The sequence below is a fragment of the Bacillus rossius genome, chromosome 2, assembly GCF_032445375.1.
Source record: "Bacillus rossius redtenbacheri isolate Brsri chromosome 2, Brsri_v3, whole genome shotgun sequence".
Lineage (NCBI taxonomy): Eukaryota > Metazoa > Arthropoda > Insecta > Phasmatodea > Bacillidae > Bacillus > Bacillus rossius.
In genome coordinates, this window is record NC_086331.1 from 108,955,997 (window position 1) to 109,100,175 (window position 144,179).

General features: G+C 36.2%; 3 protein-coding genes across 4 annotated transcripts; 2 read left to right on the top strand and 1 right to left on the bottom strand.

Moving 5' to 3' along the window:
- Positions 1-12,180: 12,180 nt before the first annotated feature.
- Positions 12,181-32,714, bottom strand: LOC134529599 (protein LSM12). 2 transcript variants are annotated; one of them, XM_063363869.1, is made up of 5 exons: positions 32,476-32,714; positions 30,878-30,951; positions 21,565-21,674; positions 19,424-19,550; positions 12,181-12,957 (listed from the first exon to the last, which is right to left on the bottom strand). In XM_063363869.1, the coding sequence occupies exons 1-5, from the start codon at positions 32,603-32,605 to the stop codon at positions 12,871-12,873; spliced, it is 528 nt and encodes a 175-aa protein (XP_063219939.1). In that variant the 5' UTR covers positions 32,606-32,714; the 3' UTR covers positions 12,181-12,870. The 2 variants fall into 2 exon arrangements, with proteins under 2 accessions (XP_063219939.1, XP_063219938.1); XM_063363868.1 differs by lacking the exon at positions 30,878-30,951 and adding an exon at positions 22,749-22,882 and having other exon boundaries at positions 32,476-32,700.
- Positions 32,715-44,607: 11,893 nt separating this feature from the next.
- On the top strand, positions 44,608-93,923 carry LOC134529601 (ceramide kinase). Its single transcript, XM_063363870.1, has 8 exons — positions 44,608-44,925; positions 50,577-50,846; positions 58,275-58,691; positions 64,820-64,972; positions 68,630-68,788; positions 75,538-75,734; positions 79,894-80,063; positions 90,166-93,923. The coding sequence occupies exons 1-8, from the start codon at positions 44,799-44,801 to the stop codon at positions 90,254-90,256; spliced, it is 1,584 nt and encodes a 527-aa protein (XP_063219940.1). The 5' UTR covers positions 44,608-44,798; the 3' UTR covers positions 90,257-93,923.
- A 10,433-nt stretch (positions 93,924-104,356) lies between these two features.
- On the top strand, positions 104,357-134,908 carry LOC134528811 (uncharacterized). The gene is made up of 3 exons (XM_063362473.1): positions 104,357-104,501; positions 124,421-125,501; positions 133,951-134,908. The coding sequence occupies exons 1-3, from the start codon at positions 104,466-104,468 to the stop codon at positions 134,403-134,405; spliced, it is 1,572 nt and encodes a 523-aa protein (XP_063218543.1). The 5' UTR covers positions 104,357-104,465; the 3' UTR covers positions 134,406-134,908.
- The last annotated feature ends 9,271 nt before the right edge of the window (positions 134,909-144,179 follow it).

Sequence of the window (144,179 nt, forward strand, 5' to 3'; positions counted from 1 at the left end):
GGGTGGTTTGTAGATATGGATTCTTAAGCCATTTTGCGGACTTTTGGTTCTTTCTAACGCAAAAGTCTTTTGAGATTTTTTTAGTTCTGAATTTTTTAATTTTTGAGGAATAAAACGGGGAATTTTCCCTCAAAATGTGAATTTTTCCCTCGAAATAGAGATATTTCTAGGAATTATGAGACATTTTTGAGGAATTTTGAGGAAATTTGACACAAAAAATGGCTACCGTGACGTCACAATCCAAGATGGTGGCGACGTCACCACTGCCAGCCAAAATGTATACTAATAAAGACATGCAAGTAATCATGTCAAGTTCGATAAAAACAGTAATTGAAATCAGTTGGAGCCAAATTAAGACGGAGCTTTGGACGCATTTGGAGCTGTTGGAGCATTTGGAGCATTTAAAGCATTTGGAGCATTTGGAGCATTTGGAGCTGTTGGAGCATTTGGAGCTGTTGGAGCATTTGGAGCCTTTTGGAGCTGTTGGAGCATTTGGAGCTGTTGGAGCATTTGGAGCTGTTGGAGCATTTGGAGCCTTTTGGAGCATTTAGAGCATTTGGACCATTTGGAGCGGTTGGAGCATTTGGAGCTGATTCAGCATTTGGAGCTGTTGGAGCATTTGGAGCTGTTGGAGCATTTGGAGCTGTTGGAGCATTTGGATCTGTTGGAGCATTTGGAGCTGTTGGAGCATTTGGATCTGTTGGAGCATTTGGAGCTGACGGAGCACTTGGAGCATTTGGAGCATTTGGAGCGGTCGGAGCATTTGGAGCCTTTTGGAGCTGTTGGAGCATTTGGAGCTGATTCAGCATTTGGAGCTGTTGGAGCATTTTGAGCTGTTGGAGCATTTGGATCTGTTGGAGAATTTGGAGCATTTAGAGCGGTTGGAACTGATGGAGCTGTTGGAGCTGATTCTGCATGTGGAGCTGTTGGAGCTGATTCTGCATGTGGAGCTGTTGGGCATTCGGGGCTAAAGACATTTTTATTTTTCTTGAGGATATCAGGTGGAACATAATCAATCAGCTTACTGATGAAGTAATAACGTACGGACCTTTAATTTATAACTTGTGGATGGACTGTTTATATGGAAAGCCATATCCGTTCGATGACAAAGTGAATAAGTGTGCATTCAAGACATCGGCTGCAGTAATTTACAGTTCTGACGATGTGAAGAAAACTGTTGAAAACGGTACCCAGAAACTCTGTCAAGAAGAGGAGGACTATGTCTGTAAAGGTTCTGGTTGGTCTCTGTCTAGTATAAACCGATTGAAGCTAAGAATTAGTCATTTCACGCCTATGCAGAGCTAAATATTTATAAGATTGCTGGCTTTCGCAAGTGATCCTGTAGTAAAATATAGATTATGTAATAATCCGTGTGCTCCCGATTATTCTTGTCAATATTACGATGGTTTTCTCCGTGTGCTCCCGATTATTCTTGTCAATATTTGATGGTTTTTTCCGTGTGCTTGCGATTATTATTGTCAATAATTTGATGTTTTTTTTCTTGTGCTTGCGATTATTCCTGTGGTTCCTCCAAGTGCTTCTGGTTGCTTCTGAGAAACCGATATATGCATGAAGGATTTTTTACTTAATGAGTCATGTCATTTAATCAGAGTTAAATTTAATTAATTGAATTTCTGCTACTAAATCATCACTTGCAATATTTTTATCAGATGGAATTCAAACTAAAATACCATTACTCAGCCATATATAATAATAAGCTCTGAAACATCTGAGAATCACTAATAAGCAAGACTAACTTCCTTCTCCTTGGTGCTTAGCGAAGCTATCCTTCTTTGGCGATAGTTAGTGAGCATCCCGCATCTCGCATAAAATAATTAAATATTATTTACCTGCAAGCAACATGTGGCGTCATATGTTGTTGAAAAGCAGAACTACTTACAACAAGTACCTTTGGATGAGATAACTTAACTCTCGCTGACGAAATATTTTAAAAATTATATTTAAGTAATGGTTACAATTTAAAACTCTTAGTTTGCATATGCCATTAGTCTCAGAAGCTAACATGTACCCTGGTCCGTTGTCGGTAGCTGTATCAAAACGACATCACTGTGGATACTGCATCAAGGTGTTTACCTTGAGAAAGAATGCTAAACGACATGAGAGAAGCGAGTGTATTGTCAAAAACCATTTAATTGCAGTCATTGTCAGAAATCCTTTGGTAGAAGATATTACTTGAATAGACATTGCAAGACCTGTATAACTAAGGTGAATAAAGATAACGAAGACTGGGCTACAACATCGCGGAAGAGCAACGAAGGCGAAATATTAGACGAAAATAATGATAACGAAGAATGTATAAAGCTAATGATAAAAATACTGATCTAGATCACGATAATAATTTAAAATTTAAAACAAACGAAGAAAGTAGCAACCTCATTATAAATGAAAATATATTTACACCAACATCTAGTCGTCTCCATGAAAATGTGAAAGATGGAGAACCACCTGAAGCTGACAAGGCTGAAGACTGTGATGAATCATCTGAAGCTGGCATGATTGAAGACTGTGGTGACACATCTGAGGCTGACATGATCGATGACTGTGCTGATACATCTAAGGCTGACATGATTGAGTACCCTGTGCTGAATCACCTAAAGCAGGCAAGATCGAAGACTGTGATGGTGGCCTGAGACCAAAACGATGGAAACGTCGTAATAAAATAAATTATCCTGATCAAGCTTGTGATGCTGACATGATTAAAGACTGTGGTGACACATCTGAAGCTGACATGATCGATGACTGTGCTGACACATCTAAGGCTGACATGATTGAGTACTGTGCTGAAGCACCTAAAGCAGGCAAGATCGAAGACTGTGATGGTGGCCTGAGACCAAAACGATGGGAACGTCGTAATAAAATTAATTATCCTGATCAAGCTTGTGATAATCACTGGCTCGATGATGAAAGTGACATTGTGGTTGGTGTTAAAACGGAAGACACCAAAGATAATATGTATTATAAACATGCTAGGAAGATGAACGTAACAGAAGAGACTGATTATACTTCATGGGGAGATCCTAACATATTGTCAGGCTAAGACTTCTACATGGTTCGCTTTGTGCAGGAAACTATTCGAGCATCAAAGAAATATCCTTCATACTCAAAGAACTGGGGGAAGCTGGCTACATACAATAATGGCTTAAATTAAATGCATGTGTATTAAACTTGAAAAATTAATATTTTTTTCAAAATGGATTCTATCATTTCTCGAAATCTGATTTCTATATAAAACTTATAACTTAAAGGTGCAAAAAAGTCACCGCTGACAGCCAAAATGTATATACTAATAAAGTCATGCAAGTAATCATGTCAAGTTCGATAAAAAAATTACTTGAAATCAGTTGGAGCCAAATGAAGATGGTGCAGATGAAGCACTTGGAACAATTGGAACTTTGGAGCTCTTTGAGCAATTTAAGCTTTGGAGCCAAAAGACTGTTGGAGTTGTTGGAGCTTTGGAGCCTTTGGAGCTATTGGAGCTTTGGAGCTGTTGGAGCTTTGGAGTTGTTGGTGCTTTTGGAGCTTTGGAACATTTGGAGCTATTGGAGCTTTGGAGCTGTTGGAGCTTTCGATCTTTGGGCGCATTTGGAGCTGTTGGAGCTTTGGCGCAGTTTGAGCTTTGGAGCTGTTGGAGCTTTGGGGAATTTGGAGCTGTTGGATATTTGGAGATTTGGAGCTGTTGGAGCATTTGGAGCTGATTCAGCATTTGGAGCTGTTGGAGCTTTGGATCTGTTGGAGCTTTGGGCGCATTTGGAGCATTGGGCGCATTTGGAGCATTGGGCGCATTTGGAGCATTGGGCGCATTTGGAGCTGTTGGAGCTTTGGCGCTGTTGGAGCTTTGGCGCTGTTTGAGCTTTGGAGCTTTTGGAGCTTTGGGGCATTTAAAGCTGTTGGATATTTGGAGCTGTTGGATATTTGGAGCTGTTGGATATTTGGAGCTGTTGGAGCATTTGGAGCTGATTCAGCATTTGGAGCCGATTGAGCATTTGGAGTCAAAGACATTTTTATTTTTATTGAGGATATCAGGCAGAACATAATCAATTAGTTTACTGATGACGTAGCTACAAACGGTCTATTAAAATATAGCTTGTGGCTGGACTGTGTTTATGGCAAACCATTTCCGTTCGATGACAAAGTGAAGAAGTGTGCATTCAAGACATCGGCTGCAGTAATTTACAGTTCTAACGATGTGAAGCAAACTGTTTAACACTGTATCCAGAAACTCTGTCAAGAAGAGGAAGACTACGTCAGTAAAGGTTCTGGTTGGTCTTTGTCTTGTATAAACCGATTGGAGCTTAGAATTAGTCATTTCACACCGATGCGGAACAAAATGTTATTGAAATTGTTAACATTCGCAAATGTTTCTGTAGTAGAATAGAAGATATGTAATAAAATGTATTTTGAAAACGAACTTGTGCTGTTTTATTTTCGAACCTGTCATTATTATGCTAAAGTGTTGTTATATTAATTTTATATCGTCCAGGGATCGAACCAAGTTTCGAATCAATCATTACTTTAATGAGTGATTGTTTTAATAAATTTGGGATGTTTTCCTGAATCTCTAGCTAAATAATTACACGATTCCAAAATAGCGTCCAAATTTCCGGTTGGCGGGAACCTTAGTAATAATAAATGATTACTGCACTCTAGCAGGTTATAATAAAACTAGCATGATGGTAATGCACTCTATAAGACGAGTACACACAGATGGTGTCCTCCAGCAGACGAAAACAAGATGGTGGCAATGTCCTCTAGCAGGTGGTAGCTCCTGGTAGCATGTACTGAACACAGAATGTCGGATATATGATGGTCGTCAAGGTCAAAATCAAATTTCAAGTTCAAGGTCAAAGTTCAATGTCAACAGTTGAGGTAAAAGGTATGTTGAACAGAAAATTATACTAACATGGCATCAGCACACACTAGCAGACGAAAACAAGATGGCGGCCTCCAGCAGACGAAGACAAGGTGGCGGACATGACTTCATACCAGTTGACGACATTCACCTTGGTATTGGTGGTGAGAGGTCAGTCTAGGTGGCTTCCGTGGAGGTAGGATAGGTAGTTTTTTTATTTTTTGCGCTTACCAGTTTCGAACCAAGGACGGGAATCGATCTAATAAATCAGTATTCTAATAAGTTAATTTTTTGATGAATTTTGAAACTTTTTTTCATTAAAATCGGATGATAAATAAAGATTTTCAAGATGGTGTCCATGACGATGATGATAGAGTGGTGACATAATTCAAAATGTCGGGTGTGCCGTAAGATGTTTTCATTACTTTTTATTGGGAATTTTTTAACTACATTAATTAATTACTGGTTTACGTTCGCCGGTAATCGAACCGAGGACCGAAATCGTTAATTTAACTAAACATTTGAAGAAGGCTATTTTTTTTTTATTTTTTGGAATTTTTCCCGAATTTATAACATTGAAATTACGGATTTTAAAGATGGCGGTGTAACAAAACATGCAACGTTTTTTAAGATTTTTTATTTAAAATTTATTTGTTCATTTTTTAATATTTTTAAAACTTTTTTAATTAAAATCGGATAGTAAATATAGACTTTCAAGATGGCGGACATGACATCATACTAGCTGACGATATATATACCTTGACATAAGTGGTGGGAGGTCAGTCTGCTAGTTACCTCCGTGGAGGAAGGACCTGTCGCTTTTTTTTTTTTGACTTCGCCGGGTTCGAACCAAGGACTCCGAGATCCATGACGTAAGTGTACATTTCTTTTAAAAAATTTTTAAAATTTTATTTATAATTTTTTATTATTAAATTTGATTGATTATTTTTTTTTATAAATTTTAAAATTTTACCCAATTTTCTAACATAAAAACTGCGGATTTTCAAGGTGGCGACCATAATGGAAATTGCAATGGTGACATCATTATTCAAAATGACGATCATGGTATCCTTATTCTTAGAAATGGCTTATCGGAGGCTTTAGACATGTATTCTTAAACCGTTTTTAGGACATTGTATTCTTTCTAAGGCAAAAAGTATTTTGAGGTTTTTGAAATCATAATTTTTGAATGATGGAATTTTTTGAGAATTTTTGGCTGGTTTTCTTCCAAAAAAATTGAAATTTTGGTGATTTTTGGGTAAATTTGGACTAATTTTGAAGGTCAAAGGTCAAGGTCATCCAAGATGGCCGCCGGGACGTAAAAATCCAAGATAGCCAACAACACCACAACCAGAACCCAGTCCCCGGAGCCCCATTTACATACTACTAGCGACATTGTTTCTTCAATTTATATCATGTAACTCATCTCAACTGACTACGTAATAGGTAGTCAACTGTGTTATGTATCCATTATCCAACTGTCACTTGCAACACAACACGTGTTGTTTGTTAACAGAAACTGAAAACCCCCTGGAGTTGTTGGCAAACACTGATGACAGAACAACAATGGCAGCAGGAAACTCAGACCACTGATACTACTTTTGAGAACTATCAAATTTGAGATATTGCATGAGACAGACTTACACCATTTACACACAGTTAAAGATGAAATAGGCCAGCTGCACCATTGTCGAAAGTTCATGACATGTTATTCGATTCTCGTGTTGCTTCCATTTAGAGATGATTCCAACATATCGCTCCTTAAAACTATTGTAAGCGAATGTTATCGCAAAATCGGCACTGTAAAAATGACAGTACAAAACTCGGCATTGCAAACACTAACTTCGTCAATGCTGCCATTGCAAAACATGCTTCAAACAGCACGTTGCGGTAATACTGATTTTGGATATACATGCATTGTTAATATCCTGCAAATATTAATATAAGTTACTCAGCATGCATGCAACACGCTTTGTTTGAAAACAGGAATAAATCAAATTTGCTAACACTTAATCTACAAATATTGATACCACAAATGTCGTGGAATCAAACAAATGGGTAGGAAATATTTGTATATGTGACATAGCGATCTAAATTTTTTCTCAATACTGAATTTGTCATATTTTAAAAAAAATTGTTTATTAATATTGTTTACCAACATATTGACACACAGCACAGCATCGATGGTGATATGTATACTGGCTGGGACTAAGGTTTGATTCTCAGAGGGATCAAAGCCGGATTTTACGCAAGAGGGAAACCTGGAATGAGCTGATGGTTTTCTAGGCTTATGTACTCCAGTTTCTACAGTGCTCCATTCACATATCATCCACCTCTGTCATCTCTAATGAGCACAAGTTCACCCACACAGCATAAAAATTATGATGTACAGATGCTGTTTTCGGCATATTCTCAGATGTGTTTCACTCTGCATGAGGTTTTTATGAAAATTCATAGCCTTAGATGAATTCTGCGGGTAGTGTGGGAAGATGGAAAGCTTTTGGTGAGGAAATGAGAAGAGGTGTTTGGGTGTAATCATGGGGACAAAAGTTAAGGAGATTGGTGCAAGCGTCAGTTTACATAAGCAATGTCGGGCTGTGGAAAAGAACTCTTGGTACAACAGGAGAAGACTGCAGGGTGATATAGTTTCAAAATGGCATGGAGGTGTAGGAAAAATTTTGCCTCTCAATAAAAAAAAATGGTTTGCACTATTCTTACAGTGAACATGCAACCACTTTGCATTCAATTTAGACACGAGTCATCAAGATGAAGTGGTACTTGTACCATGCTAAACAATGATCACACCTAACACGTTTTATGTGTGTGTGTGTTCCATGAAAAATGGCTGATGGTAGGTGATGTGGTGTCTCATGAGACTGAGAATAAAACCCAGTATAAGTAAACTATATACCAGTCCACAAGTTCCTACACCTGTAGGACTGAGCAAGTAATTTGTCAATTATCACACGGACCATTGCAGAATCTCTGTGAGACCAGGGAAGTTTGCTAGCTTGGCAAGAAATAGCTACAATGAACATAATATAAAAATATGTATTGTATTGGGAAAAGGAGCGGACTCAACATTACAAGAAACATGCTTCTTAAACAGCCTTTGAAAAAACTAATACAACACTTCTTGATCGCCCATCTTTCTATTCTGTCAGAGCATGTTTGTGTTATAATCAATAATTATACATAGGTATGTATTTGTAATACAGTTCAGTGCATCTTTTTTTTTTTGCATTAGTTGGTAGCTGACCAGCTACACTTACCACAGACCAGTGGCTGTTTTAGAAAAAAAAACATAAAAATAAATATTTATTTACTTATTAATTTGCTATCATATATTGTCATACTTTTATACACAATTTGTCCAATATCTTTGTACAAACTTGTATACACAAAAAAATGTAATATTAATAAGGGCATATGAACACATGGTTGGTTTGTGTAGCACATCTAACTTCAGATGTAGACCAGTTTACACACAATATACATAAAAGTTTCACTGAAAATTTATACAAATGATGCAAATAAAATAAGGGGTTGCAGAATTGGTTTAGTTTTAGATCCCATAAAGCATTACATGGTTGACATTATGACTACTATTCTCATAACAAAACCTCAATTTCTTGTTCGAGCCAACATTGGGTACAATTGTCTTGATGTTTTACACGAGTATGTTTTTGTTAGACACCTACTTCTGCAGGCAAACATATGAAAACCACAACAGCCATCAGAATGCAAAATAATGTTCTCTGTCAAAGTTGACTATTGTCACTCCGATTTTCTCAAAAGTAATACAACATAGACCATAAATAACAGACGACTATGTCAATAAAGCCCAGTGAACTGCAGGTTGTCTAAATCTCTCATTCCCTAGAACTCAGTAAACATAACCCAGCAAACAGACTAATAGCTTTATAATGTAAGGCAACAAGGACAGTATTTTGTAATATACCTATACATTTGTAAATTGAAGTCTGTGAGCAAAACATCTCACTCAATTACAAAAATACTAACTGCATGTGATAAACAAGGAATGTTGCCAGTACCTGCTGCAACCCCCTAGGAGTTGTAGTAACTGTGTAGTTAATCTGCCTGTGGCAGACATCTTATTTTGGCTAGCAGTGCCTTCTTCTTACGCCAATGTTAGGGATCTGGTAATCTTGCATCATTAGACGTTACCGGATCCGGTACCAATTTACCGGATATGGTGACCGGATCCAGTAAAAGAATACCTGCCTACGGGTTGCCCCACCCCACTCCACCTCAGACACGTGCGCGCGCCATGCGAGTTGCGTTTAGCAGGACGTGCAATTGTTTGGCTCGGCTCGGATCGGACCAGTAGGCAGTTATATGAACCCATGCTTTCAAATGGAAGGCCGCGCAATTGATTGGAACGGTTCGGCTCGTCTCGGCATTTTACATTGGTAGAAAAAACTTAAGACTCATCGTCATTGAAAAATAATATGATGTTACAGGAAGAATTACAAATGCAAATCCAGCACACATCAAAAACCTATACCATGAAAACCAAAAATGAGAAAGATTTTGGGAAAGTACTAAAAAAGGAAATGGCTACATATGAAAGTGAAGGAGTCCGAGGAAAAATACTTGTCTTCTGTTCATGACTATTTGTTGACAATAAAAACCAATAAGTGTAGAAGCTGAAACGGCCTTTTCAGCCGCTGGCTACATTTGTAACTCTCCGAGATGTCGATTGGCAGATGACATGATTAACATTATTTGTTTTCTACGATCCTTTCTTTAAAACTAAACTTGATTTTTTATAATCATTATATTCAAAATAATTATTAAAAGTATGTTTATTGGAAAATAACTCCATGTTGTGATAATTGTGCCATTCATTAAACAGATCTATGATGACCATCATCATAATTATAAGAAAAGACTACTTAGCATGACAAAATTATGTTATTATTGTGACCTCGGTTGATTAAGTTAGTTTTAGGTAATATAAGTAACTTAAATAATGTAATATAACTTACAAGATAATTTTCATTGATGTCATTTGTGAATTGTGAACTCTAGAAAGACTGAACTTAAACTATTTTTACTAATATAAAGATTAAACACTAATTAGTTACACTACTAAATTTACATTGTTGATTTTATTCATAATTGTTGCTTAATTATAAGAGAGTAAATAAAGATGATTACCTAAGAAATAAACTGTCTTTTTTTATAAACTTTACGATAAAATCACTTAAACATCTTCTGTACAGTTGATTTTGGAACAAAAAAAAATTGTTTTGATGAGATCAATTTGGCCAGAACCCACCTGATTGAAATTAGTGCCAGAGTGCATTCCCTGGCCAATGAGCTGTGTACATTATGTGTCATGTTGCCGCAACACAGTTCTGCTTTGTGACCAAAGTCATATCAGGTTGGTGTAAAATAAGAGGTGACTCTAGGGACCACCTCTTTTTCTCTCTGAACGTAACATGGGATCAGCTGCATTTATACTGTAACAGTGGGATGGTATTCAGAGCAACATAGAGCGCTACTATTTGCTAATTTCAACAAAAAGTGAAGCCACCTCCTTTTTTGTACTGGAGCCTTCAAATTAGGTTTACTTCTCAGCACTACAAACAAAATGTCATGAATTTTTGATATTAGATGTGTTGTGATAAGTTACATTTTTGCCAAAATTTTACACCTGAAGCTTGAAGTCAGTCACCCACAAAAGATTTATTCACACTGTTGAAATGTGTTTTTTTTTACCAAACAATGGGTCTACGACTACTTCCAGCTTTTGTTTGAACCAGCCAAAGATGCAACTCCTGCAACCCTTTTTCTCTTATGGCAAGCAGCAGACATATGTGGGTGCCAACAAGCTAGCATAAATTCCCTTTCTATCAGTGAGTGGCATGACATCAGCCCCAAGAAATAACAACAGTCAATAGTGAATGCGGACTCTACACACACTTTCAATTACAGAAGCACCCTAAACTGAATCTTTTACGAAGAAACTACCTATAGGGTGATATAAACTTCAATCTAATTAGATAAAACAATCTTATTAAACAAAGACATCAGAATGAGCTAAGACACACAAATGGTTCCAAAACCTAAGACACTCCACTCAGATAATTAAGTGATGGTATACCTAGTGCAAAACCGCCAAATGCTAGACTGAAAACTCTTAGTGCACTTGAAAGCATAGCCAAAAACTAGCTGGTAATTTGTTGCTGCCTCTCCAATATTCCAGCAATGCAAAAAGCAACAACTCAGCCAGCCTTGTAAAAGAAAGGCACATGACTGCACAAAGGTATGCAATTTCAGATGCAAGTCTGCAATGAGAGCCACATAAAGGCAACCACAATCGTACAGAACTGGCTGGAAGAACTGTACATATGAAACCCGTCTTGACACCACAGCCAGATCCCCAGCACTCAAGAACTCATCATCAGCCACACAATTACACCACAAGCCTACCAATTAGCATGTCGTGCTTAAAGATAAGGTGAGCCCTCCAGACACACATCAGATATCAGTAATATATTCCATATAATCTGTATAAGGGTTCAACTGCTCCCATAAAAATCCATATAATCTGTATAAGGGTTCAACTGCTCCCATAAAAATCCACTTCCATGAAAAAATAAATTATAACACCAAACTAACGACAGACATACTGATATATTTGCACCTATGTATTTAATATGGTAATGGTGACACATTTGTTAAGCTAAATTATCTGGAATGTCTTAGTTTCAGCATACTAAATTTATGTATGCAACTCAAGATACCACTCTTGTTTACTAATACCTATAAATTTAAGTGTTTTTCAAAGAGCGAACTGAAAAATTTAAAATTTATTTTTACATTTTTATCTTTTATCAAAACTATCCTAATAATGATTTAAAAAAAATTTTGTACAGGCAGGAAGTAATAAAATTATAGTAATTAAAGATTAGTCATTTTCACAAGGAGGATTTTTCCTAATTGCTTTGCAAATGTAAAATTTAAAGTCATTTGTTCACCAGTCTAAATATTTAGTTAAATGACTTAATTAAATGAGTTTTGAATGCTACACTGCTCTAATCTAATTTATAATGGGTAAACTGCAATTCCCAAGCAAAGTAAAGTTTATATTTTTAGTTATATATCAAAACTTTCACTTCTCAACTTACAGATAATACACACAACTTTCTAAAAATGTACTTAATAACTACTCAGAAGTTCAGATACAAGTGTAGCTTTGCTTAACTGTCTTTATTCTGTATTTATAAGTGCATGCCAAACTGAATGACCGGAGGAAAGAAATATTAAAATCTGTGAAATTATACGTAAAAAAATATATTTTATGAACCAAAGTCATTCTGAAATGGAGGTCTGAATTGTTTGGGTATTCCCACACATTTCTCTAGAAGTTTTGTTTTTACATATGATTTTAAAGGTTTTCACAATTTTCTAGAACATTTTTACTAGGGTATACCTGGTTCTTCATGTCTTGCAATAACTTTTCCTTGATAATCAGTAAGTTTACACACAGTGATTTCGACACAGCAGAGGAAAACACCAAAATTACATGCATGCTGTGGCATGAATTCTATCTATATAGGTACATTACATAAACCAAGAAAAAAATTCTTAAATTTATGAATTAAATTTAAACATGTCGAAAACTCATAACTATGTATCATTTCTATTGCAAATGCAATGGTTAGAGCAACATTCTGTACACAATAAAAATTATAACAATATTTTCATTAATCTTTGTGCACTATACAATATAGACTTCATAATATATTACAGCCAAACTCTTAACTTTCTTTAGAAACAAGAACACTGTAATTAGTGACAATAAACAACAAATGGTTTATTGTACGATGCATGTTTACACAGTTTTTACAAAGATTCATTTCTTTAGAAATGAGAAGCACACAATGATACGTAAATTTCTATAACTTAAAAGAACAGATAAAAAAATTGTTTTCTATGAACAACACCAGTGATATATTTATGGAATATTAAAGCTGCACAGGGCTGGCTTCTGGTAATAAACCAACTGTAGGTGTTGATTCAGACATTGCTTGATCTTTCAAGTACTTTTCAACCTGTAAATTAAAAACAAACTCAACATAAACAAACACAACACCAAAATTATTGTACAAATTAAAAATATGGTAATTTGTGCTGTTTTAACAGTGAGTAAAGACAAAATAATAACAAAATAATAATAATAATTATTACTATTAAGTAAAAGTAGTAATAAATGTACACTTTTGCAATGAATTCTGCAGAACCTCTTTTATATGTCTTCTTCTATGTATGCCACAATAATTATATTGCAATCATTCATGGAAGTTTTCTACCAAATCTACAGGTATTCTCTAATCAATTGATACAAAATTTATAATGTAATTCTTTACGCAAAGTGTTAGAAAATATAATATGACCAATAGTGTATAGTGAGTGATTACTGAAGGAGGTATGCACCCTTTAAGCAAGAGGTTTGTAAATACTTTTGTTTTAATATAATGGAAACTACTAATCTGCTTTATTGATGTTTTCTTTTGTGATATTTTGAGGAAATTTTGTTGGTTATGTTTATCTTTTTTTCATTAAATAAATCAAGAGGTGCTGTTTTGTTATTTTATTGCACTGTGTGTGTAACGTGGGCTGTAATACATTTTTTAGACTTATCAATTGACATTTTCAATGACCAAAAAAACACATGGGTGTGTGGCCACCACCTTCTTGAGGAGTAAACTTCACCCATAGAGGTATAAAAATGTATAAGAACGTATGCAAGTGAGCATGTGTATGCAAAATGCACAAATATGCAGGTGAGCTACTGAGCACCCTAATCCTGATACGTATTTGTACTTTTTGCTGCCCTCTGAGTGCTTTGATGACATTGCCTTGACTTACCCTACAGACCACGGATTCTCCAATAAACAACATTCACAGTTTGAAAGGGTGAGGTGGCAGAACTAACAGCTACTCAATCTTCTGACATAACCAAATTATGTTTTGTAAATTTTATGCATACTGCAATCAAATACACTAGGCATCACTTAAATGTTGTGGCCTCAGCATGTTTCTTCATGCTTAGCTAGAACAGTGAAATGTTGAGGCAACAGAAGGTATTTTGCCACTCCCTGTACTTTTGAATTCCAAGTAACTTGTTTATAGGATCATCCTTTTTTTCTTTGATAGGATCTTTCATTTGTCAAAGTATTTTTTGGAGCCATAACAAAGGCAAAACATCAATGAAAATGTTACAACATTCCAAAAGGTAAAAATTGATAAACTAATATACCAACTTTACAGCTACCACAAGGTGCTAATTGCAATATTGCACTTAGATAGTGCACAATTTTTAAAACTAAAAAATTACTTATGCCTTTGCTGAACTAAAATCAACTAATCAGTGTTAGTAGTGGCCTTGTGGATGATTGCAACTGTAACTCATAAATTGATTATCATCCCACACAGAGTAGAGACAGAAGGTATTGTCAAATTAATTTGCAAAACGTTTGTAATCATATTTTTACCTATCAATTCCACAAACTGTTGCAAAGGCAGAATTTTGGCCACTAAAACTTATTGAGTTTTTATTAAAAGTTGGAGGGGAGGATTCACAAATAAGATTATTGTATTTAGAGCTAGCTATTGGCTGCAGTAGCTAGGGCTAGTGTAACAAACAAGAGCTGGTTGCTCGTTAGTTTGCACTGGGTGCAGACAAGCGAAGATCGCAAGACGTGTCCTCCATGGGGCCTCGCCAACCTCCTTGTGCGGCCCCTCTTCCCCCTCCACTCCTTTTCCAATCTCTGCCAATCCTTCCCCTACTTGACAGTGTCACACATGCGCAGCTGAGTTTTCTTGCCTCAGTTTATTGCACAGCGAGTTCCTTCTCGATTCACATTTTGGTATTACGGGCATTGGCCCATAGGATTAAGTCCTTCCATACCCCTTATGTTTGCTTTTAAATATCACGAGAGCATGCTTATTATTGTTCTTGTCTTGTTAAAGTATTGATATCTGTAAATTTTACCTATGGTTTTCTTGAGTGATGCTCCCAAGTGCACTGTATAGCTTTGTCAGTACACCAATCCCTCACTTAGCACAAATAATGCATTCCTAAAATTTTTCGTGTTATTCGAAATTGTGTATTCTGAAGCATTAGTCTCCATAAATAGCAAGGCTAATTTACTTAATGTGTTCCAAAATTTGTAGGGAAATATTCTTTACATAATATAAATGCATAGAATAACACTCAATGATAAATATGTCAAACCATTTATCTTTAATAAGCCTACCATCGAATATTTTGTATGGCAAATATGACACCACGTAACAGGAGATAGGTGTTTATGTACTTATCGTCAGTCGGCTGGTTGACTGGCCCGCTCGGGCATGAACTTCAACTCACGTCGCGTGCCTTTCCGCAAACTTTCCAAACCATCCTTTACTGGCAGTGAAACCAAAATTACTGTCCGGATATTTACATTTTAATTTTTCAAAAATTAAAGTGCTTTTTCGCGTATCACCACTTGGTTCACACCAATCTTGTCAGGCCCGAGATTTTTTTTCATTGCACCATTCACTTAACAACCTTTTCCATGTGAATCATCTGTTCATATTTGTTTCGGTATCTAATGTCAAATACAGTAAAACCTCGTATTTACGTTCTCGTTATTTACGTTTTCCCGCAAATAACGTCATTTTATGTAGGTACGTTTTATTGTACATTAACTTTCGTGTTGCATTTTCCCTGAAATTACACCGCTACGTAACCAAAAAACCCGGAATGTACGTTTCAAAACACGGTAAAAATGTAAATACTCGTCACGTTAGTCATAGATGTGAAAAGTTTGAAGTAGTTCGCCTATTGTCTGTAACCTTTCGTTTTGATGTATCGACAAGTTCTATGGTGCCTCTCCTCTACTAACGTTTTAATCTTTGCTGCCATAGAGAACTTTCGTAGCAGAACCACAAACGGTTTTATTTATGGTGTCATAGAGCACTCTCGTAGCAGAGCATAGTCCGAAGCGCTGAGCTATCGATACTACCGGAAAGCGCTCATACACAGTACGTATATTTAGTAGTGCTGCATTATGTACAGTACATATCTATGATGGCTTTCATTGTTTACATTAGTCAACGTCCGTTTTGGTTAGCACGTGTTTTTTTATCGTTCACAATATTATTTATGGCAAGATTTTGATTGAAGATGGATAGGTATAAAGTTCCACGAAATACTTTATCTATTGAAGATAAAATTAAAATTATTGAGAAGTTTGACAAGCATGTGGGTACCCGAGTGGTTTTGGCCAAGGAACTGAATATTCCTGTTAGTACTTTAAACACAATAATTAAAAATAGGTGTTCTATTGAAGCAAATGCTGCCCAATGCGGGCCTAGTGCGAAGAAGCGCAAGTACGTGAAAGACTCTACATTTAAAGAACTTGAAAGTTTGTTGTATGAGTGGTTCATTTGTGCTCGCTCTTCAAATCTTCCAATCAATGGCAACGTACTACGCGAGAAAGCAAAAGTCATTGCTTTGAGGCTTGGAATTGATGATTTTTCAGCTTCTAATGGATGGATAGACAGATTTCGCCAGCGCCATAATGTTGTTTATAAGGTTGTGTGTGGTGAAAGCAAGAGTGTGGACGAGGAAACTGCTGATGTTTGGAAAAACACGTCGCTCAAGGAACAGTTGGAGGGGTTATCAGCTAAAGATGTTTTCAATGCTGATGAGACAGGTTTGTTTTACTGTGTATTGCCTAATAAAACATTATGCTTTAAAGGGGAAAAATGCCATGGTGGCAAGCTGAGCAAAAATCGCATTACCATTCTCTTACTTACAAATGCTGATGGTTCTGAAAAATTTCCGTTGTTTGTAATCGGCAAATCAAAAAAACCACGTTGTTTTAAAAACATTAAAACTTTGCCAACTTTGTATGAAGCAAACAATAAATCCTGGATGACAGGGTCTCTTTTTCAGCAACAGATCCAAGCTTTTGACAGAAAAATGGCGCTGCGTAACCGAAATGTCTTGCTATTCATTGATCAGTGCCCTGCCCACAAAATAAACATAGAGCTGAGGAATGTGAAGATTGTGTATTTCCCTGCGAATTGCACAAGCACACTCCAGCCCCTAGATCTGGGCATCATCAACTCTTTCAAGTGCTATTACCGCAAATGCATTGTATCCAGAGCAGTTGCCATGCTGGACAATGGCAAGGACCCAACACAAATGAAAATAAATCTACTAACTGCACTACATTTCGCAGCAAGAGCATGGAAGGAAGTTACACCAGAAACTATAACCAACTGTTTCCAGAAAGCTGGTTTCTTTGTTGACAGTGGACAGAGTGCTGGATCCAGTGAAAACTTGCCTGGAGCAGATAAAGTGAAAGAAGAATATCTGCAACTTTCACAAAATGGAGACTTCACTGACTATGTACAACTGGATGATAATGTTGTAACTTGTGAAGTCCAGACTGTGGAGGACATTGTTGATAGTCATCTGGCAGAAAAACAAGAAAGTAGTGAAGATGATGATTCAGAAGTGGAAACTCCCATACCGACGACGATCGATGCACTTCAAGCCCTACAGACTCTAAGGAATTATATTCTCAGTGCACCAAACAGTGAAAATGCAGTTGATGCACTTCATTCCTTGGAAAAAGAAATTCAGACCATACAAACTGAACAAAAGAAAAGTCAAACAAAAATTTCAGATTTCTTTAAAAAGTGTTGAATTTATACTAGTATGTACACCTATAAAACTGTACTAGAGAAAATTTAATGTAGGCTTTATGTTGCATTGTTTTTTATATTTAAGAAAATTATATTTTTGCAGTGCCCTAAATGTGTTGTAAACAACTATTGTTTGTCTTGTAGCACCAGTAAATGCTGATACATTTTTTTAAGCTAAAATTTAGCATTAACTGCCAATAAAAGTGCTTTCCCACAATTTACACTTTCCCGCAATTTACACTTTTTCCTTGGGGTTCCTTGAAAAGTGCAAATAAGGGGTTTTACTGTACATTCCCGCTAGTACAACTAACAGCATCAGACTTATATAAACGTTTGATAGAGTCCTTATTTCGTACGATTGTGCACACAATTGACTTGCTTAAAACTAAAGTGCGACCAGCATAAGTGTGGCCTTCATGACATTCTGCATGCCGTAATACTTCTAGTTTTGTCTCAAATACTTGAACACGATGCATTACTATCTCACTTGGAAGCCATGATTCCAATATGATTCCAACTGCAGGTGCTTGCGCACGTAGTTAACCGGCAAACGACTGGGCAGACGTGTTGTGATTGTGCATGCGAGTTCCCTGCCACTGGCTAGACTGAAGTTCATCACGGCCCAGTATGTGGTCGGGGGCAAACGGTACAGCCCAGCGGTATACACGCGGACATTAAAAATTTGGTCTTTTACACTCTATAGCCACAACTGAACTTGCCATAGCTGATGCTTATACAACAGCCAAGAGCATAGTCAAACCTGCGCACGCATCTCTTCCCCCCTCGTATAGCTAACTGTATCCCACGATACATCTGTTGTTTACCGAGTTGAAGAAGACTTCGTGGCATCATGCCCGACTTTTATTTTCGCCTGTGGTGATTTTGTGCTAACTGAAATTTACAGACGTGCTATTGAAGACTGGGGCAGTGAAATTTACATTGTGCTAAACGAATTCGCACAATTTGAAAACATGCTAAGTGAGGTATTACCATGTATTTAATCATGTTTGATTTTGTAATCTCATTCAACACAAAAGTATAAACCTATTCAATGCTGAATTCTGTCTAGAGCTGTGTAATTTACACATTTGTTTGCCATCGGAACATGAGTTTGTGTATGCATATTTCATGTTAGAGCTCGCCTAGCTTTAAACTTTCTTAGGATGTAAATATTTCTCTGCATTGGCAATACTGTTTGCGCCTATTTGCAATTTTCATTAATCATTGTTTTATTTTTTATTGGTGATTTAACGTGTTAACTTTGTGATGCAATTATAAAATCCCTTGTCATTTTATGGAACGTAATGATTTTTTTGATTCTTGTTAACTGTAACACAAATAAATTCTCATATTGTGAGATAATTACATTATAAATTTTAAGAGTTCTTATATAGTTTGAAAACATTGTTCTTAGTGAATTTTTTATTTTGTTTAACACAGACTTGCCTTCTTTGCTATTGCGTACCAGAACACGATCCCCGCCTATGCTTGTATACTGTTTTCTGTAGACCCAGCAGAATTGTAAGTTATTGGGTGCTTCATGAACCTAGTACATACATTGAAAGTTGCGCTTGTCAGGTTGCAGGCCAGGAAAGAGAAACACTGTTAGAGAAGGCTTTGTGTTTGAAGCAAAGTAGTTTTCAGAAGAGCTGGGTGAGTGTAAGATGATTCAGTGGTGTACAGTCATGTCTGTTTTGCAAAAATTACTAACATGATATCAAACTTAGTTTTAGATTGATTTGGAAGCTTCAAAAATACTAAGAATCTATCTGGTGTTGCAAGAAAAGTTTAATTTTTAATTCATTAACTTACCACTTTTTTAATGTGTGACACAGCTTTTTCTGGTGTTCCTTTCACGTTGTCCAGTTTGTACGGTGGAGTTATGATGACAGAGTTCCAAACAGCTATGTTGGATCCCTGCCAGGCAATGTCAGTTATCCTGAAACAGGAGATATGGTTGATAAAATGGATTATTTTCACTGTGCTATCCTGCATGATGACAATATACATAATGGAATAATGAAGTCATTAATAAAATGAGATGTCAGTGAATATTTTTTCCTCTGCTAGTGTTCCTCATGCAGATATTCCCTCCAGCTTTCGACACCAACACATGGCACAGAGTCTAAAAACTGTTCATGATTCATTCCCATCCACTACCTGTAGTTCTGTTAGTCAGATGCCATGCTGTAGAAAATTAACTTTCTGAAAACCACACATAGAAAAATAAATGACTGTACAGATAAAGATGAGACTAAACATGAAGGTATAGTCAGTGAATGGTGCAGATGAAAGGAGTATAGATCTGTGAAGTGAAAATCTGCATTTCATGATGTATGAATGATTCTAAACACAGGTTATTACGCTTTAAATTACCTAAGTAACGTGCATTGTGTGTTCTTATTTTCATGCCAATCCACACAACTGTCCCAATTTTACTTGAAATGTTAAACTTCATTTCAGTGTAAAGTAAAAATATGAAACAAGATTGCAGGCCTATTCTCTAAATGGTTCTTGCAATAGGGAAGACTGATTTTAGAATTTTTTTTTGGACATAGCAAAAAATTACAACATGTTTCAATTCAAGGAATGCTTGTAAGAAAAAACATTTTTTTTTTTACACTTTCTTATAATCTTGGTCATTCCAGTTCGGACAATGTACTCTGCGTCTGGTAAACAACCATGTGAATAGAATAAAGTTTATTGATATAAATAACATTTATAATTTTGTGTGTACATGAGTATATAGCTAAAATTATAAAATTAAACTACTGCCTATGCTACAAGATTTAATTTTAAATTTTGAGCAGCCTGGATGGTGAAATTCTGCTAGCATGTGCAATACAAATTTAAAATTGGAAAAAAAAAAATTTCAAAACATTATGTACATGCATTGAAATATTACTTATTTGTAACGTTTCACAGATCAAAACATTTGTAACCTGCAGATAGAAATAAATATGGCAAGCATCTGAAAGCACAATTTTAAAACAATTTTGTGTTCTGCTGTTTCACACCCTCAGACAAACTGAGAAAGCAAGAAAAATGCTCTCTGCTAAGTATTTTTGAGGTACACATGAGAGAGAGAAAGAACAATACATCTGTCGGCCGATCGAGACACAAGGATTGTTACAGCATTCTTCGCAACATGAAATAGGTTCAGGAATTAAGTTCTCAACTACAAATGCAGTTACTATAAACATCAAAAATTATGGAGACTGTCCTGGACTGCACTTACACACACTGAGCAAGTTAGTGTGTGGTGTGCCATGTTTCTAGGTGTAACAAGCTATGAGGGAGAATGTGGATGGGTACGAAAATACAAGTACAATGTGTTATATATTTCAACAAACCATCAAACTTATTGTATTTTTAAAAAGGATGAGTCTGGTTTTAACACAATGCAGAGCAAAAGCTCTAAAATACTTGCACAAAATGGAAAGAAGTAGGTGCATGCTATCACCTCAACAGAGTGGGGTGTATTGAGTACCATCGTGATTTGTATGGCTGCTGGTGGAAACTATATTACCCCTTTTATTATTTTTCCTCAAAAGAGAATGAAGGTGGAACACAAGATGGGACACCGCTGGGTACAGGATTTGCTTGTCATTCGTCAGGATAGATGCAACTGGACATTTTTATGGATTGGTTAAAGCATTTTATGAAATTTGCCAAGCCGATTGAAGAATATCCAGCTACTATTTCTATGTTCGTATAATTGCTTAGCTCTTCCGTGTTTCCTATTTCTATTTTACTGTTTTTTTTTACCAAAATACACTACCTATGTACTATTTTAAAGCTGAAAACATTTAACTGCTTCAGAGCTATAACAGTGAATTCTTAAATATTTTTATCATAAACTGTAAGGAACACGAACCAAATTCTAAGCACAGTACCAAATTAGTTGACCAACTATATACACTCAAGTCTACGCACTAAGATAAACTACTCACGTTTTAGAGATTGCTAGAAACAATTTCTGGCCGTCTGGAGAAACTCCTGCTGCTAAAGCTTTCACAAGCCGTCGCTTTTCTTCAATCTGATTGCGCACCCGTATGTTCAACTGACAACAAATTAAATGCAATAGTTTAAAAGAAAATAAGGCATATGAAAAAATGACTAACAAGAGAAAAATTATTATTATTTGTACTTCTAACTACTGAAAAATTTGGGGTGAAGAAAGTCTATGGGGTTTCCAAGGACATTTTAATACCCTTAGTTACCAGCAAGGGTAATGGAAAACTTAAAGATATTAAATCTAACAGTGCTGATGAGATGCTAAGAGTAGTCCAAAAATTGCCAGAAAAATTTGTGTTATTGCTTGGCAACAGTCTAGAAAGCAAATGTTTGTACACTTAAATAACACCTGTCATTGGATCATGAGTTATTTGTCATGCCCTGAAGGACTAGAATTCAATGACTAACACTTTGAAAAACATCTCAATGAACCATGTGCAACCCAGAGAGGTGAAATGTGGCAACAGCCAATAAACACATGACATCAATTTGATTAAGCACATGTTTGAGGAGTCGAACCTTGGCATAAGAAAAAAAGTGAATTCTGAAGGTTTCTTGCTATGCAGCAAAGACCCTTCAGCAAAATACGGTTGCCAACGTCTCATTTCTGGATGTTATCTATCTTATACTCTCCGGCCTCAAACTGGCATGACACAACTTTCTCCTGAATAAATAACATGAAATGACACTTAGCCCTTCAAGCTAAGGTGGTCACACTTCCATCTGGGTTTGTGCTTAATGTATGGTAATCAGAATAGGTCGTAAATGCTCCACTATGGTATTAATCACTTGTAAAAGTCTGCCTGCTAAATTAAATTATTATTTCTACACTAAAATTTTTGATTACTTCCACAACAAAATGTTAAAAAATGGTAAAATCATGCCAAAAGTCAGGTGGTGTTTACAGGCATTTAAGTCGGTCTCAAAATAATAACATTTATATATTCTTAGATTGCTAATTCATTAATTTTTATGGTGAGGATACAAAATTACAAACTTCATAATAAAATAATAGCCAATTATTAAAAATTCAATTTTAAAACAAAAATGAGAAATAATCTAACCCATACAAACAGTTTACAATACACAAATCAGCAATCACAAGCCATAGTAGGTTTACCTTCTGCAAATTCAATGACAAAGGAACTTGAGGTAGATTGTTGACTTCTTTTGTAACTTGAACTTCACTTACAAGAGCTAAATTAATAATATGAACGTCATTCAGAGATGATCGATTGTTAGAAGCTGGGCGTTCTGTAAACGTGTTAAGAAAAATTTATCTTTACATTACAACACAAAAAAAAATTAATTTAAAAGAGGGAAGAAAGAATCTATCATATGCGAATCATTAGATGAAAACTTGGATGCATAGTAGTGTTGGGTAGCTTATTGGACTATCTAGTACAATTTTTGAGCCATTGTCTGCTAAGCACGTCACTAGAAAACCCCATGGGTGGGACTGAGATGCATCGTTCTCAGCAGACATTAGCTGTGGAGGGCTAAACGGGAAATACGTAAGTAAAAATGTGTGCATGCGAGATCATTCTGCGGTAGGGTTCACAGCGTAAACACAGTACACAATCAAAGAAGATATATTTAGTTACACACAGAGTAGGAATATCTTATCAAAAGTCCAGTAGAGAGGGGAAAAGGAGTAAATTTTCTGAGAGCTAGTTAAGCCCGGTGCTTCAGCGAGTGTGTACGAATGATTAACCTCCCTACTCTAGTTATAGTTATGATAATTTAATGCACTAATTATATATTTGTTTAAAAATACAACACAATTAATAATACTTGCACAGTTAGAAAATTTAAAAGAGCAGTTATGTTGCTGAAAATACTCTACTCTGTCTCTAAAACATGTAGGTACACCCTAAATCATGCATATCTGTTGTAAACTTCACATTATAATTTTTTTCCCAAAAAATAATTAATTTTCCATCCAACCTAATTTTATAAGATTAAACATGTGTAATCTTCCAATATTTAACTGTTTATTATGTAAAAAAATTCCAATAAATAATTATTTTCATAAATAGTGCAACAGACAGGAGCTTACACAGAATTTCATTTGGGAGCAGGGAGGGATAGAACCACTTTGCCCATTGTTTGCTTATAAATTCTTTCCTTGTTGTTGGTGGGACTGATAGATTTTTTAGGGAATTTTTTAGGAGGGGGAGGGGGGGGGGAGGTTTATCACCCTCCACATATACCCAAGGCAAAAGCATACTAAATTTGTTGCTATCAGTTGATCTATTACAATACAGCAATTTCAATTACTTTTATCTTGATACAAATGAATTGAACTACCACTTGTAATTAAAAACTTTTAATTGATACATAACATATATTTTATAATTTCACACTAAGATGCTCAACTGTCAGTTTCTTCAAGTCAAAAATGGTCAATCATACATGAAAAAAAAAAGAACATATGAAAGACATGTTAAAAAATACATACATCTAGAAGGAAAATTAACTAAATAGTTTTATACATTTCACCAAACAATAAGACATAAATATGTGCTTGGACTGCAGCTTCAAGCCACTTTTTTGTTGTTGAAATTAACATGCAAGTGCCTAATTCTGCATTTCAATTATATAATAATCAAAACAACTATTAGAAAAATCATATGGATAATTCAGAAAACATTTGATTGTGCATACAACAGATGTTAATTTTTAGTATACAGTGTTTTTTGTGTCTTTCCAAGCTAAATTTCTGAACTATTTTGAAAGACATTGTTAGGCTAAAAAAACCAGCCCCTACTAAAATGTTACTGTACAATTCTTCTGTAAAATATGTGTATAAAACTTTCCAATAATAAAAAGATTGTTAATTTCAGTCTAGCAAAAAATCATGGCATCTGTTAGCTGTCATTGTGCTATCAGAACTTACAGGAAATGCATATCCTCACTAGATCCTACACAAGGATCCTACAGGGAACACTTTCACAGACAAGGCATAATGGGCTGGTGCATTGTCTTGGTGAAGGATCCAGGACTTGGCCTTTTATTTCAATGGACATTGCCAACCTCTGTTGAAACAGATTTTTACTCAGTGTAATATCATTACGAAGACTTTCACGTCTTTGTAATGATATTACACTAAGTAAATATCTGTTGAAAATATTTGTGAGAGAAAAACAAATGCAAGGGATGTATCAAGATAAAATTATAGAAATAGCCCTTACAAAATGTAATGATGAACAGAGAATTATCTCTCGCCACTGTGACCAAGATGGCCAGCCGCCAGCTTGTGCAACCCGCAAGAGATAAAACTGTGCATATAGTTTACCTCCCAATCGGCTAACAATCTTAGCATACTTTTATTTGGCTGGCTGCAAGTTAATCTGAGAAAAAAGCACATCTCGCAAAAACCTATCACTGGTACCTATAGTCCTTTCACAGGTAGTTGTGATTGTCAATAGAATTAAATAAAAATTTACATTAATGGGTGATCATCATCTAGTTACAGGTTGGGTTCCACCCGCATGTCATATGTCTTTAAAAGACGTGTTTTCACTTTCTTTTGTGAGTAACCCCTAATGAAGCTGCAACCAGTGATGCTCTGAAAGAGCCTCGTCGACCCATCTGGGAGTTGAGAGGACCGGTGAAGTTTGTGCACGGAAGGCAGAGAACAAGCCAGTTAATTTGACCGTCATGTTGCCTGGAAGTGCACTCACTGCGAGCACTGTAAAGAACTTTCCAGGCTTGGAAGACTGTTGCCCCAGCGGGGTATATAAACCTCCGACCCCACCGCCGACAAAGCTACCTATACCGCTGTCACCTCCACTGCCATTACGCCCCTTGTGCCACCAGTGTTTAAGCCCGATGGACTTCAACGTCAGTAGAGGTAAGGCCAGTAGTTCCTGAGTTTGGAAATAGACTTTGGGAATGAAGTTAGGCAAGTTTGACGTTATAAGAAGTACTCGTAGGTGAGTGAGTGGTGACTTGCTCAGCGAGTAAAAAGTTTTTGAACTCGTAAACTGACAAGGCAAGCATGACAGCAAAGGTGTATTGAGTGCAGTAGCAAGCCTTCGAAAATACTCACTGCACCACTATTTGAGCCAGTCATGTTATAGTGACCCCTCATTCTTCACACATGACTGACCATTACTGAACTGATTGTCACTGAGAGGTTATCATTGCTGGAAGTCAAAGAGCAGGTTGGACAGCGGTGTTAGTTTGCATTTCCATGAGCCGCGAGCAACGAGTGTAGAGAACAAGAAGTTCTCTGTGTCAGAGTTGTCTTCAGGGAACGATTAGACTGCAATGTCGGATGACGCTGAGTTCGTGAACAGCCCTAGTGATAGAGGGAACTCATTGCAGCCACAAAGTGTAGGAACAAGTGGACTACTAGTGTATATATGAGGTATGGCTATTAAATAACCAGACTGAAATCATAACACTTTTTATTCGTCACCAATTACAGCAAAAGTTTTATCGCCTTCAATGTACTCCCCTTGGTGATCCCTACATCGCTCAATACGATTCCATTGTTGAAAGCAGTGCTGGAAGTCCTCTTCTGTCAGCTGGTTGAGAACCTCCGTCGCTTTTGCTTTAACCGCTTATTACACTTTCAAATCTTGTCCCCTTCAGCGCTGACTTGACCTTGGTAAATAGAAAAAAGTCACACGGGGCAAAGTCGGGCGAATACGGTGGATGTTCCAACACGGTGATGCCGTATTTTGCAGGGAACACTTTCACAGACAAGGCATTAATGGGTTGGTGCATTGTCTTGGTGAAGGATCCAGGACTTGGTCTTCCACAAATCGGGTCTTTGTCTTCTCACACAATCATGTAGGGCCATCAGAAGCTCAATATAGAAATGTTAATTGACCGTCTGACCCTCGGGTACCCAGTGAACTTAGATAATGCCACTAATGTCGAAAAATACAACCATCATTGCTTTGAATTTGGATTAGCTCAGTCTGGCTCTTTTTTGCCTTGGCGAGCTTGGGCTCTTCCAATGCATGGATTGCCTATTTGTTTCGGGATCGTAAGTAAAAAGCCACGATTCATCACAAGTAATCACCTTGTCTAACAAATCTGGATTAGTGGCGATGTTGTTTAGGATGTCAGTGGAAATGTTCTGTCTTGATTCCTTTTGCTAGGAAGTGAGGAGTTTCGGCACCATTTTTGCGCAAACCTTCCACATGTTAAATGATTCATGCAAAATCTGTCGAACACTTTCTTTGTTGATTCCTGTCATTTCAGCAAGTCCTCGGATGCTCAGACGGCAATCAGCGCGGATTAATTAACCAATTTGTTCAATTTCCGTCCGTTTTTGACGTTAAGGGTCGTCCTGGGCGCCGTACGTCTTCGGTCGTTTCAGGGCCTTCTTTAAACCATTTAAACCACTCAAAAACTTGTGTGCGTGATAAAATTAAGTCCTGTAGACTTTTCTTTCAACATTGCATAAGCTTCTGACGCAGTTTTCCCTAGTATAACAAGAAACTTGAGGTTAACCCGTTGCTCCGTCCGACCACTTGGCATTTTTCCAACGCGTCACTAGTGCGTAGACTAACTCAATCAACTGCTACAGTCAAACTGAGCAACCTACTGGCTTGTCTAGCGAGCTCAGGGTAGAGGAAGGACCATTAGACACAGTCATGTTCAAACATGATGCGGCACACTCGCAGTTTGCTGAGAGCAGCATCAGTCCGGTTATTTAATAGCCACACCTCATAATTAACTTTATGATGGGGACACAGGATAGAACTTTTTTAACAAGTTTTTTGTCACTAGTTTGATGCGAAAGGTTTGCATAGTTATTGAAATGTGTGATGATTCTATATGTAATCACATTAGTGTTATTTAGGGTGCATAAGAATGGTGGATTACAACTATTAAAAGAAAGAATTTTAATGCCAGAGACTTCAACTAAAAAAGGACAATTTAAGTTGGATTTAGAGCAATTATTAACAAAAATAGCATCTAAAATACTTCTTCTAGTTGAAAGAGAACCTAAATGAGAATTTATATCAACATTGTTGCCATTGTTTAGTTTTCGGTTAATGTAATTAGACATTTTTAATTGAACTCTATCGAGTTTTTCACCATCAATGTTGTTGAGGCTGTTCAAAATAATTGAACCATATTAAAGTTTAGATCTTACTAAACCTGTGTAAAGGGAGAGGATGGCATCAAGATTTGAGGTATTAAAGGTAATACATTTGATGAGACCAAGTATTTTGTTAGAATAGGAGATAAGGAATTCCATGTGAAGATGAAAATATATCTTTTTGTCGAGTAAAATACCAAGATCTTTGACATGTTGTGATTTTAAAATAGGTGAATTTTCTAATTTGTATGCATACTCAATAGAATGGATTTTTCCGGTGGAGGTAATGATGGTGGTTTTTTTCATTATTGAGATGAACTAAATTAGAGTTACAGCAAACAATAATCAACATAATATCACATTGGAGTAGATAACTGTCATGATAAGACAACATTTTCCTGTAAATTTTTAGGTCATCTGTGAAGAGTGTGACAGTTGAGTTCTTTAACATTGATATTATATCATGAATGTAAATGTTGAAGAGTAAAGGAAATAAGGTACCATCTTGAGGGATGCCAGAAGTAGTCAAATGAAGATTCAAAATTGTATTCTGTATAGATACATAAAATTTTCTGTTTTTAAGATAACTCAACCAGGTTTATCACTTAGGTCAAAATTAGAATATTAAATAGGAAGAATATGATGGTCAACCATGTCAAAAGGTTTAACTAAATCAAAATAAGAAGCATCAAATTCACCACGTGTAAGACACTAGGTTTGTCATGGTTGTTTTACCAGTTCTAAAGCCCTTTTGAGACTCAGTTAATCTTGTTGCTTAGTTAAAATCAAGATATTTGAATATAATTTGTCAAAGACTTTAACGAAACCATTTAGTAGGGAAATAGGCCTGTAGTTTGAAACATTTGTTACCTTTTTTATGGAAGGGAATGACCTTAGCAATCTTCCATTTGCAAGGGTAGGTATGAGGAGCAAGGAGTAAGGAGCAGCCTTTTACAATAAAATTAGGAATGTTATCAGGACCTGTGGACAATACAGATTTTCGTTTTTTAATATTCCATAGAACTAGAATCATTGATTATATTAGCCATATAGTTAGAAATAGGTTAGTTATTTTTATTATTTATACTAATCCTATAGAAACTACAGAAATATTCAGCAACGCTATTAGTAGATTGTTATTTGTAACTACCTATGTCATTGACTTTAAGTGAAAAATGTTGATCATGGCCTTTTCTCATAATTTTAATATAATTCCAAAATTATTTGGGGTTTTCTTTGATTTTGTTATTGATATTATAAAGCCAGTTGTTTTTATATCTAAATAGAAGTGACTTTGTTTCTTTTTGGCATTGAGAAAATTTATGATAATGCCTTTTCAGCTTTAAAGACTTAATTAGTTGTTTTGAATATCAATATGGATATTTAGGAATTTTCTTCACAGTAATAGGTATATACAATTTAATGAGATTATTCATTGTGCAAGTTAAATAATCAACTATGATATTAACGTCTCTAGTGTTATAGATGAACAAACAATCATGTTCTCTGAGAGGGTTGTAAAGTCCGAGATAGTCACAGATTTTGTAGTTTATAAATGAGGACAAAGCATTATCATTAGTTAACACTGCGTCAAAATGAATGTTATTTCCAAAGCAGAATGAAATTTATCTTCTCTAACTGAGGGATCAAGTGCTTTAGTAACCGAACAGAGATCAATATTAGTAACGCATAGGTCGAGATGTTGGGCAGAAGTGTAGGTGTAACTAAACTGTGTTAAATCGATTGCTGATGTAAAGTTTATCAAAGCTCTGTCTTTCGATTTTATACATGGCAGAATTATGTTAAGTGTATGCATTTTAGTCTAGTCGACACCTGGTAAATTGAAATCTCCGGTAATAAAAGATAATCTTGTGAATTCATACATTTATCTTCAAGATCTTCTAAGTAAGCTGTAGTTAAGGGTGTCGTTTGAAAGGGAATATAAATATTCCCAATGATTAAGAATTTTATTGATGGGTTTTAATTTTATCCAGACAGCTTCAATTCTGATAAGGTCAAATTCATGCGTAGATATTACATTTTTGTAATTATGTTTGTTTACAGCAATCAAAACCCCATCACCTCTTTCCATCAAAGTTTGTACCACTATCAGTTCTAAATACGAGGTAGTTGTCACTGAAATAATGAGAGTTAGTACTGTTTTTGGTAAACCATGTTTCAGTTATACATTTAAAATCATTATAAGAGTTTGAAAGGTTAACAAAAAATTCAATGACCTTGGTTCTTGGACCTCTTACATTTTGTTGTTAAGCTTCACAAAGATCTATGCTCGTCCAGGCACCAAGGAAGAAATAGATGTAGATGCAGATGCAGAAATATCAGTAGAGGTACATGCATTAATCCAGGTAGAGATGCTGGGTTCTTCACTTGTGGAAACATTGTTTAAGATTTGATCAGGGTGCAAGTTACCGTAGAAGGGGCTTATCAGACAGCCACTTGGCCAGAATACATTATTAATTCTAGTGAAGTTGTCTTCCAGAACCTGCAAATGGAAAGAATCATAAAAATTAAATTTTGTTTTAAGTTTGATTTAACTTGTGCCAAGTTAAGTTCACTCAATATATATTCCATAATTTCTTGATCTTGTACAGTTGGGTCAAAGCTGGTTACAAAGAGAGCTGTTGTTCTTTTAAATGTAGGTTTAGGTAACATTTTGAACATGGATATATTATGAACTCCCACTTTAATAGGTGTTTTTTTTTCCTGGCACTAACACATTTGGTTTCAGTAACCTCATTAGGTTTTGACTTGCACCCATATTGTGCCAAGGTGAAGGCATCACTGTCATCACATGGGTGATTGTTGGTATGGCTTATGACGCTGCGCGATTCACGCTGACTGAAAAGTGGGTCATGCAACTGGTTACCCGTGTCGATCTGAGAAACCATACCGTCTGTTGCCTTGTAGTTGGATGACTTCTTTAGCACTAGACTAAGTGATGTTGCATTATCTATGTTAGTAAATAATTGATCCTTTATTTGTTGCAATTCTTGCTTGATTAGTGCTGTTTCTTCTCTAGAATCAATGAGAAGGGTTTTTAGTACTAGGTTTTTACTTTAAAATTAGTCTACCTCAATGCATAGATATTTCACAATTTTATATAATTCATCCATACTTGCAGGTTCCAAGTTTGATATTTCAAGAATAGGCACTTCACTCACAGGATAATCATGAGATCCTGTGTATTTTGATTGAGTTTTCTTTGTAGATGACTTGAACATGATCTTGAGAGCACCTAGATCTAGTTCAGATAAAATAACATCACTTAGAGGTAAGGTAAACCCCAAAAAGTCGGAATAATTAAGTAAATATTAATTAATTCTGGTTTATTCACTGAACTGTCGTAGATATAAACTAAGTAAACATGAAAACCACGGAACATGCATGAAACACATCCGTCTACTTTGAACACACGGCAGCAACTGTTGAAACGGCGGCTATCATTCTGAACTATCATTGGATTCCACGCACACACACTTTGTAAGATGATGTGTGGTCTTATGTATAACTGCTGTTCCCATTTGATGAGTCTGGCAGTACCACTTACTACAAGAGTGTTGTTTAACTTTAAATGCACAATGTTTGTGTGCACGCCACATTTGGTGGCGAACACTATATTATGTTTATGTACATCTAGCCATTTGTATTTAACAACCTTGAAGTGTTGGTTGGGCAAGTATCGCCTGCATTAAGAAAACTGTGAAATCAAGTGAAGGGTTGTTTAGGTAAGCTAAATTAAAAGTCCTGTATGCAATTTTCTTACAAATGGGATTTTATGTAAAGTAAAACTAACAATCAGAAAATACCTTTTTCAAACATTAGACACATTCCTATATTAACCCTTAAAACATTGTTTCTATATTCCTATTGGTTTCTGAGAAATCAGAGGTTTCATTACAATACCTGTGCATTGTAGCGGACACTGCCATTTTTTGAGTTCCCGTGTGGGTCAGTGTATGTGTGTGTATGATTTGGAGAAATTGAGTTAATTTGTGAAAATTAGGTTAACAACATACAAAAATACTTCAAAACAATTGACCATTCTAACGATTTTAAATTTTTTGCTCCCTTCAAACTGTTGGTTATTACGTAAATCAAAACATTTCTTTAAATGCAAATATCAGAAAACAAATATTCCCATAATGCAATTAGTTACATAAAAAACAAACAGAAAATAGAAACATTAAAATTTCTATTAGAATTTAAATTACATTTTATTATCAAAACAATAACTATGTTTACTAAATTTCTTCAAATCAAAGACCCACATGGAATAGAAAAGCACACAAATTGTAATGTATACTATAAAATGTAATTTCTCAGAAACTAGTTTAAACTCAGAAATGCGGTTTAAAGGGTAGGTAAATAAAGTTGTATCACAAGTGTTCGAAAGTATATTCAAAATTTGTTTTACTTGTAGTAAAAGCCCCTCTGTAAATATTAACGTACTATGTAATATATTGTGAGCGGTTAGTTAAGTTAGCCAGCTAAAAAAAAAAATACTGTAAAATAATGACAGTCGGTTAGGTTAAGTTTGCTACCTTTTAAATTCCTAGCCGACCGTTTGAATAGAAAGGAAAAAATGTGAGACAGCTCGAACTAGTTCTTTCACAAAATTATTAGAAAATGCTTTCTTAAGAGAGAATCTTTAAAATGAAACAAAATGGTAACACTGTCATATGTTTCGCATTCTCAAAATAAACATAACCTAAAACTACATACTTAAAGGGAAACATAATCATTTCATAGTAAAGGATACTCAATATAAGCATTTTAGTTTGAGGGTCAAATGCAAGTACTTCTCCTTCAATCTCCTGTTTAAAGCACGTTTTACATGCAACAGTGCTTCCTAAACTAAAACATTCATTCACTGCAGCCATTATTTCCATTCCAAAACAAGTACAAAAGGTGGTTCACTCCATGTCGTGTTATCTGAGTTCGTTTTACTCGAAGACTCTTCTTGACCTTTTAACTCAAGGGGGCGCCCTTACGCGTTTTATGTCCCGGAAATAGTTTGGCCAAAGATCGTTTTACTTGAAGAGGCACAATGCTCTTGAAGCCAAATGTATCACACTGTCGTTAAAATATTTTAAAATAATGATAAGTTTATAGTTACCTCCTCTTTTTAAATATAGATAGCTTTTTCACTTCCCCCTACATTTCTTATGTTTCTCTACCTTAATGTTAGAAACACAATTACAAGGCAGTAGTCATTCTTGTTATTTTTTTTTTTGTTATATCAAGTACAGTTTGTAAACAAATTAAATTCTGGAAAAAAAAATTACTTATATTAATGTTATATTATTTTCAAAAATATTTATGTACAAACGAGTGGAATAAGGATATTAACAAATATATTTGAATACCTGAATTGGTGTACTATTTATTAATTTTCCAAAACAAAAAATTAAAAATCTTTCTATTTTGGGCTAACAACAGCAGATAGTTTTATATTAATTATGCCGTCGTCTGGGTTCTAGTGTTCGAGACCGGGCGTGTATCCTAGTGGATAAACTGGCTATTAGTGAAAATGTGTCCGGGAGGGTGCCAGGCTAGCTCTGCGTCTAACCAAATTTGGGTTCTGTTGTTGCGTTGCCCCTGTGTGGCCCGCTAGGATCGTCGGCGAAGTTTGCGGTTGGAGGGATCCCTGGCTGTTAACACATCACAGGCCCTGTGCAGCATAACATGCTGATTCCTGGCTGGGATAGGGAGACTCAACACAATAACATACACGAATTCGGATTTTGTACTGTCGGTGACACGTTACGCAAGGAGTGTGCGGAGTGGACGTTTAATCGGTTCGAACAGTTACAATTTCAGTTTACACTTACACGACGTACATTGAATTTCCCTACGAAATTACATTGAATTAACACTGAGTGCTCTGACGCACTATTTCTAATCTAAGCCCTTATGCCAGTCGAGGTTAAGGGGGAGGTTGATTGGAGACGGCCAATCCCGAAAATGGCTAATGCGGTGACACCCAGGTCCAACTGTGTGGACCGCGGCCCGCAGTTAATTAGATGCAAGTTCTATGCGTCGCTGTCGTCGGTGCCTGTGCACTCGACAATTAACAAAAAGTCACTCATAGGGGGAGTCGGCCCGTGCCGTATGTGGAACTGCCCCGCGTAATGTCTATTGTAAGGAGTTTATATTTAAGCAGCTGGGTTAGGCCCTACACCGTAAAAAAGACCGGGGAAGCACTGGGAGTTTATACACGAAAAAAGATTTAGTTTAATGACTATAGTTACCAGCAGCGAAATTCAGTGGAGACAAAGAGTGATGACTCCCCGTGGAACGCACGTCCGTCCTGGTCCGCGAGTCGCTCGGTACTGGCGTTTGCCCTTGGCGCGAGGGGAGGCCTCAGCGTTCTCTCGCGCCAAAGTTTCTAAAGTTCCGTTATTCGGAAATTATTTCAATCACAAGAGTCTGAGAGTGTCTCTAAATTCGTACATTAATTATTAATGATTAATATAATTGGCAGATACCCTCTAAGAAATAAGTTTAACAATTTTACATAAATTAAGTTTAAATAATAAGAGTCACACCAGAGACTGTTCGTCACTTGTTGACTGCTCCAGTGACAAGTTACACACAAAAAATGGGGAGGTCATATTTACGTTACACAATACTCTAATTAATTTAAACTGAAGGCCGCAAGGGAGATACTCACAAATGTATTAATGTAATTTCACTCGTGAGTGAACCGGGCACTCCTGCGTCGCACTTTCCTTGGGCGGGGTTTTTAATAAAAAGTGGCATTACTATTAAATTGTGTCTGATTTCTAATGAACTGGGGTCGAGGTGGCTGATATTAATTAAGACATGACCCTTGATTCTACCTTGTCATCAGGGGCTTGCCTGACTCAGGTGGGCCAATGCTAGGGGTGCATTCCGTTAGCAGGGTTGGATACTGGCAGTTGCAGGTCGGGCTTTGGGGTGGCCGTCGGCCGGACGACGTCAATAATTTAACAAATTTTTAATTTTTACATACAAATTGTTTTAAATTACATCAAAAGTAATTTTAAGGTAAGTTTGGCATGGCCATGGCTAGTCCCTGTTATTAGTGGCGCGTCTCCGGCTGCTCAGGGGCGGTAGATTAGGGTTCGTGCCTCATGGCATAAGAGATCTAGCCTGCCCATGATGACTTCAGGAAATAAAATACCGCATGAAGTTTCCGGGTTTTATGTACGATAAAACATACCCTTTACATGGGGCTACCGCGGTCCCGCCTGTGGTAATCTCGATAAGGGCGATGCCCGGTTCCGCACGCTTTAGTTTCCCCGCACATTGCAAGGGGCGTCCCACCCGTACTGTATGCTGTGTTGCCGACGCCAGCCTCACCCGAGCTGTGGAGCGTCGTCTCCCGCGTACACCTCCCTGTGTCTCCCAAGCGCGACTGCCTGCCCCACGTGCCGCGACCACGACTCCCCTTCTCCATGAGCCCACGGAATGCGCGGATTAGCCACAGGCAGAGAACCACGGCTAGGCGCCCGGTGAATAATACAAATAAAATAAATAAAAATTAATATGATCTATAAAAACAAATAAAATATAAAATGAAATACAATACAAAATAAGTAACTGCAAAAGAAAACACAAGTCTACACTGCACCCTCGGCGAGTAGAAACACTTCCACGAAGCACCTCTCGGCAGGAGAAGGCATTGGCGTGACATATAGGACTGTAAGATTTAAGGAGGTCTTTGGGCCGACGTCAAGTTTATTCATGTTATAATAAACTGTATAACTAGCTGTAATAAAAATATGAAAATGTCTTTATAATGTGTTTAAATTTAGATGAAATTGATACATAATGTATGAAATATTATTTTATGTGGGCCACACTGCCTCACTGGGCGATTAAGATGTGGAGCACGAGAGTCATCAAAGTTCGGCATCGGCCACATGGGCTGGAGGCAATGGTGCAACTATGTTAAAGCTGCTGGGACTATTATGACCATTCAGGACTCCTTAATTTATGTAATGAAACTCACAGATGTTAAGATGTATGCATAAATCCCTCCCGCCAGGGGAAAGTAGTTCCAACTCAGCTTAAACCAGGCCAGGGTGCATTTTTCGCAATGTAGGGTCTTTGACCTGTTGCAAACAACATCCAGTTACATCCATAGTAAGTTTAAACATCGTCGTTCTTAGCTCCGCGGCCCATGTGACCTATTTCATTAATGGATCACATTATTAATTCCTAATGTGCAGTATTTTTACATTTGATCAAGTACTAGGTGGTATGTAATTTCTGTTGGGACAAGAGGGATTCCCAGGTTTTATTGTAAAGGACTTGGTCAATAGACTCTTTCTCAGCTTAATCTGCAAGGGGCCACAACACACCTCTCCATTATAAATAATTAAGGTGGATTGTCGAAACCTGCACCTTTGTCACTTGCATATCATTGATCAACTTTCCTGCCGATAATGCATGCTTTATTAGTCAATATCAAGACGCACCCCTTGATGTGTAACAGCATTGCCCTCCTTACATTCGAGACAATTATGGAATGTCGCTACTCGAATCAAACATATGTAGTATAGGTAGTGTAGGTATAGAGATGCAGCGAATGTTTTCTGTTCAGACTCGTGTTTATATATGTGTATTAGTTTCAAGTTAATAATGATTAGGTTTCTATAATTTTAGTTGGCACGTATAAGAGTCGCACCATAATATTATATAAATGTTCATGCTTCTTGGTTTTGTGTATTTTGCTTGTTGCGTGCACAATGGGAAGGTTGGCACTTTGGCACACGCAGTTGGTCCTTGGCCATTGCAGCGATTGGCTCGCACATGCGGACACTCCAAGATCAGCATGAATGGGGTTTAAACAGATCACATTGCCGTCGCCCGGGTTCTCGTGTTCGAGACTCGGCGGTGTTCCTAGTGGGAAAGCTGTTTTCTTGCGGGGAAACGTGTCCGGGAGGGCGCCAGGCTAACGCGGTGGTTAGCCACGATGGAGGGTCGTGAGGTCCGAAGGCCCCTGCGTGGTCCACTAGAAACGGCGGTGGTGGTGTGATGTTAGGGATCCCTAATGCCTGTTGCCCCACTGGCCCTACACAGCATAGGATGCTGATCCCTAACTGGGTTGGTGAGGTTCAAAAATAACGTACACGGTTTTGCACTGTCGTTTACACGCCATGCACGGAGTGTGCGGAGTGGACGTTTAATTACGCTGGCAAATTACACTGCAATTACAGTCACACGATTTCCCTACATAAAGTACACTGTCAATTAAACACTAGGCGCTCTGACGCGCCATCACTAAAATTACGTCCTCATGCCAGTCGAGGTAGAGGGAGAGAGTTTGATTTGAGTCACCGTATGCTGCACTGCCCCGCGCAATATGTTGTGCGGGGAGTGTGATATTTACGCGGCTGGGATAGGCCCTACACCGGAAAAAGGACCGGGCGCACACAGGGAGTAGTTAAAAAAGGTTTCGACGTTGGACTATAGTTACCAGAAGGAAGTTCAGTGAAGACAAAGAGATTGACGCCAACCGCCGGTGCTCCCTCTGGTCCGCAAAGGTCGTTATGCCACAACAACACTGGCTCCGAAGTGCGGCGAACACGCCCGAGCGTGATCTTCACAAAGTGTAAGAAAGTGCACCGCAACGAACGCCGCGACGACGACAGCGCCCGGCCGGGTGTGGCAATGCGCCTAACTAAACACTTGATTATTTTGTTAATTAAAACTACCAAATTAATAACAATTTAGAAGAAGGGTTCATGTAAGGGAAATTATGTCTAATTGTCTTATAAGCATATGTTGTATGATTTGTTTCTAAGTCCAAAACTGGTCGGGTCGGTTTTCCCGCGTTCCACGGGTTTAGGCGCGAGGCTGCCGGGCGGTCTCGCGCTCAGTCTTCGTCGGGGGCTCTCAGGGGTCGGACGCTCCGCGAACGTCGGGCCAGCACTTCTAGTTTCTCTTCAACATTTCAGCAATAGTGTAAGTTTCTACAAACCTTTCAATCAGCTCGGCGCCGACCCCACTTCAGTCGCACGATACTTCGTGCGATTCTTAACTTAATAATTTATTCCCTACAGGGATCTTTAACTTAATACGTAAGGCCATGTCCAGCTTAAGGACAGCGTAATATTGGCATGCAGTTTTCGGCTTCAGTAGCCAATTAATTGTTATCGTCGAGAATCTTGTGAAATACTGAATAACTTTCGTATTATCACTTTCTTCATATTTTAGTGTAATTGGTAACATGTGTTTAAGTGACTATCTTGCCACTCATTGAGACTTTACGCGTACGTCGCTCATTGACGTGATTGCATAACTTTTCGAGACTTTAGTTTTCGTCGCAGGCTAGACTGCAAACCGCCCTAATCACAGGGTTTCCGCTATTCGTTTACTTTTCTACATAATTTGTTGCAACTATAATTCCGTGACTGAATACTGAATCTTACTCAGGGACACGTAGCCACCGATTCAACCCGTTGATTTCACTTTGCAATCTACCCTGGTCGCGCGTATTGTTCGCCCGCGTTTATACGTGTGTCACAGCGGTTCGACAACGGACGCGGCCAGTAACAGGACCAATCAGTGTATCAACGTTGAATAAAGTGCAGTGTTTTTGTAATCTGTTTATTAATCATTTACAAGGCGTCCTGGGTGGCCTAAACAGCCCAGGTAATTTCTGAACGTAATTTTCAAACTCCGAGACGCACTCCTGCCTACAGCCACGAGGCCGAACCCCCGTTAAAAAACCCTGAGCTCTTTTCAGGCATTCATATTTAATTATAAAACATAAACAGGCAGCGGGGATAGCGTCAAGATGATGGCTCCCCGTGGGACGTGCGTCCGTCCCGGTCCGCGAGTCGCGCTGTACTGGCGTCTGGCCCTGGCATGAGTCGAGGGGTGAGCTCCCTGTCACGCCAGAGTTTCTAAAGTTCCGTTATTCGTAAAAAATTATATTAATAACAAAATGTAAGTGGCTCTAAATTCACACAATACAACTTAATGATTTACTTAATATGTATATATTTTGCCGTCACCCGACCTCTGTGAAAGGTCCGGGGGGTACCTGACGGGCGCTACAAGCGTCGCGATGCTCTTGTTGTCCGGAGGGGCGCCAGGCTAGCGGGCTGCTAGCCCATTGATGTTGGGTCGTGAGTACTCTGCCCCCGCGTGCCCCACCAGGTACATGGCTTGAATGTAACCCGAATGGTTCTTTCTCCTTTGGTTGTGAAGGCCGCTCGGCCGTGTGTAGGATGGGAGATTACGGAAAATGATTGTATACGAGTTGGTGAGAATACATTTAATTTGGGAGTTTCACCGGGGTTCCATGTGGGTACACGGTACGCTCTACAAGTCCGCTCCACGGTTCAGTCCCGCTACAAAAATTCTCACCAACACATGGCGACGTCTAGCAGTTACACAATTAACAAGAAAAAAACACAACACTACGTGACACTGAAATGGTTACCGCGGCAGTCTCGCAGGACGTGGGTCGATGCTCGCTGGAAACGGCCAGCGCCGAAAGTTAACGGGAGCTGGGAGGGGGGGGGGGGGTGGCTCGATGTGCGGGCTCCTAAGTTCGGCGAAACACTTACGTGAGTATTACGGTACGCAGCGCGGTATCACGATGAAAACGGTCGGGATAGGCCCGGTTCCGCAAAATACGTGCCGAGTCGACGTGGGCAGCGATGAATTAACAAAAGGTTTTAAATTTGAAGATGTAGTACAGAATAAAAATAATCAATGAAACAAACTTGAATGCTGCCCACGGACACACGTCTGTTCCCGGCGAGGAGTGGTTAGAGACTGCCGAACATGGCCGCCTCGCAAGGAAGAGAAACATTCTCTTCTTTGTGAGTCGGCACCAAAAACTTATAATAATTTAATTGGTTACATGATGAGTAAAAAACATGCTCCAGGTGCTTGATTAAAATGTAGCACCTGGTAATTGGGTGCTTAAGGCTTAACAATGGTTTTTATGTATTTAATTATTCAAATTGTGACATCAAGTTGGCGACTGTAAATTTACTAACATATTGTCCCACTGCGAATTGTTTTAGAGGGTTTTGTCCTAGTCTGACTTGATCATAGTCACGGGCATTTTAATTAAGGCCAGTGGCCGCAGTGACTGTTAATGAGGTTTGTTGTCTGCTCCGTACGTGGTGTACTCGCCCGGAGTGGCTACGACGCACTTATTACATGTCGGGTAATTAGTAATTTCGTACTAATGGCTTTTCGCTTAGTTGAATTATGGGTTCGAGCCTCCGGGGTTCCGTACCTTTAAGTTTCATTACGTCTATTGGGGTCATCCCCGAGGCGCTCGCCTGACTCATTCCGACTGGGCAAAGGGGCGCGCTCCGAAAACGGGATACGGTACTGGCGGTGTGGAGCACGGGCTTAACGGCCATGGTCGGTACGACGTCAATGTTTTAGAAATGACATGTAATAAGTTTGTATAAAATAAGTTTGAATTATCAGAGTCACACTGAATACTGTTCGTTGCTTGATAACTGCTCCAGTGGCGAATGATAAATGCTAATTTGGGGCTGTGTTAGTTATGTCACATATTACACTATTGAAATCAGGCTGAAGGCCGCAAGGGGAGCACTCACAGCTGTTTTAGTAAAAAACTACAAGTGAGTGGCCCGGGCACTCCTACATCGCACTTGTGTTGCACGGTGTTGTTAATTCAAAGTGGCGTATTCTTTAAAGTGTAGTGAATTTACCGTTTACGTGACTCGGTTTGTCTTGCCGATTAAGTTAAGGGCGTTGATAATATCTAAGTTCCGCAGCGCTCGTCTGACTCGGGTGGGCCATGGCTAGGGGTGCGTACCGTTAGCGGGGTCGGATACTGATGGTTGCAGGTCGGGCTTTAGGGTGGCCTTCGGCCGGACAACGTCAATATTAGAAGCTTTGCACCCATTAATGACTATCTGCTTTATCAGACTTAAATTATCATTCATTGTTTCTCAGTTAACTGGCCCTCAGCCAACTAGATCGTTCTGCACCCTCTCGGCCGCATGTGTGTTTGTGTGTTCTTCTGGTTTACTCATTTGTTTTTAGGTGTAATGGACAGCAATGAGGCACGAGGTAGGGTGCATCTGTTATAATTATATCAGTTTTCATGCAGTGTTATTATTAATAGAAAAGTGCCCTGGAGTCCCAACAACCAGGGTTAAGCCTGACACCGTCCCCGCTGCCTGTTTTGAAATTACGCTAAATTAATAGGTTTTGCTGAATTTTGATCTCAAGGGCGGGGTTCCTGGCCTCGTGGCTGCAGGCAGGGACGCGTCGGCAAAGGGCTCCCCCTGCTGTTATGGCCTCCCAGGACGCCGTATTAGAAAAAAACACACACGTAATTTTAACTGATTTATTACGTCGCACACGTTAAACTTCGCTACGTCACATATGGCACTCTCACGCGACTGGCCGCATCATCGTCGACCTCCACTCAGCCTACACCACCCTCAATTGGCAGTACTCGTTACGGTCACTCGGTAGTCCGGCGGCTAGTACGTTAAGAGGGGTGATTACCCGGCGAGTTGCGAGATGAATGCTCGGGTGAGCGGCAAGCCTGTTTCTGCACACGTGAGAGTTCGTGCGGGACGTAACGTGAAATATGTTTACGACTGGTCGTACAAAGTTACTCAATACAAAACAATACACTAATCACTAGGGCTAGTCCCGGGTTCGGGTCAAGTTCAAGTGTCCCACTCAGGTGGTCACAAAATGGCGGCTACTCCGCGTGGTGGCGAGGGCGACGTTATGCTGGGTACGGGCACGGTGGAATCCGGCGGGATATCGCGTCCGTGACCGTTGTACGTCCCAGTTGATGAATCGTCCGTAAACTTAGGCTCGCGTTTTCCCCGTGGGGAGTTTCGGTAGCGTGAGGCGTAGGCGCCACGGAGGGTCACCCAATTAATTTACGTAGCACAAGAAAGACCCGGTAGTGAGTCACACATTATATTGAAAGACCGCACGAAATATCGCACGGCCGGTTAGGGCCGACCGGGGAGCTGTTGAAACGGTTTGACTATAATTACCTATTGCTGTGAATGGTGAGGTTGGCGCGAAAGATGAATGCTCTCCGTGCGCAGGGCTGCAGGCCCTGGCGAGTGCTGGATGACTACTGACTAACCTCCCTGGCCACCGGAGCCAGGGAGGGGGAAAATTCCGCGGGAAACTGCGGAGCGCGGGAAGATGATTTCGGCCAGTTTTGTGAACGATATTAGTTTACAAAAAGATTATTTAATTAAAATTAATTATTAGTTATTTTACAAGTATTAGTTTTTGCTTGTTTTATCGAATGAATGAACAGATTATTTAGTTGCGCAGTGCCACACCTGGCCGGGCGCTTTGCACACGTAGGAGGCCGTGACTGACGTCAAGCCGTTCGGGGCACTGCACTATGTTGCACGCACGGGTGTGTTCGAGTCACGGCACTGATCAGGTGTTGAGGACACATAACGGCCTGTGCTCTCAGAGGGAGCACTGACGGCGGCGTCAAGCCCATTGTAAAATTTGGTAATTGTACTCTTTCCAGCCGTTGGGCTGAACCTCTTTCACCCTGAGACCTTATGCTCTACCAACTGTGGGCCGATACACAGTTTATTCACCAAATACATCGGCTGGTGGTCAACAAACTCATAGTTATCACCGAATAGACCATAACAATAGAGGAGCCATGTCAGCCTTACTAAAGTGCATCAATGTATTTTATTCACTGCACATTTAAGTACTTAGTGTAAAATGTTACACACGATTAATATGTCAGATTAATTTGTTCGGATTGCCTCAATGGTCTTGACGTCGTACCGACCATGGCCGTTAAGCCCGTGCTCCGCACCGCCAGTACCGTATCTCGTTTTCAGAGCGCGCCCCTTGCTCAGCCGGATTGAGTCAAGCGAGTGCCCCGGGCGTGACTTCAATTAACTGAATTAAACATCAGGGCACGAAACCCCGGGGGCTCGACTACGGAAAACAATTCCCAAACGAGGCACTAGGACGAAATTAATTAATCACAAGCAGTGAGCAAGTGCGTCGTTGAGACTCTGTGCGTGCGCGGCACGAACAGAACGGAAAAAAATCTTCATTACTAGCCACAGCGGCTACTGGCCTTGATTAATTGGCTTATGATAGTGGTCTAGCCAAACTAAGGGAATTCAAACCCAAAAAGTGCTCATTCAGACAATTTGTAGTTAAATTTACAGTCGTCAACATGTTGCTGCTTTTTAAATTAATAAATCAATTTAAACAACTGTTAAGCCTTAAGCAACTATTTACCAGGTGCAAAGTTTTAATCAAGCACCTGGAGTATGTTTTTTACTCATCATATAACAAATTAAATTATCATAAGTTTTTGGTGCCGACTCACAAAGAAGAGAAAGTTTCTCTTCCTTGCGAGGTGGCCATGTTCGGCAGTCTCCAACCACTCCACGCCGGGAACAGACTTGTGTCCGTGGGCTGCATTCAAGTTAGTTTCATTGATTATTTTTATTCTGCACTATATCTTCAAATTTAAATCCTTTTATTAATTCACCGCTGCCCTCGTCGACTCGGCGCGTATTTTGCGGAACCGGGCCTATCCCTACCGTCTTCATTGTGATACCGCGCTCCGTATCGTACCACTCACGTAAGTGTTTCGCCGAACTTAGGAGCCCGCACATCGAGCCCCCTCCCCCCCTGCACTTATTAATTTTCGGCGCTGGCCGTCCCCAGCGAGCATCGACCCACGTCCCGCGAGACTGCCGAGGTAACCATTTTAGTGTCGCGTAGTGTTGTGTTTTTTTGTTAATTGTGTAACCGCTAGACGTCGCCAATTGTTGGTTAGAGTTTTTGTAGCGGGACTAAATTAAAGGTTATTCTCACCAACTCGTATACGATCATTTTCCGTAGCCTCCCGTCCTCCACACGGCCGAGCGGCCTTCACAGCCAAAGGAGAACCATTCAGGTTATATTCAAGCCGTGTACCTGGCGGGGCACGCGGGGGCATAGTACCCACGAACCAACATCAACGGCCTAGCAGCCCGCTAGCCTGGCGCCCCTCCAGACAACAGCATTGCGACGCCCGTAGCGCCCGTAAGGTACCCCCCGGACCTTTCACAGATGTCGGGTGATGGCAGTCTATAAATTGACCAGTCACAAAGCATTTAACACATGAGATCCCACAGTGGCCCAGTTGCCTTCCATTCTACATCTTGTGTAGTGAAAGTATCTGACTTTCGTACTGTGTACAGGTTACAGACATATGGATATTATGTAACAATAGCTGCATTAAATAAACTAGTTCGCCCGAGTGCTCTGGCTCTCATTTCATAGTATTAGGGAGTTACTCCCTGTGGTCCTTTGCCTATGACGACACCTATTGCCTCACTTGCTACATGGCCATGTCACGAACCGATAGAGAGAGACCTATGAACTAGCTTGCAGAACTACCTTTGATTTTCTTGTTGGCTTCTGACCTACCAACAACATCGGATTTTCGCCCTGTCTCCCACCCAGGTAAGGCAGTATACATAATGTCAAATTTTTCAAAATATAAATAAAAAATCTCACAGAGAAATTATTTTTTCTAATAATTGTAATTGTTAACTTATAACACCAGAAATTGCCCATTGTAGTTATGACATGTCTATTTTAAAAGTAAGAAATCATAAAAAAAAATTGGTGGAAGAGGTTTTCTGTATGTTGTCTATTTAATGACAACTTATATTTATGATCTGCAAAATATTTTCTTTAATAGATTTTATAGCATTCAATTAAATTATACAATATGCTTCACATATTTAAAGTTTGAAAATAAAACCACAAATATTTTAATGTCAACACTGTAGATACCAAGATAGCGTTCTTTGTATTTCCTTTTAATTTCTCTGTGTTTATCAGGTGCAACGCAAAAAACATATCCTTAACTATTTTTAAGTTTGTTTTATTTCTGTGTAGTCTATCGCAATTGACTTGTCACGACAACGTGATAAATAAAAAATTTAATAAACAACATAATTGTTGTCAAACACTAAAAAAAGTCAAGGTTGAGAGGAAGTCGTTAGTACTTTTTTTATACTGTCCTTGGCTGTATTGTCGGGTTACTTATTTAGAATGTAATGAAAGATGAGCGGCGGTGACTCCTCGCAGCATAACCCTGTTCTCCTTAATACATTTATTATTAAAAGAAAGAAATGCAGAGTATATTTTCATCGCGGTATATTGACTTGGGAAACCGACGGATCACCATACAGTAAGTAATTAAAAATTAACTGTGATGGAAAAATCATCATTAATCTTATTTATTTATGCATGTATTTGCAGATTGTTACATTATTATTATTTTATTTGTGTGATAGTAGCATTTATCGTAATTACTACTACTTATACGTATGTATTTTGTTTGTTATTTATTTTTTAAAGGTCGCTGTTGGGTAGTTTGGTAACCGTCTCTAAAACAAGGAAAACACCTAAAAAGGATTTATTTTTTTGCCTATTTTATTTATTATTTTATTGAGGTGCATACAGATGTTTTCAACATCTTCACATGCAATTAACTATTTTATTTTCACCTGTGCGGTATTGCGGTTGTTGCCATGGCTGAATACTGGTAAATGTTGCATACCTACTACTATTTCAGCCACATGCGTAATAGACTCTTTTATTAAATCTTGATCCTGTGGTTTTCCAGAGATTCTTAGGAATACAGCATATCCAAGACTGTTTTCTAAAAGACAGGGATGTTTAATGTATATTATGTTATGGCCAGGGTCAAGACAATTTTCAGCCCTAATTGGTTTACCACCCTAATATTTAGGTTGGAAGACAGTCTTGGCTCCGGCCATAACGTACTTACATTAAACATCCCTGTCTTTTTAGAAAACAGCCTTGGCTATGCTGTTTTCCTAAGGATCTCTGGATCATGTTGCAGCTAGTATCAGTAAACATTAGGGTGGTGACAACAGGATCAGGGATATCCCTAAATGAAATCAGTCTTGGCTAAGCTATAAAAGTACAAAACAAATTTACGTCACTATATTTACATTACAAGTAATATTTACAATAATTTTACACCATCCTGTAACCTGAAAATACTATCAAACATTTACCTGGACTCGAACAGGCTGAGTCACCACACAGGTGAACTTAAAAATGTTAATTACGTGTGAAATTCTTGAAAATATCTGAGTGCACTTCAATATTATAATTAGAAATAAAATAAGGAACTGAATAAATCCATTTTTGGGTGTTTACCTTATTTTCAGAGTGGTCACCTAAACAAGACAATTACTGGTAATTTTTGAAAACAGCTGCTTCAGGGAAATAAGGCTGTAACAACTCACAATTGTGCCGAGCTAAGACGACAACTGCTCCTTGCACATACACATAAACACAGAAAAAAACTTGTCTCGTTGACAGTATCGGGTAGTTAGGTATGAAATCCTGTTTACCATCACAATTATTTGAAGGCTGTTACCCATTGGACATTAACAATAAAGTTTATTACTTTTGAAATTTATTCCTCTCACAACAAAAAATACATTTCTTGGGCCACCGAACTTTGTGACCTCATGGCCTGACCCTCGCATGACGATTGACGAAACGGAACACATTATAAAGCTTACAGAAAAATTCACTTAGCTGGGAACTTCCCCAAAATGCTGCTTTCTTATTTGCTACACACATTATTCTTATAGTTAGCATTCACTGATTTCCTTCTCAGAGGGCTTCTCGTGATTCGCTTACTCATCTGTCTCTTTCTAACCTAAGATATAATTTTGGGATTCCCCAGTCAGGTAGTCTTCCCACGGTTCTGGCGAACGTCTGACTCTCTTACCCAGGATGCGATAAATTGTCTTATCATTTCAGCGCCGCTGTGTTGCAGCACTGCTTTCTTTCTTTCTCTCAACACAATACTTACTGTTCCAAACCCACTATGATACATATACATAAAAGTTATAATCACACAAATAATATTTAAATGAAACAAAACATTTGAATTCACACTGACATACATAATAACGTAGCCAGCCAAGCGGAAGCCAGTAAAATTACAGTCAAGAGGGTTTTCTAAATAAAATGGTTAGATATCAAAATAAATTACAAGAAAATTATTAATATTAAACTAAAGTATAAAAAGCTAGGTCTTTATGACATTGAAGCTATATAATAAGCTGATCCACCTGAACAAAGCTGTGGAGGGCAGGATCTTGCAAAGTTACATTGCGAATAATAACAAATAAAATGTTTAGGTTAGGTCAGCTGAATTAATAATATGTAAAAGCTTCATTAAAATATTAAAATATTTTTTTCATAGGTAATTGTAGAGTTGACTTAAGTGAAAATTATTGTAAATAATTTTTTTATGGTTTTTAATGGATTTAATTATTCAGTAAAGGCTCATATAATTTCCACATAATTCGTAGAAGCCTTATTGTGTGGAGGGCTATTACGACCAGGATATTGATATGTTTATGGCTTTTAAAATAAGAAAATATAGATGGAAAATTGTTTAGATTTACTTACATGATAACAGTCCACACAATGAAATAATAGTTCTTAAGGAAAAATAAACTGAAAAGTAAGTTAAAAGTAGAAAAAAATTGTGCATGTACATATATGCATGCTTCTTTTCGATATAATATAATAATGTAATAAACAATTTTAAAATTAATAGTTAAAAAAATTATCAAAACTTGTTTGCATACCTAATTTGCATAAATTTTATAACAGAAAAAATAGTTTACTGCATAATAGATATAGCAAAAATTATATGTAGCTATATATACCTATAACTGAAGTATCCTGCATTGCCCAGGCTTAATGCAGTGTAAAGAGACTTTTTTTTAGAGAGAGTAATTCAAATAGAAAAATGTAATGTTTTATTTCAGAAATTCAAACTATTGGTAAATGAAAAATGGTAACATTTTTTTTTCTTTCAAAACTAGTTTTAGACAGTAATTTTGGTCAAGTGTGCAAAATTTCTTCAAGAGTTACTAAAATTAAGCTTTAAGGGGTGATTTTTTTTTCAAAATCTCGTGCATACGCTGATCTTTCTCTTTTTTTTCTAAACCAGATATAGACAAATATTCCTCTTATTTTGAACGTCAAGTTTTGCAAATTTCACCTACAAGTATCAAAATTCCACTTTTAAGGGGTGGTAAAGGTGTAGTGGGGTGGTTTTTAGAAATATTATATGCAGAGACAGTCCTCTTGTGTGGTAGGTCAAGAGTGCTTAATTTCATGAAAGTGTATAAATATTAACTACAAATCTGTATGAAAAAAATCAAACAAATATAAATTTTTCTTGATATGTGTGTATACATAGGGTATATTAATTAACATATTCATAATCAAACACTGAGGTAGGGTTTTTAGGGTTTTAATAATAATGACTTAAAAATTTTTCTATTAACACTTAGTTTTAACAAAACACCACAAACCACTCAACAAACAACTCACCATTGTGCATTTACAAACCAAATGATTTCCTTATCATAAATCCATCAAAGCATTTTTAAATTCTGCAATCAATTCACCAACCAGTGGACTAGCAATACCAACTTAGAATGATTTAGCAAATTACCCAATATAGAAACTTCCTGGTAAAAACCAACAAATACTATCACAACGGCCACAAAGAAAAAACAAATTATTGATAGAATATTATTGCATTTTTTAAAAAAAAATTAGATTCTACTTTTTCTTTTAAAGAAAAGTTGCTCAATACCACAATTAACCCACTCCCTATTGGATATGCAATTCTATTACAATAAAAAAGGTGACGTTTCAAAAGTGGTATAAATTTCCATGAAGCACACAAATTAAGGATGCTGAACAACATTGCTTAGCTTTTAACTCATTCTAGCATTGTAGGTCCTGCCCTCTCAACATGTAGAACATTGACATGAAAATTTCATTACGTTTTTTGGTCATTTTCAGACTTGGTTAGATTTACTGTTTCAATTAATTAATGAATGATTAGGCCCTATATGTTTCAGAGGTAGTCTTATGTTAGTTCTTATTTCTCATTAGTTCATGTTTTTAAGAATGTCTATTAATTTACTTAATTTAAACTTTTAAAACCATCAAAAGTCATTTATACCTGTTGGACTGGTTTAAGTTTTCATGTGTAGTCATATATTTTTCTTTACTTGTTTTGCTATTATCCTTTGTCTGACAGCATGATGATACAATGTGACTGTAAATTACATCAGTGTTAGAGTGAGAAAGAGAGAGACAGAAACTGTAGTTCCGCTCAGCATGGGAACTCGAGGACAAATATATCATCATATTGGAAAGAGACAGAGAAGAAAAAGCCCCTAGTTATATGTACGGTATTGAGAATTTTTTCATTTCTTGTAACTTGTGTTTTGATTGGCTGATTTTGGAAATTGTGTCTTAAGCTTGTATGTGATTGGTTGTCAGGGACATGTGACCACTTCCCTCCTTTGTGGATGAAGGTAGTTAGGTTGGTCATTAGTTGTGTGGTCGCGGTATTGAATGGTCGCGGTATTGTATGGTCGCAGTCGAGCTATGGCTCAAAATTAAATAACAATTTAGTGAGTTAAAGTAAATTTCATTGTTTTGGTCTGGGCAGTGCTGATTTATTAACATTTTTGGACTTTTTATTTAGCAGAAACTTTGGTGATAAGCAACATTCAGATGTGGCTAAAGCCCAGAAGACTGTGCTTAACATTAGGTTATTATTGAACACCACAAATCTGCGGCAGCCAAGGACACCATATCTCAATCTGCCACCTAAGGAAACTGTACACCTACTACTTTCCAAACACATATCTTTAGTAAAAAATTTTGATCTTGGGCACTATTTTTTGTACTCATTGCCAACTTACCAGCACTCAACCAGCAAAAACTCATCACCTAAAACAATACATTTAAAAATGGAGAGTTGAAATTTTTTGGCAGTTTTGTTGGTTACAACATTTATAAGTACAATAGTGTTGTGTTTATCCAACCTTTGTTTATTCAATAATCTGTGTTATCAGACGCCCCTCTGCAAAAACCAAAACAGCATCATTCAGCAACTAGAAAAGCAAAATTTTATTTTTGTTATCACAGGATTCAACTTTTTAAGTGTTGTTTTTAACTGCAGACAATTCTGTTTCTATAAGTTCATTTTTTACAGTTAATTTTTTTTTTTTTTTTTTTTTTTTTGTAAAACATGATTGTTAGGTTTGTAATGTATATAATTATAACATAGTTTGATGTTTGAATAGGTTTTTTGTTAAAACCTTATTATCTGACATTTTCACTTATCCAACATTCTGTCGGCCCGTTTATGTTGGGTAAGCGAGATTACTTGAATTATAGCTATACATGTAATTGAAAATTGACTTTTTATAAAGTGCATCTCTTTTGCTGAGGAAAAGATTGCTTTTCCTCCTGCCCAGACCTAATCCTTATGTTAGTAGGCTTAGAGATATTGAAAATGCTGTGAATGTCTATACAGTATTGGAGAAGTGGCAATGAAACTGTATAGGAAATTGAATTTTGGTTTTAAGAAATTTTGGTAAACTGTAATTTTTTTAAATAGGTATTTGTTTGACCATGGGTATGAGATTTAAAAATACATATGGAATGATTCTGTCAGTGGTTTCTGAAATGAGCCAGGTGGGACCGATTTCAGTTAACACACAGTGAATCAATTTTAAAATCAAGGCTCTGTATGAGAGACTAAGGAATTAACTGAGTCTAAAAATATAACACGTGTATATTGACTTTAAGGAAATAAGGTAACAATAGTAATGAACACTAAGCTAAACATTGGTACTCTGATATTGATGACAGATTTTTTGGTATGTTTGTATTACATAATAATTTACTTTACTCATAGGCTATTCTATTCTAGAAGAGAAATCTTAACATATGTATTGTTTGCAGGTCAACAGACGCTGTTGATGAAAGATGTCTTGGCTGTAGACTACGTGCATAATGCTGACAAGTCTGTGTGTTGTCCTGTGGTGGAACAGCAGGAAGGAAATAAAAATGATACAGATGTACCCACTCAGCCTTCACATCACACCAGTCTCATTATTCACTATGCTGCTAAAGGCACTAAAAACACTTGGCGCTGTCAAAATGTTATACTTAATCACACAGACACAAGGCAGATTGCATCGTGGGTGAAAACCATGCGGAACTACCTTAACGGTAAGTTTTTCATCATGATTTGCATGGAATCAGTGGTTGACACATACAGCTTTGGTTTGGATTTGGAGTTGAGCAGATGTAAAGGAAACTTCTTTTGTCTTGAAAATATTAATGCAAGCATGGTAAAGAATTTTTTAGTTATATTTGTTGCATAATTAAGTAGTTAGTTAACAAAGCTGAGTCTGTTGAAACATTTTCAGTGTTTTTGAAAACATATTTTTAAAAATTATATTTGACTTAGAATTCCATGAATTTCAGTTTGGCGATACTCTATTTGCTTGCTTGTTCTCTTGTAAGCATGAAGGATGCCAACAGATAGTCTGCTTCATACATCATAGCCCATGCAGTATTGCAAGTACCTGGCTGTTTTCTGGCTAGGTAGCTAACTGTGTTGTAATCTAGAATGGCTACAAGTTTTCTCTCAATTTCTATCACTCTGCGGACCTTAAAAAAGTGAACAAGAGCCCGACAAAGGCCATTGAAGGAAAGACACTGTTTGAAGCTTGGTATTCCAGGAAGCCCAAACTCTGTTACCTCAGGATCTTTGGTTGTGAAGACATGGACTTGACACAAATTCCTAAATTTTCATTTACAAAATAGGCTATCCTTAATCATCGTCATTTTAGAATCGCAATGACAACAACAAATTTACTTTCTTTTATTAATCCAATCTATACGTAAGTAACCAATAGGGGTCAGGTTGATGGCTGTTATTTTGGTCTCGTCAAAGCTTTTGACACTGTTAACCATTCATTATTACTTCAAAAGCCACCTAATTTTGGTCTTTTTAATTCATTCATACAATGGTTCTTTAGTTACCTCAAAAACAGATATATTTATTTATATCTCTTAACAACTGCAATTTAACTTTGCACATGGCTTATTCTGGGGTACCCCAAAGTGGTAGATTGCCCTTTCTCGTATTTAATGTATTCCTTAATGATAGAATACAGGTACTTAAACATTCCCCTGGTCTTCTATTTGCTGATGATTTGAAAACATTTAGGAAAATTACATCTTTATATGATTTTTACGTGTTACAATCCGACATTATTGAAATAGCTAGATGGTGTAATCATAACTTGGTAAGTCTAAACAAATATAAAACCTCCATTATAACTTTTACAAGAAAGCTCCATCCTGTTGTGTTTAATTATAAATTAGATAATGTTCAAATGTCCAAGATGTCTTTCATTACAGATTTTGGTATAATATTAGATGCTAAATTTTGTTTTCATCTTCATGTTGACTCTCTAATTTCCATTTCACTTAGAACCCTATATCTTATAAAATACATCTCATATTACGCTACCAATGTTGACTCCATTTATTTCACTTTATATAGCTTTAAATTAATTTTTATTTGAATATGGTTCAGTTATTTAGAACAATATTATTAACTAAGACAGTGTTAAAATAGAAAACATTCAAAACGAACGTCTAAAATGTATAAGACAAAATTACAATGTTCAACCTTTTTTTAACTTTACTTTCTGAACATCAAGCTGTTCTAGATTATCCTTTTGTTTGTAATTGTTATAGTTCTAAGCTTTATTGTAATTATTTTCTTGAAAATACAGGGCTTAGAGTTCCCCAATTCAATAGTCATCTTCACTCTTTAATATGTATATCAGATAACAAAAATTATATCATGTATAGCTTAATTACCAATTACAATGAACAAGATAATTATGTTCCTTCCTTAGCTCTTGATTTTTTTTTTTTTACTAAATTGTAATTGGTTAAATTTTAGTCTGTAATAATCCATTAGTATGTCTGTAATAATCCATTAGTTCAGTATTCATATTAGTCTCTTTTCATAATTAGTTGCCTAGTAATCAGTTATTATTTTCTTCTATTATCCACTTATTTCATGTATTGTAAATATTATATTTAATTTTCAGGTGTTTTTTTGTTTTTCTCTTCATTGCTGGAATTATTAATTGTAATTGTGATTATGTGCTTGATTTTTGTTTTCTTTTTCATATTATTTTTGTTATTATACTTAGTGTTTGTATATGTTGTGGTCCCTGCAAGCATGTGGTTTTGGCTGCTAATTTATTTATTTATTTTTTTTTTTTTTATTTATTTATAAGCCTCCATTTCTCCAGGCAGCCTGAAGGGGAGTTGTTAATACAAAACACATAGGACACTCACATACAGAACTCAAATTCAGTACAGCGGATATTTTGTCATGGTGCTACCAGCAAATCATATACAGTAGCAATTAATATACAGTTTTGATACATTAAATTATATAACATATATTAAAAAATAAAAACAAAAGTGGGACTTATATACATATATAGATAGATACAAGACAAGACAGATACAAGTCATAAATAGTCAATGTTTACAGAGCATTTAATATACAAAACAGATACAATAACTATATTTGCAGAGCATTTAATATAATCACTTTTCAAAAAATATGAATCACCCATCTAAAAACTCTTTAACAGAGTAGAACGCTTCATTAGTTAAATACTCTTTTAATTCCTTTTTAAATTTCTTATCATTTCTAGTATTTATCATCTGTCTTGGAAGTTTGTTAATTAATTTTATGCCACAATAGTACGGGCCTTGTGCAAATATATTGGTTCTATGCCCTACTATCTGTAACTTATTTTGACCCCTGGTATTATATTCATGTATATCACTATTTTGTTTAAAATTTATATGTTGAGTTACAAACAATATGGTATGATATATGTACAAGGAGGGGAGTGTAAGAAAGTTTAGCTCCTTGAAGAGAGGTTTGCAATGGTACTTTTTATTTTTACCTTTTATTATTCTTAGTATTTTTTTTTGAAGGCGAAATAATTTAATTGCTTTACTTGAGTTTCCCCAAAAAATAATACCATACTCAAGGATAGATTGAACGTTTGAGAAATATAGAGCTCGGACAGCTTGAGTCGAACAAATATTTTTAATGGTTTGCATAGCATAACACATAGTGCTTAATTTTTTAGAAATAGTGTTTATGTGCACATTCCAGGATAGATTTTTATCAATTACTAAACCAAGAAATTTTATTTCATTTTTAATTTCCAATTTTCTGTTTCCAATAGGCTTAATTTCGTCTTCCAGAATTAAATGTTTTGACCGTGAAAATTTCATTATAGTGGATTTAGAAATGTTGAGGACAAGTTTATTTTTTTGGAACCATTTATTGAGTTCACTTATCACTGTATTTGTTATGTTAATAAAATCTGTTTTTTCAGTTCCTGATATTATTACACTTGTATCATCAGCAAACATAGTTGCTTCACCTTTAAGTAATCTTACTGTTTGTGGAAGGTCATTGATAAATAGTATAAATAATATTGGCCCCAATATCGAGCCTTGAGGTACACCAATGGTTACTGGATTTTTTTGCGAAATGTATTCTATTAATCTTCCATTGTTATTTCTATGAGTAAGTGCTGTAACTTGATAACGGTTATGTAAATATGATTGAAATATTTTAAGTGGTACTCCTCTTACCCCATATGATTCTAATTTTGTAATTAACAACTTATGATCTACACAATCAAAAGCCTTAGAGAGATCAGCAATAATAATGTAATGGCAGTGACTACATTGTCCTCTGTACTGTGTCTTGCTCACCGTAAAAGTCTGTGACTGTTGGTGGGCATATGACAAATAAAAATAAATAAATAACCAACAGGATAAAATAGGTTTTTTGATGTAGTAGTGGCACTCCCCTACTTGCTAGCTTGTGTAAAGATCTCAGTGCACATGCATGATGGGAGTGGTAGTGTGTGGCTAGTGAGAGAGCTAGGCGTTTAGTAGTGACAGTCCCTTGCTTGCTTTCACCATTCCAGGTCGCTCTGGTATTTTGTAGCCAGCTGCCTTCTGTATCTCCTGTCCATTCCAAAAATATACATTCTAGTCTGGTACATGAAGTAACATTAGACAGTTTCATTGAAAAATATGTCTTTAAGGATTCCTTGCAGGCTTATTCAGGACATTTGCAAGTAAGCAAGTAAGCCTTCATACTTTGATATCCAGCAAAGTCAAGGAAAATGAGGGAAAAGACAGGAATGTTGGAGTTGATCAGAGAATGTCAGGGAATTTACTTAAAATCCTGGAAAAGTCATTGAAATGCCTTTGTGATAGTAATTTGAGTGGCAGATGTCATGCTCAGATTATCACTACCCCGACTGTGAAAGCATTTTTTTCCATATGGTGTTTTAGTGCTTAATCATACGGACTTTAAAATAGTATAAACAAGGTTCTCTTTGAATAAAGAAAGTTGAGAGATAATCACACCAGCCCTAAGGAGGCTGCATTATGTTTATTTATTCTAGAAAATGGCAAATTGTGAAATTATTAAAAAAGAAAAAAGAAGCTGCGTACTTATATACACGTGTTAGAAGTTATACTTCTTTTTGGTTTAAGACACTGAACTATTTTGAAACGTATTGTAAAAAGTTAATTAAATAAATACTCTGTATCCAATAGTAATATAAACATATATTTAATATTAATTATTTAATTTATTAAATAAGAGAGACAAATTTTAATGAATAATGAAAATCAATAAATTTGCTGAATGTTTATTCTAATTTATTAGTTTTAATTATTTATTAAATAATAAATTATAATTTATAATGCAAATAAATTATATATACGGTAACACAAACTCTCTTACATAAATACACTTGAAAAAAGTTTATAAACATAATTTCTATCAATCTTATCTACAATAAAAATCTGTTTTTAATTATATGAACCAGTAGTCAATATCAGTCACTAAATTTCTGAACATGACACACATAGCTCTGCACCCGCCACTAGAATTTGCTACTAGAGCAGCTACGTTGACTACCGAATCATTCAATTTGCAGAGTAAAAGGTTAGACTATATAATGAAACGTTTTCAATAACGAAAGACTTGAGAAAATATTAAACCCTGGTTTGGACCTGATTTGTGACAAGGATTTTATTATAATATACTGCTCATCTTGTTAAAATTAATTTAAAAGTTAATAATAAATAGTTTCCGTATACATTAGATGGCTATAAATTATTAAGTATTAAAGGATAGTTGTACTACTATACAGTTTTATTTTTTATTACGTATGCGAATTTATGGAAATTCATTTCCTAACAAATGTAATTCATTTAATATTACTTCAAGTAAAAATAGAGGATATGGGCCTACCTAGTTAGTATGAAATAATCCAATGGACTGATCTATGTATTTAATAATATTATAGCAATATGATAAACAAAATGTATTCATATTTATTTCCTTAAAGCACAAGTTGTATAATCCAGTAACATATAATTTGAAAAAAGCAAAAAAAATTTCCACGGCCAAGTTTTGAACCACCTTCTTTAGCTTGTTAGCCGTGCACTATAACAACTGCTCTACAAAGCCTACAAGGAGAACATGTATTGTAATTGTAATACCAGTATCCTAAAATTTTTTAAAGCTTGATATTTCTCTTTACTGTTATTTTAGTTTACCAAATATATTTCAGGGTAGTTTCACTATCATAAAGTTTCATTTGGCACACCAATACTTTTGGTATGTTTTCTAATTTTTATGAAAGTAACTATGTATGGTTTTATGTTCATACACGTGGGTCTGCCATCTTCCTGTAAAAATTTTGTTTCATGGTGTGTGTGCATCGTAAATATTCACACTCATAATTTTTCCATAATGCACCTAAAGAAGTATAACTTCAATAGTATGGGAAATTTAAAATTTAGTCAGGGAAATTGTATTGCAGATTTGTGTGGACACCCTGTTATGAATTCTTGTGCATCATAATGTGTGTTTTGGTCACTGTGAGCATCTAGACCAGGTTGGGATGTTAACCAACAAGCTTGGATAATGACCGGGGTACAAGCAAGCTAAGGCACATTTAATTTCAAACAGTTGATTTACCATGAAATAATACATCTGACTGACAAAAACAACTTGACACTGCTTGAATCTTACTTTCACAGTAGTCGCCGCCAAGCCTACACAAACTAAACACATGAATAATAAACATACCATAAGCATTAATAAATTGAGAAATTATGACTTTAACATTATTTAAGATTGACGTTAATAATAAAGACGTGACTTTACTACCATTAGTGATTAGTTGTCAAAACGTTTTCCACAGGAATCTTTAATGCAGAAGGTTCAAAGTCCTCTACTTCTCAGGTTAAGTCCAAACAATTAACAGTTATTGAAATTTATCCTTAGTTCCCATTAATTACAGTCCTGGCAAAGCTGATGGCTAAGTATTCAGAACAGCTAATCTTCTTGTGTCTCATAGTACGGATGATACTTGCCTTGTCATGTAGAGATGGGCAGCAATTGGCTCATTCGATCTCCAGTTGCCATGATCCAATCAGTCTCCAGGCTCTCTGTCCTGCTCAATGCGGCACCGCCATTGGTAGTCACTTGGATCACCACCCTAGCTGTGATTACAGCACTGATAGCAAGTCCCCTACTCGCTCCAAGGTCCATCCCGGCTTTGAGTGATGGTGCAGTCAGCGAGTCACCTTACTCGCTCCGATGGTCTTACCGAGTCAGCCTACTCGCTCGCCACTCTTATGGCATCCGTGAATCACTCTACTCGCCCAGCCCTCCGATGGTGTCAGCAAGTCACCTTACTCGCTCGTGGATGCACCCACCGAGTTGTGGATCGAACGGCACTAGCTCTGACAGACACTCTGCTCGCTCCTGCTCGTTGCTGATGGTGTTGTCGGGTATGGTTCCAACCGCTCCTGGGTCTTGTGTTGGACTCTCCTGTCACCGGAAACTCGTCTGGTGTACATACCCATGGAGCTGCGGTGATGTCATGTTGTTCGCTGCTTGTTGCTGCACCCCAGCCTACTGTTGGTACCTGGGACGACCTACTGGACGCCACTTACACTAGGTGAATTATTGCGACTTTGTACCTGAACTAATCCATGTTTCAAGCTAATCGCAGTTTAGGGTTAGGGATTAAACCGTTATGGCTGTACACACAGTTACAACCTCATGCATCTCATTCTTCCAATTTTGTTTCTGTTTGTATGTTGCAGTGTTGCTAACCTTACACTGTGTCATTATGAACTCTTCAGTATATTAATAAGCTTCCCCTGCAATTTAAGCATGTAAATACCTTTTTCTTTGGTAAATTAGTAAAGGAATTACTTATCAAACAACAAAACTATAGCTGGATGTTACAGGAGAATCAACACACATGAAAATCTGCCTACAATTAATACAATTGTTTCCCATCACTGTTAACCAATAGCAAATGTTTCCCATCACTGTTAACCAATAGCAAATGTTTACTCTCTGATTATGAAAGGAGAAATATAGTTTTGTTTGAAGATCTGTGATATTCTGTGTTTGGTCAACCATTTCTACTCTAATTTTGGATTTAATGGTTCCATAGACTTTTACTCATGACAGTTTTGTTTTCTAAGGTTCTTCGAAACACCCAAAACGTGTGATGGTGTTCGTGAATCCATATGGAGGAAAGAAGAAGGGACTGAAGATATTTGAGAAACAAGTGAAGCCATTGTTCCTACTGACAGGTATTAAAACAAATGTAATGATAACTCAAGGACCAAAACATGCCCAAGATACTCTTTTGCACTGTTCGTTGGAGGATATAGATGCAGTCGTGTGTGTGGGTGGTGACGGGACGTTTGCAGAAGTTTTCAATGGTCTTGTTTTAAGAACAGCTAAAGACAAGGGCATTGATTACAACGATCCAGACGCCAAATTGCCATCACCATTCTTACCAGTTGGTGTCATTCCTAGCGGCAGTACAGATACAATGGCCTATTGTTTCCATGGAACAACTGATGTACAGACTGCTGTCATCCACATAATATTTGGTAAGTTTATTGTTTTTTAAATGTTTTCAGTTGATGGATTTTTGTAGTGTAATACTTTGATGTTTTCATGCTGGATAGAGTTATTCCTCAGTATATTGAAAATAGTCGAGAAAACAATGCAGGTATTATGATCTGTTGTATTTGAGTATTTTGTAATTTTTTTTAAATTTTAATCACACTAAATTTAGTATTAGGTGTTTATTTTAGTAAGAATTCTTAGTGCTGTTCTAGTGTCTATGTACCGATGATACCTATTAAAACATTTTTTATTTAGATATACTCTGATCAGTCAGTGAGTATGTAACTTTTATGCTTTTTAATTCCCCCTCTGCCATCATGGGTATGTGCTGCCTGTCTCCATGGTCCGCCACTGCCCCTCTTTTCAAACCTGAAATAACATTCGCTTGAAAGTGCCATTATCTTATCATTTATTGAGTTTCTATTGTTAAAATTTTTTATGAGGACTTGTGTTTTTCCGTTTGAAATTATGTTATGTGGAAAGTTCATACTATTTAAAAGCCTTTGGGTTTATTAATTTTATTTGTTTTACACATGCAAATGAGCACTGGTGAGAAAGGCAAGATGGTCACGATTCTGTTTAACGCAATGGAATATTTAATTCCTAAGGATCTGATTAATATATAATTAGGTTAGTGCTTGTGTTCACTAAATTTTTTTTTTTTTTAGGTGAAAGAGTTTTTTACAAAATGTTTGTAACCAAGCTAAGGTTGCAAAAGTAATAACTAACATCTGACATGCATACAAAACTTCGTATGGTCTAATGGGTATAGAAACATTTATTAAGAGCTGTCTTATAGTTGATGAGTAACTGTCAGTATTAAGGAAAATATGTTTGTCAAATCCTTTCCACTGTTTCTTTAGAATTATATCTTGTGCCCTTATTTCAAGAAGCTTATCTACTGAGTTATTTATGAACCCAATCAGCCCAAAGAAAAATTACAGGACAGATCTTTGTTAGATATTCAATGCCTTTTGGCCTACATACTGACAGTTAAAATCATCAGTTAGTAATTTTTTTAATGTATAATTATTTTTATATTTGTTTCATATGACATTGTTAAACTAATTTTTTACAATTATCAGGATGTAGAATTTGTTGAAACACTGATTTTCATGCTTCCTCTTTTAGAAATGTACACTCATTAACAATAAAAGTAGCTGGCCTGGTAGGCAGATGTAATTGGAAGCAGTTTAACACAACAAGTTAGAGTCCTTCGTGCCCTTTGTCTGGAAGTGATTAGTGTCTATCACAAATACAGTAGATGTCGGTTGTCTACTTCCAGCAAGTACACACAGTGTCATTTTATGTCCACAGAAAGCAGTATTTTGTGCCATGTAATTTTACATATTGAGTCTATATTGTTTGTGTACTTTTACCATAGTAACTGAGTTTTTATAGTTGGTGGCTTGTTTGTTGTTTAAAAGTGCATGATACATGTTCAAAGTGTACATTTTTTTTATTATATCTTCAAAATAAAATTCTTACTATATGAAAGCTTTTGAATGTTAAATGTTATAAAAAAGTGTGACATATGTATGATTTAACTTTCAACATATTAGATTCAATTGCATTAGTATTTCAGTATTAAACTTATTGGTGTGAAAATACTTATACGTGATTAAAAAAAAAACAATTCTTTCATTTTGGGATAGTTTATTTATAAAATAAAATGATATAAAAATATTGATAATGTGATTCAGTGATGCAAATATTGGGCATACCCGAAAAATGTTTGAACACTTCTTAAGCTCTCTCAAATGTTTCTAAATTGTTTTTTTTTTTTATTGTTTACCAACATTTTTACTATTTTGGAATAATGCAAAATTTATAACATTGATGTACCCTAAAATTTTTTACCTTATCTACAGTTGTAGTAACATGCTGTATTGCATGTGAGTTTATTAGAAGTAACATAGACTTTCTTTGAAGAGAGACAACTTTTGTTCACATTTCTACCCATAAACAAGACAATATTTCACATTGTACAAATAAGCTGGCTGTATTCTTTGATGCTATAAGTGTATTTATTATTCTTCTGTATCAGAAATAATTTCTATCTAGCATTTGACATTCAACTAGCAAAAAAAAAATTGTTGTTTGTTTGCTAATTGTCAAGGTTGAAATTATCACTTGAGGCTTTGAATACTATCTTGCATAACTGATATAATTTGATAAGATATTGTACCGGTTCTCAAAAACATTTGGAAGAGCTGCTGTAAACATAATTATAGTATCAAGTCCTAAGAATGCAGTACTCCAGGTCATAACTATATATATAGCTGAGTTGGCAAAAAAAAACACAATTGTTTGTTACTATCTTGTTTTTCCATCAAAGTATGAAAAATATTTTTTTGTTATGTAATGATACATTTAAGGTAAATAAACCAAATGTATACTAGTGACTTCTATCACATTTCACACTTATCTTATATACAATAAAACATTCATACAGACAGTGAAAATGGTTACATGTGGATGTGATGAGAATAATTATATTAGGGAAAATCACTAACACATTATTTTTCTGAATGATCTTTAGCTTTGCATAACACTACGTAATAAAGGGTTAGCGACTTAACTGATATAATATTTCAAGAACATAGTTGTTTCACAATTAAAAATTCAGCATTAAATATTGTAATGCTTCTCAATTATTGTCTACAGTTTTACTCATTTTATGTTTCACATTTTATCTTAAAAAACGATTCCAAGTGAATTAAAACAAATTTCCCATGGTCTTTAAATGTGAGACACAGAAAATTGTATGACTTTGTAGAATTTTTGCTCAAATTATTTTTTTGTTTGGTTGTTTTGATTATTGAAGATACATATTTATTTGGAGTTAACTATAGTAAAATCTATTGAAGTAAAAGTTAAAACTTACACATTCTAGAAATTTAATGGTAGCAATGAAAAATCATGCTGAATTAATTTTTTCCCTGATTATATGTGACTTTAAAGCTTGGTGTCAACAATTTTAACTGCAGCACGAGTTAAAGCTATTATGAGCATGCATCAAGAATTACCTAGATCACAGGAACAATATTGTTTCTAGTATTCACTATTGGGTGGATGTAGACTGTGGTTTCTGTAATGGGCTTCATGGATCATGTTAGGTATAATAAATATAGTCCTGTTTTGTCATTGATGTGGTTAAAAGTAAGCTCTGGTGGCACAACAGATGGTGCAGTATTTTCGCTGTTGCCCAGAGGCCAAGTTACTTTGCTCTTCACAGAGAGTACATACTTAGTCCTTTATTGGCCAAAAACATGGCTCGCTAGTAAGGAAGCAGTCATCATCCTGCCCTGCGCGTTGTTGGTTCGCTGTCAAGGCGAGTGATGATTGGTCCTGCACACAGAGCCTATGGGAGTAGCTTTTTCCTTCGCCATGACCGGAGATAACCTTACCTTTGAATTAGTAGAAAGTAATGGTGATAATCAGTGCATTGTTGCTATGTGTCATCATATAAAATGATGTAAATAGTGATTTGTGAAGGAAAGAAAGATTTGGCAGGTTAACGGCAGTTGGCGAGCGTCGTGAGGAAGTGGTGATCAGGGCGGGGGTAGACAATACGAGCTGACTAGTGCTCCTATTGGCGTGGAAGTTACTGCAGCATCAGAACCCAACAATGCTCAGTAATAACATACTACCTGTTTGATACAAATTTTTATAAATAAAATTAAATAAGATGTCCAGCTGCAGTCAGTCGGGAAGGATCAGTGGGGAGATTTTCAGTGAGAGGCAAGTATCCAGGAGTTCACTTGACATCACACTGTTACACACAGAGGCTTAAGGTGATAGGACCTCCAAGGTTACAGTGGAGCCAAACCACTTGGGTAACGACTTAGGGCTCATAATGCCGAGGTGTTGGGATTGAACCCACTAGTCTCGCCACATAGGAAGATGTGATTGCAGGTGTTGTATGTGGGAAAGAAAGTTGTAGTTGATCTTTTGAAGTTGTTGAAGTAGTGATGTTTTACATTATTTGTTATATTATGGTAAGTTTGGTAAATTGAGCTCAGATATTTTGCCATATTTGCAGAAAAGTCTGATTTGGTCAGATAAATTTGCATTGGGTTACTAATATTCAGGCAGTTAGACTGATAGAAGACTAATATAGTATTTTAGTATTGTACGAAGGTAGATTGAAAAGTAATGTCTCCATGGCCATAACCTTTTTTATTTCTTACCGAATTCTCACAATTATTCTTGTACCTGAAAGCCAAATGTGTCCTCTATGTAATGCACTATTTATTACTTGACATAGTTCCTTTCCACGCCAAGGTGTGACTTGTCTGTGGTAGCTGTAATAGGCTTGATAAATCCGGTTAGTTATTGATGTCGACCAGGGCTCCACCCCATGAGCCTGGTAAACTCAAGCTCCCTTCTCGACACTTGCCCATACTTTACAGTATTTGTACCGCCGCAGTATGTGAGCATGTGAGCATGTGAATGTTTATACACTGCGCCACAATCCCAGAGGACATCCGGTCATTAAATTATTTATTAAATTAATTAAATAATTTTTTATGTATTTTTCTTTTGATCCACAAGTGAATGTGTTTCAGCAGATTGGCTTGAAGCATCCTGTTTTATTATAATTTAAGTAAATATGCATACTGAACAAAGACGGAGCCGAACAGTCCCGAGGGGACCAGAACTTGACCGAAGCAGGCATTATTTTAAATAATAACTATTAAATTACTCTATGTTAATAAGTAACAATGTGTGAGAGGAATGCTTCATTTATGTAAGGGTTCTTATTTTTTTATTTTCAATTACCCTTGGCACGAATCCAGCTGAAATGTAATTGCTTTCTAGTTCAGCACGAATACGCCATTATGTCTCGGAGCGCGCTCTGTTGCCCCAGTCTGACATCACCACCGGCCAAGGCGCGCCAGCACCCTAGGGACTTCATCCGTTGCCATCGCAGAGCTAGTAATTCTGTTTATTTTAATTTATCTAAATTGCTTTCTTAATGTCCTCGGAACCTGCATCGGGGACGAGCGGCAGACTGTTTGATTTATTGGTTTTAACTCGGCACTGAGACTTTGAAATCTTGACTACGTAAAACATTGGTGCAACCACGAGGGTGGCTTGCACCTCACTTAAATTGATTCGTGCCATAGGGCTGTTTACCATTTTAATGTAGACGTGTACAGGGTATGTATAATATTTGTCAAGGGAATTAAAAATGTGTTTTAGAAACCATGTTACTCTCTGGCCACGTGTCGATCAGCCGCAGGTAACAGGTGTGTAGGACACCTTAAGAGCCCACCGTAACATTCTCTGTTAATAACGTGCCTGATGCTGAGAGTGGGCCAGGTCTTGGTAAATTTGGTTAATTAAGAAGGGTCTGAATCTCTCTTCCACACGGGCGGTGTCACGCCCTGATAGGAGACTCCGCCAGATCCGTGTGCCCTTTTCATGTGGTGGCACCCATTTAATAACTTTTTTCAACAAAACGTAACCCTCCGCCTTACAACAGTGTGATAACTATAGTCCTGTAGTGTTATTGATGTGATTAAGAGTAACCTCCTGTGGCAGCAACAGATAGCTTAGTTGCGTCGCTGTTGCCCAGAGGCCAAGTTATTTTTCTCTTTACAGAGAGTACATACTTAGTCCTTTGTCTGCCAAAACCATGACTCACCATTCAGGAAGCATTTGTCATCATGTATTGCAGGCATTACTTTTCAATGAAGCCTCACGATATGAGATGATGATTATGTTGGTATTATAATGTTACCATGCAGGGCTGCCACGTGGCTGAGTGGTCAGATCACTCGCCTCACACCAGGTGGTCCAGGTTTGTTCCCAGCAGGGTCACTCCCAGGTTTATCTCATGTGGGAAACAAGGTGTTTTCTCAAGGTGCTCCTATTCCCCTCACTCACTCATTCCTTCAATGTTCCATTCCCATCTCAACTAACGACCTCAGGGTTGACATCTTGTTAAGCCTCGATTCTTGTCATTTCATGCTTATTATTAATGCTTTGCAAAACCAATTTTTTTCAGTTACAATAGTTGTTTTTATAGTTCTCCTGATTGTCATGTTAGTTTTACATTGTAACGTACTGCCTACATTAAAGTGTATTCTGTTTTTCGTAGGTGACACTGTTGGTTTGGATCTGTGCAGTATTCATAGCAATGCAATGCTTTTAGGCTTCTATTCAAGCGTCATTTCGTATGGCTACTTAGGAGATGTTATAAGAGACAGTGAGAAATTCCGATGGATGGGTCCTAGGAGATACGATTACTCAGGTTAGTAAAACTGGAAAATTCTTTGAGAATTTATATTGGCAATTGCTAATTGATGTTAATTGATGAATGTGTTTCATTTTGTGGTTGAATATACCAGATTTACAAATGTTAAAATTGTTAACCATTAGCTATTGGTCGAAATATAGTTGAGAACTATGTAGATTATGTGCACTGCACTAAGGTTTTACATTTTTAACTATGTATTCAACTAAATTTTTAGTTTACATATTTTTTTTTCACAGCAAAAGCTTTCTATACTGAATACTTACTATGTGTATTAAATTGTATCTTTAATGTTGAGACATGAAATATTAGCACAATAATTATACCAGTTTCACCAACACGTTGCTCCCCCCGATCCTTGTTTCCACTCGGATTCTTCTTTGGATTCTTGTCGACTTCTGCAAATAGATTTTAGGGTTCTAGAAAATAATCTTTGGGGAAGACGTTCGGCCAATGATAGTGTAGGAACTATAGTGTGGGAACAAACTAATGTTACGATTTACCGCGGGTTCGTAAAGGATAGCCCAATTAAATATTTTATTACACTACACAGTTTTATTTATTACCACTACTTGTCACTTACAAATAATCTTCTAAATTGGCAAATAATTAATTAAACTTAAAGAAATGTCAATTCCCCAGACACTCGTTCCGCACACCTCGCTGGGCCGCACCTCTGGCGCAATTCTCGCTGCAGCACCCCTCGTGGACCTCCGTCGCGGGACTCCGTCGCCGCACTCCGCCGCCGCCGTCACACCCTTCGCCGAGATCCCACTCGACGCCTCGCTCGGAACTTCACTCGGGACTCCGCCGCGCCCGCGACTCTATCGCCCGGAAACTCCGCCGCGGGAAAACTCCCGACTCCACTGAACTCACTCACTCCCTGCCCTGGAACCTTCGTCCAAGGACTTCGCCACTCTGCCGCAACCGCGGCACTATCGCCCGGAAACTCCGCTGCGAGAGAACTCCCCACTCAAACTCCCTCGAAGGTCGGCCCAACCTCCTTATATAGCCCTTGGGTTCCCGTCCAGAACAATCAGGAATGTCTCCGAGATATCGCGCGACCTTTCCTGTCGAAAATCCCAGAAACGCATTGTGAGTCCTGTCGAAGGACGCGGCGGCTGCTCAAAGAACGCCGATTAATGCAACAAGCATCGGGTTCCCACAAAACGCGCCGATAAACATGTCTGAGTCCTTTTATGCCGCAGTGCGGCCTCTTTTACCTAACTCAATCTGAGGCAGGTGCGCACTGCGAAGGTCAGGATGTTGCGAGATAGTATGACACGAGATACCAGGGAGAGGATGCGGGTGGAAGGGGGTGCAGACAGGCCGAACGAGCGCGGCGACGCCAAGCACTGCAGCCAAGCGCGATCGTTACACTATTAAGAATATTGAAAAAACTAAATGCCAGAAGATTGTTTATTTTCATGACTAAAATGAACATTTTTATATGTAGAACGATCTTCCTCCCAATGCATTGTACACATTTTCGGGGCAGCATAGCAATGGGTGAACAGTATGCATTGTCGAGGAAGCAGAGCAATGGGTGCACAGTACACATTGTCGAGGCAGCAGAGCAACGGGTGCACAGTACAAATTTTTGGGGCAGCAGAGCAATGGGTGCACAGTACACATTGTTGAGGCAGCAGAGTAACAGGTGCACAGTACACATTTTCGGGGCAGCAGAGCAACGGATGCACAGTACGCATTGTCGGGGCAGCAGAGCAACGGATGCACAGTACGCATTGTCGGGGCAGCAGAGCAACATGTGCACAGTACACATTGTCAGGGCAGCAGAGCAACGGCTGCACAGTATGCATTGTCGAGGAAGCAGAGCAACAGGTGCATAGTACACATTTTCGGGGCAGCAGAGCAATGGGTGCACAGTACGCATTGTCGGGGCAGCACAGAGCAACGGGTGCACAGTACACATTTTCGGGGCAGCAGAGCAACGGATGCACAGTACGCATTGTCGGGGCAGCAGAGTAACGTGTGCACAATACACATTTTCGGGGCAGCAGAGCAATGGGTGCACAGTACACATTGTCGAGGCAGCAGAGCAACGGGTGCACAATACATATTGTCGGGGCAGCGCAGAGCAACGGGTCCAAAATAAATGTGTTTTACAAAATTACCCCTCACATCACTGTATAGAAAACTAAATAATAATGATTACCACGAACAGTGAGTAGATGCAGACAAGGAGCGGACTGATCACTTGTATGTGCACTTTGTTAGTCGATCGTTCATGGCTGTGTCCCAAAGAAGGTCCGTAAGCTACTGCCGGTTCCGGTATCACCTCTGTATACCAAATTATGAAAATAATATGTAAATAACAATTAAAAAAGATTGTTCAGCTGAAAAAGGTTACTACAAAACCGTTTATGTATGTTCACTAAATAGGTGTCATAATGTATGTTGGCTTGTGGGTTTATAGTGATGTGCCACACCATGCGGTTGGGGTGGCAGTTGCTAATGGTGCATAGAGGTGCATGACAAACTCAAAGTGGTCCTCACTAAGGAATGCCCAAAGTTACGTGGTCCTTAAACAATCATGTATGGAAAGTGGTGTTCCATCATAGTCACATCATTTTCTGTAGGGGCCCCTGATGTATGGGTTACTTAAAAACACTGATTTAATCTTCATATTGGTGGTAAGAATTTGCGGTCATGTTGTTACAGGTCAGACCTCACCAACTAACTTTGTTCTGACACTGCAAAATATATTTAAACACTTCAACACAAAAAAATAAACTGTAAACAACGAACATGTTTAGGTTTTGTTGCTGATTTATAAACATTCTTTAACGTGTTGGTAATTTATTATCTTTTTAAACTGCTAACATTCTTTAACTATGTTACAAAAGATTGCACAGAAAATTTACTGTTTAAATGTTACATTTTTAAAGTACTGAGCGACACATGGCAGGACTACCTCGGCTTCCATCCACCCATACAAGGGGAGGACAGCCAGCCAATAAGAAATAAGATCTTATAATCTGACCAACCACATCATTCCTTATAATAAAATCTCCAGAATTTTTCTATAGCAACAAATTTACCTAACTGCTAACTAATTTAGTTAACTGATTTGCTGGGACAATAACCTTCAGAAAAATTTCTTCTCCATATTAGTTACAGAACTGCACAATCGCATGAACATCTGCTCTTTTTCCCATCATTACTATACATTACAGAACTTGTCAGATACTTTCTGTTAGCCATAAACTAGCTATCACTCCAGCAACCTAGTGCTGCACACCTTTCTTTCTTTCCTTGAATGAAAACATTTACAATGTTCTAGAAACATTATTAAAGCTTATAAATGAATCCAAACGTAAAGTTACTCAACTGAAGCAGTAGTTAATTTAAAAAATACTGAAAATATATTTGTGCAAACAACTGACTATTCACCAAATGCTTAAGTGGAAAGTTTACATAGGGCTTAAGGAAGTAGTTAGACAATTGATAAAAATTTAAATCTTTAAAGACCCTGAATATTTACAAGTACATCATTGTGGAACAACACAAATTACAAAATAAAGCAGTGTCGTTTGTCTTTTTTTGTTTAAATAATTTTTTTAATAAATATTCTTTCCTTCTTGTCTTTAGTTTATTGTTGTAATTTTGTAATTATCTTCTCTTTTTTTTTAGGTTTCAAAAAATTTTTTGCCAATAAAGGCTATGAAGGGGAAGTGAGTCTTCGGAAGGCTAGTTGTGATCCAGCCAAAGGTCCAAAATGTTGTAAAAAGTGTGAACGTTGTGAGTTAGAACAAGAAAAGAATAAAACAAGTTCAACATCTGTTACTGAAGGTTTGTATTTTAAATTATAATATTTTGTGTTTATAAAATGCAAAAAATTGAATGTAAGAAGTTCATAATTTTGTCCTGAAGGTTGCATAAAAATCTCAGTCAATTTCTTATGCCATTTCCTATTCTTGAACCCGGGTGGTGAGACTGTGTGGTCGCTTCGTGAACCAATAGTTTAAAGCCAGATTTACCTCATCCTTCATTGTCAGTTCTCTGCATTCCCAACTTCACCCTTCTTCAACTTACCATGGAAGCGTTCAGGACACCACACGTGTGCCATTAGCGTGACTCGTCAAAGCCTCCCTGGCTAGGTGTACTCACTCTTTAGATTTTCCTGCTGTGTTCCAACATCGCTGATAATATTTGTTGCTTGAATATATGAATAACGGTGCAAAAATTCAAATAATAAAATTTTTCTAACTTTTAGTAGTTCAAATGAAAAAAAAAAACATATTAAATTTAATTTCTTCTAATTTTTTTATTTACTACATATGGAAAAAAATAACACACAGTGCTTGCTAGTTTTTTGACCAAGACTGCTATAAATGCTAGTAGATCATCACTGAAGTCAGTTTTAAACTATAGTATAAAACATATATAGTCATTATAATAAAATGCAATTACCAAGCAGGAGCTGTTTGCAATATACTTTCTTTAGCGCAGGAGTTTCCAAACTGTTTAGACCCGTGTCTTCCTTGATTTACACATTATTTCTGGCCGCGCCCCCAACACTAACGTTTATTAGCTTTGTCCAAAAATCTTTAACACCCTATAGTGTTTATTGAATTTATATTGTTTTGTAAAATAATGTGAGGTGGCAGAAAGGGCTCACTGAATTGTTAAGCCAATGTAAGCTTATGCTCTCTTGCATTGCTAATTAAGTTATCCAAACAGTCAGTCAGTCCAACGAGTGATTTTGTGATATAGAAAAGCAGCAGTGCTCTTTGCGATGCTCGGGAGCGCTTGGGGCACACTTTAGAAACCCCTGCTTTAAAGTGTTATACAAATTGATATTCTGTAATGTGTTTAGTTATCCGAGAGATTGTGTGTATGCATCATTAGCAAACATTGAAATTTGCTGATTACTGTGATAAAATAAAACACATAGACACAAACTATGTTTTAAATAGTTTTGTGAGTTTTAGCCAGTAATGTAAATATTTCAAACAATATACGTAAGGTCCTTATTACAAGTAATAGGCATTGTTATACATTTTTGAAATTTCTGCAATAGTTGTAAGAAATAAATGCCTTTAAAGGAGTGGTTCATTGTAACTGTCCAAAGCTTATATAGTAAATTCTCAAATAATTTTTCTATGACTTGAAATATTCAATTGAACATCTTGAAACCGAACTAAAAATTGCTTGTAAAATCACAAAGAATCTTAAATTTGTTTCATGTTACACTGTTCTTTCAAATGGATTATCTGATGCTTAAATTTTTATTTGGTGGAACACCTAGCCATGAACATACATATACACACACACACACACACACACACACACACACACACACACATATATATATATATATATATATATATATATATACACAGTAGAACCCCGATTATCCGTGTTAATGAAGGGGACGAGTGAGTCGGATAATCGAAAATCGCGGTTAGCCGAGTCATGCTTGCCTCAAAGGTCATTAGCCCACAGACAACCATCTGTGGACATTCGGAGATTACATATAAATAACAACCCTAATCTCGGGAACCGTGAGGGGTCGTATCTATTCTCCGTTCACTCTTAGCTGAGTTTTGAAATAAAAAACACCGTCCTATCACTATGCCGCGTCAGCTAGTGATAGGCTGAATTTATCTTGCGTGCCAAGCACTAGTTGCAACACACACAAACTTCAGTACAGTCGGTGCTAATAAAATAACGGAGAAGTAATATAACAGGAAAATGGTGCCGCGACCTTTCACGACACAAAAGGAAACAATGTTTATTTTTTGAATAATCGATAAAATAGCACCGTAACGTAAGACAACAATATGATAGTGTTACGATTTGGTACTCACCTAATCACTATCTGGCAGTGGTGCTATCCCTTCCAGACTTGAATCAGACCTACCACCACTATCTTCGTCACTACTGTCGTCACTTTCAGCGAGAGGAATGATTTACTGGCCCCAACAGCGTGACACATTCACAGTGAGGAGTTGAAGTGGAGCGGTTTGCAATTGAAAACAAAGGAATTCGGTACAAACTTTTACAAAAGTTATCTTAAGAACATTATAAAACTAGATGTTTAGAACTTTGAACACATTTTAAGCATTTTAAGGAAAATATGTTAAGTCTTCTACAGTTTTTTAAAGAAGTCTGTTACTTTTTTCTGTCGCGACTTGTTTATTTTTCGTTTGATGTTTAATCTTACTATTCTTAATGTAAGAATATCTGAGAACTCACTATCTTCTTCCTGTTCCATAAACTGTAAAAGTGTTTCTGTTGACTCTAACGCAGTTTGCAGATTCACACGTTTTGCTGGAGTCAAATCTTCCCCGTCGCCCTCATCACTTGAACTGACATCGGCGGCCGCGCATGTGTTCGAACTGACAATGTCATCACTTTTAATTTCATACCCAGGAAGCAAGACGTCAGTTTGTAGCCATTCCTCTATGTTTTCTTCATCAACATGAGCAAATTGCTCATTGTTTTTTATAGTCGATTGAAGTGACTCAGAAAAGTTTTCCTCAATGTCTTCTTTTTCAAAGCCGTGGAAGTTATCAGCTGAACCTTCAATGTCACAATACAACTTCCTCCAAGATCTGACTATGTTTACTTTCGAGACCATTCCCCACGCCTTAACAACAAGATAAATTGCTTCCTTTAAGTTCATGTTTTTCCAAAACTGAACCATTGCCCTATCTTCCTCCAGCAGTAAGTTTAAGAGTTCTCGTCGGTAATGCCTCTTTAATGTTACAATAACACCTTGATCCATTGGCTGAATGAGCGCAGTCGCATTTGGAGGCAAATAGGATACAAAAATATTCCCATCTGCTGATTTCAACTCGTTTTCATTTGGATGAGATGGTGCATTATCTAAGAAAAGCACTGCTTTGACCGGCAAACCTCTTGACTTCAAAAATTCAGAAACATGTGGTACGAATTTGGAATGGAACCACAGTTTAAAAATTTCTCGAGTCATCCAAGCAGATTTATTGTGATAGTAATCAGCTGGAAAATATTTCATTTCCGTGCCCTTAAATGATCGTGGCTGTTTTGCTTTCCCGACACACACTAATTTTAGTTTATCTTCTCCACTAGCATTAGCACAACACATGATTGTGATTCTCTCTTTACTCGATTTGTGGCCAGGCGCAGACTTTTCTGCTGATGCTGCAAGTGTTTTACTTGGTAAGCACTTCCAGTTCAAACCAATCTCATCTCCATTATACACTTGGTCCGGAACTAAGTTGTGTCTGTCAATAATCCGCTGGAACTCCTTTTTAAATGTGCTTGCCCCTTCGGTATTGCCGCTAAGTTTTTCACCTTCCAAGGACAACTCTCTTATTCCATGACGATCTTTAAATCTTGCCAACCAACCTCGCGATGCACTGAATTCTTCTGTCAGGCCTAGTTTTTTTTAAAAAATTTGAGCCTGCTGTGATAAAATTACGCCACTTAGTGGTACACCCTCCGACCTTTTCTGTTGAAACCATTCAAACAAACAAGCGTCCAAGCTGCTAAATGTGGATTCTTTCATCGTCTTTCATTTATTTAATCCACTTGAAGTGTCAGCCTGTGAAGCAAACTGAAGGATTTTTTCGCGATTTTTTATGCTGTCGCGCACTGTTGTGTTACCGACATCAAACTCAGTCGCAAGTTTTGCAATTGTTTCTCCACTCTGAAATCTTTCTATAATTTTTGTTTTGCTGTCGATTGACAGTACCACTTGCTTTCTTTTCTGTTCATTTGATGACATAATTAAATGTTACGCTCAACACTTCCGCACAACACTACGGTATAATCCGTCGGAATGCAGATCACTGTTACAATACATAAAATTATCACCACCTTCACGCTTCAACAACGTACACTAATGGAATGGACTGTCTCCATGCGCCGGGTAATCTCTGAGGCACGGCGCCGTGCTGCGCGCGGGAGTGTACAGTCCGGTCATGCGGACATGGAATCGTGCACCGGTGTATAATCTATTCACGTAACACGGAACACACAAATAGTATGTACATACGTATGTATAGACTAGTATTTTTTTTTAACTTTCTTTGTATATAAACATGACTGAGTCAAAAGTACTTTGCCCAACATACATTTTGCAAAGTATTTTAACATTTACATACATATTGAGTCATTGGTTATATGTAACTAAAAAATTGGACTTGATGGACATAAATCGCGGTTAATCCGCGAATCGGATGATCGAGTCGCGGATAATCGGGGTTCTACTGTGTGTCTATATATATATATATATATATATATATATATATATATATATATATATATATATATATATATATATATATATATATATATATATATATATATTTCATCTTCAAATTCTTGCTTCTTGACAGATTTACAACAAAAGCGTAACATTCCACTCTTTACACTAAAGTTTCTTTCTTTCCCAGAAAACTTTATTACATTGTCTTTTATGTTTTTTAATCTTAGTATTTCTACTCTCTTTCCTTATTCTCTTTGTCCTTATTTGTGTTAGTGGCAATAAGTAGTGTCACTCATTCATTGCTTATTGCTGCGTTCCCAGGCGACACAACTTTGGTGGAGTTTGAGTTTATTTCATCATCTTGATAAGATTTTTTTTTAGCTAAAAATATTTATTTTAACATGTTTTTCATACCTCTTGTTATTTAATATGAACTTACACAATTGGTGAGTTTGTACATAGCAAAATTATATTTTCATCATAATTCATGTTCATATGCCTTGGGAAAACATTTTGTATGGTTTGGTGTTCTCTTCTAGAACTATTTTATTTTCCTGTTTAAGATTTTCCATGCCAGCAAACACACCAGGAAATTTACTGCTGAATGTAGACCTATAAGTGTTTTGTGATGTACCATCCTTGTCATTTACCTCTTCCAGTGCTTTGTCATCCCCAATTTTGATTATATTGATTACCTGCAATGCTGATCTGCCCAATAGTGATACCTGTATGTACTGACCTGCTACCACAAATACCTCTTGCTTCTGCACTGATAATTTGGATAATTTGTAGCTAGAATTTTTCAGTTACTCCCAAAATTTGGCTTTCTCGATTTTCTGCACTAAACAGTTTCTTTTTTGTTTGTTTACTACCAGACCTAGGTTTTTATACAATTCTCCTCCCACCATGATGATGTCAGCACCAGTATCCACTCTGAATGTGACTTTTGAGTTCTCAACTGTACATGTATAAACAATGGATCAGAGCACACTTCCATAGCTGATATCTTCCCTATATAGTCACAACTTCCACCAGTGTCTCTATCAAATGTATACATTCTTTAAATTCTATGTTTCTTCAGCATTATTCATGGTGTCCATTTTTGGAACATTTGGAACATCGCACTTTGTCCGCTGGAAACTTGAACCACGGGTGTACCAGACTGAGACCACTTTTGGAACACTTACATGCATTGGATTACGTGGTTTAGCTTCAACCATTACTCATGTGCTACCTTAGAGAGCTGGTGACTGGGGTTTACCTGCTGCCGGGAATGTGTGTGATGTCCTGCAGAATCACTTACGCCTCACTCAAAATCTCAGATTATTGTCTTGACTGCATGTTGAAGTTTTCTGACCGCATGTTGCAGTTTTATTACAGTTTCAGTCTGTCAGATATGTTTAACTGCTGACCATTTGTATCGTTTTGGAGAGTTTGTCATCTGCAGCTTCAATGACTAGTACCGTAGCCACAACTTCGGCTTTGCAGGTTTGTAATATTGTAATTCATACATCCTCACTAGTTTAAAACATCATTGATAAAGGTGTCATCACCTGAAAAACTTGGTTCGTTCTTAGACTAAATTTTTGCTTACTGAAAAAAATCTATTGAAATGGGTTTTCACTGATGTAGTTTGTAACTTGTTGTGGTTTCAGCGAAAATGATTCCAACACTTCAAACTTAGCCTGTAAATCAAAACATATCTGGAATCGGTTGCAACACTTGATCCATTTGGGCCATTCCTATGGTGCGTGGAACTCTAAATTCTTTGGTGGCGCAATGTGAAACTGTGCTGCGCTGGCCAGTGTAACTGCCTATTTGCCTAATCTCATGCACCACTGTTACTTGTGATACTCGCAAAGCACATTAACCACACCTGGAAACAGTTGAATACTTGGCTTTTCATTCACCATCTTTGTGTTTGACCTCTTTTACTATCTATTGTCTTGTGGCCTCGAGGGCTGCCAACCTTATCATTTTTACATAATTCACACCAATGGCAGGTAGCCAATGTTGGACTATTGTGTTTTCTACTCAGATGTGCCCATAGAACCTAGTGTTACTGTCTAAATCACCTGATTTTCTGTATATCACGAAGCCTGATACCACACATGGTTAGTGAGTGTAATGAACTCCTTAGAAAAATAAAATCAGTTCTGTGATTTTTGAAGTCTCACTAAAACACAGGAACTTAAAAGAGAAATAATTTATTCTGTTTTATACATAGTACTTATCTTTTATTCTATTAAGTTTATAATTTTTTCATGATAATGTAATGTGAAAGCATCTTATTTCAAGTATGTATGTCATAAAATATCTGCAATTATATTATTTTTGTTAGATTGGAAAACGTTTAGAGGACGATACTTTATGGTGAATGGTGTCAATGTATGTTGTGCCTGTGAGCGAAGTCCAAATGGCATTTCACCATATGCTCACCTCGGAGATGGCTGTATCGATGTTCTTCTCATCAGACATACTCACGTGGTGAACAATTTGCGTCTTCTCTTGACTTTGACAAGCAAACGAAAAACTGTGGTAAGTGATGTGGTTTTATTTTAGTTACTAAGCAAACTTCTTAGAAAGTTTATGGTAGATTTTATTTTTGAATTGCTATTATTAAAGCGTAAGTGATTACAAGTAATCCTCTCTTGTAACAATTAATTTTCATGAAACTAAAGCAGCAATTCTTAAATTAAAGAACAGACATATTGTTATGTTGTAACAATGGTGAGCTCTCCAAAACAGTTCTCTGTTAACAATTATTCATCACATTAAACTATTCCTTCTCATTGTAAACTATTCCTTCTCATTGTAAACTATTCCTTCTCATTGTTTACTATAACCCATATTTTCACCAGTGTTATAAGTTTGAAGCTGAGTGGATTAATCAAGAGACTTAAAACTTCAAGGGATTTTTTTATTTGAAAATATAAGAAATGAGTATATTAAAATAGCTTAATGACAAATTAGCATTTTACAGAATATTTTTTATAAAGAATATAACTGTTGATGGAGCATCAATATTAAAGTTATTAATAATTTTTTAAAGATCCATATGCTAAGCCATATTGTTTTCCTCTACTACATTCATGGTTGTAATAATTGTGCGGAATGCTGAGCGATTCTAAATGATATGTGAACAATATAACGCAAAATTATATAATGTGCATTTACTGTTACAATCAAGTTCTAGCAACTATGAGTTTTAAATATTTTGATGTTGAAAGCAGTGAACTGCTTCCACATCACCAGAAAAATGTGTCTGATGATTCAGCAAGTTTTGTTCTTGTGGACATGGGCCAAGATGTCCACAAACAATCAGAAAACAAAATATACATACCTCTAATTATTGCTAATGTGATGGTAAATTGTTGGATTGAAACTCACATTTGAGAAGTTTAGCATGTTTATACCAGTTAACAATCTCTACGCCTAACAAATGCTATGTTATTTTTAAAAAGTATGTACTGCTAGTACAAGAGACAGAAAAAGTAAACCACATGAATATTAGCACCAAAACCAAGGCACATAAAACATAAAACAGTCTAAAGTGTATTGCTTAACTGTCCCAAGCATTGGTAAGCCATATAGGCCTTTTTGCTCTCTTTTTTCACAGCTGAATAATGTTTGGATAGGCAACAAATAATTTTCATGCAATCATGACAAGAACATAATTACTACAAAGACATTTTATCAAATCACCTGAGTTAATTGCTTTCAACACCTAATTTTAAATCAAAACAACATTGTGCGGATGGACATTTTCGTGAACATTCCAATGCTTCGGGTGGATGAGAATCCCCCATGTGTGTATTTGTAATATTGGTACACGCACTTAAACTGTGCTTTTGTGAAATATTGAAGCGAAATAAAACGAGCAACGCCGCTGAAATTATTCAATTGCATGTTTTGCTCGAAAACGTCAAATCCTTAAAGTACACTTCATTTGCTCCCCACCAATACAGCCATGCTGATTTCTTTTCTGAGAAATTGCTTAGTAAACACTTGTGTGTGCTCGACTAATTGCTCGGACTGACGACTGTGCAATTCCGTGAGAATGCACCAGTACTTGAGCAATTACTTAGGACAACTGAGCAGTCTACCCATCTTGTGCTACACAGCACTTCTATTCCTTGTGCAAGATAGCATCACTGTTCTCCTCTGCCACAGTCAAGCACATGTACTGCACTTTCAAGTAGTTCAAACTAGTGAATATACCTATGAAAACACTACTCAGGGTATTATCACATATACACTGACTATTGCTGTAGGTTTTCCCTGGGGGATAACTCATATTTAACGGTTGCTGAGTTTCTCACTGTTGGGGTTTTTCACTGTGATGGCTGGTACAAATACTTAGTAGATTTATAAAATTGTTATAAAATTTTTTTAATACAATTCTATAATTAATATACCTTGCAACATATCTGTCACTGTTATCAAAGTTTTCCGTTATATGTTGTGTGAGGTGTGTCTAATTGTCTTGGCTATCCTTTCTCTGTCTTCCCAACCATCCGTAGTCCTGCACTCGACAGTGACACTTCCTTCTCTTGTGGCACAGAGTGTAAAAGCAATCGTGTATACTAACTCCTTATTGACTGTATCTGTACTGACTCATTTAAATTAATTTAATCCATTTTATTAGTTAATGAAGTATCATTGTATGAATAAATACTGAAGGCTGTATTTTGCCGCTACAGTGGTGGAGACGTTTAGCCACAGCAGAGTGGTCAAGTATACAGCTTCGAGGTAGTCAGATACCCAATCACAGGAAGTGTCCTTCTGTTGGCCATATTGTCAGCCAGTCATGTATGACCTCAAATTATCAGCTGGTATTGGCCAATCAGAGTTATTCTCTGTGTGGTTTATTATTTGTTCTGAGTATCTTTTGTTATGCTTGGTTAACTTAGGAGTTATAATTAATTATCTTCAATCCATATTTACCTCTTTTCCACCCATTAATGGTTGAATTTCACAAAATGGTATAATTGTGGTAGGTTGTTATTGTATGTTTATTATTGGTACCAAAAATAATTCACTATGCCTAATATTATTCCGAGATATAATTATTAATTTTAAAACCATATTTATATTTTTCACGCCTTAGTGGTAGCATTTCGCAAAATATAAAAAAAATATGGTTGGTAATTTTTGTATGTTTCTTATTGGTACCCAATATCATATTACCTTTATTAAATTTTAAGATATAATTATTAATCTTAAAAACATACTTACCTCTTTTTCACCCCTTGGATTTAGAATTTTGGAAAATATAAAAATAGTTTTTGGTAGTTTTTGTATGTTTATTATTGGTACCCAATATCATTTATTGTGCTTAGTTAAATTCAAAGATTTAATTATTAATCCTGAAAGCATACTTACTCCTTTTTCATCCCTTGGAGGTTGAATTTAGCAAAATATAAAAATTTGTGTTTATTATTTTTTTAATGTTTATTATTGGTACCCAATATCATGTATGTATTACGTTTAGTTAAATTCGGAGCTATTATTAATTTTTAAAACATACTTACCCTTTTTTAATCCCTTAGGGGTTGATTTTCGCAAAATTTAAAATGGACTTTTTGTATGTTAATTATTGGTACCGAATATCTTTTCTTTAGCTTGATTAATTTCAGAGATATAATTAATTATCTTTAAACTATATTTACCCCTTTTTCACTTTATTAGGGGTGGAATTCTGTAATTATATATACCCTAGTTTTTAAGATAGCCAAAGACCTTTCTAATAAAAAAAAGTTAACGAAAATCCATAAAGTAGTTTTTGATGCTTGAACAAGCAGACAAACAGACAAAATTTTTAAAGACTATATTTTTGAGTTCTATATAATGTAATTAGCCATTTCCAATAGTTGTTTCATCATTTAATCCAATGTACAGACTTTTTGCCTCAAACAGTTTTATTATTAGTATAGATATTAATGTTTGTAATTAAAGGAATATTGTTATTTCCATACATAACTTGTACCAAACTGCATATATCAGAAAAATTAATTTAATTTATTTGATTATGTATCTCTTACGGAATCACTACAAATGCTCACCAATTTATTTTTATTGGTCTGAATGTATCTGTTTTAGAGAAACTTATTAGAAATATTTTTATCATAAAAATGCAGCATTATTTTGGTGGAATAAGTAATTCAAAACAGAATTTATAAAAATTGAAAACAATACTTCTGTTATAAAAACCAAATTTTGACTAAAAAATAAAACACTTAAATTTTGTCTCTAACCAAAGCACACTCTTTAGTGTACTAAATTGACCAAAACAACATTAGCAATCTGGAAATTGTACACATCAAGCCTGCAAAATTGCATAGTGGAGCCCAGTAGTGTATTTGCATCAGTTCCATTTTATTTTGAAGCCAATTGGAGGCAGCCTACATACTTTGCGAGTTTATCTTTGTTACAGTATTTTGAAGTAAGTTTTTTCCCATTTTTAAATGGGATTTCTATGAGATAACCCTTTAAAAATGTACCTAGTATTTGTGATCACAGGTTTAATATCAACTTGAAGCATAAATGATTTATATTTTAGGCCATTAAATAATAGTCATAGTTCATTAAATTAAGATGACATCGAGATATGTAGTTAGTCCTTGATAAATATTTAACTAATTATGTAATGGCTATTGTTATGGCTGTTTTTTATTGTATGATTTTTTTTTTTTAGTTTGACTTGCCCTTTGTGGAAGTACACAGAGCGAGAGAACTGACATTCCGAGCACTTCCTACGACAGTGTCTTCTCCGCAGATGGAGCGCTACACGCCTCAGCTTATTCCTGGGAAAAGTGTGTGGAACTGTGATGGAGAAGTTCAGAATGAAACTGATATAAGAATAAGGTAATACCATTTATTTATAAAATTAATTGTCTTAGTGGATATCAGTTTCATCCAGATGACAGATAGTATGTAGTTTCAGTTTTATTTTCTTAACTGTTCTTGATTGATTTAATGAACATACCAAATTTTGAAAATGACTCCAGTTAGACCATCTTCAATTTATTTAAACTTTGACAGAATGCTGTCAGATTTCTTAAAGGAAGATGTGCAAAATTTTAATGGCCTAACTCAAATTCTTATGGCATCAGAGCCCACTGTGTGCATAGTTGTGGACAAAACAGAAATGATTCACGTAAATTCTGTCAATTTTCATGTCCTACAGCTGTGTACTTAAGCAAGACAACATGCTGAATTTTGGCATTCTAGATCATAGTTTTGTGGAGGATGCAGAAATACCATATTTGAAAACCTGTGTTTGGTAGATTTTTTTACAGTTGGTTATGAAGTTACAGAAAAATCTCTTCGACTCCAATTTTAGTCCTAATTTTATTACCCTTTTTTATGAAATAATTTTTTTCAGAAATTGTAATTTTATGATTTTTTACATTGCCTACCTGGCTAAACCATGCTGTAGTAGCAAAGCTCTGAAACATTATATTTTTTCAATATTGTCTTCAAATTATGACTAAAATATTGAAAATGTAAAATTTTATTAATGTTGGAAGCAAATATCTCAAATGGTTACCCTCCAATCGCCCTCACTGTCATTTTTCTCTCGTTCTGATTAGCTGTGTAGTTTTATCACTAGTCTCAACTGCATCGCTGAGTTGGATGGAGTTCGGAGTTATTTTTATGTATTTTCTGGTCTGTTTGCAAACGTCTCATCATTGTCAGTCCACTGTATTTGTTTGAGCTGTCGTTTTTTCTGACCAAATTTCTTCCATGAAATTCTCTGTGTTGTGCAAGCATATATCATGTAAAATCAGCTGATAATGGCTGGTTTTTCATGTGTTTATGTATTCATCTGTAGTGCTAAAACTGGGGTGTTTTCAATGACAACCAGCGTAAATGAACAATGGTTTATGTCCAAGATACTATGTTGTTAAATTCCAGGTTGGCATGGCAAAACAACCCAGAATAGTAAAAATTTCCTGATCCATTAAAAAATTTGATGTTAATATTGATATGTAATGACTTTGAAGATTATTTTTGAGGTTAGTCTTTTTACCAAAATTAGGATTAACTTTTCATTGACTGGAAAAGTTTTTCTTGCATTTTTGCAAAACAAAAGAGTTTTTGATAGACATTTTCTTATTTTTTTTTAGAACACAGATCACAACTTGCATACAAGTTCCAGATGATTTTCCACACTTATCCACTGTCCATCATTGCTTGATAACAAAAGAGAACAAAAATATACATTGATGTAATCCTTCAGTTAAATTCTTAACTTAAGTACATTATCTGGCCAGGCCGGTGTGGTCTCGCCGGTGACAATGTTCCAATTTCTAGATACCTTGCTGAAAGCCAAAATGTTTGGTTGAAAAAAAATTATGGCTTGGCCCAGACCACAGACTTGTCTGTCTCGTGATTCATTTCATATTTTTGTATTGAGCTGCCAACAACGCGATGTGCTGGCACGACAATCAAGCGACAACTGATTCGATGATGCAGCTACCTTCCTTTACAAAGGTGGAAACAAAGGGAAGGCATCCCCGTGGGCCAACTGATCAATCACAATACACTTGACCATATTTGTAAAAATATGCGCAAACATTTTTCTATGAAATTCTGGAGCATCACATCACCCCACAGCATAGTCCATCTGATCGACTGCTGAAATAGCGCCCAATGAACATTTTACTACATTGCTGTGCAGTCATGTGCCTACGTGACAACACACTTCTTGGAGATAAGACAAATAACTTGTTGCGCCCTTTTTTTTTTCTTTCTTTCACAGAAACCTCTGTCCTACATTCTAGACACATTACCAAGCCTGTGAAGGAGAAAAATTCATTACCAAAAAAAGTGCTCCTTAGGGTAGGAGTATTCTAGAGACTTGCCGTTACCCTGTTAGTATGTTTCAAAAATAAAAATGGATTTCCAAAGATCATTTTATTCAACAAGTCGATAAATAAGGATATATTATATATATGTATAACATGGAAGAAATACACCACTAACATTCAATCCAGTTTACAATAAACATGTTAAATTTAATAATGAGTATTTGTGTCAAGTAGACGTGCGCTACCATTCTGTGATTATGATATATGAATACACAATAATATAAAAATAATAATATACTTTTGAACACTGTGACTCAATGCTCCAATGAGCCAATAGGGATAGTTACGTTATTCATTATTGTACAAACGTATTCATCTCAAATGCAATACTGTTCCGGAATATACAAGCATATGTTACCGTATATACTCGTGTATATCGCGCCCTTTTTTCCCCTCAAGTAAAGGAAAAAAATAAGGATGCACGCTATTCACGGAAAAATAAATTTTTGGGGGGGGGGGGGAGGCGGGGAGGAGTGGAAGTCGTTAACTGCCGGGTGACGTTTCTGGCCAGCCCCCACACATACGCACAAGCAACAAGGCCTCTGTTTCACACACACACACACACACACACACACACACACACACACGTGTGCGCGCGCGCGCAAGCTCGCACATCATGGTCTCTTGTTTATTTTTAGACCTCCCCCCTTTACAGAAAGCCAGCTCAGAAGCTAGTAAAAAAAGAGAGAGAGAGAGAATGTTGTCACCAGTTCCCCACCCCCCTCCCGACCACTTTCTTCGCTTCCTCCATTCCTCGTCCCAGCAGCGACCGGTGAGTCACCTAGTTCTCGGCGCCAGCTTAGCAACGTAGCGCGGCAAGCCTGCCTCCCTCCCTCCCTCCCTCCCTCCCTCCCTCTCTCTCACGAACCAGTTGTGACGATACAGCGCTTCATTATCTTCCGTCTACACAGCAGAGTTTAAGTATTTTCCTGACGCATCACCACACATCAATTTAAATACTCAGGTACCACAAAATGTAAGTAAAATTTATTTATGGGGAAAAAAAATTTGAATTTTTTTTCTTTGGAATTTGTTGCAAAAATCGTGGTGCGCGCTATACACGAGGGCGCGCTATACACGAGTAAATACGGTATGTTTATGTAACAGTATGGAACACGTAATTGCAAGCTAAACAATACGTACCAGCTGGGTGACAATCATGGGTGTAGAAATTCCACAAAGTCAAAGCATTTAAGTAACCCTTATGTAAGACAAACATACTTAAGAAATTGGCGACAAACAGAAATTTAACTAACATAAAATAGCTAAGACTAGTTTATGATGCCACTACAAATGTTCAAGTCGCAATCTCAAAACATAAACTCACCCATGATCGTAGCTGCAGATCAGTCGTAGATATGTCTCAATCTGGATCCAGTGCAGAGTAATCGGAAGAGGTATGCAAACAAGAGCTTATGTAGGGAAAGAAAATTGTGCCACCACAACTAAAAACATATATCCTGAAAAAAGGAAAGGGGCAGTGAGTATAACAAGGGAAGGAATAGGAAGGGTAGGCGGAGCAAGGTAGGGGAAGGGCAAGTACATGACCCACATTGCCCTAAGAAAACAGAAAATCTGAGAGTGATGTGACTTTGCCCGAAGAAAGCTGACAATCTGAGAGTGACAAACAGGGGTGCAGCACAAATTAAATATCAGATCTATTCCAAAAATATTCCAAACAATAAAGTATAAATACAAAACTAGGTCATTATAACCTTGAACTATATAAAATCAGTTGATGTCTTACTGAAAAACATCATGGCATAATAATACTCTGCAAAATTGGGTGGGCAGGGGTTTGCAATGCTACAGTGTTAAACCAGTTTTTACCATTGAAAGAATAATTCTAAGAACAGCATATCGTCACTATTTGTTACTAATTCTAAATAAAAAGATCATGTTAAAACACAGATAAAAATTTAATTTTTTAAGTCTAGTGGCAATTGTGAATTTTTCTACTAAATAAATTTAAATGGCCTTTTTTTTTCATAGCATAAGTTAACAGAAATAATTTAAATAAGATAGGTAGTTGTCTTTTTCCTGTAGGAATTTTATTCCATTTGATTGTTATTCACCATTTCTGTGGACTTGTGCTACACAGTGTAAAACTGCCATTTAATTAATCTATTAGAGATAGCAATGCCCGTATATAGGTTATTTAATTACTCATGTATAATGGAGTGATTGTAGTGTGTTTGTAATGTGTGTATAAGCTACAGTAATCAGTTAAAGAATCCGCATATAAATAAATATATCACAACAATTTGCAGCAAATAATTTATGCATATGTGGAACTCCTTGACTCCATACAACTAAGATTTTTCTATATTTTAATATTTTATCTGAAACAACATTCTGCCTTTTCTTTTAATAATAGGTATATAAATACATACTATGAAAAGGCGTGTGACATGAATGAGTATACAGTTTCTGATATGTACCTAATAAAAAAGTCACATCCTACAGCATTTTAATAATATTTATCAGCAGAATGTACTTACACATTTTTGTAAATTAAATTTCACATCTTGCATTTATTGTCTTAGTCTGAGAAGTAATTATTCAGTTTTGCTTCTTGTTTATGTAGTTTTTGATATTTTTCTAATTTCATCAAACATTTTTTTGCTCACTTACCCTGTTGCAGTTAAACTTTTAACAAATTGGAATCTCTTTTTATTAATACATCAGTTTATTTTTTATACCAGAAGACTCATGTAAAAGTAGCCTGCATCTACATCAGCATTTATCTGCATGCTTTACAAGAGCACAACCCCAAAGCCTCTCGCATGGAGAGCCGGTGTGTAAGCGACTATTCTATGAAGTTTGACATATGCAACTGTGCAGTAGCGGCCGGTGATGTTAAATTATGGGTGTTCACACATTCATACATACACACATGCGAACACATATGCACTCATAAAGAAAAAAAAAGAAGACCTCCTACCTTAGTGCGGCACCGTAGCAGTTACTGCTTATCTTGGAGTCGTGAAAGATATATTTTATTTATTACACAAACTCATGTCTGTATTTGTAGCCCGAATTAACACAACAAAGCTTATTGAGTAGACTAGTTGTTTTTTAAGAGATTTTAAATTGTAATTCAAAATGGTAGATCACTGATCAAGCCCCACATAAATAATAAAAAACTATGTTTGATGTTCTTGATTTTTCAAATTTGTGGCTGGGCTTAAGCTTATCAAAGTGTTGCACCTGAAAGCAATGTGAAGCTAAAAAAATATGATTTTACAAACTTTAATGCTACAAAGGTATTGCACCATTATTTATTTGTAAAAACAATCCATTCTTCTGGTTTTCAGCTGAGCAAACTTGTTGATGACTCTATGATTAAAATCATGCATGCTATTTATTAGAGTCTTTTCTATTGACAACATTGCTAAAGCAGTAAGTCTTTCTTCTGACATAGTGTTCCGAAGAAAAGTCTTGACCCTCTTGAGAGTAGAGAAGCACCGTTCAGCTTCACTTGTTGTCATGGGAGTTGTTACAATAATCCTCAGAAGACTACTAAGTTGAGGAAATGTGTCCTGGTCCAGATTATTGCTCAAAAGAAACTGCAGTATAACCAAAGCACCATCAGCTTGATGAAAGTCATTCCTACTATACAAAACTTGCAGCTCTGTTCGCAGTTGCTCCTTTGATAGAAACGAGTATGTTTCAAGAGCTACTCTAAATTCTTCTTCTGGAAATGCATTTGAAAACACTGGAAAACTATTGACGTGAAGAAGTTTAGAAACTATCGAATGACGATTAAACGAAAATCTATTTTTAATGCTAACAATAATTGCATCGCAGACTTCTTTAGCATTTGCAGTTATGGATGTAAATGATAATTTTCTCCTTTTGTTTTGATCAGTTTGCTCCACTGAAGTACACATGTCCTCCACTTTATCTCTAGCAACCTGAACATAACTTGCAAACTGCTCAATACATGTTTTGATTTTTCCAGAGTCAATGTCAGTGGTTTGCAGTTGTTTGAACAAAATGTCAGCGTGCTGCATGATACGATAAAAAAACTCGAGCCAAAATAAAAATACTGGGTCGTGTAAATTAGAAACAAGTCCACTGCTTTCTCGTCGTGTTTTGTCTTCTACTCGCTCTGAATTACAGATATCTTCTAAGCATTCAATCAGCTCTTTCTTTTGCTCAAATACAGTGTTAACTGCCCGAATGTTGAAAACCCATCTTGTGGCTGCCAATCTTGGAAGTCTCTTTTTCACAACACTGTCAAGTAGTTTTGTCCTCTGCGAAGACCGAGTAAAGAATGCTGGGAAACCTGACAAATTGGAGAAAAATATTTTCACAGAACTGTGATTAACTAAATTAAACTGATGAGCATAGCAGTGAATGCAATACGCAAAAGGATACTGTTCTCTCATTTTTGTTTGCACTCCATTAACACGGCCACTCATGACAGCAGCACCATCATAGCACTGCGCAATTAATTTCATCTTGTTCTTTCACAGTTGCGAGTTTTCTTCTGAATAAACAGCTTTGTATATAGATTCAGCATCTAAACCTTCTGGATTAAAATACCCCCAAAATCTCTCAAAAATAATGCCATTTCTCTCCTATCGAAATACTAATACCATTTGTTGTGAAGTGGACACATCAGTGGTTTCATCTACCATTGCAGCTAAATAACTTGCTTGTTTTATTTCCTCTGAAATTCTTTCCCTGCAAACACACAACATGCATTCTAACAATTCATTCTGGATGGTCTTTGAAGTACCTTTAAACACAGTGGCATTTTCTAAGTGTTCTTTCATTGCAATGTCGATCGAGCTTACAAAATTAACGAGGTCCCTGAAGACACCAGGATTTTCAGAAGTTTCACTTTCATCATGCCCTCGTAACGCCAGTTCAAACGCTCCACAAATTTTTACACAATCTATCAATCTACCGACAATAAATCTGTTCCTGTCTACTTGTTCATTACGTTTTTTAACAGACTCTCTGTAAGCACTGTCTAGCTGTGTTCTGATGTTTATTCTACCTGCCAATGTAAGTTCAATATTGGCATTTTTGTGAGCAAGAGAGTTTTCATGTTTATTAATTTTCTCGCCCAAATGTACGAGGTCCTTATAACCTGACTTTAACCACGCGCTAACTTCTGCACTAAAAATCAGGTACGGAAAACAAAACAGAGCATTTGTTTTTACACAGCCGCTTAGCCACTTGTGTGTTGTGTAAATGTTTTTGTTAAATTTACGTCCGAAAATACGTTTTTGTGACTTTGTTTCCGTAGTTATTTCTAAATGAGGCTGATCAGGACTTAAATTTTTAATTGTTAACTTTTCCTCGTACGTAAGTTTTCTGTTCGCTAAAATTGTTTGTACAGAATTCATTATGGCGATTTTTAAAAATTGTACATGTTTGCTTTACGGGCTAAATAACGCAGTCACATTTTCACAGTTAAAGTCTTACAAAAAAGGGAAACTTTGTAACATACCTCAGAAAAATGTTGTCCTGCGTAAGGCACAGAAAAATATTTTACAAACGCACACACACACTAATTATTTAAAGATATTTACGCTCGCATTGAACCACACCCAACTACTTGTTTCCACTGGACGTAAAAAACTGAAAACAAAAAGTTTGTTTGGTTACGGGTGATAGTATTGTAGTGGACAATACTGGCATCTACCGGGCTGATTCATAAGTTATGACTTACTTCTCTGATCAGTGCTGCTGTGCGTGCTGAAATTTGGAACTCCATCAATGAGCAACGAAACGCCAGGACAATCACGAGCACACCAGAGTCGTGCACTCGTCCAGTGTTACATGTCCCGTAGGAGGTGACGTAATTCCTTCGTGCGCATGCGCAAAAGGACCGAGGCAGGCATGCAGGCAGCACGTTTCGTGCACAGATCCATTGTGAACACTACAGCGTTTCCGTATCGCCGCAATCGAAAAAATAAAAACAGACGTCCATGACAGATGCAAACAAAGCGACGAGTGTAACTCTGGTAGCTGCCACTGGTAAAAGTATATAAAAAGGAACTTTTAACTCTACAAAATAAATAAATGTTCTGTAGAAAACTGGGTGTGCACGTGCACCTGTGCTCTTTAATACCAGCCACTACTGCAGCTGTGTAAAATTCACCAACAGATTACAAATAGCTAGTGATTCTTACTCCACTGCAGGAACTTCACAACATGTGCAGTGCGTTTCAGTTTTGTTCGTCTTACATAGGGGGTACCAGTTGACTTCATGCTTGAATGTATTTCATTTGATTTTCTTTCTTATAGTGATAAATAATTTTGCTTTTTCAGTGAAAATATAAAACATTAGTGTAACTAAATTTATTATGTTTGTATGTAAGTACTTGGCATTTACCATCAGTTATTGGGAAATCATGGAATTTAATAGCAGTATTAAATAATCTTTTCATCAAACATTTCAGTACCATTTTCAAGTAAATTGTCTTTCTGGAAGCAATGAACCTTTAGTTTTGTTTTTGCTATGTGTTGTGAATTATCTCGAACAGTGTTATGATTGGAGGATGGTGGTCTTTGACTGATGTGAATTTTCGATAAAGGATAATAAAAAGCAGTTAATATCAATCATTATCAAAATACTTTATTGTCATCATTAAACATTTAGAGCAACGTTTTTACAAAATTTGAACAGTATTTTCGAGCCCAACAAATTCAAGTGTTTTTATGTTTGTGCAATTCAAAGTTTGAGCTAGCTGGGATGTTTGGGTTGTAACAAACTATGGAACTATGGACATCAATGTATGTTTAGAAGAAAACTGCTTTGAGAGTAAAAAAGTGCACCTAATTCAAAATAGATACAAGCATTTGAAGCAACAAACCCAGAATTATTATTTTACACTGTTATAAAATATTTCCTTATTTTGCTGTTGTTATGAAGTTATCCTGATGTCTGTTTTCTTTTTCACAATGTGCAGACGAATACAGAGTGGGTAATACTTCGTCGTTATGTCTTGCATATTGTGCAACGGCTGAGGGAGGTAACACAAGTGTTCTTCGTCTCCTCCGTGAAACTTCTTTGTCTCCGAGCCGCGAGTCTCTCTTTGTTGTATCCTCACACAGACACGACAGTTCCTCGTGCCCAACAGTATGCTATAATAAACGCTTTGTTCCAGGAAGATTTGTCAAAATTTGTCACAATGACATTGGGAGACAAAGTGAAAAAGTTTCTGGTGAGAAACTACACTTTGACCCTATTAACACAAAATCATGGTTTGTGTACAGTGCTTGTCTACACAAATGTTTGGAAATGGTCAAAAATTGCATTTTCGGTGCTCTTTTAAAGCAAATATTGGAAAAAATGTATCAACACTTTAACTCCTTTAATGCTTAAACAGAAATGTTGAAAGTGCAAAAGTTTGGTGTGATGTTCCGAATGATGGATAACTGTTGAAAGGAATATTGGAAACAAAGCAAAGCCCACTTGAATCCTGGAGCAATGTTGCATGTCATTACTCTGGCAGTTGACTGTGAACTAGACAGTCACAGTGTATATTCTGGGAGCTTACCACTACAGCAAGTCAAATACCCGGAAAAGTGGAACTTGGATTTTCATGTGTGGGGAAACATGGCGGATGTTGACAATTGGCAGCTTGGCTAGTTGGTTTTTCTCGCCTAAGCATCCAGTTAGTGTTTGATTACATGCCCTCATTTTGCATCGTCCTTGGAGAGTACTGCCTACTCCTGCCTTAGGAAACGATGGCTTGCCCTCATTCTCACTTCCATACACTATTTATTGTATTATTTATTTTATTTTCCAACTATGTCGTAAACACATTTTTTCTTTTAAAAATTTCTCATATTATGTGTGGAAGTTATGTCTGGCAAACCAGTTGTTCAGATGATTCTACTGCTCATCATTTAGTTAAGAATAAATTGTAATGTTGAATGTTCTTTGAGCTTGGAGATTATTTTGTTTTTTGAAAAGTAGTTTGTTTGATCAAGTGAAAGTATGTATCTTATTCAGTAGGAAATAGTTAGAAACAAGGATCTACTGCATTTAAGTAAGTGGAACTGGACTGTGTAAAATGATGTTAGTGAAGTAGTAACAGTTTAATCTAACTTATATTTCTTTTCAGGGTTCATTGTCAGCTTCTGAAAATCTTTACACGTGGTAGAGAAAACTTTGCTGAGGAAGAATGTGCTTGCGGGTGTCTGGGTAGCACGTGATTGTCAGTCAGTATATTGGATTTATTGTGATACAAGAATGTGATAGATAAAATTATTTTCTTCCATGTGGTGGTGAGCAAAGTTGGTTTTAAACTTGTGAAACCAGTTGAAAATTATCACATATGTTTTATTTTATTGGATGTCTTTGCAATTCTTGCAAAGGAGTCAAGTTGTTATTTTTCTGCATTTGCTTGAAATATCCTAGTTTTATGCTAAATCATCTTATTCTTAAACATTTTAATGTATTTTATCCTAGACTATATAATTCCTTTTAGTACTGTGTGACTCAAGTGAGATAAAAATATTTTATATCCACAAGCCCTTTTTAGTCAAATACTCAATCTACATTTCATTAAAATTGATTAATCCATGTATGCATCTTTTTTATAATATTTCTCGAATTGTTTTGCTGTGCAGCTTGTTTAATATTTTGTAGCAAACATTCATAAATTAGGACATTTCTTTCGTTGTATAGGTGTGTGGAAGCCCTGCATTTCTTGATCTAAAATTTTTTAAGATATAGAAGTGTAATAATACAATGCTTCATTGTGATAAAACCCCAAATACTACTTACATATATAATGTTTTAATTTATTTCTGTCTGTCAGTGGGGGTAATAGTTTCTTATTCTCTATTTAGTCATGTAGATGCAGCAAATTAATGTTATTACTATTGTAGGAATCATTTTATTTGACTGCTGTCGATAAAAATTCTGTAGTATCAAGTAAATACAAACACTTAAAGATCTCCTGCCAATAACATCCAATTGGTTTTTGGAAATAATAATGTAGGGCTCTAACCAAATGCTTATATATAGTTTTATTCTATTATTTACTCTATTTTTAATTTTTTTTGCAATAAAAAGACTTTGTAGAAGAGTACACAAGTACTAATGACTATTATAATTTATGTTTACAGTAGTAGGATGGCTTTGAATAGAGTGAGAACTACTTTTATTTTGTAAACAGTATTATGTTCATAAGAACATTAAAGTGTATTTATAATTTGGTGTATTATTTGCTCCAAACAGGCTAAAAAGCAGACAATATTTGTGTATGAATACAGTATTTAACCTGTTTAATTATTTATGTTTGCTCTTGTTATAAGGATTGTTAAAAGAATGTGTGGTATTTCCTAGTATTAATGCATTTCAGGACAGTATGAGCCTATATAGTTCTAGTAAACAATGTTTGTTCTCTTTATTAGCTATCCTTTTAACATTTATTTTAAAGCTTTATTTTAGTAGTGAACTATTGGTATTGCTCAATACTTGTCAAAATAAAAGTGACTGTGTATTGTATTACCAACTGTTATGTATTGTAATGTCATCTGTAATGTACATTTTACATTCTGGATATGTTCCTTTTACAACAGCAATTTTCCATGACAATGCTCGAATAATTTTTTTTAGCTATTCCATACATGTTTGCTTTTAACAGATTATAGATAAAATTTGAAGAAATTATACCTACCAACTTTTGGAAGGAATTATTGAAATACACATGTCTAACACTTAAAAGTTTCACTTATGCTCACTCGATACACGTGCAAGTTGTTTGTGAGGAATTATTCTCTGTGGAGATGTGTGGTTAAGTGGTGGTGTGCATATGTGCTTCAATATGTCTTAACAAGAAACCTAAGTTATTTTTAGGTCATTGGAAAGTGAAAAGTTATGAATCCAGCCATCTTGAAAAAATCTTTACACATAAATTGTCATGATGTTAAATCCAATAAAAGTTGAACATGCCTTGTGCAATGTGACTTCCCAACCACTACAGTCATAAAACAAAAGTTAACATTGCATCAAATTAAGTTAAACTTTCATTGACTTTTTTTAGAATTATTTTCATGTCATCTATGGAAGTATCTTAGTAAATAGTAGGATGCCTCAACTTATTTAGGTTGCTGTTATATTTTGGTCAATGATAAACAGAGTAATTGGGGCGGGAATTTGCGCATCATATGATTGTCACCACGAACAGACGACAGAGAAAATAGGTTGTTTTTTCAGCTTGTTTATTTAATGTACCTAAGGAGTTGCAATGTTTCAGCATCTTTGCTGTTATGTGCAGTGTGCTGTCAGGCCAATGTAATGTGCTGCATGTCTGAAATCCTACCAATTGACTTCAAGGTGCTTGCTACACTGCAACTGTGATGTGTTTCAGGTGTAGCTTTCATTAGAATTCAGACAATAATTTGTTGCCTTCGACCGATGTAATTCCTTTTGTGTGCATGGAGAATTGCTAATGTCCCAGGCATTGTATCATTGCCACTATACTAAGACTTTTGAAGGCTTTATGCACCAAAATTGTGCATCCTAGGATGTTTAAACAAGAGACGTGTATTTATTCATAAGGTAAATGTCTCAATTAAACAGCATCAAATAGCCATAAAATCAGGAGCACAAATTTTGTTTCCAAAAGAGGGCCTATTCACTTATATTATGATGAAGGAAAGGCAATATCAATATTGTTAGGTTTGTTAAGGTTGTGAAGAACTCAATAGCATAAAAGATTTCTTGGGGGGGGGGGGGGAGAGAGAGGGAGGTATTATTTTGCACTTCTGTTTAGTTAATTTCATTTTCCAAAAGTTGGTAGGAGTGTTTTATTATTCATTCTGTAGAAAAAACTTGACATTATTTGCCATTTTGTCGTGTTAAATGATAAAAAGAATGTTAATCCTAGTAAACTGTAAAATTAAATCTGTGTAACTGTAAATGACAACACTTAAGTGCTTTATTGACACATTTAATTTAATAATGTGTTACTATGAGACCTAAATTGTATGTTAACCTAACTACATTATAAATTAAGTGTATATTATTTTCTGAAGCATCTGTTTAAACAATTATTAATTTTGGTTTGTAGTACAATATAAATGGTTTATAAACTGTTGGTCTGTAAGTACTCTTGCAAATTTTTTTACGAAATTACTAGAAAAATATTTTTGCTTTACAAAATATAAATCAGTCTTCATTTTTAAATTTAATTTTTTAGTGTTATCATAGTGATTGTTATAGTATTCTAAAATGTTTTCAAGTATTTACAATTGGGCCATATGTTTAACACCATTCAATAGAAATGACAAATAATCATTAATAAAATTAATTTTGTGAATTCAGTGACAAATCTTTGTTAAGAAATATTTTTCAGACTGTACTTTGTGACTAAAAGCTATTATAAGTTACTTTAATTTATTTGAGCTTTTAAAATTTGTGCACTTAATACTCCATACTTAGACTAATTGTATTTTTTTTTAATTTGTACTAGCATAGCTACATATTAAATTTATTTACAGACTATCAGTACAAATTAGTTTTAATTTCTTGTTAAGTATTATAGAATATTTCTTTAAGTAATTACCATCCAAATTATATGAAAATGTCTAAAAAGTGATACTTCTTTATATATATGAAGTTTGTTCTAAAAAAAAATTCAGGTTTGTAAATGTGAGAAGGTAAAAAAATACCTTTCAATAGGTATTAATGCCTCTAAAATGTTTGTTTATTTTTAAACATGTGAAGGAGCTATTTTACCTTTTTTATCATGTTTACTACTTAATTACTTTTAAAATTTATATTAATACCATTTGTTATTCTTTTTGTAAGCAATTAAATGTAATGTTATGTTTAAAAAAACATTAAATAAATAATACTTTATACTGTTAATTTTGTAAAATTAAATGTTATTGTTTCTCCTTGGATCCACAATAACTATTTTCACTTTGAATGTTTTGTTTTCAAATCATTAAAATATAATTTTTTTTAGCTTAAGGCAGTGGCTACGATGAACAGAGCATCTAAGTAGTAATGCTGCATGTTTATGTTTTCATTGCTAAGAAACGGAAATGCTAGAGGTTGGCTAGGACCTCCCTGAGTGGCCATAGGAGTAGTGTCACTTTGCTGTTCCGCTGCTCAGGATTTTGGCATCAGCTGCTTTCAAGATACCATCTATAGTGCATCACTCGCTCAAAAAAAAAAGTAACAATTTATAGAAAATTATTGAGTATTGATGTTAGAAGTACAGTCAAGACCAGTTCCAAATACTTGAAAATGATTTTTTTAATGACACCAAAATACTTGGCTGAAATATTATGGAGTTTTTGGTAATTAACAATCAGCATTTATTATGGCTTTTAACTTTTAGTATAACTTTCCAAAGTTCTCTAAATTAAGGCATTTTGTGTAAAACAATTTTCCTCATTTCTGTAATATATGTTTTATAGTTTTATTGGCATACATTTTATTTTGGTTTTAATAAAACAGTTTAATATACAGAATGATCTTAGTTCGACCAATCTACTTTGTGACTTGATTATTTACTAAAATATTTTTAGGAAAATGTCTGCACCACTTTTTTGTGGAACATGTTTTGGACTAGGCCTGTGCAAATACCAACTTACGAAGCGAATATAAAATTTAATGTTTAAAACATTTGCTAAGTCAAATCAAATTGCGAATATTTTTGTCAGCAAGGCATATTACATTTATTTTTATAAAATTATATTTGAACGTGTGTAATAATTATAAAACCAATAATTGGGCCATATGTTTAACACCATTCAATAGTAATGACAAATAATCATTAATTAAATAAATTTTGTGAATTCTTTAAAGCAGGCCTAAGTGCCACCTTTTAATTTTTTTTAAGGAACCCACTTTATTTATGAAACCATTATTATTATTATATACATAATTATTAGTTTCATTCTATAAAAAATTTGTTATTAACAATACGTAGGCATTTTCAAACGTCACATGAATTACTAGAAAATATCATAAAATCTGTTGTAAAGTTTATATCATTTGTAATATAAAAAAAGCTACCCCATTATTTAAATAAATACTAAAATATAAGAAAAAAATACCAGATAAAACATTTTCTTGTTACCTAAAGGTGTTACTCTAGAATGTGTAGAAAATTAAAATATGTTTTCTCTGAAATATACATTAGAGAATGTTTGACAGAGATTTAAATGTAAAATGTACCTTCAAAAAACTGAAAATTGCTGGAAAATGTAAAAAAAATCATTAACGTAAAAATAGGTTTCCTAATTTTAATGTCGCTGATCACACCAACCAAGCAATTCTTTACTTTAGTTATGATCATCTACACTATGAAATTGAAAAGTAAAAATTTGAATAAAAAAAATTGGCTTATAACTGATAAGCAGAGATTCTTAGGCATCCAGTGTTTTAAAGCTTTGCAAAAAATACAAAGCTTTACATCAGTCGCGAAGCTTTGCATTTGAAGCTTCCAATAAAACTAATAGCAAATTTTCTGGTGAAGTCAAATAGAATATTAAAAAGAGCTTCAAATTTGATTCACTTAGTCAAAGCTTCATACAGGCCTGTTCTGGACACCATGAAACACCCTTGGTACAAGCAGGGTGTCTACTGACCCTGGAAAACCTGGAAAAATCAGGGAATCTTGTAATCAGGGAATAATCAGGGAAAAATTAGGGATTTTTTTAAAAATCAGGGAATTTTTGTTTGGTAGGTTGTAGTTAACAATATGTTTTTTTATTGATCATTTTGCATTGACGTAGCATCAAGTGTATATCCCCTCCCGTTTTTATTTTTGAATGGCAAATAACGAACAGTTCCCACGTCCATTTTCTTTTATTTACCATTGGATTCGGAAGTGGCATCAAATCACGTGATACAAACTGGTTCAAGCTGGTTTGTTATCGTGCTGACGTGACGTGCTGCGGCATGTGCTTCCCGCACTCTGACCAAGTTGTTTCAGCTTACTTAACATCAATGTTCTTGGGGCATACCACGTCTCAGTGTTTACTGCAAGCATTTTTGGGAGCGCTCTCCTGTGTTGACATTCGAAATATTCTGCAGGTATCTATGGATGGCCCCAACGTAAACTGGGCATTTTTGTTAGCTTTGAAAATACACATCACAGACACTTTTCGTGAAGATTCGCCATCATTGCTAGAAATTGGTAGCTGTGGGCTTCATACGGTCCATGGTGCTTTCAAAACTGGATTTTCTGCTACACAATGGGACATTGTTAGTTTTTAGAGGCACTGTTACTATTTGTTTAAGCATGTACCTACAAGGAGGGCAGATTACATTATAATAACTGGATCAGAGCTTTTTCCCAAGAAATTTTGTGCAATCAGATGGTTAGAAAATACTGCAGTTGCTGAGCATGCCATGAAAACGTTACCCCATCTAAATAAATTTATTTGTGAAGTTTCTATTTTATCTGTCTCTTTCAATGTAGTGAAAAGTGCTTTGAAGATAATCTTCTAGAAGTAAAATTGACATTCTTCCACTCTTTGGCATCAGAGCTGGAATTGTTTCTTACAATGTTCCAAAGTGAAGCACCCATGGCATCTTTTCTCTATGATTCACTGGTAGACAGTTTATTAGCTTTGGCAGGAAAGTTTGTGAAACCAGAGGTACTGAAGAGCTTTAGGTAGAAACACAATGTATCTCGATTGGATGTAGATAACCAGGAAAGTCTATTTACTGCTAACAATATCAAGTTGGGTTATGCAGTACGCCATGCCATCAAGAAAGAGAAAGTACCAGAAAAGTCTGTCCTGTAACTGAAAAATGATGTTAGGACTTGTCTAAAGGTTATGGTAAAAAAACTTCGAGACAAAAGTCCCCTGAAGTACAAACTTACCATGGGAATTTCCTGCTTTTGTCCATCTGTGGCTTTAAATTCGGGTGTGAGGAAACAGCGTGTGAAGTACAGTTTAGAATGTTGTCTTCGAAACAGGTGGCTATCAGGACAAGAAGCTGATAACATTGAGCGATCATATGAGTTGGTATGTTCCTCGCAAGATTCTGAAGCACTGTTCTCGTCTTTTTCTCGAGAAGACAGGCACCTTGATCACTTGTGGATGCTCATTCTTAAGGCACATACAGTAGCTTCCAAAACAGGCCTTCTAAAGTTTGTGAGGCTGATGTTGGTACTTTCTCATGGAAATGCATAATTGGAAAGAGGATTTTCAGTGAACTCTAATCTGCTGACTGAAAACTTGCAGGAAGAAACACTGATTGCAGAAATACAAGTGTACGACTTTGTTGAACGTTCTGGAGGTGTAGAGCATGTTGATATCACCAAGTCCATGTTACAGTATGTAAGAAATACTAGTTGTAGGCATAAGGAAGCCCTGCAAACAAAACAAAATGGAAGTTACAGACAAGAAGAAGGCAGAAAAAAGAATAGTTGAAGAAGAGATCAAGGCATTGCAGTTAAAGAAGGCTCGAGTGTTGGATTTGGCTCATTCTGAAGCAAGTGCAATAGACGCAAAAGTTGAGTCACTGCGAAATTGATGGAAGCTTCCTTTTACTAATGTTTTTGCAAAAGTAAGTGTGTGAAATATTTGTAGCAGCATGTTTTATTTGCCATCAATTGAGACACTTTGACCACGTCTGGAAGAAGGTAATTTTTTTACTAATTTAAGTGAGTTGAAATACTTACTTTGAAACCCGTCAATGTACTGCTATGCAGTTTTTTCAGTTAAGTGGAATGTCGTAATTGTGTTAAAGAAAACCTGGAAAAATTAAGTTTTAGACCTGGAAAACCTGGAAAAATCAGGGAATTTCATTTACTAGATCTGGTAGACACCCTGTACAAGTATTCAAAATTCACAGGCACTAAATTGGATTGGGAAATCTATGGTACACTTTGCTTTTGTTGTCACAATTCATTTCCATTTTTTTTTGTAGTAAGGTTGCTCCAGGTAAAAAATTCCAAAAAAATACCTCAAGTGCAAATGTAAATATTTTGCAGTCAGTGCCAAAAAATATCCTTACCCTGCAGCTTGGAGTAATGTGTTTTTAATTTGTAACAAGTACATGCTGGCTGTTGTGCCACTCTCATTCACAAAAAATTTGGTATTTTTATTTTGTTTATTTAAAAATATATATTTTGTTGTCAAAAACTTATGAATTCAATGCACAAGCTGTGTTGATGTAGGACAGTAATAAGTGAACCAATATACCACCTTGGCTTGTTAGCAGCTCCTTAGAATTGTAGCTGTGTTTGAAAACAAGCCAATGTCATGAGCGGCTACGGGGTCACACAGGGCGGTGACATAATGGGAAGGCTGTCCAGTCACATGGGCTGAACGAGAGAAGGGCAGTGGTGGAGGGGGTTGTTGACCAGCTGGAGGCATGGCGAGGTTGGCAAACAGTTACTGGCCGCATGTAATGGCCGAAGGGGGAGTGACATCAGGAGATGGCAACACAGGGTTGCCAACATGAACATGCCGTGCTGGAAAGGGGGGTGGGGGAATTGGCTGAAAAGTTGGCCCTCCTGCCAGCCATGACAGATAACCATGTGCACAGGTGTGAATGTAAACAAAGCCAGGAAATCTGGGGAAACACTCAAAAAAGTTGTAAGAACTACAACCTAGTAAAAAATTATGACTATGACAATAAAACAGCCATGAAACAGAGCCCCGGGAATTGTGATGAATATGTCAGGAGGAAAATGAAGGTATGAAGAAAATAAATAATAAATAGAGTGAAAATCACTCGGGATTCAAAGAAAGGCTAAAAGCGATTCTCTAAAAGGCTAACGTGATGAGATTTGTTCCTCATAATAAAAACGGGTTGATAAAAAGTAAATTAAACTTAAGTGGTTGGCATGAAGTTAACAATCTAAATACACCTAATTTGACTACAAATAAAGTATGCTTATTTGAGAAAAAAATGCTTATGGAAACTTAAAGGAATGAAATTATTTTATGCTTAGGGCCACTGATAAAAGGATCTTAGGTATATATTACCATATTTTAAAATCAGCTATGGTAACGGCAAAACCATACTAATTACCTACTGACATTTAGCAGTTATGATCTAAAACAAAACCACAATCTGCTACCACTTGACATATTTGGCTTTTACTCCTCTTGGTTAATATATTTATACAACTAAAAAAAAATATGCGGAAGAGAATGCTGGCCTCATGAAGTAATAAATAGAGAATTTAAATATTGAAATAGCCATAGGGGGTGCCCAGATGTATCATTTAAAATTTAGTTTAACCTCTACAAGCATCTGTTGCAGAGTCATCATGGATCGAAAATTATGTCTCTAGGACACTTATAAATCATATATTCTGTTTACAATAGATTAGTTCCTACCTTTTAATTAGGTTTTATGGTAGAGGTATCCAACTGAGAAATAATACCGGGTTTTTCAGTTTTGCCTGGGGTTTTATATAAGTAATGGTTTTGGAAGTTAAGGAAATAACAACTTGAGAATCTTTACATGAATTCTGTTTTAAACTACAAAAGTTAATTAATTAAAAAAAAAAAAAGCTCAAAAATTGTTACAGAAGGACATTACAACATAGAATTACAAAAATATGGCACAGAACTACATTAACAAAGAACACATTACAAAAACACAGTACCAAAGAATGTTACAAAAATATGGCCAGCCGTGGTACCATTACATTCTTATTTTAAAAGACTCCGATTAATAAACTGCATAGAACTGGTTACCAATGAGATGTAAACACTAGGCCTAAACAACACACCATGTTTGCTCACACTAGAGTGAGAAAGAGAGATAGTAAAGTTTTTGTTTTGTTTCTTACTTTAAATTCACATGTTACCAGTTCCAGAGATCCTATGGGCGTCATTTAAGAAAGAAAATGAGCCCTCAATTAAAAAAAAAAATTACAAAAAATTCTGGCTTGTGCTAGATGTCTATTGTTGCAGAACAAAGGAGAATTTCATATGCTGGCAAAAACTTTTTGTAATTTTTTATTTTTCAATATTTTGGTACTTTTTAATATTTATGTTCATTTTATATTTTTTTTATTCACTAATCTTGATTTAGAAGAAAAAAACGTGTGTTAGTTTTTTTCATGTGCTCCTGAACATCTCAATGTTTTGTTGGTTTTCTCCACGTGCTCCTGATTATTTCTGCTAATATTTTATTGGTTTCTCCAAGTTCTTCTGGTCATTCATGGTGACGGTTCTGTTGGTTTTCTCCGTGTGCTCCTGGTTATTCCCGGCGAGACTTCTGCTGATGTACTCCGAGTGCTTCTGGTTATATCTGAGAAATATATTTCTGCCAAAAAAAATTATTTTCTTAATGAGACATGCAATTTTATTTAGAGTTACATTCAATTAGTGAATTTCTGTTACTTAATCAGCACCTACAAAAATTTTATCAATTGGAATAAAAACAAAAAAATAATCATTACTCAGTCAAATAATTTGCCTTAAGATGGCTGAGAATCACTTTCATGCTAGATGAACTTCCTTCTCCTTGGTATATAGCAAAGCCATTTTTATCTTGCGATCGTGAGTGAGCATCCTGCATCTAACATAAAAACAGTTATCTGTACAGCACAGCATGTGGCGCCAACTGTTGCAAGAATGGGACTACTTGCAACAAGTTATTTGCGATAGATAAATTACTATCGCTTCTGAATAGAGCTATTGTAGCCAGTTGTAGTCTTGTAGACTCGTAGTCTTTTAGCCTTTGTTGCCATGTAGCCTATACCACTAAATTTTTTTTAATGTATAAAAATTAAAAAATTAAAGTTTTCATTGTTAAAATTTATGTCAGCAAGAATGATTTTTTTAAACAGTGTTAACTGACTCAGTGTGTATTCTATACAATGGTAACTGCGGAAGTTTAATGAATTGAACTTCTAAAAACTATATTATTGAAACATAATTTCTTATATATAGTTTTTGTCCCTCTATAGTTAAACAAAAGTAAATAATTAACAATTTTTACTTAACAATGTATACATTCTTACAGGATTTTTGAAAAAACACATACGGAGGACAAGGCCAAAATAACTCCATGGGGCAAACGGCCAACCCCAGCTATACAGCCGGTAAGTGCTTCTATCTTGAGACAAACTGACACCAAGTGCTTCCTAAAAGGATTCGTTGAAGGGAAAAGTGATTTTCGCGCAATGTCACATGCGTACTTGTAAAGCTAAGATTTTTTTTTGGTTTGATCTAAGGAAAGCACTAATGTTAGCATTTTTCTTTTAACACTTCTCCTTTTTCATTAAGTTGAGATGTTTCATCCAAACATGTATGAGTTGTAGATTTAGCTAGTCAACTTTGAAGAGTAATTTACACGAAATGAAATGTAGTTCTTGGGGCAAAATTATCCCTGTAGGGATTATTTTGCTTTTGAGATCAATACAAGTAGTCTAATTGTATGATTTTGATCTTCCTTAAACTTATCAGTCACAAAAAAATTGCAAATTAACACAGTCTTCTAAACAACTATATCTAATATATAAAATTCTCTTGTCACAGTTTTCGTTGCCATACTCCTCCGAAACGGCTTGACCGATTTTGATGAAATTTTTTGTGCTTATCTGGTATCTATGAGAATCGGCCAACATCTATTTTTCATCCCCCTAAATGTTAGGGGTAGTCCACCCCTAAATTTTTTTTTTATTTCCAGTTTTTGGTAGGAAATCACCATGGCAACGGCTGTTGCTTTGTTGATGCTTCATTCGTCTCTATGGCAACGGCTATTTCATTGTTAGTGCAGTCCTCATCACCGTTGAAATTTTGCAAGTACTTTAAATATCAAAAATTGCCTTTTTTTTTCAAGTATATATATTTTACAGACTTGAAACTTTACAGTAATGTTCCTTATGTTACGCAGGATGACATTTTCCGAAAATTAGATCCCATGGGTGGTTAAAACCAGGCAACAGTGGGTACTTTGTCTGCATGAGAACAGTATTTTGCATTGTTCATGCCTTCTGCGTCTCCATGGCAACAGGCATCGCGCGGCAGTGGCGTACCCACAACGAGGGGCATGTATTATGAGCGGCGCAAGAGTGATCTGCCTGTAGACTGCCGTAGCGAAGTACGGGTACATCAGTTTTATGTTGCGTGCACGAGTCGGGAAACCATCGGTACATTATACAGCATTGTAATAAATTTTCACGGAATTTTTTATTATTTACCATTACTGTAAATGGGAGATGTGGCATAATTCTTTTTCCATTAGTATAGCCGTGCGAAGCCGGGTCGGGCAGCTAGTAGTATATATACATTGCCTACCATCAAAATATTTGTTTAAAGTTATGTGCATGTAGCTCTTAATACCTTTCCAAATATAAATTCCGCTGTGTTTAATCAGAAAGGCGGGTGACAAGTTAGTTGAGTAGTATCAGCTGAAAGAGGTGAATCTCTACAGCTGTTATGTGCGTATCTGCTAGCGGTGGTCTTATTCCTCTAATGATTACATTTCCTAGTCAGCGAATTAAGGCAAATCTGACTGACGGAGCACTTCGAGGATCAATTTTTGAATGTAACAGCTCTTGGTGGATGAATCTAGAAGTTCTTACTTCTTGGTTTGCACCATGTCACGCCAAGCAGAGAGGATCCAGTTCTTTTGATTTTGGATGGCCATTTGAGCCAAATAAAAAACTCTGATGTCATAGAGCAAGCAAGGAAATATTTCATTAAAATCCTTTACTCACCACCTCACTGCACACACATAAGCTCCAGCCTTTGGATTGGCAGTAGTGTTTTCACTTAGTGAGTTACTGCAATGAAGGCCTTCAAATATGGCTGAGCAATCATCCAGGAAGAATGGTCACCTTATACCAAGTACCTAAGAAAAGTACATTTTTAAAAGCATGCACATTTGTAAATATCATTAATGGTTTTATAAATTCCAGAATGTTTTCCAAGACTTTGACTATGTATCTACAGAAACAGCAGATCAGGTGGTAACTCACCCACCTGATGCTACATTGATGTGGTACCTCCCGAAATCTTACCTCCGTATGTTTGGCGAGATCGCGATGCTGTTTGTGCATAAGCAGCGGATAAGCTGCAACTCAAACTGTTTGATGCCCACAAGAAGATAGCTACATCTTCAAACATTCATCAGCCTTTATGAATTCACCTCCTGAAGCCATCTGTCCAATCCCTAAAATTGAAGGCTCAAGAGGTACTTCAACTATAAAAAGAAAATGAAGTGTTGCAACAATATCGAAATGTAGCGTAGCCCATACACAAATATGTTAATGGGAGAAAAAAAAAAGAGACATGAAGCAGAGGTGAACACTAAAAAAATGTAGGTCTGAAAAGAATCAAGAAAAAATGTTCAGTCACAAGGAAATAAAGTTAATGTTCGGAGAATACTGATTTGGGGAATGTCGACCAACATGGAAGCTTCAGAGACAATGATGAAGATCTACAATGCAGTTACTGTACTTAAACATCCCTCCAATCGCTAGCTGAGAACCCTGGGTGAAGTGTCAGTCTTGTAAACATGGAATCATGTAGAGTGCGCAGGCATTCATCAAAATTGACGTCTGTTGTGATTTCTGTAATCAACAATAATAAATGGAAGATAAAATTATTTAATGACCTGAAAACTTTGTTTTAATTTTAAAATGGGAAAAATACTACCTTTATTTTTGCTATATTTTAAGTGGTTTTAGTCATAAGATATCAATATTTGTTAAAACATATTTTATAAATTAATTACAAATTTATAAGGTAAAACACAAATACTCTATGATGATAGAAAATATTGTTTTAGCACTGTGTTGGGGATTATTTTGCCCTGGTGTTCAGGGGAAAATAAGCTTTCAATTCAACAAATTATTATTTTTTTCAAAAACATTTTGTCCATGAAAAATTCTGGAAAAAATTATATTACTCTTAAAGTACCTGTCTCAATGCGCACACCAAATTTTGACAATGCATGTACTTTATTGGGATATCACAATTGGTAATATAAACATTTAAGAGATCATATTGCCTTGGTTTCCCTCTGTATCTCAAAAGTACCTAGTAAAATGTTAGGTACTTACCATAACTCACAACCGAGCCCTTAAATTCAATTTAGTTATAAAAAGTGTTTTGCTTTATGGGCAAGGGTAATTTACACCATACCTAGCTTTCGATCAAAATGGGGTTACGACAAATCTATTGCAAACTCTTATTTTGTAGAACGTCGTTAAGGCAGTGGGAAGTGAAAGGGTTTGAACAAAAATCAAAATTAAACTTTTGGCGGTTGAGGAGCTAATTGTCGCTAGGGTCGGTGGCGCTCCCAGCGGCGCGCGGGGAAAGCTGGCGGTCGCCGGCCGGCGGTGGCGCGCCTAGCGGCGGCCAGAGGAAGCGGCCAGCCGAGGCGGGCGGATCGATTGCTTGCAGTTTGCACTGCCTCGCTTCCCAGCCAATACCGGGCATCCCGCCGCCTCCCGCGTTGTAAACAAGCATGGATTTCCTGCTGGAGAAGCTTCGCCACAACATGGTATGTTTACATTCTCCGCCGCCGTTTCGTTGAGGCATTTAACCTTGTAAGTTATGTAACACCGTCGGGGTAACCAATCATATATTTTTAATGAAAACGATCATTGAAAGTAATACGCCCATTTCCATGCTCTGTGATTAACTAAGTGTTTTAATTTTTTTTGACACGTGTATTATTTATCGTTTACAAAATGCTTACAGAAAACTGAAAGTAAAGCCAGGGCTTATGACTGCATCGTAATGCATGGATAGAGACTTGAAGACACTTAAGAGTCTCTGAAACACATTATGTTGTTCGTAATATGACTGATTCGTGTTGTTTACTAATTTATAGGTAAACAATTCACCCAACTCTGCATGAGCATGTTTACTAGTAGCAATCGCTGTCACATGGGAACTTTGATGGAAATTTAAAACAAAAAACATTAGAAAATGCTGCAGTTTTGTGGGAATCTATGGTTTAGTGAACGCACAGCGCTGTATCGAATAAAATTCAGTTGGAATTAAAAGAGAAATATTGCAAAAACAGAAGTTGAGATTTGTTTACTTCAATATTCTGCTCGTTGTAAAGAGCTTTGAATATTATCGTTATTTTCTCATCCTCACAATTATACAGGTAATAACAACTAAAACCAACCGATTATTGTGTTTTGAACAATACAACTCTAATTTCTATACAAATGTATTCTAATGAAATGCAGGTCGTAATAATCGTGAAAGCCTGAGTGATATTCGCAGTGCGTAAAAAAAACTGTTCGACATTGTTCGACAGGTTTTGTTAGAACCAGTTGTATGTCTACATACAACAAAGGCGATGCAACTGAACAATGAACTTTATGTTTAACCCCATACGTAAAATAAATCCAACTCATTATTTAATGGTTATGAGATGCTACATAGATAAATTTACAGCGAAGAGTTTGTATGTAGTTTTGACTCTCGTAGTTTCTACTCAGGTGCTGATTATATAGTCGTAAGAAATTGATTGTATCAATGTCTTACGACTAGTATTGTACATCTTAACGAACATGCACTACGACTCATGCTACGGCCTAATATTTTTGTTTCTGGAACTGGTACTGTATACTGTGCTGACTAATGATCTAAACATAATTTTAATTTTTTTACTCCAATCATTAATGCTTATCCGCCTAAGAGAGGACATAATATAAAAAAGGTTCGAATAATTACTTGGATAAAACTCATGAATCACTTTAAAATGCAAACTATGGGGGAAAGGAAATCAATTAAATGAAATTAATTTAATTTCTTTTATTCTATAAAATTCTGCATTAATAAAGCAAATGAGGTAATGCAAGCATTTTTGATAGGAATTAGGCGAGGATGAGTCTTGTTATTTAAGTGCTGTCAAAAGTAGGAATTGTTTTCCAAGATAATACAGAATGAGCACAAATGAGCGGTAGTACACTTCAAAAATCATTATAAAAAACCACGGTGCGGCGGATTTACCTGAATCATTTTTAATTGAATGGAGACTCTCTGAAAGTTTTTTTTACAAGTTACAGTGACTCAATTTGCGCTCCTCGAGTTTCGCGGTAAACATCGAGACGGTTTTTAAACTCGTCCCACACTTTGTGCAATGTGTCGGCGGCGAGGGACTCAACTGCCACTGTGATTCGCTGTCTCAGACCCGGCAAGGATAGCGGCAGAGGTGGCACGAACACTTGGTCTTTGACATTACGCCATAGATAGAAACCACATGGGGTAATGTCCGGTGATCGCGGTGGCCATCTATCTGCCCCACACCGCATCGTCGACACTTGCATGACCAAGCCATCTCCCAGGGAGATGTGTGTTTAGGTGTTCTCCTCACGTTGCACAACTGTTACTGACTCTGATGGAAATTTAGGGCAACAGTGGAAAAATAAAAAGGCCATAATATACGCAAGATAAACGCATGTAATCTGAAATATGAGAACACAAACATGACCGACATACATAAGCATAAGAGAAAAAAAACATTGAAGCGAATAAAGGTATTGACATCAATCGATATATCCAAAGAGGTTATTCATATAAGTAGACACTTTCCAACACTCTCCCTTAATTAAATTATATGAACAAATAATTAAACAAAAATGCAAAATCAAAAAAATATATATATACAAATATTATCGAATTCAAAAAAAATTCAGACCAAAATTTTCTATACAAAACTTCAATTTTTTATAAGTTAGAACCTTCGTTAAATAATCGGCAACCATCTCCTCCGTAGGCAGATACTACACTTCACCTTCTTTCTTCGTCACGGCGCACAGTGGGAGATTTGCCCGAAAACGTGGTCAAAAATACAAAAACCAATGTTATGTCATACAAACTTCATTATAGGGGTTTTCGAGGTCGCCGATTACGAATTTAATGTTAAAATCAATTAGTTAATGGCCGTTCATCTTATAGAGGCTAAAATAACAAAACATACATATAATTTTTAGTCAATAATATGCATATTAAATGTTTGTAATTTTATTGAAAATTGCTCATCATGGTAAATAACATTTTGTATGTAACAGATATCTCATTCCCATGTATTGTTACAGTCAGTGGAACAAGTGATTCAATTTGCTGCTCGATATAGTTTTTTTCTATTACAATGCATTCAGTGTTTTCATGGAGAAACTGCAGTCTGATTGGCCTACAAAACCTGGGAAATGAAGGCCTCGGATTCTTCCATATAACAATTTCGTCCCGAGATTTCAGTTCAGAAGAAACAAGTTGCAATGGTACAAAAGACGTTAAGAACACATTTGCATCAGAATCAGAATCGTTGTTGAATCTTTGCTTGTACTCACTGTGTCCCGAGCTCCCATCACATTCCCATTTACAAATTAAACTTAATGCTCGCACATCTTCGGGATGTAAACTTTGTATCACTTCTTCTTGGACTAGTAAAATACGTTGACAGGTGTGATCTAACAGACTTTGAAACTTCACTTCTGCACTTTTCTCAGTAACTGTGATACTCGTACGCGGTGCACAACACCTCGATTTCGCTTCCCTTACTGCTTCATAACTGGGATACAATTTGCAGTTGTGTTTTCGCGCTGTTGATCTAATTACACTGTATTGATGCCTACTCAATTTAGCTTCAACCATTGTAGAGAAAGCCTCATCTGCAGATATTGTCTTCTCGACTTGCATACTATATAACGCTTCCGATATTTCGAAGCTCTTATTGGGGTAGTTGTGGTTATGTCTTTTACTATGTTGGCAGCATCTATATTACCAGACGAACGAAGGCTCATCTGAGTGGCATAAGACAACATCGACATGTCTACATTTGTTCGTAGTTGCTCTGTTCTCCTTCGTTTCGTTCGTTCACTACTTGAACAAAATTCCACGGAAGGGCATCCACGTTTCTTTGCCGACTCTCCAGAACTGGGATTACTTACCGGAATACAAATGTTCTTGCTGAGCCATGCTTTATTTTTATTCAGAAAATAGTCAATGTTTCTTGAAGATTCTTTCCATTTAGTGTTTAGCTTAGAAAAAAATGTGGACAAAGCAGGCCTTGCACTCGCAGGTATTGTTATAATGCAACCCCGTTTCTCGGACAACACTTTCTGTAGGTGTTCCAGACTAGTTCTTATAACTGAAGTTAAGAAGCCCTTCAGCATCAAGAATAGCTCTCTCCTAGTATATGCCAGTTCTTCTCCTGATCCTAAAATGAAAATTTTGCATGACTGCAATGCAATGGCACTTATTAAAATCATTGGGCGGGAAAAAAAGTTCAGATCGGGGAAAGAGGGAAATTGGTTTGCAGTAATGGAGTCATTTCTTGGATTATTTTCTGTATGAATAGAGTAACATAGATTAAAAACAATTTGGAATATTAATAACATAATATTCACAAATTATTAACACCATTTTGTTGAATATAATTACAATAGTGTAATAAAATGCACTGATATTTTTATGCCATTCTGTTATAGTGAAAAAAGAAAATACCAAAGAAATAGTCAACAAAATTCTACCATAATAATAAAGATGTCAAAAATTGTTTATTACATTGTGATGTTTTTGGTGAATTCGTTTACAAGTTCTTTGTTCAGTGCTCATTTGCGTTCGCAACAGTAGACCCTTAGGAATGTCTTATTCGCGGGATTCTTTCTTGGTTATGGTCGATCCGGAATTTCTTAAGGGAGGAAATGTAACTGACTTGGCCCTAGAAGAGCTAGTTTTCTCGGAGTGCTTCCCATTTCACTGTTGTCCCAAATCACAGTCACTGGCACTGAAGACCCAGGCTGTTAAGATTCGCTCAAATTTCTCATTTGTTGCCATTTCTTCCATCTCATCATTCCATACAGTCTCGTGAACTAATTTAGGAAGTTTCTTCATCTCATTAGATAACAATCATTGAATTGTAAAACAACACAAGACATAAACTTAATAAATTCCTTATTGGTTTGTGTGTACCCACCCATCATTATATGGTTATTTTACAGCTGGAAATTCTAAAACAATTGTCCTCCTTAGTGAAAAACTTTGAAGGACTTTAGATTTGTTTCTTACCAGTAGTAAAAAATTCCGTATCTATAAAAAATCGCACTATACCAACACTACATGTGGTTTTCATCAAAGATTTCTGAAAGGCTAGACCACCACTAGTAAACTTCTCCAGACTTTAACAGACATCGATGACGATGTCGAGAATGAACTGACAATTAGTGAAGCTTATGAAGGAATAAGAAAAAAGGCATTTGGTATTAGACGGGCTATGCACATTGTCGACAATGATGGGTCTGCTTAGACCCGCCATAGCCTCAGGGAGTCGCCACTAGTGCAGCAATGAAGGAAAAAAATATCTTACACAAAGGGTAGCACATATTAGCAGCTAGTTATTGTATATTCGTATTACTAAAACAATAAACTAAACGCTCTATTTCGAAAGAAAGGTGCATAATGTGGCATACCCAACTAAAAGCCTCGATGTAATATGATAAAACTAAATTTTCATTATGTTCACAAAGTAGCTTTAGAAAATAAAACAAAAAAAAATTACAGCTTTATATATAACAACATAAGGCAGCGATATAGACGCCATATCTCCAGGAATTGCATCCATTTTTCAGAACTTAAAAATATCAATTTTTACGGCCGCGACATTCACTTTAGTACAGCATGGAATTATCTCCAACATAGTTAGGTCCGCCCAACGCACTCGACCCTCACTTGTCAACTGCCGTGAAACCTCAGGATATGGGAATTTCTCAATGCCATATTCGGTTTCCCATGCAGGGATGATCTAACATTACTACCACATCGCCAGTTTGGTCGGGATTTTAAGTTCGCGATTTGCATTTTGACCACGTTTTCGGGCAAATCTCCCACTGTGCGGCGTCCCGGACAAGATGATACCTAACATCAACAACATGTGTTTCGTTTTTCTATGTGAGATTGGATCAACCGCAAGCTTTCCTGCTCCTTGGTTGTCATTGAAAATGGTAATTGGTTGGTGAAATTCTTCCAATTCGGAGTACAGCTTCTTCAAATATAGAGCTTCCTTCGTCGTCTCTGACAATGCGAGGTATTCTGCCTCCGTTGACGAAGCAGCCGCACTGTCCTCTGTTTTCTGGATTCCCAGGATACTGCTCCATCAGCCAGAGTAAAGATAAATCCGGTGTATGATTTCCTATCATTCCCCTCACTAGCCCAGTCTGCATCTGCATAGCCGGTTAAATTAGAATTATTTTTTCTATAGATACACCAAACATAAATCTTTTGATCCTTTTAAGTACCTTATTACGCGTTTTGCAGCGTTCCAGTGGGGTTGACCATATTTCATGTTATATTGACTCAACTTACTGAAAACAAACATGACAAATATCTGGTCTAATCAACACTGCTAAATACATTAATGATCCAATAAACTGTTGGTAGGGCTTGTCTGAAATTTCATTCAAATCTTCTAATTTAGCTGCTGGTTCTAATGGAGTACTAATAGGTTTGCAGGCTTCCATACCAAATCTTTTAATTACCTCTTCAATATAATCCTCCTGGTCCAAGTATATCTCATGTTTCCCTTTTCTTCTTATGCGAATCTCCAGACATCTTTTAGCTTCTCCGAGATCCTTCAATTTATATTCTTGGCTTAGCGAATTTTTAAGTTGATTCACTTCTTCTAAATCGTTGAAGAATATGAAAAAAATCATCAACGGATTGGACAACAATCACTATTTTCCCTCTTTATTTCTTGTAATATATACAACTGTCATAAGCCGACTTCTTATACTTTAATCTCAACATAGATTCATAAATCTTCTTATGCCATGACCTAGAGGCTTGTTTTAAGCCGTAAATTGATTTTTTTTTTTAATTTACAGACAAAATTTTCTTTACCTTCAACTTCAAAGTTTTGCGGTTGCAACATATAAACTTCTTCATCTAAGTCGCCGTACAAGAATGCTGTTTTTATGTCAACATGATGAATCTCCAATCCCTTTTCTGCCGAGAGCGCAAATAGTAATATTAGTGAACAATGCCTGAGTACAGGGGCAAATGTTTCTGATTAATAATTAACACCAAACTGCTGGAAACAACCCTTCGCCACTAATCTGGCTTTATAGACATTTCTGCTACCGTCTGGTCCTGTTTTCTTTGTAAAGACCCATTTGCAAGGAATTGCCTTTTGTCCTTTGGGTAAATCTACTATTTTCCAAGTATCATTTTCCATCAATGAATTGTATTCATTTTCCATGGCGTCCAGTCATTTATTTTTCTCAGCTGAAGTCTTCACTTCTTCAACATTTTTGGGATATTCTTCATTTATAATCAAAGCACTGTATTCGCTGTCATGAAAATAATTTGGTGGTCGTCTTTCCCTTGCCGGATATCTTCTTTCCTCACAGCCTCTTCTGGTTCTTCAAAGTCGAGAAATTCGTCAGAACTTTCTTGATTATCGACGTCTTCATTTAGGTCCTCATCTTCAGTATTTCCTAAACCTTCATTTCCAGAAAAATGTTCATTTATAAATACTATGGGAACCTCACTTCTATCGTTACGACTTTCATTATTCTTCGACGTAGTTGGTCGGGTATCATCATATCTATGTTAACGATCTTCATTATTTTTCAACGTAGGTGGTTGGGCATCATTCTCAATGAATACTACATCCAGAGCTATTGTAATATCAGTTGGATCGTCAGGATCAATCAACCTATAGGCATACCCTTTTCTATCTTGAGCATAACCAGTAAATATATATATTTTTTACTTTTGAAGTCCAATTTCTTCCTTTTAAAGTCATTTATTCTCATATATGCTTCACATCCAAATATATACGTAAATGCGATAAATTAATTCTTCTCCCGGTCCAGGCTTCTTCCGGTGTCGTACCAATTAAAGCTTTAGTCGGTGTCCTATTCTTAAAATAATTAGCTGTACTTACTGCTTCACCCCAATAACGCTTTGATAGGTTAGCATCATGTAGCATACACCTAACGTTTTCTATCAGTGTTCTATTAAGGCGCTCGGCCACACCATTTTGTTCGGGTGAGTAGACAGTTGTTTTCTGATGAATTATTCCTCTAGAATTTAAATAGTTCTGCAATCAAAAATTAACATATTCACGACCATTATCTGTTCTAAGAATTTTAATTTTTTTATTACTTTGATTTTCAACAAGAGCCTTGAAATTTTTAAATGTCTTAGTCACATCCGATTTATTTCTTAACAATTTGAACAAAACTTTTCCTTGTAAAGTCATCCACAAATGTCAATAAATATTTTGCACCACCCCAACTCGGTACAGACATAGGACCGCAGAGATCACTGTGTACTAATTCTAAAATAGCTTTAGCCCCGGTGCCAACCGTTTTATAAGGTCTCCTGGTATGTTTACCCATTACACATGAAATACACTTTTCAGAATCCGCCATCGGCCATACTATAAATTAATAGTTTCATTGAATACTTATTGGCATGACCCAACCTTCTATGCCAAATTTTATGACTTGAAGTACTAGCAAGAAAACTTTTAACTTTATGATCATGATTCTTTAATTTATATAGACCATTTTTATTCTCCCCTGACGCTATCAACTCTTTTTCGTTTAAAATTTGACTCTCATTCTTATCAAAGATAACTGTTAGTCCTTTATTGGTCATTTGGCTAACTGATATTAAATTATGTGAAATGTCGGGAACATACAAAGCATCACCTATTTTAAAATCATCAGTAAATTGGACATCACCTTCTCTAGATGATTTTATTTTAGTATTGTTAGCTACTGTTATATCTAACTTTTTAGGTTTTATTTCTTTAAACCAATCATTTTTAAGAGACATATGTGTGGTCGCTCCACTGTCAATAATCCATTTATTTTCTTTAACTAAATATGTGGACAATGCAGTTGCATATAAAATTTTATATCTTCTTATTGATATTGGGGGGGCTTATTTTTGTTTGATTTCCTTTAACTTTATTTTTATTAGGACACTCGAAAGACTTGTACCCTTTTTTATTGCAAGAGAAACATTTAAACGTGTCTTTTACTTTAGAAAATAATGCACCCTCCTTAGATTCATTTTCAAACTCTTTTTGTAATAGCACTGTCCTAACTTGGTCACTAGTAATAGAATCCTTTCATGCATCCAATGCCATAATTAAAGGATTATATTCTTACGTTAAACCATTTAACATAATGACACCTATAAACTCATCTTCTATTGGTGAGCCAATATTATTTAATTTCTGAGAGATGGACATGATTTCATTGAGATAACTTTCCATACTGTCAAATTGGGAAAGGTTAATTTTGAAAAGCTTTCTAAGCAGGAAGCTTCTTCCCAAGCCTTTATCCTCAAGTATTCTCTAACTCATCCCATACCTCTTTAGACGTTTTCAAACCCATTACCACAGGGTACATGTGTTCTTCTATCATTAGATTAATCCTCGATTTGGCGAATGCGTCCTTGGCCGGATCCGTTTTTTCGCCGGTAACATACTGCCAAAGCTGCTCTCCAACAAGGTAATTTTCCATACCGAACTTCCATGTTGAGTATTTGGCCCTTCCTTCCAACTTTCTAATAGCTGGGAGTCGCGATTCAGCCATTTCAAGTCCGTAGTTGTTGAAAGATCTAAACGGTGCAATAAGTCCGATAAACACTTCTACTCTAATTACTTTTTTCCGGACTCTCGAACTTTAATTTAAGAAACTTGTAATGACCTGGGCCCATAACCTGATGGAAATTTAGGGCAACAGTGGAAAAAGAAAAAAGGCCATAATATACTTAAGATAAACGCATGTAATCTGAAATATGAGAACACAAACATGACTGACATACATAAGCACAAGAAAAAAAAAATATTGAAGCGAATAAAGGTATTGACATCAATTAATACATCCAAAGAGGTTGTTCATTTAAGTACACTTTCCAACAGACTCCCTTTTCGCCATCTGAAGCACGCACAAACTCTTCTGCTGTGCGGTAGGTGCCATTTTAAACACTAGCTTCTTAGAGCGTAGGAAACATGCAACGAACAAATCCAAAACATATAAAAAAACTTTCAGGTATTCTCTGTTGACTGACAGAAATTTTAGATAAATTGTCCACCCCGTGTATTTTTTTTTTTATGTGTACTGATCATTTGTTCTCAATCTGTATATGAAGTTAATGCTAATAATTTGCCTTTTTGCTAGTAGGCCTAATGGATGAAATCGCTGCATGGGTTTAAGATGCTTCTTTATTTGTTTATTAAGGTTAACGCTTCGGCGTTCTTAACACAAGTCAGCAGTTGGCCAGGACTTATAGTAGGCAACATCCAAGTATTGACCTCGGGTTATTGGCAGAAATCATGGAGAACTGAAATTAGGATGAATGGCACTAGATTCGAACCCAGCTGCCTCACTCTACTTCACCTCACATCGAGTTGGGTATCATCCCTCAGTGTGGGGTGAAGCTCAACCGATGCTACTGTTCAACGAAGAAATTATCCATCCAGTTTTTTTTGTTTATAGTAAACTGGTGTTAGCTACCAATAAACTAAGCATGGTTTCAAGTTAGATGACTTCCACACATCTGAAATTACGCAACATAATTGTAAGACCAATAGTCAAGTTAGATGACTTCCACACATCTGAGATTACGCAAAATAATTGTAAGACCAGTAGCTACCTAATACTAAGCAGAGAATTACACAATATATGTCTGAAAATGAAGTTGGTGTTTTTTTTGTTAAGCCTTGCATTTTATCGCTGTATTGGCACCAAGTAAAGTTAAACAAGGTAATTTATAAAACTAATTGCAGGAGGATACATAACACGAATTCCAAACGTTATTCGCGCATTACATACGTATGCAATGTTAAGAAAGGAGGTTAAAACCAAGCGAATAGAAACTTTGTTTTGAATGTTGTCTGTCTTTGCCACCCAGGTATTCGTAGATCTTTAGGAATCTACACTTTATTAGAAAATAAAAGAGCTCGTACACGTGATAGAGGTGAAACTCCTTTGACAATTCAAACCTCGACTTGTAAGTATTTCGTAAGGGGTAAAACGGCAGAGAGAGAGTGAGAGAGAGAGAGAAAATAAAATTTCCCAAATAAATATTACTCTTTGTTGAAATACACCATAAAAAAATGGGTGCGTGTACTTATGTACGCGCGTGAGAAGTTATACTTCTTTGGCATCATTAAAAATAGTTTTTAATTGCATGCAAATAATTAATTACAATAAAATAATAAAAGGGCTGGAAGAAGATAGTCAACACAGTCAATAAAGTTCAGTTTAAATTTGAATAATTAAATAAATACTATTTAGAGAATAATAAATATATATGACATATTTGTACTAAATATTATAGAATTTCTTAATTTTAAATATTTATTATTGATTATTAAATATTTTAAAAGAAAATAAATGTAATAATAAATTAAAAAAATTAATTTAAGTTTATTCATTTTTTAAATATTTAGTTTCTGAATTTAATATTCATTTTTCATTTTTATCAAAATGTTTTCATTAAATTTGTTCATTTATTTTTATAAATATTTATTATTTATTCAATTTAATAATAAGCATTAAAAATAATTTTTTTAATTTGATGTTTGATTTTAATTTTTATCACAAATTTTTTATTAAATGCTTTATTAAATTTATTTCTTTATTTTGTAAATATTAAATAACAAATAATAAATATATAACATTCATAATTTAATAATATTTAGTATTGATTATATTAAAGAATTATATTTTAATTTATATCAATAAATAATACATACGGATAGTTAACCTCAATTATATTGGAGCACTTGAAAAAGTATAAAGGCACATTTTTTTTTACTTATATTTACGAATAGTAAATAATATTAATCAAAATATTTAATTTAAATCACTACTGAATATAATTTATTAGCACATATATAATTCGCACTTGTATGAAACTAAAACACGTGTTGTGAATGTAGAAACTAGAAACATGTGGATAAATATTATAAATATGAAAACAGTGATCAGAGGCGACGAGCGTGCCAACATGCGCGACTAATAGAGGTTCTATTTCTATTTTGTTGGTAGCTTTTTTTCGAGACTTAATGAGCGGTTTATTGGGCAGCTTCAACCTGTTAATTTTGTGTTACAGTGATGCGCGCGCATCTTAAAATTTCACTCATAATTTTTTCATAACGCGCCTAAAGAAGTATAACTTCAAAAAACTGTGCGTGTTACTGTTTCTTCAAAAAATTCTGCCATTTGAAACATGCCAAATCTCTTAACGAAATATGAAATTCATATCAGGTTATGCTACTAATGCGGGAAATGCAGGGATAGTCTCAACAACGCTCTCTACACTGTTAGTTGACCAAAAGGAAACGCGAGCGCGCTGGTAGCAAATATAAAATTCAAGGCATTCACAGCTGACTGTATAGGATACATATATGTATTTTCTGAAACAAACACATGCGCACAATCTATATAATTCTTTCTTTGATCTATCTATCTATCTATCTATCTATCTATATATCTTGGTTCTATTTTTATTTTGCGTGGGGGAAGAATCATCTTACAAAGAGTAGAATGAAAACGAGTTCAACAACATATGTAGCATAGTGCTCTCTTTATATCTCTTTGGCCAAGTACTTATTCTCTGTCCTTATCGCGTCAGAAACATTTCACAACAATGTTTTACGAACCCGTTGCATTGAAATTCGGCCTTGAAATTTTACTCTTATCGCACCCAAAGAAGTTCGAATTAAAAAAGAAATTCCGATTTGGGATAGCTTCGAATTGCTTTTAAGAAGTTAAACACACATCTACATGTGCGTCGGTTTCTTAAATGCTGTCCAAAGTTCAAATGAGTTCAAATGGCTAAAAGTAGTTTTTAGATTAGACAATCCATATTATTAAACATAAAATTTTAATAGATAAGCTACATAACACAGTAATTATTTTTTATTTGTCTATAGTGTGGTATAAATGCACTAATAGAAATCCCTTAATCTTAAATGAAAAATTCTGAAAATAATTGTAAAATAATTTTAATTAAATTTAAGAATAGAATAATATTTATATGGAGTATTTTATAATATTGTTACGAGTGGGGGAATACAGGTTCGGAAAGGAAAGCCCAAATTAATAATATTTTATTTGTTAAGTTATATTTAAACTATTAGTTAAATGACAACAATTTAAATAATGGAACAGAGATTTAAATAAAAAATTTCATAGGTCCACAGGAGCTTACCTCGACAGTGATTTTCTAATGTTCGTCTCTTACCACACACCTCGGTCCAAACACACTGCTTCGCACTACTCACTCGTCTGCTGTGCCGCGACAGCGTCCTCGATACTCAGATTTTGCACACGAAGCTCATCGCTCGTCGCCCGTTATCGCTCTCGACCAATGGGTTCCTCTTCACTTTACTACTTCGCAGGTTGGCCCCCAGTAGTATATAATAGGGGCTACTGAAACTGGCTTCTGGTTGTGGATTGTGTGGATGGTGACGCCACGGCCGCCATATTGGATTGTGACGTCACGGCGGCCATCTCGGATGGTCGTGACCTTGACCCTTGACCTTGAATTTTGACCCTCAAAAATTTCAAAAATTGTCCAAAATTTGCCCAAAATTCCTCAAAATTCGCCAAAATTTTCATCTTTGTGGAAAAAATTCCGCCAAAAAATCTCAAAAAATTCCACAATTCAAAAATTAGGATTTCGTAAATCCTCAAAAGTCGTTTTGCCCTAGAAAGAACCCAAATTCTTAAAAACGGCTTAAGCATCCATGTCTAAAGCCTCCGGTAAGCCATTTCTAGGAATAAGGATACCATGACCGCCATCTTGGATTATGACGTCACCGTTGCAATTTCCGTTACGGTCGCTATCTTTAACTTTTTTATTTATTTTCCAATTTTAATAATAAAAATTTTAAAATTTATAAAAATTCAATTAATAAAATTTTTAATAACAAATATTAAAAAAAAACATAAATTTACGACACGGAGCTTGGAGTCCTCGGTTCGAACCCGACGAGTGCAAAAAAATTAAAATGATGACCGATCCTTTTACCCCGTGGTGGCTGCTGGCAGACTGACCCCCACCACTTTGTTAATAGCATATATATCATCAAGTAGTATGACTTCATGACCGCCATCTTGAAAATCCGTAATATTTATGTTAGAAAATCGGGAAAATTTATAAAAATCATTAAAAAAATTAATCAATCGAATTAAATTATAAAAATCTTTAAAAAACACCGTTGCACTTTTCGTTACGGCTGCCATCTTGAAAATCCGTAATTTCAATGCTAGAAATTCTGGAAAAATCCCAAAATACATCAAAAAATTCACTCATTAAGGAAATGATTGCTTCGAAACTTGGTTCGACACCCGATCGATGCAAAAAAATAATTTTCTATGTAAAAATACCTCAAAAATGACAAGTTCGTAAATAAAACACCACAAGTTCTTTCACAAACACTATATTTATTACATAATATATATTTTACTACACGAACACTTTGAAAGCCAGCAATCTTATAAACATTTAGGTTTGCATAGGCGCGAAATGACTAATTCTTAGCTCCAATCGGTTTATACTAGATGGAGTCCAGCCAGAACCTTTACAGACATAGTCCTCCTCTTCTTGACAGAGTTTCTGGATACCGTTTTTAACAGTTTGCTTCACATCGTTAGAACTGTAAATTACTTCAGCCGATGTCTTGAATGCACACTTCTTCACTTTGTCATCGAACGGATACGGCTTTCCATATATACAGTCCAACCACAAGTTATATTTCAAAGGTCCGTTTGTTGCTACGTCATCAGTAAGCTGATTGATTATGTCCTGTCTGATATCATCAAGAAAAGTACAAATGTCCTTCGACTCACTTATCGTACTTGGATAATAGTAGTCTTTCAATGCTCCACGAAATGCAGACTGTGCCAAGTAGAAGCCATTATTGTTTACTTGTAATGCACCGAACACAGTCTCAGGTTTATTTCCATGTTCAGACGTCATAGCAATCGGTTGCTGCACATCTGTTTTTTTGCTTGTACGCTCACGAGTCACCAATCTAAACCGAGGAGTCGAAATTTCTACAGGTAGTTCAGCAGTAGGCGCACAGACTTCACCTTTACATTTTATCGAATGATGTCGCAAACTGTCAATTCGAGTAAACCATTTTTTTATGACACTCGTCACATCGAAACTTCACGCGAGAAGGATTCTTCTTGCATTTGCTCCGCTCATGTCTTCGTGCATCATGGGAAAATGCGAACGAGTATCACAGTAGCTGCAAGGATACTGTAGTGATGAAGACGAGCCTTTCAGACCTGAGCCAGATACTGTCGTTGCTACAGTTGTACCATTTCCAGACATACTCTTATGAACATCAATGCATCGTTGTTATATAGAAACCTTTACTTTCTGCCGCACAGCAGGACCTTTACATGTCTTCATGTGCGTTTTCATATTATCTTTTCTGTAAAACTGCTTTTGACATTTCTCACAACCAAACATGTTGCGAGGTGGATTCTTAGCACAGTGTCTCTTCTCATGCCGTCGAGCATTGCTGCTGTTTGAGAAAATCTTGTCGCAGTAACAGCATCGATGTTCGTTATTTGTTGACGATTCTCCATCCATTGAAGTCTCCATCGAGGTAAAAAGAGCGTTCGTCGTGGTTTCCTGTACAGCCAACACTACCGGCATTAAAGTCTCTTCTGCTGGTGGTATCGTTGACTGTTGAAGTCTCCTCCAGTGTTGACGTCCACGTTGCCAACGGGATCTGCTCCTTCTCCATCGTAGCTGTCGTCAAGGTTCCCGTAGACGATGGTACAACGTCCATCGAGTTCATCGTTAAAGTCGGTAAAGATGCCATCGAGTTCGTAAGAACAGGTAATTACGCGACTTATGCACCAGAAGAAACAAACTAGGTGATCCTTACACCGTCGTCGTCAGTAACAAACTGAGCGGTCTACTGTCAAGGACTTGCTTATATGCATGCACCGGATGGAATAATACGCTAGTCAAATCAAGAACAATTTACTATAATACTAGAGTCAAAACAACAATTAACAAAGAGGATCATATGATCGAAAAAAATTCGATATGATGTTATACGTTCTCGTCTCATGAGTTCGATCTCACCAATATACGCTAGGCTCCAATATGCGCTAGGCTCCAAGAGCTACAATTCGCGCCATCAGATCCAAAGCTCCAACACGCAATGTACGCAATGTACGCGCAATACACGCAATTTACACGCAATAAATGTAATGAACACACAGTACAAGCAGGAAACGAAATGAAGAAATAGTATACACAGGAAACGGAACGTACACACAGTACACACAGGAAACGGAACGAACACGTAATGTTCTCGCAATGTACGCACAGTACACGCAAAGTACACGCAATGTACGCACAGTACACGCAAAGTACATGCAATGTACGCAAAGGACGAAGCCCTCAGAAGTGTCGCGTCATCAAAGCACCCGTCTACAAAGCTGCGAGAACAATCAACCTTAAAAGCGACAACTTTGACTTTTATAATTTTTTTAGTATTAAAATTTTACTCTTCCAGTTTATTATGCCCGCAGATGCCATTTCGTAGTATGGAGTGGGCCGACATCTTGTTTTCGTCTGCTGACAACTGTTTTCTTAGTTCCGAAGCTTGAGGGTAAGTGTCGCTAGTTTCTCCGATGCATTTTATTTTGTACGTAAATCTTAAGTGCGGTGGCTTGGGATCGATCAGAGGGATGCCATGCCTTAGCCACTAGGCTACAAGAACAGTTGGGAAGTAATGAAATAAATAAAGAATATATGCTTTCAAATTCGAAAGATTTTTATGCGGCATTTGTTATGGTATAGTTTGCTAGGCTTGCCATATTTAAATAAAAAAAAAAAAACTACTTGGTAGAGGGTACCATATTAAATTCTAGTTGTTGCTGCCAGAGGGTGCCAAATTGAAAATGTAAAATATTTGGTAGAGAACACCACTGCAGGCTATCTTTAGTGGTAGTGTCGTCTGCTAGAAAGTGCTAGTGTCACTTCATCCGCACCATATTGAATTCAGAAAAGGTGCCATCTTGGATGGAGGGGTATAAGCATTAAGCACTTAAGGCTCTATTCTGTATCGTGCATAGAGTGCACAATAAATCATTAAATGGACCACATTTCCCTCTATCTTGGATTAAAAAAAGACGTCATCTTGGATGGAGAGGTGTAAGCATTATGAACCTAACGATACTTTCCTTTAGGTGCATTATGATGAATGCATGAGATGCACAAATTTAGTTTGCTAAACTATATTTTCTAAATTGCTATGTATGTTTGCTTATAGAGATAGCGATAGATATAGGCATATAATGTTTATTCAATATGAAGTATTATAATATTAAAGAAATAAAAATCTCTCTATACATACGAGTAAGCTTATCAGGATAGTTGGTAAGAGGCATACCACATTTATGAAGTATGTATAACTTACTATTAAATCCTTTATATTTATATATGTAAGTAAAGTACTAGCTGGGGGAATAGGCATAATAAGTTTATTAAAAATAAGTTATGTATAGTGTAATAAATATGCTCATAATGAAGGTGTTAGTTTTCTGTATAGTTATATTTATTAAATATGTATATAGTGGTAATTTTGTTAAAGTTATGTTTAGTGATAGATAAAATTAAATATGTTTTGCAAATTTTTAATGGTAAATAAATGAAATGTTATATAAAATGCAGTGTTAAAATTTAAAAATTTGTATAGTGGTAAATAATCATTAGTTAAGTAACATAACTTAAGTTATGTATAGTGACATATATTTTTATACAAAAACATAGTGATAGTCTTCGAATTTAATAATAACTGTATTAAATAATATTAAAAATGTTTTAGTGCTATGCTCATAAGATAAAGATCATGAGTATGAGTATTCCCGTCGCGTCGTCTCAACAAGCATAACTTAAGTATTGAATGTTTGCACTCTCCTTCTGTTGTAGTGTTAACTTAAGCATTTATAATTAATATTTTAAGACTTAATATAATGTATAGTGATTATTAATACTTATAAGAAAAGTCTATAGTACTATGTGCATTTTCTCAAAGAGCATTATATTAATAACTAGTAAATGCTGGCTCCAACCTGGGAGACCTGACAGACTGAATTTTAAAAACATTTTCAAGTAAAATTAGTGTAAGCACCAACAACTGTGTGGTTGGTGTGTCATATGCTGTGTCATATGCAAGCCAGAAATTTTCAGAATCTAGTAAAACATTATATAAAATACGCTTTTCCTTATCAGTTTCTACAAAGCAAGTAAAGTAAATATAAAAATAAATATATATTAAATATGTAAACTTTTTTTGTGTATATCACCCCCGCGAATACATGTCTATACCCTTGGACATAAACATATCTCCAGTCTCTTGCACTTGTGAAGAAACAGCGGAGTAGTCTTACATAAATAATTTATCATTGATGTAAAAAATACAGCACTGGCGGCTTTACCCCTAGCAAAACTTAACTCAATGTAAAAAAAGCTAACCTATCCAATATTTACAATAATGTATATAAAAAATGCACATCCTCACTTCTTCACATCAAAATCCTTACCCATACGTTCGTATACCTCCATAAATAATTACTGTACATATGTGTCCCACTCTGCTTCTTTGAAAGTATCCATGCCGATCACAAAAGAACTGCCTATGTCACTGTCACTACCACTATCACCCTCAATACTCTTCATCTTCATCATAATCATCAACATCATCATCATCATCATCATCCTCACCCTCATCCTCATCCTCGCCACCGCTGCGGGCCGGCGCGTCCATATAGGCGAACTAGGCAACCGCCTAGGGCGCCAAGTAGCTGGGGGCGGCGCAGCACGACACATCACAGCTGATATAATATGTTTAACGATTATTGAAACTAGATGTAAATGGAATTCATGTAACAGTTTGGAATGTTTGTATTGATAAAAGTAATTATTTCAAGTCCACGGTAACCTGTTTATGATTTGTAATAAGTAAAAAAAGTAAAAAAAAAAACACAAGCCTACTTACATTTGATTGTTGACAAAATCTTAGGCTTACGTGATGTATTTTGAGGCAAGGAAAAATTTTTTGGGGTGTCCGTAGCTGGGGGGGGGGGGGGGCATTAAGGTTTTTCGCCTAGGGCGCCAATTTACCTTGCACCGGCCCTGCATCATTGGCATCCTTGCTGACCTGGGGAGCATTCTGATCATGTCCATTGCTGCAGCCGAAGACCGAACACTTGATAAAAGGACTAGCAGGTGATGTCGTCCGATGCAGAGGGCTGCGGGATCGCCCTGTACTGACTTCCATATTACTAATGCTGGATGAAGACATGGTGACTGTGATGGTCTCAGGAACCAGAATAATCTTGTAGGCCTTCACTCGCAAGCACATAGGCGGTAACAGCGGAAATACATCTGCAATACATCCTAGCGATGCATTCCGAACAACAATCTGTCAAATACAGTTGTTTGCTTTATACCGCCCCTCCAGAAAAAATGTTATTAGCCCCACCCCAGAAGCATTTATCACAAACAAACAGCTAATAATACAGTTGAAGCCTCGGCGAGACGTGGCCCCATTAAACCCAGCAGTATAGAAAAAAAAAATTGCCCCCCTCCGAGAAATTTTGGTCTCTCCAGATTTTTTTTTGAGGAACAAAATGTGAAATTTTCCTTCAAAACGGGAATTTTCCCATCGAAATAAGGAAATTTCTAGGAATTTTGAGTCATTTTCGAAGAATTTTGAGGAGTTATTGAAGGTCAAGGTCATTTAAGATGGTCGCCGTGACGTCAGGGCTGTCGGCCATTGACCCCAACTCACACCTCAACTTGGAACCTGTGCTCGGAGTCCCATTCCTATACTACTTATAAATTTATATAACTAATGTCCTCCCAGGCTTTTTTTAACTTATTTACAGCTCAATATTATTTAAGTGATATTATTTTATATTGCTATAGTAATGCTGTTAGTAATGTCAAGTGCGTGACTACAGCTTTAAGGATAGTTCTGCCAGTTCACGAGAATTTTATCAAGAAGTGTCCAAATCTTTGCTGAGTATCTTGTCCAGCCATAAAAATCTGTATTTGAAGTTGTGGCTAAATATTTTGAGAATGTAAGATCTTACGAATCAGTCCTTGTTAAGTAAGCTACGATAGAGTTATTGTATTATCAGACCTTACACAGATGTGCATTTCCATTAGTAGTGAACACATATAAGGTTTTTCTTTTAGCAGACTATGTAGGATTGTTTGAATAATAACTTTAAATAATAATATTAACTTACATTTTTAAATAGTTCCATTTGATACATCTTGCAACTAATTTTTGGTAGCAGGAATCCCCAAATCAGTAGTAGGTTAGGTTAGGTTTAAGACGATATAATATTAAAGAGGATTTTTATGGCCTTATTTTTATGTTTTCAGGCAGAGTTGTCTGTTCAAGGAGATGACTTCACTCGAAGGATTTGTCAACTTTACATAACATTTGAAGAGTTCCTTGAGCAACAGAAGTTGGCAGAAATGTCTGGTGCATATGAAGATACGAGAAGTCTGTATAGTGGCTCAGAACAGAATACCACCCTGGATTCAAGTTATACAGTTGACAAAACAATGACAAATATATCTCATTCAGAACTTGACGGTTATTTAGATGCCCCAGATGTTTCAGTTTATACGGCACACTCCACAAATGCGGCTGCAGAAGCGAGTACAGAACAAGCTCCCAAGGAGAAGGTCCCAGCAAGGAGTGCGGTTCTGGAGAGCTCCACGCGGGGTCATCACAAGTGTCGTTACAAAAGAGGGCACAGGAAATCTTATAACAGCAGTCGTTCTGTGGCAGCAACGAAAAGCGCACGCGATTGTCACGAAACAGTAGATGCAGAGTATTCAGAGGTTGTGAAGAATCTTTCTACAGCTGGTACGAGAGAAGTTCTGCCATCCCGTTCGTATTCTGACGGGGATAAGGACTCTGTGGTTTGCTATGCTGGAACGAATTCTGTCGATTCTGGTTACAAAAGCTCGTGCCCAACACCAGAACTCTCTGAAAGTATTGGACACGACAACAAGCAAACCGTGGCAGATAAACAAAACTACCCTAGATCGCGCATACTAATGGGCACAAAGGTAATTAGTCGGAATTCTCCATATGCAGACAAAAATCTTGAGCAACTTTTGTACCTCCGCCAAAGCATACTGATCGCAATGCAGCGATACGAACAACAGAAGAGCAAGTCGTCCCCGAGCCCCAGTTTTCGACCGAGAAGCCTTAGCGCCAGCACATCAGGCTATCAGTATGGAAGGTCTAAGATGAGGCACCAAGCTCGCCCTCTTATCTCTAGCTATCCGAGCTCCCGGACACAGTCTCCTAGTTACAGTCGCTTCTTCTCCACAGAAAATATGTTGGACACTTCAAAACGTGAACGCTTTGTGGTGCCCCAAAGTTACACACCGACCAGCGACGACAGATATTGGCACAGCAGTTTGGCCAGCCTCAGGATGCAGCAAGGTAAGAATATTACAAAGGTGTATGTGTTTCTCACCATTGATAAATTTTTTCAGAAACATAAACCCAAAATTTTAAATTTGTTAAGCACAAGTCTTGTTAAAAAAAAACATGGGTAAAGGGTTGACATGCATGCTAGAAGTGAAACTTTCCAATAATATTTTACACATTGTAATACAATTTGTTTGCCGATCCGATGCATATTTAAAATAATAGCAACATAAAAATAATATATTATTATTTTAGAATGGTCTATTTTAGTATTTTTCCATACTGTAGTTTGCAATAAATAAGATAAAATCGATTTCTTTAAAGGTTTTCAATACCAATTATTTGCGTATTTCTCTGTCGAAGTACTCATTCTGATTTTTGCTATCAATTAGTTTAAGTAAAAAAGGGTCCCTTGTAACCGATTATATACTTTATATGAATTAATATAATTGTGCTTCCGCATCCCATGATGTGACATGTCATGGCATCAATTGCATTGCAATATAGGTGAAATGGTTGTATCGTGACGAAATGATTGAACTGCGATCTAGGCGGTATAATAGAAACCAACCAAAACCGAGTTTATGTAATCGTAAGAGCTTTTAACGAATTTTACCAACTTTGCAAGAATTTTTACTATATACATTTGTCGTCATAAATCATGTAGAATTACTAGTTTTATTTTTCCGTGTTGTATTTGCCGAGAAAAGAGTTGAAACTGATTATTTACTGTTTTCATTGACTGTCTGGCTCTGCATAGCTACTGCTATTTATTTTTTGTTGAGAACTTTGATATGGTTTTCGTTACCTACAAAATTTGTTATACACATTCGTTTCACTTTGATTGCATCACCACCTAGACTTATAGTATCGTCTGTAAAAAAATTTACTTCAATTTGATACAAAATGGTTTCACATATCCATTTCAAGTGAAATATTTGTTGTGTGAGACAAAGTGTAACACATTTATAGATGTTAAAGTACTGAGCAACATGTTTCATTATGAATTTCACCTAAAATTTGTAAACATTTGTCTATATTAAATATTTTGAAAAATTAAATTGATATATTTTACATTTTTTAAATGTTAATTTTTGGTCAGAGTTAGATAATGCCTTATTTTCTAAGTTATATGGGTTGATTTTACTAATTGTTAACAAAATGTTATAAATCAGAAAATTTTAACATAAAAATAGAGGTTTCTCAAAAGTCAGTATTTTTTTATTTTGAAGTAATTGGCTTCTATTGAGTACTGCAGAGCGAGGCCATTCCTTTCAGTATGTAATAATGACATATGAATGTCAACCAAAAATCACTTATGTACCATTCATTCTAATTAATGCCCTTTCGCACATAACTAATTCTAAGAGATGGTTGCTTGATTTGACTGTAGTCGCAGTCTGAAGGTCACTACTAAGGTAGGAAGGAGGGGGCGGTCCAAATTGGTCGTTCCCAGGAAAGGAAATTCAGAAAAGAGAGTAAAAATACTTAATAAACAACTTGCTTTATTTCCCCAGATTTTTCTGTGGGAAAAGTCTCGTCTGTTGAAATAATGCCACAGTAAGATAAACAAATCACATTACAATTTATTGCTCATTGTATACACATGAGGGGAATTGTACCTTACATCTGGGGTATAATACAGTAAGTGTGGTTATGCATACTAAGTAAATATACTAATAGTATAATTCTATATTTAGTGCTTGTGTTATATATACAAAAAGGCGACAACATTTAAGAGTACCAGGGAATGTTAATGATTAACCTAAATTGCTATCTATCGACAGTGGCTGAACCTTTCATTGCCTATAGATAGCCCCTTTTAAAACGAGTGGTGGAAGTGTTAATTTAGCAGCTTGAAGTGGTGGTGGTGGCCGAGGTCAAAATGGTGGATGTGTCAATTCGCCCTTTCCTCTTGTGGCCTCGGCTGCATCTCTTGGGCAGGAATAATCCCCTCCCTTTTCAATGGCCACTGCACTAAACTTAGGTCTGATGATAACAGGCAGGTCTTATGTGTTGCTTCCAGAGTTACAGTCGTCTTGGATGGCGGATGGGGAATCTAGGTGACTGGCAGTTTTTGTATCTAACCATTGGATACATCGATGTTAAAATTATGCCGAGGATAATTCTGGTTGGGATTTGGGGTTGATGTTCCCCTGGGTTTGAGTGGGAGCATTGTTTGGATTTCGTAACTGTACTTTTCACAACTCCTTTTGGTGGACTTTGATAGTTTTCCTCGGACGAATGCGCAGTTAGAACACTTTTCCATGTTTTCCCACCACCAGGTATGGTACTTGCCAGGAAGGGGCGAGGCTGGCACAGAAATTATCTTTTTGGAATGATAATGTTCGCCTGCATGTCTGATCTACTTTGAAGTGTGGGTTATGTGTTTCCCATTGTTTCGAAGCCCGGGTTGGTTGCTGTAATTGGGTCTAGTGGTCTCTAGTGGCCTGTTGTCCCTTTTCAGCTTTTGTGTACAAGTTTACCCTGGACTGGCTCTCTTCGGATGATGTTTGGGCAGCCTATTGTTCTTAGTCTCTAGGTCACTGAAGGTCATTATGCAACAGTAATGTGCTGGGACTGTAACCAGTAGCATAATTTTGCCGAATCATAAGTGAGAACATTATGGCAGGCATATGTGTGTACAATTGGCGATGGTCCCCTTGGAGCTGGAGGTAGGGTTCTTTTTTGATTTATTGTTTCCTTCTCTCAAAGGGGTTTCTCCGGGGATGTACAGAGCAGTGATTCATTTCTTTACTTGCCTCCTTCGACAAGAATTACTCCACTGTGGCCCAGTTAATTATTTTACATTATCGGTCAAGATTTGTCTGGGGTATCCAAGTGGAGAATTAATTCTTTTTCGACGATTCTGACCGAGTAAGGTGTTTTAAGCTTTTTAGGGGAAATACTTCTACCCATCATGATAAGAGGTATGTTGCCACCAGGAGGAATAGTAATCCTTATGAACTTTTTGGTTAGGGTCTCATGAATTCGATGGCAATTGTCTCCTATGGTCTTTCAGGCTGTTTTGGTTGGATCTTGTCTGGGTCCTGTCGGGCGATTTGCTTTGGCTGTGTTGCAGAGACAACACTGGCCTACATATTATTCCATATATTACTTGATTCCTTCCCAGGTGTATTTTTTTGGATTGTTCTCTGAGTTCTAGCTATGCCTGGGTGTCAGGCGAGATTGTTATTGTGTGGTGCTCTGCTAATACCTTCTGTCGGAGTTCTGGGGGTACCAATAATTGTGGACTGTCCCTGTTCTCTGTCCATCTCACCAATTCGCCTGTGTGTTCCTAATGTGTCTGACTGAAAAGTTAGTCGGTCATTGATCACTCTTGAGGTGGGGAGGTGAATAAATTTTGTAGGTGGCATGCCAGAGTATATATATTTGAGTCGGTATATTGTCCTTTGTGAATGGCCTGGAAAAGATTATCCTCCATGATTTTGGTTTGTTGTATGTACATCGCTTCCTTCTCTGGTAACTGTGGTGTTATGATATCCACGACCATTTGGTTATAATCCTGCAAATTGTCTTCATGTCGTGGCCCTACTGGTGCTTTGGAAAGGCAGTGCTCAATGATAAAATCATATTCTTGCAGAAGTAAATCCTAGCGAGCATGCTTCATTTTGTTCTTCCTCATTGATTCAAGCCATGTGAGTGCTCAGTTGTATGTTCATAGTTTGAATTTTCTGTCCTGCAGTAGGGCAGCAATCACTGGATGACCCAAATGATCATCAGACATTCCAATTAATTATTGTGTTACTTTTGCTGTACAGGGAATAGCTTTATACTTGCATAGGATATAAATTATTTGTCTTCAGGTTTAGTCTCTTGATAAAGTGCTGCTCCTAGCCTGGTTGGTTGGCATCAGTTTGCAAGGTGAATGTTTATGCGCGTGTGTGTGTGGGCCAACACATTTTCCTTGATATGAGTGAATTGTTCATGGAAGTTCGCCAATGCCTGGGCCTGATCGGTTCTCCAGGTGAAGCATACCTTTTTGCTTGATATGTCGGTAATAGGTCACCAAATTCTGGAGAAATGGAATAAAGAGTATTTAATCAAATTGCAGAGGCCCAAGATTTCTTGGACATGTGTTACAGGTTTTGGGTCATCAGCCTCGATCAAGGCTTGGATCAATTCTGGGTTTGTTTAGTTTCCCTTTGGCCAATACCATATAAACCAGTTACTTTTCTTGTCATTTACTGAAGCGACATTTGTTCAAGTAGCATGTAAGGTGATGTAATTTGCACCACTGCGGTATTTGTGCTAAATGGATTCGGTTTTCTTCCCAGGAATAAAAAAAAAAAACAATAATTCCATCCAGATATGCGAAAAAGTATGTGCCTATAAGATCTGGTAGTAGCCTACATCCTAGGTCATCATCTATTGAAATGTGCTCGGTGCATTTTTGTGTCCAAAATACATCACCTTAAACTGGTATTGTTCTCGCAAATGTCGATAGTGGTGTGGAGTCATGGTGCATGGGGATTGGCTAGTAGCCAGACTTGAGATCCAAGGTCGAAAATATGTGCACTGACCTGATATATTTCAGTGTATCATGGATGTTGATGGCTGGCATGATTCAGCGGCTGAAAGTTGATATAAAAGCATGGTATTTGTCTTTCTTCTCTACTATGATGATTTGTGAGTTGTAGGGTATTGGCTCGATGGTATCAGCTTCTCTGCCACTTGCTCCACAGTCAGCTTTCACTTGAAGTGGGATGGAGGTTGTGTTCTATTTTTTTGAGGCCCGTTTTCTTAAGTGTGTTCCTTTCGCAAGTGCTTGATGTTCGGGGTAGGTTTCCATTCGGTATGAACATGTCTCCATATGGTTTCAGGATATTAATGAATCAATGTTGAAGAGACTCCGGAAAACCTTGTTTCGAATCTCCCAAGGTCAGAGTTTGTGACCCGGTGGAGAGTTTGGTGAGGAATCTTTCCAAAGCATTTTCTTTGTGCTTCGAACCATTTTGGATTGTTGCTGTATGGGACAATTCTACCCTAATATTAGATCTTCACAGAGGTCTCCACTACCAAGCATGTAACTTCCATTTCCCTGCCTCCAATTCGGCATCTCAATTTAGACTTGGTTTTGGAGGGCAATACTCGTACCTTGTGCAAGTTGGGCGAAGTGTATCTGGGAAACTATAATTGGCTCGGTACGTATGACCCAGCATGTTTTCACATAACTAGTGATAGCTGCCAAGTCTAGGAACACACATATGTTCAGTGCGAAGTTGCACTATAATGTGGGGAAGTATATGATGTTGATCATGCAGAATAATGATTAATTTGCAGTTTTTTTCTGTTTCTGTTGTTGAAGTACTGAGTAAAGGCCCTTACAGTCTAAGGGGAAAGGCTACAGAGGAGTATATCCTTTCATTTACAGGTTTCCTTTTGGGGCTCCTTTAGCGGACATTTCGAGGCTATTGTAGGACCGAGCAATCTTTGTTAAAGAAACTCTTGGGGCATACCAGCACTTTGGTAACTTTTGGGGTGCCCCTTTTTCCATCGGGTAGGCAGTTCCATTTTGAATGTCATGGTGCTTCGAGTCTCGTGACAATATTTCTGTATGGCTGTGGCTCGAGTGAGCAGCTCTGATTAGTCTTCTAGAAGGGGTGTCTTCAAAAAGGCCATAAGTTCCACCTCACTAGTTTCAGTAAAGTAGGGAGGAATTAGTTGACATCCCTTCCTGAATGTAGTCTTTCGAACAGCTTATTTTTCGTAGCATAGAGCTCTACAGTTCCTCGCATTATTCCTGTTTCTTTCCAAATAATTAGGCAGTGAACTTTGAAACTTGACATTGGCTGCCAAAATGGTTCAGGGACCTAGGTGTGCAGTCCTCACAAGTGTCGTATAGATCCTCGTGTTTACTCCAATATCGAGTGGCTTCTCCAAGTAGCAATATTCCAACCCATGCCACCCATTCTGTGCGGGCTATCCTTTTAGCTTGCAATACCTGTTCCCATTGTAGAATCAGTCATCCTGAGTCTTCATGATTTTGTCCTCGGAAGGGTCGTGACACAGCTGATAATTCGATACATCACAGTAAATATGGTGGCTCTTGGCACTCCCTACACTTAAATGATAATTTGGTTAGGTTTAGTTTAGTTTAGAGGCGGTAGTCTCGATGCCATTTATGGCAGGTGGTGAGGACTATGGCCATCAGGGGGCAGTTTGGAGCAAATCAGCATATAGGTGCTTGATGCATCGACTTAATTTCTATGAACAATTTCCACCAGGGGATGCAGATGTGCAGAGGGTCTGCTGCTCGAGCTCTTGGTCTGCCTGTGCAAGGACTATAAGGTGAAATTCGTTCCCACACCACACACATAATACTTGGGCCTTCCATGGTAATGCTGCGAGGTGCTGCGCAGGTGCCGGTAGCCATTGGGTGTTAGGTTTGTTTGCCACCAGATATTATTTTGCACTACTGGGAATGGTAGGTGTGCTCCAGCAGTTTCGGGTGGTAGTATGGCCTGTAAGTGAGTATGGGCACATAGTAAGTATTGTAAGACACTTGTTCCCATTTTAATGGCACCTTTGTCTTCCATACGATATCTTTCACACACCTGTATATTGTATTTCATTGTTGTCTTCTATTTACTACTTCCTCCATGTTTTCGCCCCCTCACTCCAGTACACATCCTAGATACTTAAATGTTTCCACCGGTTCAACTCAACACCATCTAATTTAATGCATCTCCTTTCTCCACTTTTGTTGTTCTTCATTACCACTAATTCACTCTTTTTAGTGCTGAATCTCATACCACTTTTCTTTACTTCCTTACTCCATGCCATTATTTGCTCTTGAACTTCACTTTCATTATCTCCCCATGCCATCAAATCGTCAGCAAATAGCATGGCCTTCATTTGTTCCTTCTCCGATATTTTCTTCCTATCTAAACATCATCTTTTCCAACACTATAATCAACAGCAACGGAGATACTGCACTACCCTGCGTTACTCCATTGGCTTGTTTAAATCACTTCATCATCCCTCTTCCAGTTCTAACACTGATTATGTTCCGCCTGTACATATTCCCCACTTTAATTATTAACTCTTCTTAGATCTCAGCTTCTTTCATAGTTTGCCAAACACACTGTCTCCTCACACTGTCCTATGCCTTCTTTGTATCCAGGAATATAATTACTAGATATTTTCTAAATTAATATTTTCTCTCCATAAGTTGTGGTATGGCAAAATCAGGTCTATGGCAGACCTCCCTTATATAAACCCATGATGCTCCTCACTCCATTTTCCTGCCATGCCCTTCCTTATATTCTTTTCCAAGATCGTCTTATACACCTTTGTACAGTGGCTGATCAAAGTGATTCCCCTTTAGTTTTCATATATTTTCTTGTCTTGTTTCTTTAAAAACTGGAATTATTATCCCTTCACCCTAGTCCTCTGGTGTACATTTTTCTCTCCAAATACACTTCATCACTCTAAACAGCCAATGAATCCCTACTTCTCCTGCTGCTCTTATCATTTCTATTGTTAGCTCGTCCGTACCTGGAGATTTGCCATTCTTTATCCTTTTTAGTGACTCCTCAACCATGTGAAATCCTCATTATATAACTCTTATTATTGTAAATCAAATAACAATTTGTAGTTGTTTTGATAAAAAAAAATAATTGTTTATGATTTTGATTGATCACACAGTGATTTTTACTGTGATATTTGCTGGAAGAATTTTATACGGACTTCAATGCTGAAACTTATATTATGTAAATAACGATATTAATACTAAACCCTTGGATTGATTTTGTAAATGAAACTATCCAGTCAAAAGTTAAATTGCATAATAATTTGTTCATATAGAATTTTTTAAAAAATGGCAAACATAGCAAATATTGTGATAAACCAGCTTTGTACAGTTTTTTTTTGTGTGTGTTATGCTCTTGGCATAATTTTCACAATGCCAAGACACCTAAATTTTTCTGAGAATGGTTGAAGTTATTTTTATTTAAACCACACAAAAATACACTGAAGGATATAATTTTGTAGCTTTCTTTCATACAATCTAAAGTTTCTATCTCTAAGCTCCTACTCAGGGGCGTAGGAACCGGGGGGGGGGACAGGGGGGACGTGTCCCCCTGAACTTTTTGGGGTGGAGGGGACTGTTCCCCCCCCCCCCAACTTTCTAGACCGTGATATTTTTATTTTATAATATTATTCTGCCAAACTTTATTTGTAATTTCTTCACTCTCAAATTTTATCTTAAGGAAACAATAATAATTTTAACATCGATGTATCCAATGGTTGGATACAAAAACTGCTTAAAAAGCGCTATTTTGCACTTTTAAAATCAAAATTTTACGGTGGAGGACCCCCGGACCCCTCTTCTTAGTAAGAGGGGAATGGGTTTACACGACATCAACATCCTAATTATTTGTCCCCCCCCCCCCCCAACTTTGTGAACACAGCTACGCCAATGCACGCGGTGTTCCAGAGAGGAGCTCGTGGCGAGGGTCGGCCAGGAGGGTGACGTCACTGAGCAGCGAGCTGCTCGCCAGCCCCGTGTCGCCGCAGGCCGGCGGCGTGTCGGAGGTGGCCAAGTGTATGCTGGAGATAGTGGACGACCTGCAGAGCCAGTACTTGTTCCACGGCGAGAGTCCCCCGGGCGCCGCGAGGAGCGCCAAGACTTCCTCGGCGGCGGCGCGCCTGGGCGTGAAGTGCGGTGTCGCGAGCAGGCCGTCCAAACAGCCCACCGACTACCACGTCTACGAGGAGATCATGTACGACCTGGCCGCCAATCGCCTGGACAGCCACAAACCGCCCCCCTTGCCCAGGAGACCGGACAGCATCCTCTTCAATACTGCAACTTCTTCCAAAAAGTTTTCTCTGCAAGGTGATGCGAGACAAAACTATTTTCCTAAGCAGAAAAACATATTATCGCCATTATGAACATATTTTGAGTGCACAATTTCAAAAAACAAACAAAAAAAACATTTAGTCTGGTAAACATTAAGTGACCATGTTCCTTAAATAACTGTACTTGAACACTGAATGTTTTTTTATGGATATAATCATGAATGTGTTATGTTGTCAAATCAAAATGAAAGGATTTTTACACAAAAGTGAACAATGACAAAAACTAATGTTAAAAATGCTACCGACAATATTTGTTGCTGAATTCGTTACTATTTTCTACATATACAATTTAGATGCTCAAAATGCACATATAGAAATATAGTTACTAATGATAATGTTAATGCAAGTAATGTGAGAATAAATATTATGTAATCGTTTAGGTAGTATTTTAAACCTGAAAATGTATAAAGAAATTGCAGTTAGAACTTAACAATAGTTTAGCTATTAAAAGCTATCCATAAGTTAGCAACCTAAAATGTGAGAGACTACAACGCACGTAACATATTATTGCCAATAAAACTAATACACAATTTAAATTTAATAATTCTTTATTATACATTATTACAGACAATTAAAAACTATATGTGTGATATTAATTGCTAATAGTAGAAGATAAATATGTTTACTTTTAAAATATTATAATATCTATGATAATGCATTGTTAAAGAGATTTGAAGCAGAAAGTAGTATGTTATGTATATGTATAAGAACTGAATGGCTCTAAAGTTACATATGGTTGTGTGTGAAAACAGATTCGAAAAGGATAGCCCAATCAATTAATTTCAGGTTTATTTATTAACTGCTATTTACACTATAAATTAAAATACAACACCTAAAATGTCTGTACACAAATTAATCTTTCTTTCACTTAGTGCACAGTTTATTTTTCCCACTGGAGCTTGACCTGACAGTGGCCCTCTCTACTGCTCGTCTCTTACTTCTCACCTCTGTCCCAACACACTGTCTCGCACTACTCACTGGTTTGTCACGCACAGCAAAGTCCCGATGCACCAGTCTCCAAACACGAAGCCCATCGCTTTTCTTCTGTGTATGCTCACCAAGGGGTCACTTGGTCTCTTCACTTCACTGCCTCTGAGGCTGGCAACGCCGTTTTATACCCCTAAGCCTCTCTTCTGGAATGGTATCGCACCCCTTTGACGTGTCGCGTCATCAGGGTTGACTTGACACCCGAAGCTCTCAGAACAACTGCGTTATAGTTATGCCACTCCACGCGGCGTGCTCCAGGGGCCCGCTGAATCCTCCAGAGGGACCGAGGGTTCAATGAAAAAGCACCGAGGAAGGCGGAAGTGGAAGGGGGTTAACGAAGACCACCGATGGACTGCGTCACACCTGGGGGCCAACGGGCCAGCTGACCGCTAGCAGGCCCACTGGCCTGCCCGCGGTCCCATCTCCAGTATTCTCGTAACACTCCTTAAACCTGTTCGTCCCGAACAGGTAACTATGTGCTGCTGTTGTCCATGTTGCAATGCCATCCTACGCATTCACCAATTGTACTGATGTGGCCCACTTCTTGACAGAGGTATCGCGGCCGTCCTCCTACTCTTCGGGACCATAAGTCTGCTTTGAGATTATCCTTGACCTCGTTCTTCTGTATTTGTTGCAGTGGCATCTCCTTTTCCTCCAGGTAGTCTCGCTGGGTACGTTCCAGTTCCGGGTATCACCATTGAATGTACATTAGTCCCTGACAGGCAAAGCACTGTAGGCGATTTCCTGCTCCTTGAACCTGAAAATTGTCCTTCTCCTTAAACCCATTATCAAATTGCTGACCTTCTTTTTTCGGTTTCCTCCCACGATTCGGGCAGTCGCGTCAGACATGCTCCCGTTCTCGGTATGCGAAGCACCGTGGGTGGCTTCTTGTTCTCCGAACCGGTAGACTATTTTCCTTTTCAATATTTTAACCACAGTACTATCCTTATTGGATTTCCTATCACGATTCGGTCAGTCACGCTGGATATGCTTCCGTTCTCGATATGCGAAGCACCATGGGCGGCCTCCAGGCCTACGAAGCTGTGAACGATTCAACAGCTTTCTTAATGTCCGGAGGGTAATTAATTCGTTAGAATTGGAGCTGGCATTCGCATCGTGTTAAGGTTCTAAAACAGTTATCATTTCCCTGATGCTCATGTTCCTTGAAGTAATGTAGGCACATTCAATTTCCAGGCCATGAACAAGAGCATCACAGATAATCTTGTGGCGGGCTAAGCGAAGGGTTTGATGGACCTTCGCATCATTTAGTCCATCATTGAGCTAGCTGCTGTTGGAACTCTGCAAGAGCCTTTGGATAGGCAATATGCACAAGCCTCTCAATGTCAGCCTCGAACTTCTGAAGGGTTTCTGACAATCGATCTTGATATGACTTCAGTGATATCCTGTCCAGAGCTTCTACTAATATACCATAGTCCTTCTGGTCCGGAACTAGTATGATATTAAGCAGCTCGAGCGGAGGCCCTCGTAGGGCATAGACAAAGGCTGTATTGTAGCCTTCTCTTCATCGCCCCAACCATTCACTATAGCAGCTGCCTCGAACTGTCGCCTGTAGACAGCCCACGACTATTGGCCATCAAAGTTGGGTAGCTTGAATTTTGGGTGGCCATTGGAAGCGTCTTCCAACTTGACTTCGCCGGAAAAACTCTTTCGGTTCGTAGCAGCTGTAGCTTCCTTACTCATCCGTCGGCACTCCTAAAACTTACACTAACTAACACTTTATTTACTACACTCAATACTATATTTATTTCATAACACTTATTTTATTCTTGGAATGATAAATTCTAAATATATTTACGATTTTTTATTAATTAATTTATTATTTTCTAAGGTTGATATGAATTAATCCTATATCCTTTAATTAGGGCTATTCCACTTCTGACACCAAATGTTACATGTGAGAAAACAGGTTCGGTAATAATAGTTCAATTAATTATAGTTTTATTTACTATTTTTACACTATAAAATTCAACACTTAAAATGTCAGTAGTATAGGAATGGGGCTCGGAGCCCTGGGTTCCTGGTGATAAGACTGAGGTGCCGAACGCATTCTTGGATTGTGATATCATGGCCCCCATCTTGGAAGACATTGACATATACCTTCAAAATTTGCCAAACAATTGCCAAAATTTGTCAAATTGACCTAAAAGTCATCAAAATCACTAAATGTACAGTTTAAAAAAACAAAAACATTTTCACCAAAAATAAAAAAAATAAAAAAATTTCGAGGGAAAAATTCCCATTTTGAGGGAACTTTTACCGTTTTATTTCCCCAAAAAATTTCAGAGGCTTGAAATTTCTTCACCAAGGAGTCACTCGCCCTCTTCACTTCACTGCCTCGGAGGCTCTCATTGCCGTTTTTATACCCCTCAGCCTGCCTTCTGGAATGGTCTCGCATCCCTTTGATGTGTCGCATCATCAGGGTGGACTTGGCACCCGAAACTTCCAGAACAACGGTGTTCTAGTTACGCCACTCCACGTGGCATGCTCCAGGGGCCCACAGAATTCTCCAGAGGGATGGAGGGTTCAATGACAAAATGCCTTTGAAGAGGGTGTGAGGGAGGGAGGGGGGAGATTTATCGAGGACCGCCCTAACCCGAGAAGGAATGTGCCTTGCTAACAGACCACGACTCACTTGGCGCCAATGGGCCAGCTGACCGCTAGCAGGCCTACTGGTCTGCCCCATTGACATCCCCCCCCCCCAATTGCCTGTATATTGGTAACAGTAAAAATTATTAAATAGAGTTAGACATTTGCACCACACCATTGAACACAAAAAAAAATAATTAAAGCGATGCAACCTTTATACATAAATAGGCTGCGGATTACTATCCCAGCCAATTGAGTTCATAGGCTGGGGGCTAGTGAGAACCAGAATCACCTTCTTGCCATATGACCAGTACCCCATAGGGTTAAAGGCAACACTTCCCCTCCAACCCCACCCTCCTCAGCCCCTCTCCCTCTCCCTTCTTCTTTTCCCCAACTCCCTCCTCCTTTCCTTGGGCACACCCTTCTCATTACCTCCTGCCAAGGCCTTTTACTTCCCTCCTTCCCTCACGCACCCCCCTCCTTCCCTTGTACCCCTCCTTTCTCAGCCCTTTCTTACACCTCCTCTGTGCAATAATGGCAAATTTTACTTATTTGTTGATATTAGACTACAAAATTTTCTTCGGCACCAATTTTAAAGAACCGATTAATGCCCACGTCAAACAAACTTCTTATTCACCTACTTCAACCCAATTGGTCAATTTGTTGAGAAATTCCTTTGTCTTTAAAACTTAAATAAAAAAATACAAAAGATTTATAAATAATATTTATTTAAAATATTTACTGAATCATTAAAATTCACCAGAGGCCCTAGGTTAACACCATATAGTAAATAAAGTATTGTGATTCTAATACCGTTTAATTCAGGGTAAAAAAAAAAACTTTCATTTTACTACTAAGTAAAGAAGCGAAATAAACTTCAAGATTATATCAATTTTAATACCACTTGAAGAACCATCTTATTTCTTATAAACATAGCAATGACTAGGTTTGTGATGGAACACAATTATCAAGGGCGTGACACCTCAGTTATTCCTGTAACCAAAGGCCCAAAAGAAGTTCAATATTTTGTACCTAATAGTTTATTTTTACTTTTACTCAAATAGGCCTAACTGAATGCAAAAACAGGAAATTATTCATCAAATGGTTGGTTTTTCACTTATTACTTTTTCTAAGTTGCAATATGATTAACAGAAAACAATTACTGATATTCATAAATATGTTGGAAACAAATATTAATAAATAAAATTATTATGAAATCTAAATTTACATAATTCTGCAAAATAAATATTGATGTTAAGGGTTGTAAAGAAATAAAACATGTTATCTCATATAAATGTAGCAGTCATGTAATGATACTAAAAACATTATAAAAATATTTCAATGTTCAGTGAAATAATTTTCAAAATATATGAAAAAAATAGATTTCACTATACTAAATCAAGAGATTTTTTTGGAAATTATTGTGTTTATTATTGGAAAGTTACTAAAAATAAAATTATTTTGATTAATTTTGACATAATTGTTCCTAGAACAAATATATGATTTAGCATAAAAAGCTTTTTTTATTAATGTCATGATTTTAAAATGTTAAATATAAATGTGCAATTATACACTCTGATTTGTTAATTATTGTATTGTATTTTTGTAAATATATTTAATATTCTGACAAAAGTTTTTCTTTTGCTTAGTAATAAATAATTTTGAAAAACATTTTACCAAAATGTTAAAATAATTTTTCTGAAAAATAAACAATAATGATTCTGCGCATGAACTTAAAGTTAATAAATATATTAACACTGTGAAAAATTGATATTTTCATGAAAAACTTATTGTCAAATAAGTTATTGTCATATGCATCAATGAACATCATGCAAAGTTTTCCAATTACATTTATGTGTGATATTAATTGCTAATAGTAGAAGATAAATCTTATTTCATGTAACCTGACAAATAGACATCAAACAATTAGAAAAATGTTTGATGTTTAGTAAAGTGTCTGTAATTAAAATGCAATTGTAGTCTAATATCTTTGTTCAAGGAGTCATGTCTTCCCCACAATACACAATTAGAAAGATATGAGAATATTGTGTTACCAAAAATATTATAATTAATGTACCAATCTATTAATGTGATGGTTTAACATTTACTCAAAATAACGCTTCTGCTAATAAAACAGAAAATGAAAGATTTTCATTGTTCGACAGAACCCTTACATGAAAAACCTTAATTGAACAATTAGGTTAAATGTCTCTGACCTGTGATAACTTGGAAAACCCTTTTAGTTACACTGGAAAAATAATTTTTTTGTAGAAATTTAATTTCTAAACATTTGTTGATTCCCAAATTACTATTTATCAAAGATTAAAGTCAGTACCTACCTACCTCAGCTAAAAGAACAACCCACAGAATTACAATATGAAATAAAAGGTAGGGATCTGACATTTGATTGAAATGTTCGCCACATCTGTAGTCTAGGAGTTCTATACCAAAGAATTCCATACAATGATGTCACCGATCGTTGGGTCCTTGTTGATGATAATAGAACCTAGATGTTGTAGCCCCTGGAAACAGTTATCTTCTGAACTAATATTACACCAGAATGAAGTCAGTCTGTTTTTGGTTCTCCAATAAATGGAAACACTGAACACGCATTAACATATCCTGATGTATTTCGTGTTTACTAAAATTTACAGTAATATTTGTAGGTATAAAAGTTCATCATATTGTGAATCTGGAAGACACAACCCGAAATCTTCTTCAAATGCATCAAAAATATTAAATTGTTCGTAGTTTTATCGTAGAACAAGTCCAATAAATGTATGCCTTTATTGTAAATTTAATATCTTTTTATATCACTAAAACTGCCTAGTGAAACACCATCTTTGCCATTGCTATAGTAAAGTATTTAGCATGTCTGAAAAAGATTCAGACACTAAGAATTACTGAAATTAATAAAATTAACAAGAATTGTAGTCGTCTTAGAATTTTCAATAAAATAAGAAATAGGAGCATGATAAAACAGGCATGTAAATGTCTTATGACATTATCTTAGCAATGATTTAAATTAACAAAATGAAGTTTATGTTCATAGTAATACCCCAAATTTTATAAATGGCAAATATATCTCTAGTTAAACATGTTCTGATAGTTACTTAAATCATCATGCTTCCATAAAAGGATATATGCAGTTACTTTTGAAAATATAAGTGTATTATAAATTATATAAAACATATTAAATCCAAATAAAAGATAAAAAGTTTTCTATAATTGTATAAATATACTGAATATAATTTGTTAATTAATCAAATATTTAAACTGCCTATAGTCAATTAAAGTGATTGTTCACAATTATTCAACATAAAGAATTATTAACAAATTAATATTTGCAGTTTCAAAGAAAATATAGCATTTCATTTAAAGTATGGTAATTGTTTTTTTGTATATCAATTAAATTAAATAAAAAATCTAATTATTTAGAATTATTTGTATCTAGGATTCAATCCACATCTGCATATTTTTTATAAAACTGTTCTTTTTAATAACTTTGATTAATTGTGTTTCATATAAAATTCAAATATTCACATTGAATACAATTATTACAATAAAATACTAAAACATAAAATAATATTTTGTAGTCTTATAAATTTGTATTTTGACTAATAAATAAAATCAAAGTTTATAAAAATTCTACATTGATTATGCATTTTTAAAAATATAATAATTATTATGTTATGTTTCATAGATAAGTTTTGATTTTTACCTATGTTAATTGCTTGGTTGTTAAGCCAAATATTTGTATAAGATTGAAAAATTGACAAAGGATAAGTGTTTGAGAAAGTGATTATTTACATTGTTTAATCTGGAAAAAATATCAATTTTAAATTTATTAACGTGTGAAAAAGAATTTTTTCAATGTGAAAAATTATTTACAGTACCGATTAATTATTTAAAAATTATATTGTAGAAATTAATTCCACAAATGTTTGAAACAAATTAAAAAAAAATTCTTTAATATAGTTCAACTTTTAGTGATAATGTTTAACCTTTGGATTTAATGTTTGTGTAAAACATAAATCTGTTGTTAATATAACTTGTAAAATATTTTTTTCTAAACTTAAATGATTATGAACTATATTTAAATTAAATTTAATATTTATTGAATCACAGAAATAAACTGTAAGTAGTCTATCAGAAAAAGTTTATCTTGAAATTTTACCTAGCAATCGGTCAACAATTTTGTCTACAATATTAATCATGATCAAAGAACACATGCTATTTAAAATTTTAGTAATTATGGTAATTGTGAAAAAACTTTATTTGTATGAATATTAAACCACAAAAATTGATTTTACTAATGTTTATCATGTGAAAAATATTGTTAATCATTAACATGGTATAATTTTTGTAAATAAATTGGAATTAATACCTACTATAGTTCTTGGATTTACAAAAAAAAATATTATAGTTTAAAAATATATATATATATTTATCAGTTTGATATTTTACACTGTTAATAAATAAAAAAATAACAAAATTCTTGTTTTTTATTTTTTAAATCTGATGGATTTAGTTTTTCAGTGGTAAGTGTTTTTTATACGCAATTTGAGGAATTCGTGAACATATTCTGAAAGTGATTTTACATACTTTTATGTAATATCTTAATAGAAAAAATATATGAAAGGTGTTATGCGGTTTTGCTAGTAAGACTGTATATTTACTTTGAATTGTAATGCTAATATTGATGAATATTAAATAACTTTCTGTTAATGTACATATTTTAAATATGCTAGTCTTGGTGATCTCGACTTCACCATAACATAATTCTGACTCTGAAGTCATTGGTTTGAGCCCCACCTCTGGTATGGGTGTATTTAAAATAAGCTAGTTTGCAAGTTATCTCCCACCATGCCTGCAAAAATGTGGGAATGCTATTTACCTTACTAACAACATTTATTCTTGTAAATATTTTAACTATTTTTTAAATTTTACATTACTTAAATGATCAAATCCACAAGTTCATACAGAACTTATCTACAGTTGTACAGTTCTAAATGGCAAAACTTTGGAAACCAATTTTACAGTTTAAAAGCAACAAAAAACTAATTTTTTTTATAACTAATTTTGTTCCGGTGGTAATTTTTCACACATTGTTTTTCAACGTTTTCACCGCCTAACCATAAAAACGCTTATAATTATAAATGTACTGAGTTTATAACAAATATAATTGCACAATTCGAAAAAAAATTTAGATTTCCCGTCAAAATAGTTTTAAATATTCAGAGCCAACTAAAAAATTAGTAAATGTAAGTTGTAACATTTTAAAATAAAAAAAATTAAATTTGAGCATTTATAAATATTTACTGGACTTTTTAAAAATAATTACATATAACTCGATAAATTTCACAGAAACCTTTTATCTAATGAATGCCCATATATGAAAATAATGTAGTTAGGCTAGAAGATGACGTTCAACGTTAAAAAACATTGTTCAAATTATTTTTTTAAATGAAGGGAATTAAAAAAAACCTGTTAGTGAATAAAATTATGTAATATGTTTATTAATTGCTTAATCTAGCATAAAATTTGTTTTGGTGAAACATCTTAAAGGATTAGGACCATTCTATAAATCATACCATAAACATTAAATATTTTTTTCACCTGGAGTGAATATAAAATCAGTTAAAATTATGTGCGGTAGGTAAGTTAACCAACTTATCACTTACTGAGATTGAGTAGAAAGTCGTTCAATTCTAAAAAATGGCAACCAAATATATTTTTAATAAAATTTAAATAAAATTTTTTAACAATTTCAAAACCTATAAACTTTAATATTTTATTGCATCATATACAACTCTAAAAGGAAATAAAAAAAATGATCTCGTTAACATAAAAGAAAATATTGATCTGTGTAGAATAAATATTACTTAATTTCATATAATAGTAGTTCTGACGAATTACATTTATTTAAAGGAAATGCGACGAACTGTGACGAGCTGCGGTCGAACTCCCGCCTGTGTATTGTCGTTAGTATCTGAGAACACCACAATGAGGCCCGCAGGCGGGAGAACTAGTCATCGCTACACTCGAACCGATTTTTGATAGGACGAACCATTACCGCCATCTTCACAGCTTCGGTTCGTGGAACGCTACTTCCCAGCATTAAACAGTATTGGTGCCGCCTAGTAGTCAGCAGTGCTCAGAGGCTACGACGAGTAGGCGGGAGTCTTGATGTCGCCCACCCGTGTTATTCTA

Bases quoted from the DNA above. Each gene is read 5' to 3' on its own strand.
- LOC134529599 (XM_063363868.1), bottom strand. From the start codon at position 32,605: ATGGAAATAATGGCTGCAGTGAATGAATGTTTTAGTTTAGGAAGCACT. The intron at 21,675-22,748 runs GTAAACCTACTA...ATTTGTTGTCAG, and splicing joins TGTCATTGAATTTGCAGAAG to TTGAACATACGGGTGCGCAA. The intron at 19,551-21,564 runs GTGAGTAGTTTA...CTCCTGTTTCAG, and splicing joins TTTCTAGCAATCTCTAAAAC to GATAACTGACATTGCCTGGC.
- LOC134529601 (XM_063363870.1), top strand. From the start codon at position 44,799: ATGAGCGGCGGTGACTCCTCGCAGCATAACCCTGTTCTCCTTAATACA. The intron at 50,847-58,274 runs GTAAGTTTTTCA...TTGTTTTCTAAG, and splicing joins CATGCGGAACTACCTTAACG to GTTCTTCGAAACACCCAAAA. The intron at 80,064-90,165 runs GTAATACCATTT...ATTTCTTTTCAG, and splicing joins GAAACTGATATAAGAATAAG to GGTTCATTGTCAGCTTCTGA.
- LOC134528811 (XM_063362473.1), top strand. From the start codon at position 104,466: ATGGATTTCCTGCTGGAGAAGCTTCGCCACAACATG. The intron at 104,502-124,420 runs GTATGTTTACAT...TTATGTTTTCAG, and splicing joins AGAAGCTTCGCCACAACATG to GCAGAGTTGTCTGTTCAAGG. The intron at 125,502-133,950 runs GTAAGAATATTA...GCGGTGTTCCAG, and splicing joins CAGCCTCAGGATGCAGCAAG to AGAGGAGCTCGTGGCGAGGG.